General features: G+C 58.8%; 3 protein-coding genes across 3 annotated transcripts; 2 read left to right on the forward strand and 1 right to left on the reverse strand.

The window, feature by feature from the left end:
* Positions 1 to 8,736: 8,736 nt before the first annotated feature.
* LOC119517621 lies at positions 8,737 to 9,338 on the forward strand. The gene is given in 2 exon segments (XM_037814480.1): positions 8,737 to 8,770; positions 8,773 to 9,338. Coding segments are annotated over 2 exon segments (351 nt in total). The 3' UTR covers positions 9,090 to 9,338.
* A 4,069-nt stretch (positions 9,339 to 13,407) lies between these two features.
* Positions 13,408 to 98,684, forward strand: TNRC18 (trinucleotide repeat containing 18). The gene is given in 32 exon segments (XM_037815255.1): positions 13,408 to 13,543; positions 15,515 to 15,758; positions 15,760 to 15,904; positions 34,353 to 34,508; positions 36,757 to 36,882; positions 37,406 to 39,160; positions 45,872 to 45,971; positions 46,284 to 46,489; positions 46,833 to 46,979; positions 47,405 to 47,595; positions 49,388 to 49,823; positions 50,939 to 51,937; positions 56,392 to 56,567; positions 57,533 to 57,669; positions 57,848 to 57,976; positions 59,556 to 59,727; positions 61,152 to 61,512; positions 64,867 to 65,142; positions 69,667 to 69,924; positions 78,110 to 78,537; positions 83,141 to 83,287; positions 83,825 to 83,966; positions 86,618 to 86,735; positions 87,128 to 87,203; positions 87,349 to 87,457; positions 90,665 to 90,781; positions 91,147 to 91,311; positions 91,792 to 92,921; positions 92,923 to 93,132; positions 97,406 to 97,642; positions 97,835 to 97,909; positions 98,478 to 98,684. Coding segments are annotated over 31 exon segments (8,973 nt in total). The 5' UTR covers positions 13,408 to 13,543; positions 15,515 to 15,716.
* A 3,880-nt stretch (positions 98,685 to 102,564) lies between these two features.
* Positions 102,565 to 113,485, reverse strand: SLC29A4 (solute carrier family 29 member 4). Its single transcript, XM_037815256.1, has 11 exons — positions 113,403 to 113,485; positions 112,251 to 112,439; positions 110,499 to 110,630; positions 110,130 to 110,243; positions 109,562 to 109,690; positions 107,874 to 107,948; positions 106,131 to 106,396; positions 104,955 to 105,090; positions 104,667 to 104,854; positions 103,808 to 104,048; positions 102,565 to 102,846 (listed from the first exon to the last, which is right to left on the reverse strand). The coding sequence occupies exons 2-11, from the start codon at positions 112,426 to 112,428 to the stop codon at positions 102,704 to 102,706; spliced, it is 1,602 nt and encodes a 533-aa protein (XP_037671184.1). The 5' UTR covers positions 112,429 to 112,439; positions 113,403 to 113,485; the 3' UTR covers positions 102,565 to 102,703.
* Between the last annotated feature and the right edge of the window lie 25,260 nt (positions 113,486 to 138,745).

Consider the following 138,745-nt stretch of genomic DNA (forward strand, 5'->3'; position numbering starts at 1 on the left):
GGGCAGAGGTGCTGGGGCCTGCTCCTCATGGAGGTCCTCGGGCCCCAGCTCAGCGGGAGCAGGTCAGCAGGGCTGGGGTGGGCAGCCGGGGGCCCCTGTTGCCTTTGCTGACTAAGTGTGGCCAGGACAAGGGGCCCTGCCTGACCACCAGGCTCCTCCTCTCCACCTAGGCCCTTCCTGCTACCCGGGAGCCTAGGCAGGCCCTGCTGGTTGGCCTCTTCCAGCCTGGAATCCTTTCTCTGCCTTCCCTGACTGGTAAACTCCTATTCATCCTTGAAAACCCTACCAAGATCATGTCACTTCATTCTTTCATTCCTTGAGTGAATGTGGCTGCCGTAACAAAGTGCCACAAACTGGGGGGCTTAAAACAGTAGCAGTGTGTTCTCTCGCCTCTCTGGAGGCCAGGAGTCTGGAATCGAGGTGCGGGCGGGGACGCACCCCCTCTGCAGCCTCCAGGGAGGAACCTTCCTGGCCTCTCTGGCTTCTGGCGGCCCCCGGCCTTCTCTGGCTTGGGGCGGCTTTGCCCCCAACTCTGCCTCCCTCTTCACATGGCTGTCTTCTTCTTCTCTGTCTCTGCCCCTCTTCTCCCCTTTTATGAGGACCCCAGTTACATTGGATGGGGGTCTGCCCCACACGAGGGGGACCTCACTTTAACATAACTAATTCCTTCTGCAACAACCCTATCTCCAAACAAGGTCTCATTCTGAGGCACCCGGAGTTAGAACTTCTGGGGGACACAGTTTAACCTGTAACAGGGCCTTGTAGGCGTGTAGGGGTGATGAGCAAGTAAGGAGACTGTTACAACACGGGGTGACGGGGGCATTGGTGGGAGGGACAGCGTGGTCAGAAAGGTTTCAGCTCGAGTCCCATCCCTCTTGCTCTCCAGCCATGTGACATGGACAAGCCACGTCCCCGTCTGGGCCTCAGTTTCTGCGGCATAATGAGACCTGTCTCTTGGGACTCCTGGGCCCAGCCACAGCCACCCCCAAGATGGAGAGGCAGCAAATGGGCCCATGGGCCCATAATAAAGAAATGCCGTTGCCCCCCACACGCATTTCCCAGAAGGGCTGGGAGAGGGAGCTCTGGGCCAGGGGTCTCCGGACCCAGCGGGGGGGCTGGAAGACCTCGGCAGAGGCAGCCCTTGCTGAGCCTCTTGGTTTTTCAGTGTCGGGGGTGTCCCCCACTTTCCACTGACTTCCTGAGGAGAGCCGGCTCGAGGCTGGGGTGAGCAGGAACTGGCCCAGTCTTGGACTGGGCCCTCCAGCAGCTGACCCCAAGACGGGGATTCAAGTCAAGATGTTTATTTGGGAGGTAACCTGGTGCTCTTGTTTGCTAATGCTGCCTTTTCGCAAAACACCAGAGACGGATTGGCTTTTATAAAGGCGGTTTATTTGGTTACACAGTTACAGTCTTAAGGCCATAAATGTCCAGGGTAACACATCAACAATCGGGTACCTTCACCGGAGGATGGCCAATGGCATCCAGAAAACCTCTGTAAGCTGGAAAGGCACGTGGCTGGCATCTGCTCCAAGTTCTGTTTTCAAAATGGTTTTCTCCCAGGACATTCCTCTCTAGGCTGCAGCTCCTCAAAAATGTCACTCTTAGTTGCTCTTGGGGTGTTTGTCCTCTCTTAGCTTCTCTGGAGCAAGAGTCTGCTTTCAACAGCCGTCTTCAAACTGTCTCTCATCTGCAGCTACTCTCTCAGCTTCTGTGCATTCTTCAAAGTGTCCCTCTTGGCTGTAGCAAGCTTGTTCCTTCTGTCTGGGCTTATACAGTGCTCAGTAAACTAATTAAGGCCCATGCTGAATGGGTGGGGCCACCCCTCCATGGAAATTATCCAATCAGAGTTATCTCCTTCAGTTGGGTGGGTCATTTCTCCATGGAAACATTCAATCAAAGACTTACAATCTAATCAACACTTATAACGTCTGCCCCCACAAAATTACATCAAAGAACATAGCATTTTGGGGGACGTAATACATCCAAACCAGCACATCTGGTAGTGGGATGAGATCAGGAAGGAAACACAGCAAGAAAGGGGTGCATTATTCATTAAATGAGCACTGTGGGCAACTGGGGCTCGCTCCCACCAGGACCGCCAGGAGATGATGGGGAGCCTGGGCTGGGAAGGTGGGTCATTCCCTCCACCAGGGCCAGCCATTGGTCGGCAGCTGCTTGGTGAGGCCAGCTCGACTTGGCGGGACCCTGGCTGCCCAGAAGGGCAGGGGCTTCTGGTTGGCGGCTCTGCAGGTGGTGGACAAGGGGGTGTGGTGTGCCGGGGGGCTTGGGGCGGGGATCCATCAACATTCTCCGGGAAACAGCACACTCACGGGAAACAGACATATAGGTACACGCACACGTACACATGGAGACAAGGAGATTTACTTTAAGGAACTGGCTCACACCACGGCGGCTGGCAACTCTGAAATCTGTAGGGCAGGCTCGAGACTCCAGTGGGAATTTCTGCAGTTTCGAGGCAGAATTTCTTCTTCTCCAGGTGATGTCAGTTTTAAGGCCCCCAGCTGATTGGACGAGGCCACCCCCATTATCGAGGAGACTCTTAAAGTCAGTGGGGGGATGAGGAGGTGGCCTTGGGGCCCAGGGCTCCCAGGTCCCCTTGGCTGGGGTCGAGAAAGACGACTGCCCCAGCCGCCGTCTACGGAGGGAGCGTCCACTGCCTGTCACACCCACACACACCCCTGCAGGGGGACCTCAGGAAAGGGGGTTCGGCCCCCCTTCACAGACAGGTAAACTCTTCACTTCCTGGAGTTGCCATGACAAAGTACCACAAGCTGGGGGGCTTAACATGGCAGAAATCTGTCATCTCAGTTCTAGGGGCCCCAAGTCCCAAATCAAGGTGTGGCACCTGGATGGGGATCCCCCGGGCCTCTCCCAGCCTCTAGGCTGCTGACAGTCTTTGGCGCTGGCTTGGGGGCCCCCCGATGTGTGTCTCGGGCCCACGGCCGCAGCACTTCCGTCTCACCTTCTCTGTCTGTATGTCAACGTTTCCTTCTCATGAGGGCCCCAGGCATGTGGATTTAACAGCCCACCCTGAGCAAGTTGGCCGCTTCTTAACTAATCACATCTTCAGAGACTATTTCCAAATGGGGTCATCTTTACACAGCCGGAGCTTGGGATGTGAACATGCTGTTTTGGGGGACACAGTTTACCCCATAACATTAACCTAGGCCCAGAGAGGGGAAGGGACCTTGCAAAAGTCACACAGCGAGGGGGTGGCAGAACCAGGACTCGAACCCAGGCCTCCTGGCACCACGGTCCGTCAGGGCCCACGAGCCGGGGCAGCCTGGCTGCGGATGGACAGAACTGAGTTCCGACCCAGCTCAGCCACTCGCTGAGTAACCTCAGGGCATCCCAGAGTCTCTCTGAGCCTTGCTTAACTCAGCTCTAAAAAGGACCCTTTTTCTACACCAGAGCCATCACCCAGGAGGGGACTCGGTGTAAAGTGCCCAGCTCACCCCCGTTGGTCAGTCCACGGCGGCTGGGTTATTGCCAGGGCCGGGGCCAGGCCCACAAAGATGGATCAGATCCCCCCATCTGGAGCAAGAGGTCCAGAAACAGCAAATGTGGGACTATAATACCTGTGTTCTAGAATTTTCTAGGTTGGAAATAATATTGGCAGTGTGCTTGGCATATAGAAGGGGCTCCGTCTACATTCACTTCCCCCCTCTCTTCTGCTTCCTTCCCTCGCCCTGGGACACCCACAGGGCAGGCCCTGGCTTTGCCAACAAGGCCCCAGAGCCCCAGCCCGGGGTCGCCATGGAGAGCTGGCCTCTCCCAGCCCTGCCCGGGGTCTTCACCCACCCCTAGGAGCACGTACCCCGAATGCTTCCCCACCACCCCTGCTCCTGTCTGGGTTCCCTGACTGATCTCCCAGCTCTAGATTAGAAGGTGGAGCTCCAGGTGCAACCCCCAGCCTCAGCCTCGAGGGGGTGGGCAGAGGGAAGGGAAGCGAGAAAAGGGGCCAAGGGAAGGACCGCTTCTCAGTGAGCCCCTGAGACTCAGCCCTCTGCAGGCAGGACTTTTCTGGAAGGTCAGAAAGAGAAGCCGCATCTCAGAGCAGTCCCCGGAAGGGAGGGAGGGTCAGAGAGGGAGGGAGGACAGGGCCACGCCCCCGGGCCCGTCCTTCCCCTTGGCTGTGCCCACCACACCTCTGTCCCTTCTTGACCCACCGTCTTCCTTGCTGGGCGGCTCTGCTCTGTTCACCCCCTTTCTGGCCTGGTGAGCATCTGTCACCCACGTGGGCAGGGTCACCTCAAGGAAGTGCCCGTGTGGTCTCGGGTGTGGACCGAAAGGTGGCCCTGAGCAGAATCCACATAAGTTGCCAACTGGGACCAGCTGTGGCCGACACACGTGTTTTGGGTTTTATTTGGGTCAGCACAGTGTTCAGAAGAGCTCCAAGGCCCACAAAGCAGACGGCACCTTCCAGCTGTGGTCGTCTTTGCCCGTGCACCCCACATCTGGCCTCCCCCTCTTCCTGGGTACGGAGAAAGCTCCACTTCCCAGCACCCTGTGGCCGGTGGGGGCTGCATGACTGGTTCTGACCAATGGGTTGGGAGCAGAGTGATGACGTGTGTCACTTCTGGGCTTGGGCAGTGACAATCCCCTGGGCAGTTTCCTTCCCTTCCCCGGTGGTGGCCTCAGCCTGAGGTGGACAACCCGTGAACTCTAAGTGGCTTGGGTTGCTGAGCCACCACGAGGAGGCCAGCTGTCCAGGAGGGTGGCCCAGGCCTACAGTGGACAATGGATGAGAGAATCGACGTTGACGTGTTCTGTTGAGCCATCGAGGTGTTGGGGATTTTTGTCACTGTGGCATAACCTCATTCATTCTGACTGATACACCAGCGTCCCAAGAGCAATGGCAGATCTGGCACCTCTGGGGATCGCTGGCTGGAGCCGTGAGTTGTCCCTTCTAGATGCTGTCCCCCTCCCACTCCCATTTCCTGACCCTGGTGGGCAGTTAACAACATCCCAGAGGAGGGACACTGAGACATGGAACCGAGCGAGCAGATCTTTCTGGCAGGAGAGGCCTGAGAAGGTTCTCAAGAGACTCCCTGTGGCCACGGAAGCTGGGCAGACGTGGGTGTGCGAGTGTGTGTGTGTGTGCGCGCTGGGTGGCTGTCCTGCCTCCTGCTTGTGTCTGGGTGGGGACTGAAGACAGACTGAGACATGACGGGAAAGAGAAGGAGCAGGGAGGGGGCCTGTCAGGTTTGATCTTTGTGGGTTTGTTTTCGCCTTTATGCCGACTCTGGAAATGGATTGACACGGGGGTGGGGGTGCGATGGAGGCAGAAGGGAGAGGAAAGCTTTCAAAGCTGTAGTCATGGGAGATGTTTTTATTTTCTGCTTGAAAGAAAATTCCAGAGAAGGAAAAAAAAAATGGGAAGGAGGTGAAGAGAGTATGTATGTGTGAGAGAGACAGTGTGGGTGTGTGTGAGAGCACGTGTGTGTACGTGTGCATGTGTGTGTGTGTGTTTTCGTTTCCCAGCTGCTAAAACAAACACCACGCAGCGGGGTTGGCTTCAACAACGGCAGTTTATTGGCTCCCGGTTTTGAGGCCACAGAGGCCCCCGTTGGGCCTTTGTCCCCGAAGGCCGTGTGTTTGGGCCAAGCGTGCAGTGGCCTCCCCTGTCCCCTCCAGCCCGTGGCCCCCGCGGGACTCCGGGAATCGTCAGCCCGCGCTGACCCAGGGAGCGCCTTGAAGAAATGCTGTTCACAGTGGGTCACAGACACCAGGACGCAGACCCAGACCAGGGCGGGGTCCACGCTGGGGACACATTCTGTCCGCTACAGTGTGTGTGTGTGTGTGTGTGTGTGTGCAAGAGTGAGCGAGAGCGCTCCCGGGGGCTGTGGGAGGGGAGAGGCCAGGCCCTGCCCTCGCTGGAGGTGCCCCACAGGCCACGGAGCCCCCGCTGGCACTGCCAAGGCCAAGGCGGAGGGGCCAGTGGAGCCCTGGGCTGGTTTGATTGCTGCCACATGGGCTGGGCAACCTGGGGAAGGTCACCCCACTTCTCTGCGTCTTGGGGGCCCCTCTGGTGAGCAGGTCTGTGGAAGGGGCTTGGGTGCTAGGGAGAGACTGTAGGTGCCAGTGGCAAAAATCAGAGCACCCAAACGGAGGCGGGAGATTCGCTTCACCAGGTATCTCCTGAGCCGTAATCCGGGCCAGGCTCTGGGGAATCGGATGGGACCCTGTAGCTCCTGCCTTGGGGACCCCACCATGGCCCTCCTGAAGTCCTCACCCTGCTCCCCCACCCCAGCACCTCAGCGCAGCCGGTCCTCCAGCCCGGAATGCTGGCTATGCGGCCTGGCTCCCGAGGTGGCCTGACCCCAGCCGGCCCCAGACCAAACCAGGAACTCCTATTGACCTCTGACCTCCGGCTCCACCCCCATGGGGCCCTGCTGTCCCTCAGGCCAGGCAGGAGAAAGTCCCCAATAGGTGGAGGCTGGGTAGAGGGTGGTGGGCTACAGTAGGGCTGTACCCCTTCTCCAAGCTAGCCTGGGTCAGACGGGCTCCCAGGGGTGCTGGGACCCCACATTTGTAGATCGTCTCCTGCCTGGTGGGGGGAGGCAGATGGGTCCACACTGCTTGCTGCCACCTCCTAACTTATGAGCTTCTCCTTTCAGGACCTCAGGCTTCTCATCTGTTAAATGCGCCTGGCAGTACCAAGTCCTGGGGTTGTCATCTATTGCCCTGAAGCAGGGGCCAGTTTGCAGCGAAGGGAGTTTTCAGCAAGGAAAAGAGCAACCTGGGAGGGCTCTGGGGTGGGCCAGCTCTGGAGGGGCGAGCTGGGCCCAGGACAGACCCTGAGGGTGCCGGGGGCAGGCTTGAGCTGCAGGTTCTGCAGCAGAACCCTCAGCGTGCTGGGGCCTGCCAGGCCAGCCTCAGAGGCCCCAACAAAGCCTGGAGCTGGCTGTGGGTGGGGGGACCATCCCCCACATAGGTGCAGCGCCCCTCCCCCCTACAAATACACTGCTTCAAAGCCCTCCATTAGTCACCCCCACACTGACATACATAAATCCCATTAGTCACACCCACACAAATTCACTCACTACGGCACACCCAGTCACACCCAGACAAAGACCGAGGCCTGGTCACCCCTTCCTGGTTCTGTCCCCACGCCTACAGGAGTGCCCCCCACCCGCGGGCTATGGGTGCATATTTGTTAAATGAGCACATGGCCAGCCCCCCCAACACACAGCACCCCAAAAGCCCTGGATCTCCCACAATCACAACTTCCCCACAACCGGGCATTGCTCCCCCTGCAGACAATCGAAGTCTCCCCCTCCCTGCCAGGCACACCTGCACCCTAATAAACACCCACAGCCCCCCTAAGCCATCCCTTATTGTACCTCCCCACCCCATGCCCATCCTCAGTCAGATCTGGCCGGAAAACCCTTTCCCAAGGTCACCAGAGCCCTTCAGCCCGCGGCCCCCGCAGGCTGATTTATTGGCGGGGTTATATTTGGAGAAACGCTAGCGCCCTCAGATTCCAGGGGCGGGGGCGGGGGGCGCGCGCCCTGGACTTTAACCTTGGGCAGCAGCCGCAGCGCTTTGTTTTCCGAGGCGCTTCTTGGGGCGCCGTGACCCGGCAGGCCCGGCCGGAATGTGGCTGGGCCGCCTGGAGACCCCCAGGGCTGTGCTCCCGCCGGCGAGGCCGGCTCTCGAATTCCTCTGCGCCCGCTGGAAGCCCTCCGTCCCTGCTTCTAGAAATTCTAGGAAGGCGACGAAACTCCCAGGGTGAAAGCGTCCTGGGGGCGTGGGGGGGGGGGCCTTTGGAAACCAAAAGAGCCACACCTTGCACTCTTTTGTTCTGGGCACCATGAGGTTCTCGGAGCCGGGGGAGGGTGGGCTGGGGAAGACGAATGTCGCTCCCTTCTGCGGCAATCCCCACTCGAAGTCCCGCGCAGAGGCCGTCCCCGGTGGTGGTTGTCCCCTAACCCGCATACGGCCTGTTCGGCTGAGGAAGGACGCGAACGGGAAGGCCTGCTCCCCGCCCTCTGGCAGAGACAAACAACGCTGGTGACATTAAGAGTTATTATTGCGAATGCGCCCTTTCTGGCTCTGTCCCCAGGCGCCCTACGACTGTTCTGGTAGAAAGGCCACCGCCCGCACCCGGGTCCCACAGCCGCGCTGCCGATTCCGGCTTTCCTGCTGGTTCTGCTGTTTGCGCCAAAGCCGGCGGCCAGCGAGGGCGCTGGGCCGGGGCTGGGTGGCACAAAGCCCGGGGTATCGGAGGAACGTGGGGTAGTGGGGAACAGAGGAGCCCCCGCCGGTCAAAGAAAGCACCCTCCCCGCACCCCTGTACGGCCGCAGAGGGCTCTGACGGTGCGGGACCCATGCACGTCCGCGGACAAGGCAGAGTTCTGGGAGGCCGCTCCAGGCCCCGGCGTCGCCCCTCCATGGTGCGCCCACCGCAGCCTCACGGAGCCTTCCTAGGAGAAAGTGCTCTCCCCGGCGCCCCGTCCCCGGCCGGTGATCCGGTGTGCTCCCGGCCACCTCCGGGTCCAGCGACGCGGGGGCGGACTGCGGCTGCAGGAAGCCGGGGAGGCCGCTCCCTCTCCTTGGCGAATTGGGAAGCTCCTGGCTTGGCTCCTTGCCTGATCTTAGGGCCCCGGGGCCGCAGTGGGGTGAGGAGGGCGCCCGACACCGTCCCGACCCGCGAGGCCGGCGGGGAGCACCGCTTGTGAGCAGCTGGAAGGAGGGCCTGTGCGGAGATTTATGGCTGCAGCCGGCCCCCTGCGCACCGAGCGCGTCTCGTCCTCTCCGAGCCAAACAGTGGAGTGGAAGAGCCGGCCGGGGCCGGAGGAAGAGGCCGGAGGCGGGGCGAGAGGAGCCGGGGATCCGCCGGGGCCGAACCTGGCGCTTCAGCCCGCGCTGCCTGCCGCGCGCTGACGGCCTGGGGAGGTGCGGGGGGCGCTGGCGCCGCATCCCTGGCTCTTCCTGGCGGGTCGGGACGGTGTCGGGCTGGCTTGACCGAGCCTGAGCTCGGCGCCGAATCGGGGTTGAGCCAGTCGCAGCAAGAGGACTTGCCCGACCAGGGCTTTCCCGGGCGCGGCCTCTCCAGGTTTTAGATGCGTCCCGGCCGATCGCTCCCTAGTTGCCCAGCCTGGAAGCTTCGGGAGATTGCGCTTAGAGACCAGACCTCGGTCTCCAGACTCGGTGGCAGAAACTGGCGATCCAGCCCAGCCGTTCATCACCGAGGGCTCCGGCTCCCACCCGAGAAGGCGCTGGGGAGAGACGGGTGGGGATGGCTCAAGTGTCCACACCTAAAAAGGGTGCCGATTTTCCTTCCATTTCTTTTGGGGGGGGGGGGTGAGGGTGGGGGTAGTAAAAGGAGAGCGTGTCCGCAAGGTCAGCAACGCCGGGATTCAGCGAAGTGCCGGGTTCCGCCCCGAACAGGGCAGGACTGGGGAGGCACGGGGGCGCAGGGATCGGGCCTTGCGGCGGGGCTGAGCCCGCGCGGCCCCGGAGAAAAACCGCCCAAGGTTGGCTCGTCCTTTGGTTCTAAAACACAGGGGCGGGATTTTGTCAGTCTGGCCGCGTCCAGGGAGCCGGAGCCGGGGCCGGCGGCCTAGGAACACTACAAAAGGCCTCGGCTCGGCGGCCGGGCCGGCCCAGGCGGCTTCTCCGGGAGCTGCGGTTTGGGGCCGGGAGCTTCCCTTCCTCCCTCATCCAGCCAATTTGCCACACACCCACGCACACCCCGCTGCGCCAACACGCTCCTTGTGGCCACCGGTCGCTCCCGGTAAACAGACGTCTGGGCGGGTGGGCCGCGGGGCTGGGGGCCCAGGGCCCGGAAGATGGTGGTTGGACCGGGACGCGGGCGGCTGATACCCACCGGCGCCGCGCTCGCAGGCCCCGGCTTTCCCAGTTCAGCGTGGCCCGCAGGGGCGGGGAGGGCGTTCGTCCCGGTGCTGGAGCCCCGCGTAGGGGTGTCACAGAGGCCCCCCCCTACCAATGCCGAGGGTCTCCGAGGGAGCTCGGGCTGCGCCCACCTCCCCGCTCGGGGTCCGTTCCCCCGCCCCAAGATGGCTCCCGGCCGCTGTTTACCGGGCGCCTGCGGGAGCACCCGGGCGCGGGGCCGGGGAGGGAGCGGGGAATTCGGGGCGGGGGCCAAGGCCAGGGTGGCGCAGGCTGGCTGCCCCTCGGCGTGGCACACTCTGCGCCCTCCACACGCTCAGTCCCGGGGACCCGGCGCGGGAAGGGCTTGCGGCCCACCCCGCGGCCGGCCACAGAAACCCGGAGCGGCGTCCCCAGGCTCGGGCGGCGGGACGGCTGCACCACGGCTCGCGCGAGCCATACTTGTGTGTGCAGGGAGCGGGGCGCGCAGCGGCTGCGGCCCACAATCCGGGGAAGGGGAGATAAGCTGGGGGAGGGGATTCGCCGGCCCCGAGTCGCGGCTCTAATGAAAGGCAGGCTCGACTCCCAGGCTGCCGAGGCGCACACTTGAAAAATGCAAACGCCATTGGCAAATCCAGGGCAAACAGGCAGAATTTTTATTAGCAACTAAATGATTTATGGCACACATACCCCGCCGTCACAATTACTGCGGCTTGGAGCATCCAGGGGTGAAAACATTAAACATTTATAAAAATAGGGTTGTGTATTTTTCCACCCCCCACCCTTTGTATTCCCCACTCCAATTCTCTCAAGATACCTATTTTTTTTCCCTTCGAGTTACATTAAAATAAAAAAAAAAATCTCGTCCCGGATGGAGAATGATTGCGGGGGGGGTAAGGGTCTGGGGGCGGGGGGGGGATTAGGGGTCTGGGGTCTGAATATTGGAGGGAAAGGTGGGTGGAGTGGGGGGCCGCGCTGGTGTCTCTGGCTCGGGAGCATTTACTGGGAACCCACAAAGGCCTCTCGATAGGACTCGAGGACGCTCAGCGCCCACCGGGGCTGTGCCCCCCACGGCTCCTTCCCCTGCCCTGGCTTCCAGCGGCCCCGCTCAGCTCTACTGCGTTTATTTTTTCCTGCGGTCGCCCCCTGCCCCCAGGCACACCGACACAATACCTCCTTTTTATAACCCCCCTCTCCTCTCTGTCTTGGCTCCTTGGCAGCCGCTGAGGCTGCGGATGCCGCAAGCACCCGCGCGCCCAGCTCCGAGCCGGGACACCGCCGTACGTTCCCCTCGGCTCTGGCTATTTTCGTTCCTTTCTTTCCTTCCCACTCCAGCCCCCCCCACCCCCTCCCCTCCTCCTGCTGCTCCAGAACTCCGGCTTCCAAAAGAGGGCAGCCTAGAAACCAGCGCAGGAGGCTCCAGGAAGGGCAACTTGAAACTGCCCTCAAGAGGCTGAACTTTTTTCCCTCAAATTTATCCTGAAATTAAATTAGACACCCCCATTTCGCTCTCAAAGCCTACCCTCCCCCCCATTTTTTCCTTTTCTCAGAGTGGAAGAAAGAAAATAGAACGAATGGGCGCTAACTAGCTCATTTTGCCTCCTCCAGACAAGTTGCCTTAAAATTGGATTTAAAAAAAAAAAAAAAGAAGAACGTGAGCGCTGCGAAACGCTGAGTTCGCAGAGCGCAGCGAAAGAGCGGGCTTCTCTTGTTTTAATTAAAAACCCATCCCCGCGCTTCCTTTCCGAGGCAGGATCGGCCAGGATTTCCACCCCTCCAGCTGCTTTTCAGGGGTATGTAATGCCCGGCCGAGCAAGGGTTCCTGCGGGGCTGCGGAGAGAGGGTGCGGGAGCCCCCAGGACGGCCCCTCCAACAGGGTCCTCACTCCCCGCGCCCCAGCCAGGTAGGTTTGCCGCGGGCAGCTCCCGGCGACCAAACCCAGAAAAGATTTTGCTGAAAGCGCAAAATGGAAAGTACAAAGTCTGGGGGATTGGGGCTCCCTCCCCCAGCCGCCGCGGCCAGCCAAGCACTTTTTGGGTTTGGCTGCGGCTTCCTCTGAGCTCAACAGATTCCCGCCCCCCCCCCACTCTGCCACCCGCCCCCGGTCTCGCCCTCCCTGGAGGGGGCGCGGCGGATGGAAGGCGAGAGCGGCCCCCAGCCAAGAGATTTTTAATATTACACTTTAATAGGTTTCAGAAGGCCCCGTGGAGAAATGCAAATAGGCTGAAATGTCAGAATCGAGAGGGATTCAGTTCGCGCTCAGCCGATCTAATCCTTTGCTCTGATTTTTTTTCGGGGGGGGTAGTGGGGAGGGGCGGGAGAGGGGGAAGCCGACGCAGAGAGGGGCTCTCGAGAGGGGCGCGCGATCCAAAGCGCCGCAGCCCGGGCGGGAGCCGAGCGGGGGACGCGCCCCAGCCCCGGTTTCTATAGGAACCCCTTTTAGAAGATTAGAGACTCACCCGCTGCCCGCCGCCGCAGCCTCTCCAAAATATTAATCAGTAACCATCTGACACCGCGTGTCGGGGAGGGACCCGTAGGCCGGGACTAGGAAAAAGGCCTTCTCGCCTGCCCATCCCACCCGTCCGCGCTGCTGGGGAGAGGGGGATGAATCGTTGCTTTGTTAAAAAAAAAAAAAAAAAAAAAAAGCGGGGGTAGGGTGGGGGGAGCAGCCCTGGTCTGTTTTGGCGTCTCCACCGCGCGTTCTAGAAAGCGCGCCACAAGGGAGGTCGGGGGCCGGGGCCCGGGCGTGGGGTGCGGCCCGCAGGGCCCCAGGCCCTTCCCGGCTCGCTGGGCTGGGCCACCTCCTCCAGCGAGCAGGAAACTGACGGGCGGCCCATTAAACCGCGTTTGGCAAAGCCCTGGATGGCAGCGACAACCATCTTCCTCTATTTTGATCACTCAGCCCAGACACTGGGGAGGGAGGAGGGAGAAGGGGAGGAAGAGGGAGGAGAGGGAGCGGGGGGGAGGGCCCGAGCTGGTGGAGGGGGAGGGCTGCCTAGAAACGGCCCGGAAAAATTCTCACCACCAGTTTGGATCATTCAGCCCCGCCGAGGGGAGCCTGGAAACTGCTCGAGCCCCTAGCTCCGTAATTGGTTTTATAGGAATGGCTGAGCGCCAAGGTGTTTACATGCGCGTGATTGGCGGCGAGCGCGGCCAATGGGCGGCCGGCCGGGGGGAGGGGCGGGCGCCGGGGAACAATGCGTATTTCTTCGCCGGGAGTGCTCCCCCCCCCCCGCCGCCCCCTCCCCCCCCCCCCCGCTGTTTTTTTTTTTTTTTTTTTTTTTTAGCTCCAGCTAGAGGAACTTGAAAGGGGGGTTGTGTAATGTACCTTTTCCAATCCCGGGCTGTATATGGAGATTTGGGATTCTTTAAACCGGCGCTACCTGGATTTTATTAAAAAGCGGGGAGCTCGGCGGGAGGAAAGCTGGCTTTTCCGGGGGCTGCGGGAGCCCGGCAGCGGGAGGGCGGAGGAGTTGGCGCGCCCGGCGCACGGCGCGGGGAGCGGTTTTCTACCAAAAAAAGGAAAGGCGGGCAAAAAGTGTGAGGCGGCGGCGGGGCGCGCAGGGGAGCGGCGGCCGCGGGATGGCGCGCAGCACCGGCGCCTAGCCCAGCCCGGAGCCGCCGCCGCCGGAGCCGCGGGAGGAGCCGCCGCCGGACGCTGGGCCCGGGAGCCCCGCCGCGCCAGGTACGCCGCGGTGCGCCCGCCAGCCCTGCCGCGCGCGGTGCCCTCCCAACTTCTCCCGCGCGGGGGGATCCCCGCGGCGCCCTCCCTCCCCCCCCCGCACCCCGGCCCCGGTGAACGGAGTCTGGGAGCGGGTCAGGCGGGGAGCGGGCGCCCCGGGAGGGGTGGGGGGCAGCCGCGGCGCCCCGGGTGCCCATCTGAGCCCCCATCCCCGCTCCAGCCTGCACGCCTCGGCCGAGGGGCGTCGGTTCCCCGCTCGGTTCCCGGCGGGCTGCTGGGGAGCCGGGGACGCCGAGACGTTGGCGATTACAGGCTGTTTTTAATTAAAAGCCGGAATTCAGCCATTTTTAAACTGCAATTTAGAGGAAAGAAAAGTGGGGCGAATGGAGCGGAGCCCGCAGATGGCGGAGCCAGCGCCTCTGCCGGAGCGAGGGGCTTCGGGGGGGCTTCTCCCCGACTTCCCCAGACCGGAGCTCCTGGGCATGCTCTGAGGTGCTAGCTTTTAAAACAGATCCAGAGAACATTCTTTAGTAATCACGGGAAGCTCGTCGCCTTCCTGAGACACGCATCCTCGGATGTGGCGATCTTAGGTTTTTTTCCAAAGTAAACGCGGATCTGGTATCCAGAGCCCGACGGGAGAGCGCGAGGGCGGGAGAGGGTGTTTGTAACCCAAACCGGGTTAGAATAGGCACCCTGCGCAAAGTTGGGGAGGGGGTGTGGGCGAAGGAGGCCGGCGGCTGGCGGCGGAGGGGGGCTGCAGCTGGAGGGGGGGCAGCGGGCGGGCGCGGGGCAGGCACCCCATAGCCGGCGAGTCGGGGAATGCGCGCCTCTCGCAGCGTCCCGAGCCTCCCGGAATCGGGAATCGGAGCTGCTGCGGGGAGTCGGCGTCCCCTTCTGCAGCGGGAGAGAGGGGGGAGGTTGGAAGAGTTGGCTCCAAGACCCCTCCCCACCCCCCACCTCCACCCCCACCCCCATCCGCGGGAATCAGCCAGCGACAAATCTTTTAAACAAACAGCTGTAAACTGGAACTACAGGGGGATTTACCCAGCGCTGGGGGAGGCGCCCCTCGGCCGGCCCGCGCTGCGCAGGTTTTCTTTGGCGATTATTTGCGGGATGGGGGTTGGGGGTGGGGGAGGCTAGGGTAGGAGCGAGACCCCAGAGCCCCGATCCTTCCCCTCTGTCGCCCCCCCCCAACCCCCCGCGCCAGGCCACGTCCTCGGGCCGCAGGATTCCCGAGCAAGGGCGTTGGAAAATGAAACCAAGGCTTGTTTTGAAGGGCCCTCTCCAGTCCTTGGGCGAGAATGCCACGTCTCAGGTCCCCGGGTTCAGACTTTGCCGCTCGCCGAGGCCGCAGGGGGGCGGCGGGAGGGGGCGACCAGCCGCTTGAAAAACAATACCCCCCCCCTCCGGCACCCCCCCCCAACTCCTCGGAAGGCTCCTCCGGCGTCTCCCGGCGAGAAAAGGGAAACCAAACAGAAAAGGGAGGCGAGGGCCAAATAAAGGAGGTTAAACATTAAACTTCCCCGAGCAGATAGTAGCCTAGTGTTGAGGGAGATATTTCGAGCTGCTCAGGTTGGAGAGGGTTCACGGTTTTGAAATCCGGAGCGAGTGACTCCGAGGAAGGTTTGTATTTACACTCTCCGGGCGCGGCCGGGAGACGGTGCCCAGTTTCGGGAGGACGGTGAGACCGCACGTGTGCTCGCGGCCACCAAGGCAGAGCCCGGGCCCACGGGTCAGTCTCCCGGGCCGGGTCCCCTGCAGCTTGAAGGCGCCGGCGAAAGGAGAAGATGGAAAAAGGGTTACTCGTGATTTCCTTTTGGCCTCCAGAACGGCAACCCGCGACCCCGCACGGCGAGGCGATTTTCTGAAACGTGTTTTTTTTTCTTTTCTTTCCTTTTTTTTTTTTTTTTCCCTTTTTCTTGCCCCCCCCCCCACTTCGGTTTCTTCCCGCGGCTGTCACCTCTCGCCGCCAAGACGCTGTGCGCGCCGCATCGCCCCGCTCCGCCTGGCAGCCCGGAGGGGTCCCGGGGCCGCGGGCCGCCGCCGCCATGCCCGCCGCCGAGCCCCCGCCGCCCGAGGACTCTGGGACTACGCCGAGGCCTAACTTTGATTAGGTCGTCCCGAGCGAGGCCCGCGCGGGCCGGGTGGGGGGCTGGCCGCGGCACGCGCGCGGAGGATGGATGGCCGAGACTTCGGGCCCCCGCGGTCTGTGCACGGCCCCCCCGCCGCCGCTGCTCTCCGGCCTGGCCATGGACAGCCACCGCGTGGGCGCGGCCACGGCCGGACGCCTGCCCGCCTCCGCCTTGCCCGGCCCGCTGCCACCCGGGAAGTACATGGCCGGCCTCAACCTGCACCCACACCCGGGTAAGTGCCCCGTGCCGGGGTCCTTGGGGAGGGAGACCCAGAAAAAAATGAAAAATAAAAACCCAACTCAGCTCATTACCCCTGTGTCGCGGCGGGGAGTCGGCGTCTGCCTCTTCCTCGACCGGTTCAGGGGGCTGCCGAGAGGCTCAGCTGTCGGGCGGGGAGACCCCAAGGCTCGGGGCGAGGCCAGTCCGAGGCCCGGGCGGAGAGGGACGCGCGGCTCGGCTGCCTTCTCCGGCGCGCCCGGCCCGCCCGCGTCTGCTTGAAATCCGGGCCACCAGAGGTGATTCCAAAGCCCGGGCCTCTGCGGCACGAGCTAGGGCAGGAGTTGTCGAGATCTGGGCGAGAAAAAGAACAAGCCGGACCCTACTCCCGTGAGACTCCCGCTCCCGGAGCGCGAATCTTCTTGGCAAACCCTTCCCCGCGCCCGTGAGCCCCGGGTTTCGCTCCCGGCTCCTCCACCCGCGCCTTGCCCGGAGCCGTGCGGGGTCCCCGGCCCATCCCGCGCGCCGCGGGCTGCGGAAGGACGGTGCCCCAGCCCTGGGATTTTGTGTTTCGGCGAGCGGGTGGCAACCCTGGGGGACCCTTTCGTCCCTTGGGCTGAGAGCGGTGGCTCTGGGAACCCGTACCGCGGCGGGAGGGCAGCGACCCTGGCCCGGGGACCTCTTGCTCTCCTGCCGGGAGGCGGGCGCGCGGCGCAGCGTGGCCGCCGAAACTGGGCCGCCGCCATCCCGAGCCCCAGGACGAGGAAGCGGCGCGGGAAGCGGGCGGATCGGGCCGGGCCGGGCGGCGCGGGGGGTACCCGAGGCTTAACGTGGGTCTCCGGGAAGAGGTGACCGAGAAGGCCCGGCGGCCTCCGCCATTTCCCGGGAGGGGCTGCCGGGCGCGGGTGGGGACGGGGAAGCTTGCCCCGCTGGGCCCGGGGAGGATTGGGAAGGGGATCTCGGAGACCCCCAGGCCTGGTCTGCGGGCACCTCGGGAGGCCCGGCCCCTCCTACTCGGGCGGCGCTCATGCTTCCATTTATTAAAAATTCCATTTCTCTCCCTCCAAACGGAATTTTCGGATTCTTGTGATTTCACACGGAGCCTTCGCCGCTCCTTTCGTCCTTTGGGTCTCGGAGGGGACACCCCAGGCCCGGAGTGGCCGTCTAGCCCTGGCCCCACCGGCTCCGCCTGCCCAGTAGTGCTCGCCCTTGCCCCATCTCTCTTTGATTTTTCTCCTGGAACTTTTCAGGAACCGGAGTCGCGGGGACTCGGCGGGACAAAAGGCCTTTGTGAGGCGCTGGGCGGCGGCAGGGCGCGCGCAGGGGCTCGGGGCTCGGAGCGTCGCGCCCGCCGGCCGGGGCGTGAGGACGGGGTCAGGGCCCCCGGGCTCGTGTGTGTCCCCCGGGAGCTCAGAGCCGCGCTCCGCCCGGACGGCTGCGATGGGGGTGAGGGTTTTCTCCGGACTGGCGCGCTGCGGGCGAGGGAGGGCAGCGGAGACCCCAGGGGAAGGACTTGGGGGCAGCAGCGAGGTACAAAAGGCCGCCTGTCCCGTCCCGGTCTGCGCGCCACCGGAGGCCGCGGTGAACTCTTTCTCGGGGGGCGCTTTCGGACGACTTTCCGCGTCACTTTGTCCGGCCCGGGGTGGTGGCGAGAAGCCCGCGGCCTGGGAATCGGACCCCGGGCGTCCCTGGCCGGCAAGGCCGGGGCTGGCTTTCGATGAGTCAGGCTGGGGGCGCCGCGGACTCCCGCTCTTCGACTTGGCGGGGCTCTCAAAGGCGAAGCCCCCCGATGAGAAGCGGCGCAAACGGCCATTCCTTCTCTAGGGCGACTCTGGAGCGCGCGCGCCCCGGGCGGCCGGGCCGGAACCGACCGCGGCAGTGAGGCCGCCGCGCGCCGGGAGCGGGCCTGTGCCCTTCTGGTGGTTGGGGAGGCTCGGCTCGCAGAGGCGGAGGGACTTGGCGGGAGGACGCAGGACGAGGAAGTGGGGCCGGCGGTGGCCGCGGAGGCCTGTCCCGGCGCCTCCCGCCCTCTGCGGCCTCACTTCGGCGTGCTCGGCCGCTGAGGTCACGGAGGAAGCAGACGGCGGGCGCGCGTGGGGAGCGCTGCCCGGGAAGGCCGCGCGCCAGGGGGGCCGCCGTCCCGCGCGCCCCCGCCGCCCCTCGCTGTCCCCACCTCGGACCTCAACGCCAGAGCCGAGTTCTGGGCTAATCCCATTAGCCACGAGGCGGGGAGCTGCTCGCCATTCACTGCTGGGGCGGGGCGGGGTGAGAAATTCCTCCCCCCAGCCCCCGTGCCACCCCTTTGTCTTTATGGGGTGCAGATTCTGCCCCGTCTTCCTTGGCTGTCAGCGTTTTAGGTCTAGCCCGCGTTATCAGTCCTATCTTTATTTGTTTATGTTTGTGCCGGGAAGCCCGGAGAGGCTGCGTGCTTTGCCCGAGGTCACACAGCCAGGGAGCGGGAGGCCGCGGTTCCCGGGACTCCTCCCCTCGCCCTGGACTCAGGCTTCGGCTGCCCGAGCCTGGGTGGTGCGGCGTGTGCTCCGTCTAGCCCGGAGGGAGCTGGCTTTGGGGAGCTCACAGGTGGAGGGGACACCGGTTGCGGCATGGTGGGAGGAGAGTCTCCTGGAGGAGATCTTTTTTGCATTAGGGGTATAGGCCCCTTCTTCTGCAGGAGAGAAAATAGGTCAAAATTGGATGGGGTTGGTAGTAAAGGAAAGGGGGAGATGTTTATTTTTCCTATAACCTTGCGCATGGGCGCTGGGTGAGCTGTCTGTTGGCAGCCGGGTGGGCAAAATGCACAGGCAATTGTAGCCTCCTCCCTCGGGTTGGAAGGCTGGGATTTTACTTAAAGGCCTACTAGCGGGATTTTGTGCTTGGGTATTTATTCTCCCCATCCCCCCACCCCAGCTGGCCCCTGAGTATACATGAATGGGAAAGCACCCGGGATCTGGATGGGGTCAGGATGGGGGTCAGGGGTCAGGATAGGGAGGTCTTGCACTCTGGACTTATTGGGACTTACAGGCCCTTCCCTGGATCCAATCAGATCCATCTATGGAATCTGGCCTGTCCGCCTGTTGGGATTGATTTAAAAAGATTAACCAGTGGGACTGATGGGTGGAGTGATGGGTTTCCCAAGATAAGGGAGATTTTACCAAGTGCTTCCTTCTCCGTTCTGAGCAAACAGGGGAGGCCTAGGGAAGGTTCTGGAATCTGGAAGGGCTGCTCGGTCCTCTGGTGCTTCAGCTCCCAAGCCCAGTGCTTGCTTCTTTTCTCGTTCATTTGCTCAGCAAATCATGTCTGCATTTCACACGTGCCAGGCACGGCCGTGCACTGGGAATCCTCACATGCTGGCGTGGGAGCCGGGCAGAAAACTCGCAGCTCGGCAAGGATTTGCTTTGAGTAGAGGCACAGGCCGTGAATGAAGTAGAAGGCAGGGGCCGAGAGCCTGGTCATTGGCGAGAGGGGGAAGCGACGAGTGTCCGTCGGCGCGTGAACAGATCAGCAAAATGGGGTCTATGCCCTTAGTGGAGTTCTGGTCCGAGTCTTGCAGGCCCAGGGAAAGAAGCCAGGCACAAAAGGACAAATACTGGGTGATCTCACGTATGTGAAATACCCTGGAGACTGCATCCATAGTCGGAAGTCGATTAGCGGTCCCAGGGGCTGGGGTGAGGGAGAGCGGGGAGCTGGTGCTCCACGGGGACGGAGTTTCTGTTTGGGGTGACAAAAAAGTTTTGGTAAAGGATCACGGTGAGGGGAGCACAGCAGCACGAATGTAATTAAAGCCACTGGGTTCAATAGGTGAAAGTGGTTAGAATGGGAAATTGTGTGTTGTCTGTGTTACCACAATAAAAACTAAAAAAAAGTCCAGGTTCTGGTTTGACCTGAGCACTTCAGCTGTCACCTTTCGGTGCAAAGCAGAAAAGTGCAGCCTAGACGAGGGGACAGCTTGGAAGAGCCTGGGGGTGGCCGGGCCTGAGCTGCAGGGAGCGGGGGAGGGGGCCCTGCAGGCCCCGGACCGCCAGGAATGAGGACTTGGAATTTTAGGCTGTGGGGAATGAGAGGTGGAGCAGGGTTTTAAGCGCAGGGACTGACTCCAGTCGGGGGACGGTTTGCAAAACAACTGGCCCGACAGCAAAGAGAAAGGAAGCCCGGGGCACTGTTCCCGATTAAAAGACACTAAAAAGATGCAACTGCTAAAGGCAGTGCTTGGCCCTGGATTGGATCCCAGGTCAGGGAAGAGGTTGCTCTAGAGGACGGCCCTGGGGCATTTGGCAAAATTGGAATAGGGGCTGTAGATTAGAAGATAGCTGAAAAGGAGTATCAGCGTCTGTGAAGCTGATAACCGGATGGCTGCATGTGAGAGAATGTCCTCGTGCCTGGGAAATAAGAACACGGGCATGTTTGCGAGTAGGGGCTGTCACACGGTCGCAGTTTACTCTCAGATGGTTCAGGAAAAGGAGAAAATACAACGTGCATTTGTGTGTGTGTCTGTGTGTGTGTGCAACAATGAAAGTCAAATAACAGGGAGAAAGCTGCGCTCGATTGGGGAGTCTAAGTGAAGGGCATGGGGCAGTTCGTTGCACTATTTCAAACCCTTCTCTGTGTTTGGAATTATCTCAAAATAAACATTTATCCGGTTTTCAAAGTTTTGGTAAAAACATTTAAATATAACAAAATCTGCCATTTTAACCTTTATAAATGGTACAATTGAGCGGTGTGAAGTATTTTTACAGTGCTGTGCTACCAGCACCACCATCTATTTCCAAGATTCGCTGTTATCTCAACCCATCAAGCAGTAACCCTTCCCGATCTCCTCTCCCCCTGGTGCCTAGTTCAAAGTAGACATTTAAATAAATCACTCTGTTGCTGGCTGGAGGCTCTGGGGGCTGGGGGAGAAGCAGGGTGACGGTGGGTGGCGAGGGGGCAGTGGGGAGGATCCAGGGTTCCTCCTGGAGGGCTGGGGCAGGAGGGCGGCTCCTAGATTTTGTCTGGAAGGGGAGGAGCAGATGTGGGGGGCAGGCGGCGGGGTTGGGCCTCCTTGGTTTACGTGAGACCAGTTTGGGACACCCTTGGCCCCCTGGACGTGGACGGTCCGTGGCCCCATCTGTCCTCCCTCCCACTAGGTCCCGGAAGGCCCAGGCCTCCCCCCCACCCCCCGCCTAGGGCCTCCCGGAGCCCCCCTGGAGCTGCTGCCGGAGCAGGTCTTGGGCCACCGCAGGGCCCGCTAGGAGTTGTGGTCACTGGTCAGCCCTGGCTCCCAGGGTCCTTGTCGCACCCGACGTCTGACCTTGGAGGCAGCTGGGACCCTTAGGTGGTAATCACCAGCATGCCTGCCCCCACCCCCCGCACCGAGCCCCCTTCAGGAACTCATGAAAGCGACGGACCCCAGCCTGGGCAGAAACTCCCCTCACACCCCCACTAACAATTTTCCACACCTGTCTGCCTCCAAGAGCCAGCCGGGGTTCCTAACCCATCACCCCCCGGTAGAAACCTTTGCTCCCCCTGGAGATGACCGGTCAGCTTCAGAAGGCCATGGTTTAAATCTTGCCTATACACCCCCCTTACTCTCTAAGCCTTGCTCTTCTCGTCTCTAAAATGGGTGCATTGGCGGTGCTCAGTCCATCCAGTGGTGACGTTTAACTGCGCGAGTCCACGTCACGTGCCGGCAGGGCCTCTGCAGGTGTCACTTGCGGTGTTAGTGTCCGCAGGTGACTCACAGGTCCCGCCCCCAGCCCAGGGCTACCTGCGGGCCTCCGGAACTGTGTATTAAGCTTCTCCGGGTGGTCCACGGCCTCCACGGACTCAGGAGATCTAGGCCGAGCCAATTTTACTTTTATTTTTCTCCTTTTTGTGTGTGTAACAGAGACACTGTGAAATGCTTAAAGCTTGAGTGTTTGGTTCACTGAGGTTTTGCCAGTTGGATCCAGGCTTGTAACCACCGCCCAAGTCGAGATCAGAACCTTTCGGGGGGGCCCAGAAGGTTCCCTCGTGCCCCCACCCAGCCACCTGCCACCCCCGCCCTTAGATTAATTTGTTACCTTACATTAATTTGGCCTGCTTATGAACTCTTCCTTCTACCTGCTTTCACTCAGTGTTAAACTTAGGGGATTCATCCACGTTGTGGTATGTACTGGTAATTTATTCCTCCTTGTTGTAATCCACTGATTTATTCAATCTCCCATTGGATGCTCAGGTTGCTTACAGTTTTCACTGCGAATCTGCCCTTTGATGCACGTATGTGCACGTTCCTTTGGATATATATACACATATACACACATATGTATATATACATCTAGGAATGGAATTTCTGGGTACAGGGCATGTGTATGTTTGGCTGTAGTAGCGGCCAGTTTTCCAAAGTAGTTGACAACTACATTCCCAGCAAGAGTGTATGAGAGTACTGCTTGGTCCATGACTTCGCCAACACTTAGTGTTGTCAGTTTCTTTAAAATCTCTCCATTCTGGTGGGAATGCAGTAGCATGTAATTGTGTGTGCCTTTTTAAACCTTTTTTCTGCTTTATTTCTAAAACTTTATAGAGGAATAATTTATATGCCATAAAAGACATACATTGAAGGTGTACAGTTCTGCTTTTATGTTAATACAATTTTTTACATCAAAGTTACACTTAATTTCAAAAGTCAAATAGTGGTAGGGGGATTATAAAGAAAACCTGTAATCTCCTGCCCCATCTCTCCTGTTTTTAACTCTTCTGGCTTTTCCACCCGTATTTCTAAGCGATAAACTGCTTCTATTGTTAGCTATTTTTCAGTTTTTGGTAGTCTCTATTGGTTGGCTTCAATGGAAGAAAGAGTTTTGTGTTGACTGCCTGAGTCTGAAATCTGTCTCCCATTTAGTAGTATGAGGCCTTGGGCTGGTTTCTTCATTTCTCTGTAGTATCTACTTTGTGAGATTGTTGTGAGGACTAAACGGTTGTAATGTATGGAAAGCATTTCAACCAGTATCTTGCATATAAGCACTTAGTAAATGATGGTTATTGTGTTGTTTACATCACCTCCCTGCCCCTCGCCATCATTTCTGCTTCTTCCCAGCCTTCCAATATATATGAAACACAATTTTTTAAAAACCAGTTTTAATATCATTACAGGTTTGTAAATATTGTCCACATCTGAGCCAAGTGGTGTAATAAAATTAGTTTCTTTTTTTATTTCCTCTTTTTTTCATTTGCTGGGATTTCTGAGAATTTCTGGCTAAGTCTTCCGATCCTTTGATAAATTTCTCGTTTGGTCATACCTATCAGATGAGCTCTTCCTTTCTTGTCTTGGAAATTCCCTTCCTGGAATTTTCCATCTCCTTGCTTTAGGTGGGTTTGCCTGGAACTTGGGGCTGTTGTAGAACTGTCATTCTTGAAACTCCCTTTGCCTCTCTGCTCTGTTGGATCTCTTTCCTGATTTTCATGCCATACTCTTTCCTGATTTACTTTCTTATTTTGGTGGCGTGTATTCTGCAGTAGCTTTCTGCAAAAGGATGTGTGGCAGGTAAATCTTTTGAGGCCTTATTTTTCCTTCACACCCGAGTGTCAGTATGGAAAAATATTTTCCCCTACAATTTTGAGGGAATTGCAACATTGCCTTCTAAATTCTGGTGTTACTTTTGAGAAGAGTGATGGCATTCTGATTCTTGATCTTTGTGTGCACACCATCGTTTTTCCTTTTCCAAATGCTTAAAATCTTTTTGAACCACGTGATAATTAAAAGCATGGGCTCTGGCATTCATATACATACTCTGAGCTGTGTAACCTTCTCTGCCCTGTTTTTTTCTTTTATATAAAATGGGTAAGAGTGCCTGCCTTTCACTGTTGTATGAGAATTGAATGACTTTGTATTATGTATGTGCAAATATGTATATTATATACATGTTTGGCATAAAGTAAGCCATCGTTATTATTACTATTATTGTTTTTTTCATCACTGGTGTTCTGAAATTCTGTGTGGGTGTGCGTGGCTGTGGTATTATCTGCACTGGGAGTCCCGTAGGCTTTCTTGATCTGGAAACTGAAGTCCCCTAGTCTGTGAAGTTTTCTGAATTACTTTTCATTTTATTAATGTTTTATAATTTCCTTCCCACCATTTTTGCCCTTCCTTCTTATCTTATTAGTTGAATATTGGATCTCCTGGACTGATCATTTCATTTTCTTATACTTTTTTTCTATTTTCTACCCGTCTCTCTGTGTCTTCTGCTTTCTAGAAGACGTCCTCAACTGTATCTTTAAACCTTCAATGGAAAGTTTTTAGTTTGGCCATCATATTTCTAATTTCTAAGAGCTTTTTCTTATAACCTGGATGCTTTTTTTTAGTAGCATCCTGTTCTTGTTTCATGGATACGATAATTCCCATAACTTGGAGGATATTAATTACATTGTTTTCCTGGAGTTTTCATCTCTTATGCACTTTCTCTGTGTCTTCTGAGTCTCCCTTTTCTTGTGTCTGTCTTTCATGGTGGAGACTTCTTTGCTTTTGTCTGGTGATGGATTCTCAGATGTCTCTTCCGATTTAAGGAAGGGGCACTGAAGAGCTGATGGAAAGCACAGATCCAGGGGTGGGGCTTGGGAGCCACTGAGGAACTTCATGAGTGTGAGTGTTGTCTCCAGGTCTCTTTTAACCTTGCAGGTCTCACAAACAGGAACCCTCCTGTCTCCTGCCTGCGGGCAGTTTAGCCAACCGTGACTGCCAAGGATGAGAATTTGCCCTCAGGCCCCGTTTTCCTTCCGGTCCCCAGCCCGGCCCTGGGAATTGAGCTCAGATCCCCAGTGATTCCGTCTCCCCCTAGTGAACAGCTTACGGGGTTTCCAGGTTCAGAGTCTCCCAGAAATGGCTTATTTCTGGATGGTTCCACCTCCAAGCTTAGATTTCGAGTCTCTTCCCCACCCTGCCGTGTCACACACCTCTTGTCCCTTGGCTTCCCAAAATGTCTTGGAGGGCTCCTTCCCATTTCTCATTTTGCTTTGTCTTCTCGCCAGTTGAAAACCACATTACTGTGCTTTTTTTACTGAGGTCCTGGCATTTGGGAAAGGAGTTGTAAAGATAAACTCTGCAGCACCCCTTCTGGGGTCCAGTCCCCACTCCTGACCTGGCGGATGTGCCTGGGAGATGGGGTTCTCCAGCCCTGCCATCCCCACCAGACGCCCCTCCTGCTGCCAGGGCCTCGATTTCTCCCAGCTGTTCCTGCTGCTTCTCCCGCCCCTTCCAGCTAGCCGGGCTCACCTCCTGGGGGGACGCCTTAGTTAGAGGGAAAAAAAAAATCCATCAATGGGGAGAATCCTCCAGGGCTGCTTTGGAATCCAGGCCATGGGGAGCCCTGGGGCAGGGCTGGGAGGGGCCGTTCGCATATCCTTGGCCCGGTGGAGGCAGGGACCCCTCCCTGGGATTCCCTCACTGGGTGGGCCCAGAGCCTGGAAACCCCTGCCCAGGGGGGGTCCGAGTGCGGGACTGGGCAAGGGGCTGGGGTTGAGCCAGGTGCCCCTGCCTGGAGGGGTCAGGGGTGGGCAGGGGTCCGGTGGGAGGTGGCATTTAGGCCTCCTGCATGAGGAGGAGCAGAGCCCTTGAGTGAGGGGGCGGGCTGCCCACCAGCCCCAGGCGGCCCCCAGGCCTGGGCGGGCCACCCTCCCCTCCTGCTTTGCCTCCTCTGCCTGTGAGGGTGGGGCAGTAGCTGCTGGTTGATCTGGGCCCTGAGGAACCTCTGCCTGCCCAGCGCAAGACTGTCGGCGGCCTTTGACTGTGCGGATGGGAGCTCCAGGAGGGGGGCAGCGGCCGCGGGTCCCGGGGTCTGTCCACAGAAGCCAGGATGTGCGAGGTAAACCCCAGCCCCAGCCCCAACCCCAGCCTTGCTTGTCTGGGCCACACACCTTCCTTCCCCAGGCACAGCTTTTTTCCTTCTGGCCGTCTTCCTTTTACTATGGAGGAAAGCAAGGCACAGAGAGGTTGTTTCACTTGCCCAAGGTCACACAGCTGCAAATGTGTGAGGGGTCCGGGAGCAAGGCCTGAGCTCTTGACTGCTGCTGCCTGAAAGAAAGCCGGGGGCTGGCGGGAAGGTGGGGGTGCTCGTGGGAACCAGCCTTTCTCTTCCCTTCTTTCTTTCTTGGCTTGTTTAAATTTATTTGTATCTGTAAACTATCAACGTGAGTCACGGAAATGACTCAAAATGTAATATTTACCATGCTTGTGTTCCGATAACTGTTGAACTTTTTTGTTTTCCTCTCCCATTGGCCTTATTATTTTTTTTTTAAGGGAAAAATTTGTTGGCATTGAAGATACAGGCAGAAATGGGCAGAGATCATAAGTGAACAGCTGGATGACTTTTTAAAAACTGAACACAATTGTGTAACCGTCAATGGGGTTAAAAAGCCCCAGAAGCCCCCTCAGTCTCTGCCCCCCTCCCCATCCCGAGGGTAACCCCTGTCCTGACTTCTACCTCCAGAGATTAGTGCTGCCTGTTTTTGAGCTTCATCTCAATGGACTTATTGTCTCTAGTTGCCTTTGTTTAACAGTGTGGTTGTGAGATTTATCCGACTGGTCTGTGGAGTTGTGTTTCCTTCTCCCTGCTGGAGAATGCTCCATTGTGTGATTATATCACACCTTATGCCATTTAATGGGCATTTGGGTTGTTTCAGGTTTTTGACTATTACTGGTAGGAAGTTTATAGAACTCGTCTTTGGCTGTGCATTTATGCGTACTACGGTGTATATACCAACAATGGCATTGCTGGGTTGGAGTGTGTGTTCCAAGTCTGTAGATTATGCCAGATGGTTCTCATTTACCCTCCCGGCAGCATTGTATTCATATGTTCTATCTTTCCTTTTTTACCATTTTAACCATTCTGGTTAACTGTAGTAGTCTTGATCCACATTTCCCCAGTGGTTTGGGAGGCTGGCTGCCTTTCCATAGCTTACTGGCTATTTGGACATCCTTACTTGTGACCTGCCTGTCAAGTCTTTTGCCCATTTTGATGGCATTGTTTGTCCTTTCTTATTGATTTGCAGGCACTTTTTACATATTGTGGATACAAGCTTCTCATTGGCATATGTATTGCAAATATGTTCTCTTGTGCTGTGGCTTGCCTTTTCTTCTAATAGTGTGTGCGTGGCTCTCCTCTTCAAGGATGCCTTGGCTATTCTCGGCCCTTTGTGGTTCTACATAACTTAGAAACGGCTTTTCAGTTTCTGCACACAGGCCTGCACGACAGCTAGGGTTTTGATTGGGATTGCGTTGAGTCTTTAGGTTAGCTTGGCTGCAGTGAGCATCCTTGTACAGTACATCTTTGCCCTCATGTCCAGTTATTTCCTTGGCAGGGATTCCCAGAAGTGGGTCTGAGTATTCTCACGGTCCTTGATACATGCTACTGAATTGCTTTCCGAAAGCTCCTTATGGGCTGTGTTTTCCCTCCCACAAGCTGCTTCCTGCCCCACCCCACCCCCCCCACAATCAAACCAAAAATTTGCTGATTTGATAGATGAAAATCGTCTCACAGTACTTTAATACTTTGTAATACTAACGATGCTGAACCTTTTTGTTGTTGTTGTTGTTAGTCCTTTTACAGCTTTTTGTGAATTGCTTGGGATTTTACGAAGTTATAAGAAGCTTTCTGTATATGTTAAAGGCATTATCTTAGATATTACGGGAATCTCCGAGTCTCGGGATCCATGGAAGTTGGAGGGTCATTTAGGATCCGCTTTACTCCTGATCTCATAGAATCGTGTTAAGTCACACGTCCGTGTTCCTGGCCGGAACCAGCTCATTTCTGGGCGGCACCCCTGCTGTCTGCTGGGCTTAGACGACATCTTAAGGGATGCAGTCCTTGTGCTTTGTCCATACGGGGTTCTGCAGGGGTCTTTGGGAGTGAAAATAGGCAGCCAGTGCTCCACTGGGAAGTATCCACTGTGTCTGGACTGTGCAGCGTGGGGGAAAGGGTAGGTTTTGGAGGCAGAGGCTGCCTCGGCTTATCTGTAAAAAGGACAAGAGCTACCCCTTCCTGGTCTCAAAGCAGGGCGCCAGGCAAGGTCCCTGCCCCATTCGTAAGCATGGATTGAGCACCTCCTGTGCACCAGCACCGGGGATGGGGTTAAACAAAGAAGCCCTCCTTCAAATGCAGCTGTCAGCAAATCCGGCCCCGCCTCCTGTTTTTGTAAATAAAGCTTTATTGGAACAAAGCAGTGCCCAGCCCTTTAAGAATTGTCTTGGCTGCTTCGGCTGCAGGAGGCAGAATTGGCCCACGAAGGCTGAGCTGTTTATTTTCTGCCTTCTCAGGGAAAAGTGGGCCTAGCTCTGTTCCAATGGTGGAGGCAGAATAAGGAAGGATCTAAGGCCTAGCATTTGATAGATGGTGCTAAATGCTGTGGAGAGAGGGAGTGGGTCAGGGAGAGAGGAGCGGGTTGCAATTTAAAATAGGGTGGGTGGGAAAGACCTCAGGCATCTGGAGTCACTTAGGCTGTAAGAGAAGGGGGGAAGGGAGCCCGGCGGTATCTGGAGGGACAGATTCCCGGCTGCCGTGCAAAGGCCCCGAGGTGCGGCGTTTGGGGCTGGGCTGCTTCGGATCCCAGCTGGTCCCTTGTGCCTCGACAAAGTGCTGTGGGTCCTTCACACCCGCCTTGGGCTCCTCCATCCCCTCCCCGCTCCCACCGACAAGGGCTTCAGCGGCTCGGGGCCATAGCTCCGGCAGCTCCGTGCCCCGCAGAGGCAAGGCTCGACCGGCCCGTTTGGTGGCATCATCGTCACCCTCGCTATGGGAGACCCTTGTCCCCCGCGTGGCACTTATCGAGGATCCCTGAAGGGGCTTCCTCCCCAGCCCCTGCCTTCAGAAGCTCTCAGTGAGTGTTGAGAGAACGAACCAAAGCGCGTTGTCTGGATTCACGTTCGTCCCCCCTCTTCCAAGCTTGGGCGCCTTGCCAGCCGGGCCGTCTCGGATTTTCTCATCTGTGAATCGCGGGCAGTATGACTAACCTGTCTTCAGAGGGGCTGGAAGTTCCCTGAGCTAAGAATATATGTATGTGCTCAGCCCGCGGCCTGGCAAATAGTGAGAGACTCAAAGTTGTTATTATTTTTATTATTGATGTTATTAAATATTTGTCCAAGGAGCAGAGAGAGTCCCAAGCAGGTGTCATGCAGTGTCAGCAAAGGGACGTCTTGTTTGCTCACCCTCCTTGGGGCCTGCAAGGACCTCAGTTTAAATCGTGGGTCAGGCACTGCAGGAGCTGGGCACGTCGTGCGTCAGTTTACCCCTCTGTCAGATGGGGTGATGGGCTTGAGGTGTTTGGTCATGAGGGTTAGAGATGGCCAACCTGTGGCTTCTCACATCTGAATATTGCCAGATATTTGTTGATCTCTGGGTTGGGGCCTGGGCTTAAAGCTGGGGTGCCTTTGGGAACGAGACTGCAATGCTGTCCAACCTCGAGGGGCTCCCCATTTAGAATTTTGTTCAGCTCCCACCCAAAAAGGAAAAAAAGTCCCCCTTCCTACTGCCAACTGAAGGAATAAGCACGGGGCTCCCCAGAAAACAGGGTGAGGATCTGACCCCATCTGGGGACTCGTGGTAGGGTGCACCTTGTTTTATTTGTTTGTTGGTTGGTTTATTTATTGTAGTGACATATATATAACGTTTGTCATTTTAGCTGTTTTCAAGTGCACCATTTTCTACTTGCACTGTTGGGCTGCCATTGTCACCTTCCATCACCAGAAGTTTTCATCACCCAAAACAGAAAACCTGTCCCCATAAGCAATCATTCCCCAGCCCCTCGGAACCTCTGCATCGGGCTTGCCTATTTTGGATGTCTTTCCTTTTTTACTCCGCGTAGCTTCCTGGGTCTGGCCGTGTTGGGGTGTGATCACGCCAGGCCTTTTTGAGGCTGGATAATGTTCTGTGGTGTGGCTGGACCACGTTTTGTTGATCCATTCCACAGCCAGTGGACACCGGGGCTGCTGCTGCCTCTTGACTCTGGTGAATAATGCTGCGTGGACACTGGGGTGCAAGCATCTGTTTGAGTCCCTGCATCCTGGGCAAACTTCTTTTTCAAAGACCAGAACCTGGCCCCGGTTCGTGACTTGTGGGTGTCACTAGAGCGGGATCCCCACCTCATGGGTGATTTGACAGGGGTTGGGGGTGCAGATTGGGGCTGGCAGTGTGCCAGGACTCACAGTTCCTGCCAGAGCTCAGGGCTGCAGCTGGGGAGCCATCCCATGGGAGGGGAAGGGGAAAGCACAGCCCAAGCAACACGGGAAGTGTCTGTGTGGGGCTGGCACCCTTGGCCTGTTGGGGTGCTTTGGGGTCTCTGAAGCTGCTGGGACACAGACACCAGCTCAGGCCCCATTCCTGTCTCAGATACATGATACGGTTGGGATCCCTGGGAGGAGGTAGCTGGGAGCCATGGTGGACTCTTGAGCAAGAGCATGGCCTGGTAGCGGCAGTGTGGACTTGGGCCACAGCCCCGGCGGCAGGCCGGCACCCGGGAGGATCCCAGCCCACATTTTGGGTGACTCAGGCCAACTCAAACTCTTGAGTCCTTCTGGGAGATGTCTCCGGGGCTTCTGGAGGCCTTGGTGACCCCGCTGTGCTGCGGGGTTGGAGCCCCACCCGTCAGGGCCCCCCATGGTTCAGCAAGGCCTGGGAGCCCTTTCTGCCTCCTGGGTGTGGGTGGGAGCGCATCCCCAGTGTGGGGGGGAGATGGGGAGTGTGGGGGTGCTCAGCTGGGAGGTCCTGTTAGCTCAGCGACCTGCTCCCCCCAATCCGGAGGGTCCCTGGGCCCCTCCCCCAGCCTCTTCCCTGACAGTGGTGGGGTGCAGCACGGGACCCCAGAACCCGGCCTCGGGGGCCTTGGTGCCTCCTTTCCTGGCCTCAGCACCTGTCGCCTCCTGCCAGCCTGTTTCCCCAGCACCTCGGGGGACCAGCCCTGCACAGGGCAGAGGGATGGGGTTCGGGGGGCCCTGGGTGGGTCTGAGCTAGCAGCGTGCACACCGAATGCTTCTTTTCAGGAAGGACACGTGTATTTGGGGAGTGGAAATGGCCCCCCTCGCTCAGACCCTGACTTTAGGGAAGATGGCCTCTCTGAGCTCCAGCTTCCAAAACTGTAAAATAACCGGAATGACAATAGTAACAGATGACATTTTACCCAGCTCGTACCTCATGCCACACGCCGCCACAAGCGTTTGACAAATGCGAGCTGCTGAAGTCTATATGTCCTTATGTCCGCCCCCTGGGGAAGACGTCGCCACGTGATCCACTTGGCGCAGCCCAGGCCACCCGAGGACACTGCCCACAGCCACGGAGCGAGGGGCGTGGCAGGCAGACCCCCGTCCCATCCCTCCTGGGTGGCTGTCGGCCGGTCCCCAGACGCCGTCCCTGCTCCCCACTCCACCTCCAGCTCTGTCACTAAATCTAACTTCATTAAAATGGAGTAAGATAGAAAATTCTGGTCCTCAGCCACGCCGGCCACATCTCCAGCGCTCGCTCCCCACACATGGCAAGTGGCTGCCGAGTCGCCCGACCCCGGTGCAGAACGTCCAGTGGCCTGCCGGGGACAGCTGGGGCATGGCGTTTATCTGCCAGTCCCCCCACATGGACACACAGGTTGTCCCCTCTTTGTCCGGGACCTCAGGCTGGGCAGCGGGGAGCCGTCCGGCACATCTGCTCGTGCCCTCGTGTCTGTGTCTGCAGGAGGGAGTTAGTGACCAGACTGCTGGGCTCTGGAGCCGCCCTGAGTTTAGGTCCCAGCTCTGCCACAGCCAAATGCCTGGATGGCCTTGGGATGTCACTTGTGTCTTCTGAGCTCCATGGAAAGGCTAGCGCGGCGGGTCAGCGAGTGAGTGTCCGCAGGGCCTGGCACACGAAGATGCCCGTGTCAGCCGTTAGGACTGTGAAAGGGGACAGTGTCTCGTGCCACGTCCTGTGTCTTTTGGGTTCTGAGCGTCTCTGGTCTGAGCTTCCAGGGAGCCCCGTGAGACGAGTGTGGGTTGGCAGGCGGCACGAGGGGGTGGCCTGGGACCAGGGTGCTGGTGGGGTGAGCTCAGCTCTCGGTGGGAGGGAAGGAGCCCCCACACAGGCCGGGCCCGAGGCTTCCAGCAAAATCTTCCAAGAGGCCTGTGAGCTCCCAGCTTGACCGTCACTGTCCCGTCCCCAGGGGTGGAGTGGGGGCCGGGGGGCACACACCCTGAGGCCGAGCAAAGCCCCAGGAATGCAGGGGGCCCCAGGAAGCAGTTTTTGGAAGGAGGCACCGAGGACGTGGCTGGGGATCAGCTGTTGGTCCCTGGGGACATCCAGCGGGGGCTGCCCCCCACCCCCAGGAGCGGGCAGGACGGCCTGGGGTGGAGTCTGGTCCTCGGGGGTTTGTTGGGTCCCTCTTGGTATCTGGGAACCCCGTCTCCGAATCCCAGTGCACGTCTCTCTGCCTTTTGTCCTGTGGGGGTTAGAAATAATCCTGGGGTCTCTGTCGGTGCCGAGAGGGGGGCACTGCCCGTGGGGCAGGCGGGCACGAAATACACGATGCCACAAGTGCATCTCCACCTCCACAAGTGCATCTCCACCTCCCGGGGTTCCTGGGTGGGAGGGTGACAGGGAGGTGCTGGGCACAGGGAGGAGTGTGGAGAAGGGTCTGGAAAGAGCCCTGGGGTGGGAGGGGGCAGCACCAGCAGTGAGGGGTCAGCTCGTTTCCTCCTGAGAGTGCCCAGGAGCGGGGCTTGGGGAGGGGTGGGGGCAGCAGATGCGGGGGCTGGAAACACCCCAGCGAACGCGGGGGCACAGAGTCCCCAAAACGTCTAATCCAGCCCCCCAGGACACATGGGGGTAAGTGTGAGGCCCCCTCTGGGCATGAGACCCCTCCCCACCCCCGGTGCCCACGCTGTCCTTGTGGCCGGCGGCAGGAGGGACCCTGTGCCCACCGTGCAGGGGAGCAGACAGACGCTCTGAGTGCGGCCCCTGTCCCCGTCCCGGGGGGTCTTGGGCACGGCTGAGCCCCTGTGGCTGTGGCAGCCGTTGGCGGCCCCCGGGGCTGGTGTGCCACTGGGTGGGTTTCACAAGCCTGGCAGGGCCGGCCGGGCCCCTGGGCTTCCGCAGGGCCCGGGCAGGAAGGGCAGGGCTGCCGTAGGCCTTGCGTAAATCCCGCTGCCGCTTCCGGAGCCTGCCACCCGTCGCGACAAGGAGGAAGCCGGGGCCTGGCAGGGCCCAGAGGCCCCACTGCCCCCCAGACAGGCCGGATGGGTGGGCTGAGGGGCCGTGGTGGCCCTGGGACCCGTGGGCTCAGCGCTGGAGTCCGGTGAGGCAGCCGCGCTGCCGGGGGTGGGCTCCGGGGGTGGGGAGGGGTCTTGTGCCCAGAGAGGGCCTCACACTTACCCCATGTGTCCTGGGGGGCTGGATTAGACGTTTTGGGGACTCTGTGCCCCCGGGAGGTGGTCAGTGAGTGCCTGCTGGGTTTGGGCCCTGCGTGGGGCTTGCGGGGGACCCCGGCTGTGGGCCCTTTGCAAAATCTGCGTCACTGAAAAACAGTGCCTGCCTTAGAGGGGTCCCCAAGGGCCTGCACCGAGAGCCCCGAGCTGGTCGCGGGGCCTGGGACCCTGAATTCCCACCCCGGGGTCACTGCGCCTCCGCCTCTCCCCTCACGGCCTCGTGGGGGGGATCTGAAGTCGCCCCGGGGTGCTGGGCATGGCTGGCTTTGGGTGAATGGGTGCTGTCCCTTACTGATGTCATCCTCGTTCAAGTGCCGAGGGGGATCCCCTCTTAGCCCCGATTTCCTGATGAGCAAGCCCAGACCAGGGAGGGAGGCCCCCTGCCCCCCCCAGTCCCACGGCCTCCCTCCTGCTGGCGGATGTGGGGCTGGGCACCCGAGTAGCAGGCCTGCCAGGGTCTCCTCATGGTGGCAGGATTGGGGTGTCCCCTCGGTTGAGGAGTCCGTGGTGACCCTTCCCCTCCATTTGCAGGGACCCTCACCTGCCCCCCCTACTTGCTGCTCCCCTCGTTCACCTGTTCCTTTGCTAAACTGCTGTAGCCGGGTGGGTCCAGGGTGGGCTTGGGGACCCCCTGCTGGGGGTGTGTTCTTGGTCACCGAGTGCCCACCGGCTGTGTGACCAGACACCGCCTGTCCCTGAGCCTCCTGCCTCGGCCAGCACGGGTGGTCCCTGACCCACACCCCCACCTCGTCCGGCAGCTCCGTGGGGCTCAGAACCCAGCCCCCCCACCTCCTCGCTCCGTGGCCTCGGAGCGCCCCGCCGCGGGTGCTGGGTGCCCCAGGGGAGGGTGCCTGCTGTGTTGGCTTCCTTCTGACAGCACCCCCATCCACTGCCCACCCAGGGGTCCCCCTGCAGCTTTCCCAAGCCTTGGGTCTGGTTGAATTGACACAGGCGCAGCCCGAGGCCCAGGGGACAGGGTGGGGCTGGGGAGGCCGCGGTGAGCAGTGGGGGAGAGACGGGGGTCCTGGGGGTGGGGGTCCAGGCGGCGGCGGCCTGACGAGCCCCCCTCTCTCTGCAGGCGAGGCCTTCTTGGGCGGCTTTGTGGCCGGAGGGATGGGGCCCTCGGCCTCGTCGCACGGGAGCCCACTGCCCCTGCCCTCGGAGCTCTCCTTCCGCTCCCCCACCCCCAGCAACCTGCCCATGGTGCAGCTGTGGGCCACCCACGCCCACGAAGGTAAGGAGGGCACGGGGGCGGACTGGGGGCTGGGCCGCTGGCCCCACCATCCTGGCCGTTTTGTGCCAGTGCTTCTCAACTCTGTTCCTTCCGTCACCACCGTCACTTCTCACCAACCCCTCCTTGCCCTGGCTGTGCCCGTCCTCAAATGCTTGGAGCTGCCTCCAGCCCCAGGGCCTTTGCACGTGCTGTTCCCCCTCTGCTTGCAGCCCCCTCCCACCCTGCACCCACCTGGCTGCCTCCTGCTCATCCCCCAGGGCTCAGCCCCAGCACCCCCTGCTCCGGAGGGCCCCGCTGCTCCTCTCCCTTATGTCGATGGGTTTGTCTGGGTGATGGTTCATGAGCTGTCTGGTTTCCCACCAGAGTGATCTCTCAGGACAGGGTCTCCCCATAAACTGTGGGCACCTTAACAACCGCAGAAGCCCTGGGGCTGGGGGCCATGGGGGCCCCCTGGGAATGTGTGTGGCTGGCAGGCAGCCCTATCCCAGACCCTCCCTGAGCCTCAGCTTCCTCTCTGTCAGTGAAGGGGAGGGCCTGGGGGACCCCTGAGCTCCTTCCCCACCTCTGGCTCCAGCAGATATTGGATACTGACCCCTCAGGGCAGCCCCCCGATCGAATGCTTGTGCCGGAGACCCTCCTGCCGGGTCTGGAGAGCTGCAACCGCGGGCACCCCTCCGTAGGCTCGGGGTTTCCTTGGGCCTGTCCTGAGCATGGTGTCTCCCCGTTTCCCTCTTGTGCCAGGCTCTGAGCTGGGTGTTTCCACCCTTATCCCATGGCCCCGGAGGCTGCTCCCCAGGCTCTTGGGGAAGGCGTCTGCACCCAGGATTGCAGTGGTGTCTGCACAGAGAGGGCACGGGTGGTACACACCCCTTCCAGGCTGGAGTCCGGGGCGGATGGGAGGGCCCCGCTGAGCTGTTCCCAGCTTGCTCTGCAGTCCTCCCTGAGATCCCCTTTTTTTTTGCCAGCAACTGCCAGCTGGTAATAGTAGTGCCCGACACTTGTGGTGCTTAACATGGGCCTGGCACTGCACATGTGAGCTCACTCTCTCCCGGGGCTCTCCCAGGCCCGTTTCACAGGGACAGAGCACGGGGCTCAGATGTCTACAGGGAGCTTGCTGCGAGGCCTGAGTGGGATACTCTGTATCCAAAATGGTTATTTTGTTATTGTTAATGTCACTGTCTGGTGGCCCTGTGGGAGCAGGCCCAGCCCTGCATGACCCGGGACCCTCAGGGGTCTCCAGTGGGGCCTCCCCCACTTGAAGAAGCTACAAGAAATCATGTTGCATGTTATCGGGGCAGAACTGGCATTTGCAGCTATTCAGCTATTCAGCTGCTGGACATGCTGTGTGCACGCGTCATGTCCTGCAGAAGGAGTAGAGACCCGGCTTACGAGCTCATCACCGGTGCAACCTATGCATAGTAGAAAATTCAAACCTGAGCTTTTAGTCTTGTTTTTCTTTTTGGAGGAAAAAAGCTCCACGTGCCTGTCTGACCTGGCCTTCCGGGCCCCCTCATGGCCTCTTGCCCCCCGCCCTGTGCGTCCTCTTGGGTGTCTCACTTCTCTCTCTGTGGCCACCCTTCCCTGCCCGCTCCGTCCTGTAAAGCCCCTAATTCAGGGTGTCATCGGCAGGGCCTCGAGGGAGGCGGGGGGACCCTTGCAGAAGAAATTCCATCCCGGCGGCGGGAGATGCTGGGTTGGCTGAGGTTTAGAGAGGGCGAGTGAGCTGCCCAGGGTCACACAGCACAGGAGGCCTTTGTGGCCGCACAGTGGAGCCCACATGGGGCTGAGTGACGAGCTCGGGTGGTGGGGCCTGACGGCCTCTGTTCATAAGCTCCTCCGCGGCCTGGCCTGGGGGACGCCATCCTCTCTGAGCATCAGCTTTGTCATCTGTAAAGTGGGGATGTTAAGAGTGTCTGCTGCACTGGGGTGTTTTGAGGTTTAAACGAGAAGAGGGCAGGCAGAGCTTGGCGTTAGAGCTGCCCTGTTCCTCATCCTCCTAGCCAGTTCCATTCCAAGCCTCTTCCTGGGGGGATTTGGGAATCCAATGCCTTGGAGGCCATCAGGCACTGGAGGGAGGCTGGGAGTGCCAGCCTGGCCCTGCGGAGCCGGTGCTGAATCTCAGGGCTCTCTCCAGTGGGCGCTGGCACCCAAAAAGTCTATTTCTAAGAGAAAGAAAGTTCTGGAAGGAAGCCTGTCTTAGGAGGCCTGATGTGGTCCAGCCCACCTTTTCCTCTTTTCTCTCTTCCAGGTTTCTCCCACCTGCCCAGTGGGCTCTACCCACCCTACCTCCACCTGAACCATCTGGAGCCCCCCAGCAGCGGGAGCCCCCTCCTCAGCCAGCTGGGCCAGCCCAGCATTTTCGACACCCAGAAAGGTCAGGGGGCAGGAGTGAGTGGGATTGTGGGGGCAGGCTGGGGAAGGGGGGTGGTGGAGGAGCCAGGCCCTTTTGAGGGGCTCCTCTGGGGTCCCACCCCCACCCAGTATTCCAGCCAGCGCCTCAGCTCAGTTTTTCAAGACCCCTGCCCAGATGCTTTTGTTGAGGGGGCCCCCCACCTGCCCGCTCCCCCACTCCCAGCCTTCTGGTGCCTTCTAACTTGTACTCACCTCGGCTAGCCTTGTAAGGCTCTCTGGGCAGCTCTGGAAGCAACCCTGGGCCTCCACCCCTTTTACAGATGGGGAAACTGAGGCCCAGGTTAGCAGGTGGCCAAGCCCAGATTCACCCTGGGTTCCTTGCATTTGCAGAGCCTGCCCTCTAGGGCTGCACCCTGCCTGCTCCCAACTTCCTGACCCCTGGCTGGCTCTCGGGGGTGGAGGGGCAGGGTGCTGGCCCAGGGACCCTTTCTGCCCTGGGCCCCAGCGAGGGGCTCTGGCCACACTCACTGCCATGTTCTCCCCAGACGGCTTCTACCTGCCCGCCCCGGGGGCGCCAGGCACGCTGCACTCCCACGCGCCCTCCTCGAGGACCCCAGGCAGCCATTCCTCGGGCACCCCAGCCAAAGGCTCGTCAAGGGAAGGCCCCGCCAAGGATCGGGCGGGCCGCGGCGGGGAGCCGCCTCCGCTGTTCGGCAAGAAGGACCCCAGGGCCCGCGAGGAGGCGGCGGCGGGGCCGCGCAGCGTGGTGGACCTGACCCAGGAGGCGCGGGCAGAGGGCCGCCAGGACCGCGGGCCCCCGCGCCTCGCCGAGCGCCTGTCGCCCTTCCTGGCCGAGCCGGGGCCGCCGCGGGTGTCGGGCGCGGCCGCCGCCGAGGCCAAGGGCAAGAGCCTGCTGCAGGTGTCGTCGGCGCTGGGCCTCTGCAACGGCGCCGCGGACCCGGGGCTGCCCGCGCTGGGGGCCGAGCCGGGCCGCGGCGGCAAGGAGGCGGCCCGCCAGGACGAGAACGCGCGGCCCGTGGCGCTGGGGCCGGCGGAGCGTCTGCGGCGCGCCGAGGCCCTGCTGCCCGGGCCGTGCCCCTGTCCGTCGCCGCTGCCGCCGGGCAAGGGGCCGCCAGCGCCCGCCGCCAACGCGGCCGCCGGGGCCTTCTCGGCGCCGCAGCCCGGCCCCGCGGGCGTCTACACCATCTTCCCCGCGGCGCGCGAGCCGGGCCGCGAGCACCGCGTGGTGGCGCCCACCTTCGTGCCTTCCGTGGAGGCCTTCGACGAGCGCCCGGGGCCCATCCAGATCGCGTCGCAGGCGCGCGACGCCCGGGCCCGGGAGCGCGAGGCGGCCAGGGCCAGCGTCCTGCAGGCGCCGCCGCCCGAGGCCCCGCGGCCGCCCCCGGAGCGGCCCGAGGTCCTGCGCGAGAAGAACTCGGTGATCCGCTCGCTGAAGCGGCCGCCGCCCGCCGAGGCCCCGCCGGCGCGCCCCACGCGCGCCTCCCCGGACCCCCGCGCCTACCTCCCCGCCAAGGAGCTGCTGAAGCCCGAGGCTGAGCCGCGGGCCTGCGAGCGCGCGCCCCGCGTCCCCGCCGCCGCTTCCCAGCAGGCCGCCAAGCTCTTCGGCCTGGAGCCCGGGCGGCCGCCCCCGCCCGCGGCCCCTGAGCACAAGTGGAAGCCCTTCGAGCTGGGCGGCTTCGCCACGACGCAGATGGCCGTGCTGGCCGCGCAGCACCAACACGCCAGCCGCGCCGAGGAGGAGGCCGCGGCCGCCTCCAAGAAGGCCTACCTGGACCCCGGGGGCGCGCTGCCCCGCGCGGCCTCCTGCGCCAGGCCCGGCGCCGACCTGCACCCCGCGGCCCACGGGCCCGGCGAGGCCTCGGCCATGCAGAGCCTGATCAAGTACAGCGGCTCCTTCGCCCGCGAGGCGGTGGCCGTGCGCCCCGGCGGCTGCGGCAAGAAGAGCCCCTTCGGAGGCCTGGGCACCGTGAAGCCCGAGCCCGCGCCTCCGACCTCCGCCGGCGGCGCCGCCCCGCGCGCCCAGGCCCGCCTCCCGCACCCCGGAGGCCCCGCGGGGGGCGGGGGCCGCCAGCTGAAGCGCGACCCCGAGAGGCCCGAGAGCGCCAAGGCCTTCGGGCGGGAGGGCTCCAGCGCCCAGGGCGAGGCCGAGGTGCGGCACCCGCCGGTGGGCATCGCGGTGGCCGTGGCGCGGCAGAAGGACAGTGGCGGGGGCGGCGGGGCCCGGCTGGGGCCCGGGCTGGCGGACCAGGAGCGCTCGCTGTCGCTGAGCAGCGTCAAAGGTAGGTCCTGGGCGCCCCCCGCCCCTGCCCTCCTTCCCGCCCACCCGGGCACCGACTTCTACCTGGCACCCTTGCTCGCCTACCTTCCGGTTCCCTTTGTCCTCTCTGCAGCTTGGGGGCGGCAGCTGCTATGTGACATTTGTTGCTTTTCCCGGTGCCTGGAGGAATCCCATAGCATGCAGACAAGGAGGAAAGGAGCAGCATGTTTTCCCAATACCCAGAACGCTTTTACATCCCTGATTTCCTTGTTCTGTGCCCTGTGCTGCGGCCTCTGGCGGCCCAGTGCCATAGGAGCTCGGCCCTGCCCGGTCCACCTGTGAGGTCACCTGAGGGGTGGGGTGGCTGCCCTCATGGCTGCAGATGGCTCCCGGGCACCCCGTGTATCGACGGCCTTCGATGTTCTGTCAGGAGCAGGTGACGTAGTTAGCAGCCACCCCCTGGAGGGGGGGGGGGCGCTTAGTTTCTTCCCTTCTTACGTTTTGCATTTAGAGCGTGGCATTGCGTGTTTTGTGGCACTGTGTTTTTATGGTGTTTTGAGTCATTTTCTAAGAGCGGGTTCCTGGTTGTAGATTAGTATTCAGTACCTGTCTTATTTGTTTTGGTGTTCACAGGAACTGGCACGTAGTAGGTGTTTGAGTGAATGAGTGAGTGAATGAGTGATGCGTCAGGGGTAGAAACAAGGATCTTGGCATCTAGAGCCTTTTTTTTTTTTTGCTTAATGAAAAAAATTTTAAATATTTCAAAATTTTATTTTTAGTGGCTTTTTAAGTAGTTTTACATTGCTTTAGCAGTGTGTGTGTGTTAAAACTTCAGACTCCTCAGAATTCCATTTTTTGTCCTGCATTCTTTTTCTTTAACGTAATTTTGTTGAGATACATTTACACACCACACAAACCGTCCGAAGTATAAGTCACTAGCTCACAGTGTCATCGCGTAGTTGTGCATATGTCCCCGTGATCAATTTTAGAACATTTTCATTACTCCAGAAAGGAAATAAAAAGAAAAAGGAAAACCCAAATCCTCCCGTACCCCTTATCTCCCCTTGTTATCGATGTATGGTGTTGTGTGGTACGGAATTGCTATTTAATCTTATCAAAAAACACCCAGGCCACCTGTTGTTAACATTGGAGGGAAAGAAACGTGTGTTCCTTTAATTACCAATGAGGGTGAATATTCTTCCAGAATTTGGCCCATTGTGGTTCCTTCTGAACTCATGCCCTCCTGGGATTTTGGAGGGTTGGGATCCGTGGCATCTTTGTTGGAGTGTGCGAGTTGATCTGCCCGGAGGGAGCCCACAGTTGAGCCCATGGCCCCGCCTGCAGTCTGGGGACAGAGGCACCTTGCCCACCCCAGCCAGCCTGGCCCTGGCCCTGGCCCTGACCCTGACCCTGGTCACATACCTACTTGGGAGTTGGCCTGGCTTTCTTCCCCTGCACTTGTGCTCCCCCAGCCCCACCCCAGCTAGTGCCCCCCATGTTTACCAGCCACAGGCTTGGGCTTGGTGCATGGCCAGCCCAGCACCGGGCCCGTCCTTCCCTGCCCCTCCCAGGCTTTACTCAAGACTCCCTTAGCTCTCTCTGGGGGCACGTCTCCTGGGTGCCCACCCCTCCCTGGCCTGGGCCCTGTGCCCATCAAGCTGACTCCTCCAAGGGTTTCATCCTTGGTCCACGGTGAGCGGCCACTGCTGTGTCCTGTCACAGCAGCCTCTTAGACCCTTTGTCTCCTCCTCTACCTGGCTGAGCCCAGGGAGGTGCCCAAGGCCTTCCTGCCCCCCCACCATCCCCTGCCCTCCCAATCTGCGGGCAAATGGTGGGAACCCTTCCCTGTTGCCCTGCGTGAAGTTCACCACCCATTCCCACCCCTCACCCTGGAGATGGGGTCCGGCTGCCGGGTCTGGCTGGCTGCATGTCCCTGAGATGAACTTTGCTGGTGCCGTATCTTCCTGTCCTAGTTTCCTAGAGCCACCGTAACAAAGTACCGCAAACCGGGGAGCTTAAACAATAGGAGATCAGAGTCTCACGGTTCTGGGGGTTACAAGTCCGAAATCAAGGCATCAGCAGGGCCAGGCCCCCCCAAATCCTGGGAAGAATGTGGCATGCTCGCTCCTGACTTCTGGCGGTGGGTGGGAGGCCTTGGCGTTCTGTGGCTTATGACGTAACCCTGCCTCGGTCTTCACGTGGCCGTCTTCTCTATGTCCAAATCTCCCCCTTTTAACAGCGACAACAGTCATGTGGGTTTAAAGGCCCCATCTTAACTTGTCTAGTTCCATCTGCGATGGCCCTGTTTCCAAATAAGGGGATGTTCTGAGGTACTAGGGATTGGGGCTTCAGCTTACCTTTTTGGGGGACACAGTTCTCCCCACATCTCCACCCTCAGATCCCTTCCCTCCTGTGTGGCCTTCGGTGCCCCTCGTCGCCTCGTGGGAGCGCCGTGACATTGCCTGTCCCTGGGCTCCAAGTCCTCCTTGCGTCCCTGGCACAGCCCGAGGGTCTCTGGATTTTGAGCCGGGATGTGGGGTCCCTGTCTGGTCTGCCTGGGAATTCGCTACGTACTGCATAGATGGTGCAGTGAGAGTCGTGCTTAGTGAATGTTTGTTGAATGACTGAATGCTCCCATTGCTTCATGCAGGAGCCCCCAGATCCGGGGGTGCCTTCTGACTTCTGACCCCGGGTGGGGGCACAGGTAGGGGCTTGCACAGGTTCCCACGGTAGCCTGGGGAGCAAAGAGCAGCTTAGAGGTGGCCGGCTAGGGGCGGGGGCAGCCCCTCTCGCTGGCACATGGGTTTGGGGCTGCGGACCCCTCAGGGAGGCAGGAGATCTCTTTGGATCCTTTCCCTGGGGGGATGCACATGTGATGTGGAGTGGACCCCTGTGGGGGGTTTGTGGCCCAGGGGACCGTCCTGGAGCCCAGAATCCCTGCCCGTGCTCGAGGAACCCTGTGTCCACGGGGTGGTGAGTGTGTGAGAGAGGGAGAGGATATGATGGAGAGATTCGGGAATGAGATGCTCAGGTGCTTGTCTGAGGTTGACGTTATCTGCTGGCACTGGAGGTTGTAAGGTAGGCGATGGTGGGATTTTTTCTCCTTAAAAAATAAATCCCAGAAAATGCGGTGGCTTTGGCCAGCCCGAGCCCCAGCGCTGAGTGGGGCTTCCGAGTGTGTGCGTGGGAGGGGGCAGGCAGCGTTACCCCAGCCCTGTGGGTGGTCATCCGCAGGTCTCCTGGGTCCCCCCCCCACCCCATCTGCCCTGTTACTCATGTTTCTCCGTGAGTCCTTTGCCTCTCTCTGTGGGTTCGAATCCCGGCTCCGTCCCTTTCAGAACAAGAAACTGGTGCTCTGAGCCCAGGCTCCACCCCACCACATGGCGGGGCCAGGGCCGCCCTGTCAGCTCGCAGCCGGGGCCGTGGGCTCGTGGGATGGGGGGCCCGGGGGCTCTCAGGAGGGATCTCTGTCTGGCTTTGGTGTTCTCTTGGGGCCAGAGGTGGGCCACCATCTACCTCTGAGCCCCAGATCACGGGCACCCACGCTCCCGAGAAGCTCAGCAAGCACCAGCATCCGTTGCCGTTTAGTGAGTGTCTCTCTCCCGGGAGCAGGTGACACTGAGGGTGGGGGGTGGCGTCACGTAGAGCGGGCAGCGTGTGCGCAGTCTCCTGGGTTCCCGATGGGGAAACCGAGGCCGAGGGAGGTGAAGTGACTTGCCCGGGGCCACTTAGCTGGAAGAGACGGAGCTGAACCCCAGCCCCAAGCTCAGGCCCGGCTCTCCCACGCCGTGGTGGAGGCACCCTGGGGACTGGGGCTGCGAGCCGGGCCCCCGCCGCCATCATTCCGGGCAGAGCCGGGTGGCAGCTGGTCCCAGGCAGTGGCGCTGGGGAGGGCTTGGCCGGGGCCTCCGTCCCGTCACCCCTGGGTGGGCCCTAGAGAGCGGGAGTGGGCCTGCGACACTGGCAGCCGCATCGAGGTGCTCAGGGCAGTCTGGGATGCGGTTGCCATGGGAACCAGCTGCAGCCCGAGCCCCGGGCATCGTGACAGACGCGTGGCTGGGCCGTTCCTGATGACGGGTCTCCAGCGCCCCCACCTCGGGCCAGCCCCCATGTGTGTGCATGTGTTCACGCGTGTAGCGTGCCCAGGGCACCGTGGCCAGCTCACCAGTGCCGTTGGTGCTTCCGCTTCTGCCTTTGGGAGCAGGGCCACACTGGGGTCTTGTGTTTCTGGAACCTTCTGCCTCACGTGCCTGTCTCCCACAGGAGTTGGGACTCCTCCAGCCTGGGAGGGACTTGGGGAACTCATTTGTCCCCAGTCCGGCCTGGAGCTCAGCACAGAAAGACAAACACCCTCCGGGTCACTTGTCCGCAGGTGGCTGCAGGGAGGTGTCCAGGGCAGGGCCTCCGTCAGATCACGCCACATCCCTGCAGAGCGTCCCCTGGCTTCCCTCTCACCCCGGATAAAATTTAAGCCACATTCTTTGCCCCGGCCCGCACCCCCCATGCACCCACCCCCTGCCGTGAGCACATCTCCTGCGGCCGTCTGCCTCGTTCTCTCCAGCCACGGTGGCCTCCTGGCCATCCCGACAGGCTCTGCCCCGGGGGCCTTGCACGTGGTTTTACCTCGTCAGGGTCAGTCTTCCTCCAGATGCCCGTGGGAATGCATCTGTCCATCTGCCCGTTTGCTCCTTTCGCACCTATTTACTGAGCCCCCCTCTGTGTCAGGCATTGTGTAGGGAGGGGACGTCTGCAGCCATGCACGGGACAGACAGACGTGGCCCCTGCCTAGAGCAGCACAGTCTGATGGAGGAGACAGACGAGGAGCCCTGAGTCAGCACAATAGCTGCAGGTTGTGGTCAGTGGCATGAGGGAGAGGAATGAGTTAGCCTGACAAAGGTCACGGAGGGCTGCCTGGAGGAGGTGGCGCCTGACCTCACTTGGACGGGCAAGGGTGAGTTGGCCCAACAAGGGCATTTGAGATGGAGGGAGCAGCCTGTGTGCAGAGGCGAGGAGGGGACACATGTGACTGGAGGGGAGAGAGGGCTCCTGGGAGGGGAAGGAGGGGGCTGGGGTCCTCCTGGATCACCCAGCAGGCCCAGGGGCAGGGGCTCGGCGGGAGGGACAGTTGTGAGCCGGGGCTTGAGGCTCAGGAAGGCACAGAGTGACGAGGGTTGAGCTGGAGACTGGTCCAATGTGGGGTTGAGATCAAGGAGGACCCATCGTGCTCCTTGGAGTCTCCAACCAAATTTGGAGGACGGGGCCTGGGGCTCTGGTCCGAGATCCCGGGGATGGGGGGGTGCTCCGTAAGGGGGATCCTTAAAATGGGCTGGTGTGCAGACAGGTGTGGGTCCTGTCCCCTGATGGCAGTGGGGCCTGGGCTCTGGGGTGACTGTGGGGTGACGGCAGGGCAGTGAAGAGGCACCCAGAGAAGACTGGGAATGCCGTGTCTGAAGCCTGTGCCAGACCCCAGGGCCACACAGCGGGTGTGCGGTGGGCTTCCACGGTGGAGGCCCGAGCCCGGGGGTGGGGGCCTGGGGGTGTCTCCCCTGTGCTGAGCACACACCCTGTGAGTCCCCAGGAGCGCTGTCCCGGGTGACCCTCCACATCCCCACCCTGCCAGACGCTCACCACTGCCTTTCTGGGCCTCGGTTTCCCTGTGGGTCCCTGGAGCCAGGCCCCGTCCAGTCCTGCCCTCCTGGGGCCTGGTGGTCCTGCCTGAAGGGGGCGCTGTGGGGGCAGGCGGCAGGTGTCGGGGTCCTGCTGACCTCCTGGGAGTCACCCCCAGCTGGGCCGCGTTGAGGGGACAGTGCGGTGACTCCCCACGGGGATACAGGGAGAGAACCCCGTCTGTCCAGGAACGGTTTAGCAGGAGGCCAGGCCTCTGCCTCTGCCCCCGGGCTTCGGACTTGGGGGGACAAGCCCCTGTCCTGTCACCGAGGGCTCCCGGCTCCCCTGCGCCCGGGGCCTCGTGCCGGTGCTGAGCCAGGCACTGGAGTCGGGGGCTTCTCGGGCTGGAGCAAGCCGGATGTGCCCTGCCGGGGGGTCTGTTGCTGACCTCCTGCTCCTTGCCCGCAGCAGCCCTGGGTGGGTGGCTGGGGGACATGTGCCCCCTGCCCACCCCTCTCCCTGGCGAGCCCAGGGCAGCAGATCCTGGGAGCTGAGGAGTGGGTTCCTCCTTTAAGTGAGGCCTGAGCTGCTCTCTGCTGGGGCCTCTGGCTCAGCGGACACCCGGTGCCCCGCACAGCTTCCACCCTGCCCCTCGAGTAACTGGCTCGAGGCTCTGTGCCAGGCCTGGGATGGGGGGACCCACCCTGTCTCGGGTGTGTGGAGGGTGGGGGGCCCCTAGAAGGTGCGGCAGGGTCAGCCACGGCGCGGGGCGGGGAGGGCTGAGCAGCGGAAGGTGTTCTTTGGTTTCACTTTCCTTAATCTTGGTTTTCTCGCCAGTTTTATTGAGATACTATTTCGTACCGTGTAACTCACCCGTTTAAGACATACCGGTCAGTGGTTTGTGGTGTATTCACAGACTCTCAAAAAGAAACTCTGAAATAAAAAAAGGATCCCTGCACCCCTCAGCTGTCACCTCTCTGTCCCGCCATCTCCCCGCAGCCCTTTCTGTCCCCATGGATTTGCCCATCCCGGGCATTTCCTTTGGAGGGCCCCTCACACCAGGGGCCTTTCGTGGGAGCAGGTCCAGCCGGGCAGGGGCTCACGTCTGGCCGGGTCTCCCACTCAGGGCATGGACGCACAGACGAGGACTGCGAGGACAGGGCCCGGCATCGGGAGGAGCGGCTGCTGGGCGGGCGGCTGGAGCGGGACCAGGAGAAGCTGCTCAGGTGAGGGCTGGGGGGCAGCTCGTGTGGGGCGCCCGTGCCCCCCGTGCGAGGGCCTGCCTTCCCCCTGAGCCTCAGTGCTCTCATCCATACAATGGGTGCAGGGCTTCCCCATGGCGCAAGGAGGGGGTCCCTCTGCTCATAGCCTGCCCAGGTGCTCAGGCCTCTTGGCCCCTGCCCTGTCGCCCATCCACGCCCTCCTGGCCTGTATCACCCACCTGCACCCTGAGTGCCCCACTGGGGGGTAGATGGGGGGCATTGGGCACCCCACTGGGTCTCGAGGGTGACACCCCCTCTGCCCCCTCCCATCCCCAGAGAAAGCAAGGAGCTGGCTGACTTGGCCCGCCTGCACCCCACCAGCTGTGCTGCCAACGGCCTGAACCCCAACCTCATGGTGACCGGGGGCCCAGTGCTGTCGGGCTCGGGCCGCTGGTCCGCGGACCCTGCTGCCCACCTGGCCACGCACCCCTGGCTGCCCCGCTCGGGCAGCACGTCCATGTGGCTTGCCGGACACCCCTACGGTGAGTGTGGGGCTGGGGGTCCGCAGGGGTGGGGGTGGCGACTCCTCTCCTGGCCTGGTGGATGAAGGTGGGGTGTGGACTGGGAAGGAGGCGGCAGGGGCGGGGGGGTGTCCCCGAGCTCAGAACCGGCCCCTCCTCTGCACTGATCTTTGCCGAGCTTCGTCTCCCTCTTTTGTCTGAAGAGGCTCCTGGCCTGTGGGGTTCTGTGCTGGGCCTGGTTTGGGGAAGGCGGGTGGCTCTAGGGGCCGTCTGCTGTCAAGGGGCCGGGACTGTGCGGCCGGGCACAGCAGGGGTGGGCCTGGAGCTGCCCGGCATTGACGTGGGCCTGGGTTTCCCCTCCTAGGCTTGGGCCCCCCATCTCTGCACCAGGGCATGGCGCCCGCCTTCCCGCCTGGCCTGGGGGGCTCCCTGCCGTCGGCCTACCAGTTTGTCAGGGACCCCCAGTCGGGCCAGGTGGTGGTCATCCCCAGCGATCACCTGCCTCACTTTGGTAAGTGGGTGCCCCATGGCAGTGGCAGGGGCTGTAGCCAGCCTCCCCCAGGGCCTCCTGTCGGGGGTGGGCAGCGGGAGGAGCTTGAGGAGGACTTCTGATGCCAGTGGGGTCCACGTGTTAGGAAGTCACGGGGTTCTCATTGAAGCCCCAGGCAGTAACCCCCTGCCTTGCCAGCCCCCAGCCCCTTGAGGATTCCAGGCGCAGAGCACGGGGTGTAGCGGGAGGAGTCGGGGCTGGGAGCCTGGGGGCCGGAGATCATGGTCCGTGGAGAAAGCCATGGAGCAAGCTAGGAAGCTGGGGCCTGGCAGAGCCCAGCCCTGCTGCCTCAGTGTTTCCGTCCCGAAGCGGGGGGACGTGATGTCGCGGGAGAGGGGAGCTGTGGCCCGACCGCGGGGCAGCTCACGGGGTCTGTCTCGCCGCAGCGGAGCTGATGGAGCGGGCTGCGGTGCCACCGCTCTGGCCCGCCCTGTACCCGCCCGGCCGTGGCCCCCTGCACCACGCGCAGCAGCTGCAGCTCTTCTCCCAGCAGCACTTTCTGCGGCAGCAGGAACTTCTGTACCTGCAGCAGCAAGCGGCCCAGGCCCTGGAGCTGCAGCGCAGCGCTCAGCTGGTGGTGAGTCGGGGCCGGGGCCCGGGGGTGTGGGGTGCCCCTGAACCGTCTCCCGAGTCCTCACCCACAGCGGGGCCGACGAGTCAGCCAGCAGAAACCCCAAACCATTACAGACCGCGAGGGAGAAAATCCCAGGGAGCTGAGCAGGCAGGGCAGTCCTCCTGGAGGAGGTGGCATTTCAGCACAAACTGAAGGAGTTGACCGTGCAAGGGCACCCCGAGCACGGGGCACAGTGGACAGAGCTTGGCAGGGGCTGGGCCTTGCAGGCAGGGAGTAGGGGAGACTGAGGTAGGAGGCCCAGGGGAGTGGGGGTAGGGTTGGAGTGGACGCTGAAGGATCCAGTGGGCTCCCTCTGTGGCCTCAGCCCAGCTGGCCCCTTCTCTCCAGGAGGCCTCTGGGAGCAGCCATGAGAGGGCTGGGCTGGGCCGCTCCCTGGGATGGCCCGGGGCTGCCTCTGGGGCTGGGCCGGCCCCCCGACACCCGCGATGTCCGATCCCATCAGATGGGACACATGAGACGTCCCAGTGCCCGGCCCTCGGCTGGGATCGTAGCCCTGCCGCCTGGCTGTGTGCCCTTGGGCAAATTGCTTAACTGCTCTGGGTTTCAAGTTTCCCCGTCCAGAAAGTGGAGACATGCAGAACCCCTACCCTGATTGGGTTGTTAAATGAGTCGGAACGACAGGGAGAGCAGCTAGTCCTCAAGAGTGTAGCTTCCCAGTGCGTTTTGCTTCTTCTTGTCGTGGTGGCACATACATGACACAACGTGCCGTTTTCATCCTTCTAAGCATACGGTGCAGTGGCGTCAGCCACACTCATGTCGTGCAACCGTCACCACCTCCTGTTACCAAAACTTCATCACCCCAAACGGAAACTCGGTCCCATCCCGCAGTAATGCCCACTTCTCCCTCCCACCCCCACGGTCCCCGGGAACTTCCAGTCTGCTTCCCGCCCCTGTGGAGCTGAGACTCCGTATTCGTGAGCTCACAGTGCATGTCCTTTGGTGTCTGGCTTATTCACGGGGTGCAGTGACTTCGAGGTTCATGCACATCATAGTGGGATCACAGCTGCCTTCTTTTCAGGGCTGGGTGATACTCTGCCGTTGGGAGGGACCCCCTTTTGCTTATCTGTTCGTCAGTGGACGGCACGTAGGTGGCCCCTGCCCGTGGGCTCTCGTGGGCAGTGCTGCAGTGAACGTTGGCTGCACGCATCCCGGGTTTCTGTTCCCGATTTTTGGGGGTGTTGCCCCTGGGGGGTGGGGTTGCCAGCTCACAGTCTGGTTGTCTTAGCCTTTTGCGGAGCGGCCGAACTGCTCTCCTTCCCCGAGTGTTCTGTGCTCTCTGTTGGGCGCCCGATGAGCCTTGGCCCCCTCACCTCTCGAGGGTGGAGAAGGGCTCCTCCTGGCCCCCCTGAGGTGTTTGGGGAGCTGCAGGGGACCAGACAGGGACGGCTGAAAAAGGCTTTCAGGTGGCAGTGAGCGCCCTGCAGAGGTGTGGTCGCAGGGCCTGGGGCAGGAGAGGAGGACCCCACCAGCCCTGGTGGAGCCCCTGGAAGGAGGATTGGGCCCCCCAGGCCTCCCCAGCAGCTGCCCGGGCTCTGGCTGCACCCCGTCACCGCACCATCTCCTGGGGTTCTGCATGGAACATGGTGTTTGTTACATGTCGGGCCCGGGAGGGGGCGAGGGGCCAGCCTGGGCCCTGGACCCGGCCCCGGTTCTCTGCTGGCCAAGGGGCCCCGGACACAGGGCGGGCACGGATGGTCCCTGCCGCGCTGACCCTGCCCGCCGGCTGCCTCCCCAGCAGGAGCGGCTGAAGGCCCAGGAGCACCGGGTGGAGATGGAGGAGAAGGTGAGCAAGCGGAGCCTGGAGGCGGCGGGCAAGGCCGGCCTGGCCGCTGCGGGCCCCGGGCTGCTGCCTCGGAAGCCCCCCAGCCTGCCCAGCGGCCCCGGGGGCACCTATGGCCCGGCCATGAGCCCACCGCCACCCCTGTCTCCCCGCGCTTCCCCCGTGGCTGCCCTGAAGGCCAAGGTCATCCAGAAGCTGGAGGACGTGACCAAGCCACCCGGCTACACCTACCCGGCCTCACCCAGCCCCCGGCCCAGCAGCCCGCCGCCCGCCTCCCCGCCTCCCCCGCCCGGCATCACCCGCAAGGAGGAGGCGCCCGAGAACGTCGTCGAGAAGAAAGACCTGGAACTGGAGAAGGGCGCCCCCAGCCCCTTCCAGGCCTTGTTCTCAGGTAAGAGACCTTGTTCCGTCTCAGGAGTGGGACTGGGAGCCCCAGGGGTCTGTCCCGTATCTCTGCTCTGGCTCCGGTCGCCGGTGAAACCGACCCCCCATTTGCGAATTCATTCATTCCGTCTCTGTTGAGCACACAGTGTGTGCCAGGCCTGGGGTGAATGAATGCATGCGCTCACCATCAGGCAAAGGCCCCCCAGCCCCTCCCCAGCAGTGGTGGCGGGAAGATGGGCGCATCAGAGCCTCCTCCAAAAGGCCTGGTTCTGAGCCGTAGCCCAAAGCCAGACCCGCAAAATCACAGCTGCGCGGGGGCTGGGACTGCGGGTGTAGCGTTGCCAGGCCGACGGCGGCGCAGGGGTGCCCGGTGTGGGCAGTTTCCCCCTGCCCCCCGCCGGCTGCACACCGCGCTCTTTCTGTGGCCCCTGCTGCTGGGGATGTGCAGGTGCACGGCTCTGATGGCAGCCGAGGCAGCCACTCGCCTCCCTGCTGCCCGTTACGGGAGCGTGCTTGCGCTTGGGTAGACTTGGCATTCGGATTCTGCCACTGAAGTGCTGTGTGAGCTTGGGCAAGGGGCTGGCCCTCTCTGAGGAGTTTGCTGAGAGGCTGATGTTTCTGGTGCTGAGCCTGCTGCCTTCCCACGGTGGGGGGGTGGGAGTCCTCCGTTCATCTCTCTCCCCAGCATGTGCCCCTCACCCTGCTGTGGACTGGGCTGCTACAGTCCTGCTCTCAGGCAGATGCCAGTTGAATTGGGGGTTAGAGTAAAAGGAGGGGGTGACAACGGCATTAGTATTATTTCTGGAGCAAGGTGGATATCCCAGCCTTGCTTGAAGGGGGACGGGGGTCTCGTGGGTTGGAGGTCAGAGACAGCTCAGCCGGGACTGCCCAGTGAGGGACTGAGGCAGTGGAAGTTCTGCCCGTGAGACCTCAGTCCCTGAGGACCAGACTGCCAAGGCCCGGGGCCCCCCAGATGCCAGGCTGGCCCAGTGGAGAGAGTGGCCTCTGGCTCTCTCTGCTGGGGGATGTCAGGCCTGTGAGGGTCCCTGGGGGCTGTGGTGGGAGAAGGGGGCCTCAGGGTGTGGCTGTGGCACCCACACTGACGCTCAGTGTCTCCGGCAGACATGTCGCCCAGGTACCCGTTTCAAGCTCTGCCACCGCACTATGGGCGACCCTACCCCTTCCTGCTGCAGCCCACGGCCGCGGCCGATGCAGACGGCCTGGCCCCTGATGTGCCGCTGCCTGCTGAGGGGCCTGAGCGCCTGGCACTCTCGCCTGAAGACAAGCCCCTCCGCCTGTCGCCCTCCAAGATTCCCGAGCCGCTGCGGGTGGACCCCGAGGAGGAGCCCCTGGTGGAGCGCGAGGTGAAGGCGGAGGTGGAGGACATGGACGAGGAGCCTACAGAGCTGCCCCCGCTGGAGTCGCCGCTGGCCCTGCCCACCCCGGAGGCCAGGCCGGCCCCCAGTCCTGTGGGTGGCTGTGGAGGAGTGCTGCTGGAGGCCCAGGCACTGAGCACCGGGGGGCAGGTCTGCACCGAGCCCTCTGAGGGCCTGGACTTCGCAGAGGGGCCTGAAGCCCGAGTCGACTCGCTGGGCCAGACGGAGCCCTGCGCGGCCACCCCGGACCCGGGGCCACAGCTGATGCCCGAGGCGCTGGTTGAGGCCAAGGAGGAGCCGGTGGAGGTGCCCGTCGGTGTGCCTTTGGATGTGCCCCTGGCGGAGGCTGTGCCCGAGGACGGCCTGGCCCCTGCGGCCCCTGGCGATCTGCGGCCCAGCCTGGAATTGCCTGATGGCGACGTGCCTGCTGGGGATGGACAGTGCCCGAGCCTGGAGGCCCAGGAGGCCGCCCCTGTGCTCGGCAGCACCTGCTACCTAGAGGAGGTGGGCGCTGACCAATTCCTGCCCAGCCTGGAGGACCCGCTGGCCGGTATGAACGCCCTGGTGGCAGCCGCGGAGCTGCCCCAGGCCAGGCCTTTGCCCTCCCCGGGCACCGGACCTCCGGCCTTGGAGAAGCTGGAAGCGGCCCAGACTCTCGTCCTGGAACAGAGCTTCCTGCACGGCATCACCCTGCTTAGCGAGATCGCCGAGCTGGAGCTGGAGAAGCGGAGCCAGGACGTGGGAGGTGAGCGCTCGCTTGGCGGTTGGGTTTTATGGGTTTCCTTAGCAGTAACGTTTCTCCTTTCATCCTCCTGATGGTGTGGTCTGTATCAGCAGGATTCTCTGGGTTGCAGGTGACAGAAACTAATTTAAACTGGCTTAGAAAAAGGTGGGGAAAATGTATTGGCTCATGGAACTGAAGTACAGCAGTAGTTAGGTGATTTCAGGTATGGCTGGATCCAGGCACTCAAACTGAGTCATTAGGAATTTCTCTTTCCTACACACCTGCTTGCTTGAGTCCTTCCCGCCCGCTGTCCTACCTGCTCCACTTTCTTCTCTGATGGTGTGATTCAAGGCCGGGTGACTCTCCTTACCAGGGCCCAGTCGGCCCAGCAGCCTCCGAGAGAGGCCACCTCTCTCCTGGTAGCTCTGATGCACACTCAGACGTGTGCTTGTTGGTGGACTAGGGTTTAAGCCTCTTGCAGAAGCAAAACGTCAGGCCCAGGGAACAGAGTCGGCTGATCGCGCTTGGTCGTGAGCTGGGCCTTGAAAGAAAATGGGTACCTTGAGCAGAAGGGGGAATGAATTGGGCACAAAATGGCTGATGGGAAATTGGGGTGCACCCAGAAATGTGTGAGGAAGGGGGTGCAGGTCGGCCCCCATCTCCCCACCCCACGCTCAGCCCAGAACCCGGCATGGAGGAGGGGCCCAGGCCGCAGTGGGGAGGGATGACAACATCATGGCTCGTGTTTTGGAATATCTGGTGTACTTCCTCTCCAATTTTTCCCACACCTACCATTCACATTCACTCCGAAAATTAAGATCGTATTGTGAACAGTGTTTTGAAACTTGCTGTTTGTACCTCGTGGTTTTTTTTTATATGAAGATTCTATTTTATTATTGGTTTTCATTTGCAAATATTTTTTCCCCAAACACTGATTTTTGTTTTTTTTTAATCATGGATAAAATACAGGGTTCCTACATGCTACCCTATTAACAACAGCTGGCATTAGTGTGGTACATTTGTCACAATTGATGAAAGCATGTTTTTTAATGAAACATTACAGTCCATGGTTTACATTAGGGTTCGCTGTCTCATACAGTCCTATGTTTGTTTTTTAATTCTAGCAACATATCTACAACCTAAAATTTCCCCTCATAAGCACTTCCACACACACACCTATCTCGGTGCTGCCGTCACCTCCATCCATGACCAGAACGAGACGTCACCCCAGATTGAAGCTCAGCACCCACGAAGCACTAGCTCCCCGTGCCCTGCCCCATTCCGCCCCTGGTGACGCCTCACAGACTCTTCATGAGACATTTTCCAAAGCCTTTGATGACCCAACCCTGGAGCACCGGCATCTTTTTGCCTTTTTTTCCTATTTTTCCGTCTCGAGTAACGTGTTGATTGTCCTTGAAGGAGACCGTGCGCGCCTCCCTGAGTTTCTCTGGGGCTGTTCCCAGAGGCAGAGCCGCTGGGTCAAGACACAGCCGCGTGTGGGGATGGTGTTTTGAGGTTGTGGTCACGATGCCCCCCCAGAAAGCATGTGGGAGGGACGCGCCCCCTGGGGTGGGCCGGGAGACTCCCGCCGCCTCGGCAGGCACCTGTTGTTCTCTTGTTCTAAAATAATTCAGTCCAAAAGAAGAAAAACAACAGTTCAGGAAAAAATAAAAGTCTTCTGGATCTTGCCGGCTGCTGGTGGGTTTTAAAATGGGGACCGTGAAGGGGCCAGAGGGCACTGGGGAAGGAGGAGGCCTAGGGGTTGACTGGTGTCTCCCAGGCCACAGCCCACAGCCCTCCCAATGTGGGGGCCCCCGACCCCGTCCCCTCCCCCACTCCCAGCCTGGGTCTTGCTGATTCACTTTCCCTTGTGGGGTGGGGGGGGAGCTACCTCCATTCACCCCACAGCTGCTTCCGAAGCACCTGCCGCGTGCCTGTCGATGCTGGGGCCAGCCCCGGGAGCTGCCAGGTGGTGACGGACACAGGTGGGAGGGTACGGGGCTGAGGCGGGCAGGCATCTTTCCTAAGGGGACGTAGCAGCAGAGACTGGGAAATGTGTGGGGAAACCATTCCAGGCAGGAGCAGCACATGCAAAGGGCCTGGGGTGGGAGCGCGAGAGCAGGGCAGGGGGAGGGTGTGGGCAAGCAGTGGGGGGATGAGGGCTGATCCTGGGACCTTGTGGCCATCATCAAGTCTGGCTTGGACTCTCGAGTGAATTGGGGGGTGGGGGGGGCGCTGGGAGAGAGGGCTGTGAACAGACCAGGGGGCCCAGGTGGGGCAGGAACCAGGGTGGGGGGCTCCTGTCGCCATCCTGGGGCCGGGCGGGGCAGCGGGTGGAGGCTCGATGGGAAGGCACAGCTGGGAGGCTTGGCTGGTGGGCTGGCCGGGGGGTGAGGACGAGCCAAGGGCTTGAGCCTGAGCCCCGGGGAGACTACATTTGCCAGTTCCTGCAGGGGGGAGCAGCTTTTTGGGGGGGGTGACTGGGAATTGGATGTGAGAAGCTGGAGGTGCCTGTGGGAGGTCACAGTGGATCTGTGGCGTGGCGCTGGAGCCCCTACCTGTGTGCACGTGGGCTGTAAGCCACGGTGGGGGGGGTGCCAAGCTGGAAACAGGCTTCCGGGTAGGGCTGAGTCTCCCAGGACCCTGATGGGAGCTTTTCCCAGGCCCCGTGCTAATTCCTGGAGGTGCTGCCCCCCACCCCGCCCCATCCTCACCCATGTCTGGGGGTACACACACGTCATAGCTGGTGCAGCCCCTGGTGTGCCCAGCCCCCCTTCCTCCCTTCCAGGCTGCTGCCTGCTCTGGGTGGGGTCCCCGCCCGGGTCTGGGGCCTCCTGGCCCTGGCACCCCAAGGCTGGGAGGGTCTCGGGGCTGGGTTCCCTAAAGGTGCAGGAGGTGGCGCCTCACTTCCCTCACCTGTGAAATGGAGACCCAACACCAACGGATCCTGGGGCTCATGGGACCTGCAAGTGGGGGGCACGAGGCTGCCGTTCCTGGGGTGGGCCGGTTGCTTCCATCTAATACCCCCCCAGGGAGGTTCACTGCTTCAGGCCTCAGTTTCCCCAAGGCTGTAGAGGACCAGAACCAGTGATTGCCTCTCCAGTGTTGCCCCTCGGGGCTTTGGCCTTGTCTGGAGACACTTGTGACTGTCACAGCCTGAGGACGGCACTGCTGACATCTAGTGGCCAAGGGGCAGGGACACCGCTGCACGTCCTGCACACACATACACACACACACACACACACACACACACACACGCACACACACCCGCGTGCATAGGACGGGCCCCCAACGGGGAAGGACCCCTCCCCAAAAGTTAATCATGCTGAGGCCGGGGAACCCCGGTATTATATCTTATCTACTATTATATAATAAGTATACTTATTAACGTAGCAAATAGAGAACTTGACACATGGAGAATAGAGATTATACTTTTTTCTCACATGTACATGGAACATTCACACACAAAAAATGAGCATATATTATTAGATCACAAAGAGAACATCAATAAAGTATTTAGAGAACTCACTTTGAGAGAGAGATGGTGGAGAAGCAGGCCGTCATCTCCTCTCGTGGAGGTGTTCTGGTTTGGTGCAGCCTTTTTGGAGGGCACTTGGCAATCTTTACCGAAAGGTGAGTGCACAGACCTTTATCGCGGGACCATGGTGAAGGGAATTTTCCTAACACTCGGGTCCCCAGCCGTGTGCACGTCTGTCCACGACAAAAAAAAAAAAAAAAAAAAAAAAAATTAGGAATCAAGCTAAGTGGCTTCCTGGGGGATTATTTAGATTCAACACATCAGGAATCCCAGGCAGTCGTTACTAGCCTCAGCCACATAAAACTGCCAGTATTCCAATGTCAAGTTACAGAAACAGCCATTTTGTAAGTTTTCAGCTAATAAGAATGAGAAGCTCTGTTTTGTGTTACTACAAAACAAGATGTTAAATGGAAAAAGGCAAACTGGGACAATAGATATCGACTGGTGCTGTTTTTGTATTTTTCATAAAGGATGTCGTACGTTAAACATGTATTTGAAGATGCATGAGCTTTTCTGGAACCATCTACTTGCATTTTTAATTGCGTGCACATATTACTTTCACAGTTTAGAAAACTTTCTCTGATTATGAAAGGCAGGCCCATTCATCATGGGACGTCTTCAGGAACTTGAACAGAAAGGCAGCCCCATTTCTAGGAAGCAACTCTCTCGGCTTTGGTGACGCTCCTGGATTTTTTCTGTGCACCCACCGACATTTTAAAGAACGGGCCATACTGGAGGATCTGTCCCCGCTCCCATTCGTTTTGCTTAGCCTGTTTCCTGAAATCTGGAAGGGCCTCGGTCCCGTTAGCGTCTTGGTGGGGCCGTGGCATTGGGGCAGCCCTGGGCTTGCTCGGGCTGGGAGTGGGGTTGGCGGCAGTGCCCGGGGTCGTGCCTTCTGCACCCCGGGTGGCCCGGCTCACCCTGCTGGCCTCTGCAGGTGCGGAGCGGGGCCCGGCAGTGCGGCCCTCGCTGGAGAGCCTGCTGGTGGCCAGCAGCCACGTGCTGCAGGAGGTGCTGGACGGCCCCTTCGGGGACCCGCTCAAGAACCTGCGGCTGCCCCGGGAGCTGAACCCCAACAAGAAGTACAGCTGGATGCAGAAGAAGGAGGAACGGGTGAGGTGCCGCCATCTTGCTGACCCGGGGCTCATGGGGTGGGGCACGGCTGGCTTCATGTAGAGGCCGGATCTGCGGTCCTGGGCAGGCCATTTCCCTTCCCCCGTGACTCAGTTTACCCACATGATAACGTGTGGTGAGCGTTTCCTGTGGGTGGCAGTGATGTGGACTGGGAGGAGGGCAGAGCAGGTGCCAGCCCTAGCTGGCTGCTTTTGGCCTGTGGGGCCAGGGCCCCCGGCTTTACTTGCCTTTGTCTCCATGTATAATTGATAACACAGGAGCATCGTTTATTTATTGAGCAGTTGTTATATGCAATGTGCTGTGGTTTTAAGAGACTTAAATTTTTAGAGCAGTTGTAGGTTTACAGAAAAAATTACACAGAAAGTCGAGTTCCCGTATTACCCCACCCCCCAAATCTTTCCCTATTAACATATTGGTGTGGTAATTTTGTTACAACTGGTGAATCTATGCTCTTGTTAGAATTATTTTATTAATTGAAGTCTATAGTTTGCATTTGGGTCACTGTGTAGTAAAGTTCTATGCTGTTTTTAAAAATCTCTGGCAACATCTAGCCAGCCTTGCAGTTTCCCACGTTAGCCAGTCTTAGTTATGCACTTCTGGGCTGTGCTGCCGTCCCACCCTTTACCAAGTCTCTCCCACCCCCCAAGCAGCCACTCTGCTCCCCGTGAGCACTGATCCCAACCCCATGGCCCTGGGCCTCGCGTGCGCCACCCTCCGATTTAAACCTGGGGCAGCCCTGAGTGGGTGGCAGGACCCAGACCTTGGAGGGGGCTGGAGTGAGGGGGTGGGCCGCAGTTAGGAAGTGGCGGAGAAGGGGCTTGGCTGGGGTCTCTGTGATTCCCCATCTCCTGCCTATGAGGGCAGCCCCGGCCCTGGGGGTGGGCAGCTGGGGGGCTCTGGGTCCTGGCCCTTAGGGTCACCCCTCTCTGGTGTGGCCCCCGCAGATGTACGCCGTGAAGTCCTCCCTGGAGAGCATGGACGCCGTGGAGCTGGACTTCCGCATGCGGCTGGCCGAGGTGCAGCGGCAGTACAAGGAGAAGCAGCGCGAGCTGGTGAAGTTGCAGAGGCGCCACGAGGCCGAGTGAGTGCGCGCCCTGGGCCCCTGTCACGGGGTCCCGGGCCCCGGCCCCGCGGGGCGGCACAGGCAGCGGCAGGAGCCAGGGCAGGTGTGCGTGCGGCCCGACGGTGCGTGTGCAGTGAGCGCCCTGCCCCGCGCGCCCTCCCCCGGGGTCCCAGCCGCGCGTGTGATTCTTTTCAAGGGACAGGCGCGAGGAACCCCATAGAAGCTTGGCACGCAGAGGCCCCGGCAGGCCGCGGAAACGGACGCCCGCCCCGAGCGCCCTGCCGGCCCCCCGCGGGAGAGGGAGGAGCCGCACCAGTGGCGGAAAGTAAGGCTGGCCCCTTGCGGGTCGGGACTGGCCCGGGGCCTGGAGGGGAGGAGCCCGGCCTGCCTGCCCCGGGACCTCGCGGCCTTCGGGCTCGGAGCCACCGGCCACGGCAACTTGCAGGGAGCGCAGGGCCTGCCTGGGCCAGGAGGACAGGCCCGCGGAGCCCGTCGGTACCCAGGGGAGCGTGACCCCACGGACAGCTCCTCAGGCCGTTACCAGGCGCTTCCTCTGGCCAAGGGACTAATTCCTTTCTGAGGCGGCAGTGGCCGAGCTGCTGGTCCTGCAGGGACGGGCTTTGACTCGGGCTGCTGCTTGGACCCCTCTGTGCCCAGCACGCTTCTGACCTGCTGGCACCTCCTGCTTGAGCCCGCCCCTGAATCTGGAGCCACCTCCTCCATGCACTTTGGGGACAAGCTCCTTGGGTAGCAGCCGCAGCAGCTTTGTTTGGCATCTCTGGAGGTTTTCCTGACTGCGGCTGGAATGAGAGCTTTTCTTCTGGGGCCAGGAGAGGAGAGGAGAGCCGCTTTGGTGTTCTCTGGGTGTGAGGGAGTACAAGCCGCAGGAGGCCCCACAAAGAAAAGGGGTTGGTGTTTCCTCAGCTTGGAGCATCCAGGTAGGGTGAGTGTCAGGCGGCCCAGGGCTCGGCCTGAGGAAGCAGGAGGGGCCACCTCCGAAAGGCACCTGAGAGGCGGTGGGGCGGCCCCAAGGGTCCCCACGTCTTGATTTCACCTCCCTGGATGTTGCTGAGTAGGGAATGGAGAGGAAGAAGTACCCCATCATCAGCCATAGGTCGGGAGGGAAGAGGCTCCTGGAGAAGACAGCCAGAGGTTGGGGCCGCCAGCAGTGCAGGCCTAGTGGGTACAAGGACAGACCCCAGAACTGGTGGAAGCACCTGCTCTCGAGTCCCAGCCCCATTCTACCACGTATTGTGACCTTGGGCTTGTTGTTAGCTTTTCTGAGCCTTGGTTTATACAACAAAGTGTTCTGCAGTTTTAAATGTAAGGCACTGACACCATGCAAGACACATATAAAGTGCCAAATAAGGGCAAGCTGGTTTCGTTATTACTCATGAAGCGTTAGCTCGGAGCAGGCAAGAGAAGCCTTTGAACCAGGACCATGTCCCAACTGCCTGTAGTCACCAGGGCCCAGGAGATTAGCAAATGGCTCCTTCCCAGAAGCCTCTTGACTCTGACCACCTCCCTCCCATCCTGGGAGATCTCCTTGGTTATTTCTGACCCCTGGTTCTTGGCATATTTTGGTAAAGAGGTATCTAATTGTGCAAAGATGGATGTGTCTGTGTGTGTCTGTGTGTGTTTGCAAAAGAACATTAGACGCCAGCAGAGGATGCTGGCTTGGAAAAGTTTCTCTTTCACGTTGAACTCTCATCCTGCCTTGTTCACAAATATCCCAGAACTCCAGCACTGTAGTTTTGCAGGATCCATCTCCCCAGATTCGTTATTCTGCCACCAGTCTGTGCGCCACCGTCTGTACTCCACCCTTCAGGGCCCGAGGATGGAGACCCCCGGCCCTTGAGTGCAGCCTGGCCAGGCTGCTGACTGGTGGTGCCTCTGGGTTTCAGGCTGAGCAGCAAGTCCCTGCTGATGTCAGATGAGTACGAGCTGGGAACAGGGATCAGGAAGAGACACAAAGGGGCCGAGGAGGACCACGATGCCCTTGGTGGAATTGGGAAAGCCAGGGGGAGGAGCCAGCCCTGGGATGAGCACGAAACCTCTTCCGACTTCATGAGCCAGGTGAGTACCTGATCTTCCAGGTGTGCCATGGTCCTCTGGAGGGTCTGTTGGAGCGTGCACTCCCTCTGTGAATCTGTTGCCTCCATCACTGTAAAGAAATCCCAGGAGGGGTTGCCTCACTGCCTGAACAACTCTGGTCCCATCTTCCGTATTGTGCAGAGGGGGAAATTAAGGCCCAGAGATAGCCAAGGGCTTACCAAAGTAACACAGCCTCAGAGGCAGAGCCAGTACTGGAAGCTGCCTCCCTTCTGTGTGTTCCGTGACCTTTTGCTGAAGCCAAGCAGGCAGACGGCAGGTTCTTAACCAAAGAATACAACTGCGCTGTTGTTTAACAGTATAATTGTTTAATGAGCAGCCTCTCCAATCTGTAGTTCTAGGAAACAAGGGCTTGCTGCCATTGTGATTTCCTCCATGAACCCTCCAGGGGTAGTGGGGTGAGAGCCAACTCCTTGATTTTTCTTATTTCTACAGAGCACTGAGATCCTCTCCTGAAGGCCCTTGTCTCTAAATATGAATCCATCTCACCATCTCTGCCCCTCAAGCCCCGTGCGAGGGGGGTGTTTTGTTGATGTGACCATCAGACAAATACTCACATGGGGAGACTGGGTCCAGGAGGGGGAGAGAGAGCCACTTTGGACAGCAGGATCCTTTCTGCGTTCAATTTGTGAAGGATAGCTTTGTCATTCAAATGACCCTAGTCCAACTTTTTTCTTCCATATGAAATCCTACCTGGTTAAAGAAAACAGAGATAAAGTGTTCAAATGAGGGGCATTAATGGCTCTAAAACTGCACATTTCACTTCAACCACAAATGGCCACTCTACTTGCTGAAAGACTGCAAGCAGGAATTTAATCTGTGAAATCTCCAATCTGCTTCAGGCATCCAAGGCACACTCCCGGCATTTTCTTGGCAGCTCCTGCCCATTTAGTTAGATGGGCTGATACAGATTATACAGACATCTCCATGGTTCAGGCAGTTGAGAGAAGCAGGTCAGCCATGCTAAGGTTTGACTTCTCCATCCTGGTTCTCTAACCCTTCCTTAATCCAGCTGCCTTCTCCAGCTCACTGTGCACTTGCCGTCCTTCTCCAGGAGGCACCAGACAGTGCCACTGAGAGCCGGAGTGGCAACGCCAGTGCCAATCATTGAGAATGCAATAAAAACTATTTAATAAATAGTTACCGTGTGCCATACACTGTGATAAGTGCATTAGGTGCCTCATCTTGGTTCGTCTTCAGAACAACCCTGCTGGGCCCATAATCGCCCCCATTTTACAGAGTCGAGGCTAAGAGACATTACGAAACTCACCAGAAGCCACGGAGGCAGCGTGAAGGACTGGCGAGGCCAGGTTCATGCGAACCTGGGCACCGAATCCACGGTGCTCTTTTGCCAAATGCCTTAACCCATGACCCAACTTCCTCTCCAGCTCAAGATTAAGAAGAAGAAGATGGCCAGCGACCAGGAACAACTGGCGAGCAAGCTGGACAAAGCGCTCTCCCTCACCAAGCAGGACAAGCTGAAGTCGCCCTTCAAGTTTTCCGACAGTTCTGGGGGGAAAGCGAAATCTGGCGGGGGCTGCAGCAGGTACCTGGCTCCTTACGACGGCCTGCTGAGCAAGGACAGAAGGGCCCTGGCCAAAGGCCTTGGCCTGTCCCTCAAAGCCTCCAGAGAAGGTAAACACAAACGGGCGGCCAAAGCCAGGAAGATGGAGGTGGGGTTCAAGGGCAGAGGCCAGCCCAAGCCGGCCCCGTCCCCGTTCGCCTCGGAAGTGAGCAGCTACTCCTACAGTAAGTAGCCGGCGTGGCGCCGCCGGGACCGTTTCTTCTCCCGCTCTCCCTCTTTCTCGCTGTTTGGGGCAGTCGAAGTCTGCCTCGTCTCTCTGCGTGGGCTCCAGGCAGGAAGTGAGGCCGCCTGGAGCGGAAGTGCCTGTGGTTGGCGGGCACCTGTGATTGGTGGGTGCGGGTGCCTGGTGGCCTGTGATTGGCAGGTGGGAGTGGAAGCCCGCCCTTGCCGTCGGCTGGTTCGCCGGAAGCCGATAGTTTGGAGGACTCGAGCCACAGAGTTGGCGGCTGCGAGCGCTAGAGAGGCTGGCGTGTTTCCGCGTTTGAGGGTCTTTGGGAAGACCTGGCCTCGCCTGCCCACAGGGAGCTCTCCGGCCTTTGGGGAAGCCGAGCGGGGAGCGGAGTAGATGCTACAGCCCTTGTCCCAAGGCTGTTGGTAGAAACGTTACTTCGAGGGCTCTCTGTGCTGGGCCCCGAGCTTGGGACTCGACGGGCGTTACTTCATTGGGGCTTTGTGGCCTTAGCGATGCCTCCGCCAGCGGGTACCCGCGTTTTGCCTTTGGGGGTACTACAGGACAGGGAAGGTTAAGTCCCCCTCGTTGCCTTTGGACCGGTAGAGTTGGAGTCCGGGTCAAACCCAGATGTGTCTGACCTGACTCTCCAGTACAACTCGCAGCCGGCTGCACGGGGACATCGGCGCCTGCAAGGTGCCTCGTGCCACCGAGGGCCTGAATCTTACCGAATTTTGATTGCTTTTAATTGTAGTGGCCGTAGACGGCTATAGAATTCCGTCTTGGGGCTCCTTCACGGGGCATTCCGCCTGGAGGGTTTTTCTGTGCTGGAAACACAGCCTCAGCTTACCGCCAGCCGCCCTCCCCGGCCTTCTGTGGTCTGGACCACGCCCTCTGGCATACAGCAGGTGCTCAGCACGTGTCCGCTGATGGAATACCTCTGCCCAGGACAGATAGGTACTGGGTATGTGGCTTCTGCAGGGAGGCCTGGAGGGATTTCTTGGATCCTGGAATGTGACAGCAGTGTTTATTCTGGAATTGCCAAGGCCCTGGCTGGGTGAAGAGCTCTTTCACTGGCAGCTGTTTGGTTCTGTGTATCCTGGGCCTTGGTCAGCTCTGGCAGGCTCACTGGGAGGAGTTTGAATGTTGAGATGCAGAAATGGACATGTTTAATGTTATGATGAAGTGTGTATTCTTAAGGAAGATAAAGCCTTTATAAAGACTTGGAGTTCAGATATCAGCACCTGTTCTGCAGGGCTGTTGTGAGCCTTTTGAGGGTAAAGAGCTCAACATGGCGTCTGGCCCAGGATTACGTGGTTGTTTGTCTTTTAAATGTTAGTGTCTTGCTTGCCCTGGACCAGTGGTTCTCCTGGGCCGATGCGCAGATGAGTGAGGCAAGCGGCCCTCTCTGCTTCGCCTCCTGAGGATGCGCGCTGTGGACACGCATGCTTGATGTGGCTTCCGTGCCCTCTGATTCAGGCGGGAGTAACCCGGACAGCCCAGGCCCCTGGCCGCAGTGTGGGTCCAGGCAGAGAGGGTTTCAGAGACTTGAGGCTCTGCAGGAGCAGGGAAGTGCTGTCCTTTGCTGTTTCCATCCCAGCTCATTTTGGAGTAGTGACGAGTTGGAGGGAACAAGGGAGATGGCTGCTGCTTCATTCTTCCCAGAGGGTGGAGTCCCTGAAGGTGGCCTGGCTGGAAGAATCTCCCACTTCTGCCTCTTACAGGGGGTGGTAGATTGGCAAAGCTAGAGGTTAGAGGTCAGCTCCCTCCCTGAGCTCACCTGCAGTGAGTGGATGCGAAGGAGTGTTCAAAATTGCCTGTGTAACTCCTTTCCACCTCACCAGAGTGCCACTGCTGAGGTGAGAAAAGTGGGTCAAAATCACGACAAGGATTTAGGGGGCCTGTCCTCATCTAGATGCCGGAGGAGATGCAGCTGGCTGTGGAGAGAGCTCCTATCTTTATTTTTGTTAATTTGCTATGCTAGGTGAATGAGAGCAAAGTTACAAAGAGATGGGGGGGACTGTTTCCCAGTAGAGAGAAGCCGTGACTGGAGGTGGAAGAGAGATCTGTGCTGCTTCCATTTGCAGTGTGGATGGCAGGGCACGGCTGGAAGCCTGAGGGGTTCTTGGGGGAAGCCAAGTTGTATCAGTCACCCACGGGAGCCAGCAGCTGGGGACGTGGCCTTGAAGCACGTGAAGGGCGAGCTGTGGTGAGGGGCAGGCAGGGAGTGGCAGTGCGTTGGGGCTTACCCTGCAATTGGGGTCTTAGTTGGTGGGGGAAGTGTGGATGTTTGTGGAAGCCTGCTACCCCCCATGCACGTGCAGTCTTCTCTTGGAATTGGGAATTGGTGGGTGTTGCCAGAGTTGTAATGGCGTTTGTCAGCATTCATTGTGTTCAGAGTGGGTTTTTCTAGATCAAGGGATTAACAATCTGGGGCTGTGGAGCCCTTTTTTCCAGTGAAATCTTGCTCTACAGCCTAATTTTTTTGTAAAACGGATAAAAATGGTGTGCGTGTGTTGGGGTGGGGTCATAAGGGACCAGAGCTGGGGCCACATGATGGGCCCCCTTCCCAAAGCTGCTTGTCTCTCTCCTAGAACAGTGTCCTTGTAGTGTGGCTGACGACTTAGGGGAAGCTGGTAGCGGTGTGCTGGTAACCCGCCTCTCCGAAAGGAAAAAAAGGAGAAAAGAAAAATAAAGGCCCTGTGTTGTAGCGTTATTTGCTAGTGTCCTTTATTATAAGCACTCTCGCTGGGCCCACCAGGGTGATGTCACTGAAAGGGGAGTGGGGACGAGATGGGGACGGTTGGCTCTTGTGAGCCAGCACCCCCCCGGAAGCCTGTGTTTGGGGGAGAAGCTCTTTGGCCGAGCCTGTGCCCTCCTGGGCCGGGTCCCTCTCCCAGAGGAACCCCTGGGCTGGGTGCGATTGCACGGCACAGAAGGGGATCGCCAGTGATCGCCGTGATAGGAGAGACATTCTGTTCCTGCGGAGGGCTCCTCCTGGCTCCCGGGCCCGGGAAGGCCGCCTCCCCTGCCCCGGTGTTCGCGTGGGCAGCTGTGCCGGGTGATGCTGGTGGCGTCGGGAGGGCCTGGCTCCAGTCCACAAAGGAGCAGCTCGGTGAGGCCTGTGGCTTGGAGCCCCCCAGGTGAAAGGCAAGGGGCCCAGGCCGGGGAGGAGAGCTGGCAGCGGCATAACACGGCTTTTTTTCCCCCACAGCCAGTAGGCATTTGGGCCTGCCTGTTCTGGCACGCACGTGTCTGTTCACAAAACCGCTAAAACAGTAAAATAAAGACACCGGCATCTCCCGGCGTTCCGCAACTTAACCTCTATTAAAAACTACTTTGACTGCAGATACGGACTCAGAGGAAGAAGACGAGTTCCTGAAGGACGAGTGGGCCGCCCAGGGCCCCTCCAGCTCCAAGCTGACGTCTTCCCTCCTGTGCGGCATGGTGGCCCAGAGCAGCAAGCCAGCCGGAGCCCCCAAGCTGCCCAAGAGGGGCCTGGCGGCCGCCCGGACTCTCAAACCCAAGCCAGCCGCCAGCAGGAAGCAGCCGTTTTGTTTGCTGCTCCAAGAGGCCCAGGCCCGTTCCTCCGTCAGTGACTCTTCGGAGGACTCGTTTGACCAAGGTTACTAGCTCACAACACAAAATGCTTTACGTGTTCTCTAGCCAGACAGTGAGTGAGAGCGAGCGAGAGAGGAGAGAGCGAGCGCGAGAGCGCGAGTGTGTGCACACAGGAGAGGGATGGCGGATGCTGCGGTCGTCTGAACTCAGACAACCCCAGGAAGTGCCGCCATCTTGGTTCTTGGCAGCGTAGCCTGCTGTTATCAGCCTAGTTATTTTTATTTTTGCTTTTATTTGTACCTGTATCGTTGTGATAATATCACCGGCTGGCTCTTTTGGAGCTCTTCTACGGACTGGGTTTTGGTCTTCACTTTTTCCTCCACTCTCCCTCCTCTCCCCCCACCTAATTCCTTCTCGCCCCTTCTGTGCCCATCCAGACCACAGGCTTGGGGTGGCTCCCCTTTGGCATGGGCCTGGTGGGACATTTTGTAAATGGAATTCTGTCGTGTGGGCGTGTGACTTGATGTTTGTACTGCGAATTTTGGTAATACCAAGCTTTATTAAACATATCGAGTTCATTTTTAACTAAACCCGTGTGCCTTGTCTCTCTTGCTGTGTCCTTACTAGCCCACTCGGTGCCGCTTGCCTTCATTTGGCTCCTCCTCCCCCTCCCCTCCCCCTCCTCCCCTCACCTCACCCCAGAAGGAGTAGAGATGGAATTAACGCAGCCCACCGCTTTCCCTGTTATCCAAATATCCCTGAGAGCTACTGGCATGCATTCCATTTTCCAGGTTTAAAGTCAATCGCTTTCACCACCAGCATCATTTTTTTTTGGTTTGTTTTTAGCTGCTTGTTTGTCTTTTAATTTATTTTTTTAAGAGCTAATCTTACAACACAGTGGCAAAAACTATTTGCCAACACCTGTTTTCCAACACGTATTTCTGTTTGGTCAAGAGTGCTGGGCAGCCCTCCTTTTGGTCATTAAATTTGAAGGCACTGGCTTCATTGCACAGCGCTCCGCAAAGAGTGCTGGCCTGGCCTGGGGGGGCCTCGGTCACCTCAGTGGTAAAAAGGGGAGGGTCAGACTTGGTGGCCCCCGAGAACATTCCAGCTCAGACGCCTTTTATTACCAGCATTTTGCTTCTGGGGTTAGCCATGGCTGAGACCCCTCAGGCCTTTCCGTCTGCAATGTGCCAAGAAGCGGCAGCAAGCCTCCCAGCCCTGGTTTTAGGGTTCACTCAAGTGTGGGCTCCCTGTAGAGCTGGGCGCTGGAAGTCCCCAAAGCCTGGCTGTCAAATCCTTCCTTGAGGAAGGCCCCAGGTATGACGTGGCAAACTGGGCCACAGACTGGCTTGGGCCAGATGTAGAAGGGGCCCTGGCTCTGGAATGCCCCTTTTCGAGCCCGGCTTGGCTCTGGCATTCCTGGTCTCCCTCCCACCCCTCTCCAAATTGGCAGAGATCTATTTTGGGTGACTGGGGAAGCGCACCCTCTCCCAGTTGCTGTCAAGTCTGAGCCAGCTCAATCTGGGTGGAGAAGAGAGACCACCTGCTCAGCGGCCCACCCGGCGCCCCCGGGAACGAGTCTGGCTGGTCTGCCTTCTCCCCATCCCTCCCAAAACCCCCTCTCCCTCACCTCAGCCAGACCCCCCAGGGTTGTGCCCCCGCTCCCCTGTTCTCCCCCTTCTCCTTAAAGCCAGGGTTCCAGCTTCCCAGTTTTCGAGCTCCCCTGCCCCAGCTCACCCCCCATATATATATATATATATGATGTCTTAGGGGCTGCTGAGGGTCCCCCCAGACCAGGGCTGGACACGGCACCAGTGGCCAGGGCACCCGCCCCCACCACGAAGCCGAGAGGTGGGAGCCATGGGGATGAGGGGAGGGGGCACGAGGCGCCACGGCGTGACCCGCTGGCTCTGGGTGCCCCCCCACCCCCACCCCCTGCAAACAGACCTTTGCTGAGGCCTCGAAAGGGATATTTGGGTAATAGGGCGCACTAAAACACCCGACCGGCTTCTCCAGCGCGTTGCTTTCTCCCCCCAGCAGCCCGACCATGCACCTCCACCCTTGACCCCTTCCCATGACGCTTTGAATGTCTGTTTCGGTCTCTTGCATTTGTTCTCACGCTGCACTCTGGACGCAAAGCGAAGGCTGGGAGTAGGGCAGACAGCGCAGCAGGCCCCCGAGCCCGAGCCCCAGCCCGGCTCGTTGCTCCGTAGGTAGGCAAAACCCTTTTCTTTCTGTCCTCCCTCCATCTCCCCTCCTCGGGGTCTGCCCCCCACCCGGGGTATGGCAGGCAGCAGGGGGCTGGGTCTTGATTGGGTTTTGGGAAACCAAAGTGAACCAGGTTATGACAGCCAGCCCCACCTCCCGATCCAGGACCTTTAAAAAAATGTTTTCCTGCACTGCTCTGGGTTTCCTGGCCAGAACTATTTTGCCCCCCATCCTCATCAAGCCCTGTCACCTCAAGTGTGGATGCCTCCAGAAAGGTTTGCTTGGCTCCCAGAGCCCCTCTGCTCCCCCGGGGGCCTGCCCCCTTGTCAGGCCTGCCCGGCGCAGCCAGCAGGGAGGGCTGCAGGAGCCCGCGAGCGCATAGCTCCGTTCCGCAGAAACTACATCCTTTTTTGGCTTTTGCATTCCAAACACTCTCCCATTCCAAGGTGCTGGGATCGGGCTGGCTTTCCCATCTCCGACGCCCACATCCTCGATCCCTGCCAAGCAGGCGAACATTTGGGGCGCCCCGAGACCAGAGCCAGCCCCCCTCCCTCCTCTCCCCCGCCAGACTTTGCCAGTCTGGGGAATCCTCCTGGATGGAAGAGGTTTCCAGAGCTCTGGAGTCTCCACACTTGAGCAGCCAGGGAAAGAGGGTGTCTTTGCAAGGGGGAACACAGGCCACCCCGTCCCGTCCCACGCCCACACCCCAGCCAGCCCGCCTCTCAGATTGGCCCACCCCATGAGGCCTGCCTTGGGGGGCCCAGTGCTGTGGCACGTCTGCCTACACTTAGCCCGCTTTGCTGCTGTGGCCCGCTCGGGGACAGCCATGTGGCGTCCTCCATGTGAACAGATGGCAAGTGTGCACCTGCCCTGCAGCCGCCTGCCCCGGCCTCTCATCCCGCTTCATCCATCGCTCTGCTCTGGGGTCCCCCTCCCTGCCTCCTCGCTCCTTTAACAACCCCCCATCCCACCCCCCTCCTCTCTCTCCGCCCCCTTTTCCGGAACCCCTGATAAACGGGCAGGCGGGAAGGGCGTCTGCCTTCACCGGCTCTTAAGTAAGTGGGCGGCTGAGGACGGTGGCAGGAGAACGTGGCATGGCCATCAGGCCTCCTTCCTGCTCCCCGGGCCCCGGCCTGGTAGGACCTTCCCACGTGCAGGGAGCCCTCGGATGTGCCCCTGCCCTGCCCGGGGCCTGTTTGGCTGCCCCGCCTCGGGCAGCTCGGGAGCAGGTCTGTGCCTGCAGACAGTCTCTCTTTTGCAAGGAGCACTGCCCGCCCCTGCCAGGCCGAGCTGGGCTCCATGGGGCCGCAGGTCCCTGGGCAGGCAGGGCCGGTGGCTGGGGAGAGGGGCATCCTTTCAGCCGCCCACCGGCTAGAGAGGCAGATGGAAAAGTCTGTACTGTGCAGACGCCACCCTGTCAGCCCGTGTCAGGGCCCTGGCTTTATGGCTGGAGGCTTAACGGGGCTGTATCTCAGTTTCCCTCGGTGTCTGGCAGGCTTTCACCAACGCCTGTGCCATCCCCTCCTGACTGCCCTGACAGTCTTTGCTGCAGGGTGTTTCGGTCACCAGGTCAGAGGGGACGGCCCTGTGGCTGCTGGGTCCACTGAGTCTGTCTGCAAAGCACATGGGATCCGAGCTGAGCCCACCCCACCTTAGCTGGGTGGGTGGGCTGGGAGGGAACCCCCACGCCGCAGATGGGAAATTAGGTCTCAGAGAGGGCCAGGCCTCCCCAGCATGGGCGTGTAGCAATGGGACTCAGTTTTGGACCTCGAAGCCCTGCTCATGGTTCGAATCGTGGGTCCCCCCCACTATCCTCCCAGGAAGAGACCAAAGTCTACCTTCTCCTGCCATCAGCTCCCAGGCCTCCAGCTGGCAAACCTCCTTCCAGGGCACCTGTGCCCGGAGCCCCCAGTCCGAGGCTTTTTCCCACCCTGTCTTACCCCCGCCTTGGCCTTCTCCTCTTCTCTCCTGCCCCTCCCTCAGCCTCCATGTCATGTGTCGGGCGTGTGTGTGTGTGAGACTGTGGAGAGAGGCGTCTCTCGTCCTTGTCTGTGTGTCTGTCCCCCTCCCCGCAGCAGAGATGCATGTGAGGTCCCCTCGCTGGAGTCCCCTCTGTTTCCCACAGTGGCTGCCCATCTCTGGGCTGCCTGGGACCCCCACGTCTTGGGCTCCATTGGATGGGGGCGGGTGGGCATTGGGGATGTCAGTGGGAAATGCGGGCTGGTCCTGGCTTCCCAGTGGCCCCGTGGTGCAGGGCAGAGGGGCTAGGCTGTGGCCCCCTCAGCGCCACGGCCACATGGCCGCCCCGGGCCTGGGTGGCATGGGTGGTGGTGCGTGCCGAGACCATGGCACTGACTTGCTCCCTGTTTTCTGCCAGATGAGAGCTCCGAGGAGGAGGACGAGGAGGATGTGGAGAACGAGTTTGAGCAGGAAGCCGCCGAGGCTGCTGGTGGCTATAGGCTGGGGACCCGGGAGCGGGCCCTGTCGCCAGGCCTGGAGGAGAGCGGGCTGGGCCTGCTGGCGCGCTTTGCGGCCAGTGCCCTGCCCAGCCCCACCGTGGGGCCGTCCCTGTCGGTGGTGCAGCTGGAGGCCAAGCAGAAGGCGCGGAAGAAGGAGGAGCGGCAGAGCCTGATGGGTAGGTGCCCAGCAGGTGGATGGCGGGGAGGCAAAAGGTGGGGAAACCGAGGCTGGGGCACTGATGGAGCTCCTGGCTCGGTGGCCAGCCCTGTCCTGAGCAGGGGGTCCGGGGGGATGTCCTCTCCAGGTCTGCTGGCTCTTCCTGAGGCAGGGTCTCCTCTTTGTCCATTTGGGCTTCTCCAAGTGCCCTGTGTCGGGCAGTTCTGGGAAGCAGCAAGGCCTCAGATCTGTAACCCTGGGGGGCTGCGTGAGGCCCCAGCCCAGCCCAGGTTGACTGCCTCAAGGGAGAGGAGTGGGAGCTAAGTGGGCATGTGTGGGGCAAACTGTGGTCAGGCAGGGGGAGCAGACCAGTCACCTGGGGCTTGGGCCCGTGGGGGACACCCATAGGGTGTCCAAGCTCTGGCTTCTATCCTTGCATTAGATCCTCATGGCCAATCTGTTTGCCAGCCCCACTGTCCCCATTGCCCAGGTGGACAAACGGAGGCGGCAGGTACAGCCAGCAGGGCCAGCAGTCAGGCCGGCCCCTCAGTCTGGGCTGGGGGCTGGGAGCTTACTCCAGCCCCACTTCCCTCTTGTCCACTGCAACTCCAGTCACACCCTTGGGTCACAGTCCTGCCTTCTGGGGACAAGCAGGCCCGGGACCTTCTCCCGGCCTCGCCCCCATTCTTGCTGGATCAGGCGTCCGACATGGACCCAGTCCAGCCCACCATGGGTGTTGGCGTTTAAAACAGAGAAGGTCCTGCCAGGAGCTCACCTGGCCTTCTCGGGGTTGGGTCCCTGGCCTCCCCACTGCCTCTGTGTATCCTTTTGTGTGCCAGGGGCTGGAACAGGGCAAACCGGGCTCTGTAGGGCCATCCTGCTGCCTTCCCAGGCCACCCCAGCACCCCCAGCCTGCACCACCACCACCCCAGGGCCCCTCCTCCAGGGCAGCCTAGTCATCTCTCTGGGACCTTCCCTGGGCCTGCCTCCTCCCCTTCCCTCTCTCCCCACACCTGGGCAGATACGGCTTCACCAGCTACCTCCAGGCTTGCCCCTCTCAGTGGTTCTTCTCACCAAAGCTGCTGGAGGACTTTTTCTCAGAGCTCAAATGTGACAGGACTGCGTCTCTGCTCGGAAGTTCCTGCTGGCTCCCGGCTGTCTGATGCTTCACCTGGATGTTCAGTCGGCATCTTCCTGTCCCCAAATGGGCTGGCTGTTCTCTTACGTTTGCACATGCTCATCCTGCAGCCCCCAGACATCTGTTTCATCCAGGTTATCAAATTTATTGGCATGCGGTAGTGCAAATTATTCCCCTGTCACGCTTCCGATACCTGAATGGTCTGTAGTGATGTCTCCTTTCATGACCAATACTGATAATTTGGTTCTTCTCTTTATTTCTTGATCAGTCTGGCGTTAGAAGTCATCAGTTTTGTTGATTTTTATTTTTTTGGTTTTGTTTTCAGTTCATTGATTTCTGCTCTTTATTTTTCCCATCCTCCTTCCTTCGGCTTTGGGTTTAATTTGCAACCCGTTCTTCCCATTTCTTAAGGTGGACACTTAGATCTTTGAGAACTTCTTTGTTTCTTAGCGACATTTAAAACTATGTACTTGTCTCTAAACACTACTCTTTTTGTATCCTGTGAGTTTTTGATACATTGTTGTATTTTCATTATTTAATTCAAAACTTACTCTAATCTCTCTTGTGATTTCTTCTTTGACCCAATGATTCTTAAGAAATATTTGGAGGGCTTGCCTGGTTATTGTTATTGATTTCTGATTTATTTTCACCTTGGTCAGGCAGTACACTCTATATAATTTCAATCTTTAAAAAATTTTAAAAATTGAGAATATATGGGCTCATCTAGTAAATATACTATGTGCACTTGAAAAGAATATGGCCTCTAACGTTAGGTAGATTTTCTCGAGTTAAGTCACTGTAATTAATAGTGTCGTTCAGATTCCATGTGTCTTTGCTGATTTTTTGTCTAATTCTCCTGTCAGCTGCTTAGAGGTGGGTGTTAAAATCTTCATCTGTGATCTCAGAGTATGTATTTCTCCTTTCATTGAGTCTGTCAATTTTGCTCATGTATCTAAAGCCTTTACTGAGTACATATGCATTTGTGATTGTTATGTTTTCTTCTTGAATTGACTCGTTTATTATTATGAAGTGCCCCTTTTAATCTCTGGTGATATATTTTATTTGCATGTAATCCATTTTTTCTTCTATTAATATAACCACTGCAGCTTTCTTATGCTTACTATTTTCGTGACACATCTTTTTTCCGTCCGTTTACTCTCATCTGATCTGTCTTCATATTTAAAGTCTTTTTAAAGTGAGAGAGCATCTAGTTGGATCTTTTTAAAAAAAATCCTTTCTGTAATATCTGCTTTTTAATTGGAGTGTTTAATCTATTCATATTTAGTGCCATTATTGACATGATTGGGTTTAAATCTACCATTTTTGGTCTTTTTTTTAATGCAATTTTATTGATATATTCACACACCATACAATCCATCCAAAGTATACAAGCAGTGGCTCTCAGTATCATCACATAGTTGCACATTCTTCACCACAATCGATTTTAGAACATTTTTGTTACTCAAAAAACAAAAAAACCAAAACACCCCATGCTCCTTATCCCCCCTCTATTACTGATCCCTAGCATTGGTATGGTACATTTGTTACCGTTGATGAAAGAATATTCAAGTATTAGTTAATCGTTTGCAATAGGTGCATTTTTTCCCATATCCTACTCTATTATTAACTCCTTGTAATAGTGACGAACATTTGTTCTAGTTCATGAAAGAACTTTTTTATCTTTGTACTGTTAATCATAGTCATTGTGGTTTATTGAGATATAATTCACATACCATAAAACTCACTATTTTAAAGTGTACAGTTCAGTGGTTTTTAGTATATTCACAGAGTTGCAAAACTATCACCACTATATAATTTCAGAACTTTTTCATCATCCCCAAAAGAAGCTCCACACCCTTTAGCAGTCACTGCCCTTTCTCCCTTCTTCCCATCTCTTGGCAACCTCTAATCTACCTTCTGTTTCTATGGATTTGTTGGCCATTTCAGGTAAATAGATTCGTACAATATGTGACCTTGTTCCACTTAGTGTAATTATTTCCAGGTTCCCCCACATTGTAGCATGGATCAGAACCACATTCCTTCTTGTGGCCGAACAATACTCCCGTTGTATGCATAGACCGTTTGTTTACCCATTCATCAGGCGGTGGACATTTAGGTTGTTTCCATTGTTTGGCTGTTAGGGTTAGTGCTGCTATGAACGTTTGGGTGTAGGTGTTGAGTGGACACAGGATTTTAATTCTCTTGGGAAATCCCACCTCGGAGGGGAATTGCCAGGTCACATGGTGACTAAGTTTAATACCTTGAGGAGTTGCTAAACCGTTTTCCAAAGTGGCTGCCCCATTTTATATTCACACCAGCAGTGAGTGACAGTTACACTTTCTCAACATCCACCAAGGCTTGTTATTATCTGTTGTTTTGATTATAGCCCTCCTTACTGGGTGTGAAGTGGTGTCTCGTGGTTTTGATTTGCATTTCCCTAATGACTAATGATGTTGGGTATCTTTTTATGTGCTTGGTGGCCATTCAGATCCTTTGTCCATTAGTAAACTGGGTTATTTGTCTTATTATTGTTGAGTAAGAGTTCTTTCTATATTCTGGCTCCATGGTTTTGAAGACTTACTCCTGTTTTCCTCTACGGGTTACAATGTTGGTTCTTACATTTAGGTTTGTTATCCATTTTGAGTTGATTTTTGTGTCTGGTATGAGATAAGGGTCCGATTTTATTATTCTGCATGTGGACACCCAGTTGTCTCAGTTCTGTACGATTTGTTGAATAGACTGTTCTCTTCCTCCACCATTGAATGATCTTGACATCCTTGTCAAAATCAATGGAACATGAATGGGAAGGACATATTTTTGGACTCTTGACTTCTACTCATTGATTTGTATGTCTGTCCTACAGTACCACACTCTGTTGATGACTGTAGCTTTGTAGTAAACTTTGAAATTGGGAAATGTGCGTACTCCAGCTTTGTTCTTCCTTTTCAAGATTGTTTTGGCTTTTCTGGGTCCCTTGTATTTTCACATGAATTTTGAAATCAGCTTGTCAATTTTGCAAAAAAAGCCAGCTGGGATTTTGATAGGGAGTGCATTGAACCTGTAAATCATTTTGGAGCTTGTTGCCATCTTAACAGAATTAAATCTTCTGATTCGTGAATGTTGGGTGTCTTTCCACTTATTTGGGTCTTTTATTTCTTTCAATGATGTTTCATAGTTAGCAATGTACAAGTCCTGTGCTTTTGTTAAATTTATCACTCAATATTTTATTCTTTTTGATGCTGTTATGAATGGAATTATTTTCATTTTCTAAGTGTTCCTTTAATTGATTTTTCTATATTGATCTTGTATCCTACCACCTTGCTGGATTTGTTGATTAGTTCTTAAGTAGATTCCTTAGGATTGTCTATGTACAAGATCATGTATTCTGCAAAGAGAGATAGTTTTATTTCTTCTTTTCCAATCTAGATGCCTTTTATTTCTCTTGCCTGACTGCCGGCTAGAACCTCCGGTACAATGTTGAACAGAAGCAGCGAGAGCAGACATCCTTGTCTTGTTCCTGATCTTAGGTGGAAAATATTCAGTCTTACGTATGAAGACATACATTCAGGAAGTATGATGTTAGCTGTGGGTTTTTTTATAGGTACCCTTTATTAGGCTGAGGATGTTTTCTTCCATTCCTAGTTTGTTGAGTGATTTTTATCATGAAAAGAAGTTGGATTTCATCGAATGCTTTTTTCCGTGTTCCAGTGAGATGTTCATGTGGCTTTTGTGCTTTATTCTATTAATATATTGCATTTCATTGATTAACTTTTGTGTGTTGAACCAAGCATGTCTTCCTGGGATAAACCTCACTTGATCATGCTGTGTAATCCTTTTTCTATGTTGCTGAATTATGTGCATCTATTTTTATAATTGTTAGGTCTTCCTGATGACTTGGTGATTATAAAACATTCTTTTCTTGTCTCTAGTAAAAATTTTTGTCTCAGAGTCCATTTTGTCTAGTATTAGTGTAGCCACTCTAAATCTCTTTGGGTTATTATTTGCATGGTATGTCTTTTTCCATTTGACTTTCAATTTACGTGTGTCTTCCACTTTCGTTTTTTTTGTTTTCTATTTTTGTCTCTATCTTTTGTTCTTCCTTTACTGCCTTTTTTTGATTATTTGAATATATTTAATAAATTTCATTTTAATTTTTCTGTTATCTAAGTATTTTTGGCATTATTTTTTTCGAGGCTGCCTTATGGACAACAATATACACTCTTAACTTTTCACAGTCTACTTACAGTTAATAATGTGTTACTTCTCGTAAAACAAAGAAATTTTGCAGCCTCCTAGACCCAATCACACTTCCCATCTTTTAAATTATGGTTGTTTTAGGTAATCCATCTACACATGGTATCAACTCCAGAAGAGAATGTTATAATTTTAAACAGTTAATTGGTTTATAAAGAAATTAAGAGGAAAAAAGCTTTTGTTTTCATTTTCCCAGATATTCATCATTTCTGCTGCTTTTCTTTCTTTTCTGAGGTTTCAGGTTTTCATTTGGTATCAGCCTGAAGATGTTCCTTTAGCAGATCTGCTATTGCACATCTGCTGGTGACAAATTCTCTTCTTTTCTTTTACCTGAAAACACCTTCACTTCACCTTCCTTCTTGAATGGTATTTTACCTGGATGTAGAATTCTGGGTTGGCAGTTTTTTCTTCAGCACATGAAAGATGTCCCTCTCTCTCTCTCTCCTGGCCCCTCTGGTTTCAGAAGGAAAGCCAGCCATCCATCGAATGGTGGTTTTCCTGTGTGTTAGGCCATCCATCTCTGGCCATCATCAATTTCACCATGAGGTGCCTCGGCGTGCATCTCTACCTGTATCTGCAAATTTCTGTTTTTTGTTAAGTTTGGGAAAACTTCAGCTATTGTTCTTTCACATATATATTTTTTCTACACCATTCTCTTTCCTTTCCTTCTGATATTCCAATTACATACATTTGACCATGTGGTACCCTCTAACAGGACCCCGAGGCTCTGCTCACTTTTTTGCAGACTTTTCCCTTTGGCGTGTCCGTTTGGCTCTTAGGTCCTCTCCATGAATTTTTTACCCGAGAAGTTCTGTTTTTCCGTCTTTGAGTTTCCATTGGGTTCTTTTCCATTTCTCTTTCTTGGCCGACACTTCTCATTTCTCCGGTGAGACTTTCTGCACTGAAATCAAAGTTTCTTTTTCTCCACCGAGGAGAGTTCCAGCAGCCGGTTCTGAAGCCTTGTCCGCCAGTCCCGACGTCTGATTCATCTTGGGGCCAGGCTCAGCTGATTTCCTTTTCTCTTCAAAATGTTCTCTGTTTTCCTGGTTTTCCATTTGTCAGGTAATCTTGGCTGGTGTCCTGCACGTTCTGCAGGGTGAGTGTGGAGATCTGAATTCTCGATTTTTCTCCAGCGAGTGCTGGTTCCTGTTTCAGCAGGGCTTTCCTGGGCTGGGCTTGAACTCCGGTTTCTGCATCTCGGGCGGCGGCTCTGGGTCTGGGCTGCGCTGAACCTGTTCTGTGCATGTGGGGTTCAGGGCCAGCCAGAGAAGTGGGTAGATAGATTTCGAGGACCCTTTGTTGGCTGCCTTCCCACTCTTCTATGTTCAGTGTCCAGGCCTCCCTCTCTTAGTTCTTGAGGTCGGGAAGATGCCGTTGCTTCAGCCTCCTTGCTGGGCGCGGCAAGAGGACTGCACTTAGCCTCGGGGTGCACGCTGCAGGGGCAGCTCGCACACGGAGCCCTCCACTCTCCCCCAGAGTCTGTAACACATGCACACACACATGCATAGATGCACCCTGGAACACACACATATGCACATACAACCCACACTGTGTGCAAACACATGTTCATACACATGCTCCTGTGCAACACACACGTGCACGCACACACACCTTCCACCTTGTCAATACAGAGTGCACCAGCGTTTCACATGTCCAGGCTCTCTCAGCCACCACCCCGCTCCATGCAAACACAGGAGTGTCCCATGTGAGGGTCTCACGCCATCACACCCAGAACTCTTGTGCCCGGGTTGTATGGCTCACACCCTAATCAGCCCTGAAAGCCCCCAGCTGCCTCCCTGTGCAGCAGGAAGTCTGTTAACAAAAGGTTAATTAGTGGGATCACTAAGCTTTGCGAGTGGTTCCTTCCTGCCAAGGGGTCCCAGCTGGGGCCCTGTTGCGGTGGCTGCATGTGCGTGCGTGCGTGCGTGTGTGTGTGTGTGTGTGGGCTCCCCAAAGGAGCCGCTGCTGAAAGGCTGCTGGCTGCCCGGGAGTGAGGAGGCCTGGCTTCAGCCCTCACCTCCCTGCTCACACACTGGGGACCCACGGAAGTCTGTGACCCTCTCTGGAGTTGACTGCGGGGGGTCCTCGCTCCCCAGGGGATACTCCACCTGGAAGCTCCTGTTGCCGGGAAAAGAGCCATCAACCTGCACCCACATGCTTTCCCTGGGCGCCAGCTTGGGAGAGCTTGGGGTCCCGCTTCTGGGCAGGGGGAAGTAGGACAGGGCAGGGACCAACACTCCACTGTGAAGTGGGTCCATTTTGGTAACAGAGGGGCAGACGGACAGGCTGCCAGGGGCTGGTGCTTTACGGGGAGGGGATGTCAAGGCGGGTCTTGGGACCCACGATGCAGCCGTTCTCCAAGGAGAGGCTGGGGGAGAGAAGATGGGGTTCCGGGCCCCAGCCCAGGGCGGCGTGGGTTCTGCCAGGCCCTGCCCTTCCGTGGGCGGGCTTGCCCTCGCTAAGGGGAGTCGGGCAGGTGGACGCCAGGGGAGCTCCCCGCTCAGAGAAGCCGCACAGGAAGGGGAGGTGGAGCCCAGGCCGGATGGGGGATTTTGTGTGGGCTTTCCCACACCCCTCCCTGGGAGGGTGACTGGCTGGCCCTGCAGGCCTGCCCTGGCTTCCAGGTGTGTGTCCCGGGTGAGCCCCCTCGGCCTCTGGGCCTCAGTTTCCCCCTTGGAAATGGGGAGGCGAGCTCCTCCTGGCAGGGGGCCCCCTTGGAGGGCAGCGTGAGCCTGTGGCCTTCCGCGGGGTGCCCTGGGAGAGGGGCCCCAGGAGACCTGCGCCCACAGCCAGCCCCTCCTCCCGCGCGCAGGCACGGAGTTCGAGTACACCGACTCGGAGAGCGAGGTCAAGGTGCGGAAGCCGGCCCCCGCCGGCCTCCTGCGGCCCAAGAAGGGGCCGGGGGAGCCGGGGCCCTCCCTGGCCGCCCCCGCCCCCAGCGCCCGCGGCCCCGGCCCCGGCAGCCCCGACAAGGCCAAGCTGGCGGCCGAGAAGGGACGCAGGGCGCGCAAGCTGCGGGGCCCCAAGGAGCCCGGCTTCGAGGCGGGGCCCGAGGCCAGCGACGACGACCTGTGGACGCGGCGGCGCAGCGAGCGCATCTTCCTGCACGACGCCTCGGCCGCGGCCCCCGCGCCCACCAGCGCCGCGCCCGCCACCAAGGCCGCCCGCGGCGCCAAGAGCGGCGCGCTGAGCCCGCGCAAGGACGCCGGCCGCGCCAGGGACAGGAAGGACCCCAGGAAGGTAGGGCCGGGGGCGCCGAGCTCGGCACCCCGACTCAAAGGCCCTCCCGGCGGGCGCTTGGGACGCAGCCTCTCCCTCCCTTGCAGGGTCCTGCATCTCCTTTCCCGCCACGGACCCCTTTGGCACCCTGGTTACACCTGATATTTTAGTTTTTGCTTAGTAATCTGTGTTTCCATCCGTTTTAGATTTACAGGAAAATTGGGTTCCCATATACCCCGACTCACAGTTTCCTCTATTATCAACATCCCCTAATAGTGTTATAACTTGCATCTATCACAATGAGTGAACCGATAAGGATGTCTTATTAGTCACTGAAGTCCACGGTTTACATCAGGGTGCACCGTCTGCCTTGTGCGGCTCTGTGGGTTGTGCCATATGTGTAACATTATGTGTCCAAAATTAAGATGCCGCATAGAACAGCTTCACTGCCTGAAAAATGCCCGCTCACCTGTCCGTCCATGTCCCCTCCCCGGGGACCCCTGGAAACCACTGAGCTTTTTACCGTCTCTAGAGTTTTGCCTTTTCCATGGTGTCATCTAGTTGGAATCACACAGCGTGTAGCCTTCTCTGACTGGCTTCCTTCACTCAGCGATCTGCATTTAAGTTTCCTCCCTGCCTTTTCGGGGCTTGAGAGCCCATTTATTTGTGTCACTGAACCATTTATTTGTGTCACTCCATTGCATGGATGCGCCACAGATTAGTTTATCCGTTCACCTGTGGAAGGGCACCTTGGTGGCTTCTGAGTTTAGGCAGGTGCCGAGTAAAGCTGCTGTAACCATTCGTGTGCAGGGTTTTGTGTGGACGTTGGTTTTCAGCTCATTTGGGTAAATTCTTAGGAGCCGGATTGCTGGATCTTGTGGTAAGATTGTTTAGCTTTGGAAGAAACTGCCAGCCTGTCTCTCAAAGTGGCAGTGCCACTGTGCCTTCCCACTGAGTAACATTTTAAATGTGAATAAAATCCATGGCATCCCAAAGGAAAGCAGGTAATTGAGATATTATTGAAGTGCAGTGATCAAATACTAAAAATCCAGTTTGCGCAACCACCCTCCACATGCTTACTTAGGAATGTATCTAATAAGGAGGATTAGTAGTGGGTCTGCTAACGACTGTAATTTTGAAGGGATGAGTGTAAACGGTATTTCAGGGTATCTGCAGTAACTGTCATTTATATGAAACTCTCTGTGACTTCCGTTGGCGACAGTCACAGGCACTGTGGTTTGTGGTCTCCATTCATACCTGAAGGAAAGGCTGATTTATTTAGAGTTAGTGAAAACAGAAATGGTTTTTTTTTTTCCCCATCCAAGTTTGCAGATTCTCTGACTTCCCTCTGTGGACACTCCATGTTAAGAACACTGGTTTTTCAAGAGCCCTATTATGATTAGACCTCTTACCCTTTTTGCACTGGCTGCTAGGAAGCTGAGAGCCAACTGTTCCCCCTTTTACTGGTTGTATTCAGACTGAACAGCCAGCTCTCGCCCGTAGTCTCTGACTCTGGCCTCTCCACCCCATGTACCAATGGAAGGTGAACCCTCAAATAACAGTGACATTCTCAAGAAAGCCACAAAAAAGGAGGAGCCACACACACTGATTTCCTGAGAACAGGTGGTAGTGAGGAGGGGCTGTTTGAATGTCACCCCATAGGCATCTTGCATTTGTGCTCGCTTCTTGTCTTCTTTGTCCCTTAGCCAGAACTAGAACCATCTCAGGGTTTTCAGGGCCTTGGAGACAAAGGTGCCAGAATAATAAATAATAGTGACAACGGGCACTCATACTTGCCAACCCGTAGGAGGCCAGGCGTGTTCTAACTGCTTCCCTGTGTGTGCTTACTTTGTTGAGTATTCACAAAGCCTAAGAAGTGGGTGACTTGTAGGAACTGCATTTTGCAGGTGGCGTCCAAGAGGGCAGGTGCTTGTCCAAGGTCACGGCCCCTAATTGTCAAGGTCGAGTGCTGGACACGGGGTCTTTAGCACCAGTGCCTGGGCCATCACCACCAAGCCCCTCTAACCCTCCGGGCTTTCCCAAGGTGGCGCCTTTCTCTTGGCAACGGCACCATCACCCTTGACCCCTGACCCCCAGTCACCCCGAGTCCCCGCCTGGCTCCCACTTCCAGGGCTGTTAGGGGAGAGCTGCACTTGATGAGGTAGCAGGAGACTCGCCTCGGGCAGGTGGACTGTCGGAAAAAGTGGGAAACAGACACCCAAGGAAGGAAGTCACCCCCTGCCCCTGCATCCCATCGGGAATCACTGTTAACGTTTTTTGGAGATATAATTTTGTTTCCTGCTTCATGTGATGTAATGTGTATTTCCATATGCTCGGAGCTTTTCGTGCATGCTTCTTATTTTTTGTAAATACTGTTCATTGGCTGCGTGACATCCTGCTGTTGGCACGTCCCCCGGTCTGCCGTTACCTCTTGCCATCGGTGGTTGGTATCTGCCACGTTACTTTCCACAGCAGCAGACTGCTCTGTTCTGTGCACGGAGCTTTGGTCACATTTGGAATCATTTGTTTTTTTTAATTTAAAAAGGGAAAAAACAAAGAGGCTCCCAGAAATGGGTTTTCTGGTCAAAGGGAAAGGAACAGTTAATGGAGTTATCTGACTATAGCAGTGATTTGGAAAATAGAGATTAAAGAAAAGAAGAAAATAAAATTCACTCAGAGACAACTTTTTTTGCTGTCATTTATTTTTTTCTGTGTGCACAGCTCGTAAGGATGTGCACCATAAGTTGAACTATATTTAACGAGGGAAAAGGGAGCAGAACCATGTGAAACATTTGTTCAACCCTTAAGATACCTTCTGACTTCAGAAATAGGAATATGATTAAAACATGCAGCAGAAACAAGAAAATAGTGTGTGTGTGTGTGTGTGTATGTGTGTGTGTATATATATATATATGTGTGTATCTTTTTTTTTCTTAATGTGGGGAAGTACTGTATACTGTTGATCCCTATAACATTTCCCTTTTTGTCCCTTTTTATGCTGTGGGCTTTGAATTTATTGGTGTGATATAAATGTTGCTCCTTCCATTTTTGCTCTGGAAGTGATTTGCCCAGGATTTCCTGCCCCCTAATTTTCTGCCCCTCCCGGCCCCCACCTCAGTCACTTGGTTTTGGACCTGCCTCTCCTTAAAAGCTTAAAGTTATATTCTCTCCCTTCCCTCATTCCCTGAATCTGGTTTATGCAGACAGTTGTGTTGAGCCCTGCTTCTTTCTCAGATACCATCGCTTCCATTTTCCCTGCAGAACCATGACTACTAGCGGCTGTAATAAAAGCGCGCAGCTACGTTTGTTGACAGGCCAGAGTTTCTGTAATGGATCGCTGGACATTTAGGTTGTTTCCAGTTTTGGGCTCTGATAAATAAGCTTTACGTGATACCTGGGCATATGTCCTCATCTCTAATTAATCCCCAGGACACACCACTGGTTTTGATTCTTTTAAGCTTAATTTTGTTTCTTCTTAAGTCTTGTTGACTTAACTTTATGTAACATAAAATTTGCCATTTTGATTACTTTTAAGTGTGTGATTCCACGGCATTAATTGTATTCACAATGTTGTGCTGCCATCACTGCCATCCACGACCAAAACTTCATCCTTTTCACCTCGAACAGAAACCCTCTCCCCAGTAAGCAGTCATCCCCCCTCCAGCCTCCTCTCCCCAGCCCCTGGAAATAGAGAATTGGTCCGTTCTAGATGTTTCACAGAAGTGGAATTATAGAATATTTGTCCTTTTGTGTCGGGTTCTTGTGCTCAGCATAAAGTTTTCAAGATCCATCCGTGTTGTCGGATGAAGGACATTCCTTTCGATGGCTGAATGATGCTCGTTTCCGTGAGGGTGCCTTGCTTTTTAAAGGGGTCGGGCCAGCTCCCACTCCCACCGACACGGGGAAGAGCCCCGACTTCAGCAGGCTGGAGGGAGCTTTGGGGTGGGATGGGGTGGGCAGCCCACCCCTCACTCGGACCTTCTGGAAACCACATGGGCAGGAGCCAACCAATTTCATGTGCCCCTCCCAGGAACATGCCTTCTAGAACTAATCAGTAGTGTCATTTTTGAGGCATCATTCGGAAGAGTGGGAAACACGGAAGCACCTGACGTGTCCGCCGTTAGGGGGTTGTTAAATGAATTATTAACCGGGCAGCTATTAAAGAACAAAAGGGAAGCCCCCTCTGTACAGATCAGCCATACTGGGGGAACATGCAAAGCAGAACTTTTAGGAAGTTCCCCTGTGTGTTAAAAAAAAACAGCTCACATATATATAAACGTGTCTGTCCAGCCTTTACTTGGTTGTATGTGCTCAAGGAAGGTTCTGGAAGGATACGCCAAGCTGTGTCTAGCTGCTGTCTCTGTGTGGTTGGAAGGGGGATACTTGAGAGGAGCAGTCAGTTTTATATACCCTTCAGTGTTGTCTGTGTGTGTGTGTATGCAAAAAGTAATATAAAATAGTAATCAAAACATTAAAATCAAAACAAAAACTGTTTGCAAGGGGGAAGAGGGTGTTTCCTTCCGGTCCGGGGGTGGCACCATGTTGGAAGGAGTGTGAGCGGTGGGGGGGGGTTGCTGCTGGGGGTCCGGCCTTGCCCTCATGGCCCCTCTGTTGCTTCCTGCAGAAGAAGAAGGGGAAGGAGGCAGGGCCGGCGGCCGCACTGCAGCCCACCCGTGTCCCCGCACTGCCCTCGGAGGCCCGGGCCCCGCACGCCGGCTCCCTGGCCAAAAGGAGCAGGGCCAAGGCCAAGGCCAAGGAGGTGAAGAAGGAGGTGAAGAAGGAGGTGAGCTCGCCGTGGGTGGGTGCAGGGGGAGAGGTGGCCGCTGAGCCTCCCGGGCCCCCCTGTGCTCCCGAGGTCAGGCAGGGTGCTTCCAGGCACAGCCTCATGGCCCAGCCTGCCCATGACCACCCTGTCCAGCAGGGTCCCTGGGCGGGCTGTCAGCATCGGGTCCCTCAAACAGGGGTGAATTTGCCCCACCAGCGGCCCCTGCCTGGGCTGGCGACCTGCCCTCATCCTCCCTGAGGACGGAACCAAGTTGCCCGTGATGGTGGCTGGGAATGGGACGTGGTGCCCTCGGGGTGTGGCCTGTGGGTCATTTCAGCCCCCTCTGGCCCCTGGGGTGGGCTGGTGGGCCCCCCCAGTGTCCACGTGGTAAATGCGGTCAGCAGAGCCCAGGAGCCTGCCTGCCGCCCGGCGGGACTCCAGTGGCCTGATGGTGACCCCGAGTTTCCAGGAGGGTCCCTGGCCAGGCAGGACCGGGGGCCCGGGCCCTCCCCTGAGCTGGTGGCCTGCTGTGTCTGTGCCCAGAACCGCGGCAAGGGGGGCGCCGTGAGCAAGCTGATGGAGAGCATGGCCGCCGAGGAGGACTTCGAGCCCAACCAGGACTCCAGCTTCTCCGAGGACGAGCAGGTCCCGCGCGGCGGGGCCCTGGAGCGGCCCCTGACCCCAGGTGCTTGCGCCCCGGGCGGAGGCGGAGCCAGCTATGTGTGTCCAGGGGCTGCTGGGGCCTGGAATACGGGACACGGGGGGTTTCCCCCGGGAAGTCAGATCCCAGCCAAGACCTGAGACAAGTAGGGAAGTGGGGGTGGAGCCAGGGAAGGGGGTGATAGAGGGAACAGCATGTGCAGAGGAGGGAACAGCAGATGCAAAGGAGGGAACAGTATTGCATAGGAGGGAACAGTATGTGCATATGAGGGAACAGTATGTGTGAAGGAGGGAGCAGATTGCATAGGAGAGAACAGATTGCAAAGGAGCAAATAGCAGATGCAAAGGAGGGAACAGCATGTGCAAAGGAGGGAACAGATTGCAAAGGAGGGAAGAGATTACGTAGGAGGGAACAGTATATGCAAAGGCAGGAACAGATTACACAGGAGGGAACAGTATGTGCAAAGGCCAGGGTGGGCAGGAGCACCTGAGATGTGCTTCAAGGAGGCCCTTGTGGTTCTGGCTTGGTAACCTAGAGGGCGAGAGAACAGTGTTGGGGCTGGGGAGGAGGCAGAGGCCTGGCCACATCAAAGTTCTGTGGGCCTTGGTAAGGAGTTTGGGATTCACCCTAAGAAAAACAAGAAGCTATCAAGGGTCACAGGTCGGGGCCTGAAATGGCTGCTCTGATGCTGCACAGCGTAAGCCTTAGGGGGCCTTGGGGAGGTGAGAGGGGGCTCAGGCAGGGAACTGCTGCATGCAGCCAGGAGAGAGATGGTGGTGACACGGGCTCCAGTGGGCGCAGCAGGATGGAGATGGGTGACTATGAGTGGATGGGCTGTGTGGTGGATGTTAACCGATGGGAAAGAGGAAGGGGTGAGGACCATGGTTGGCAGGGCCCCCAGCTGGTGGGTGGATGGGAGAGCTATTGCTGAGACCGGGCCACAGGGAAGGAGCCGGGGAAAGTCAGATGCCGGGCTTTGGGGCCTCGAGTTCGTAGTGCCTGGAGGACATCTTGGGGAAGTTGTGTCCAGTAGGCCCCTGGACCAGGGCTCTGGAGCTCGGAGGAGAGATCGCAGCTGTGAAGTGGGGAATGGCAAAGCAGAGGTGGTCATTGGTGCCATCGGGAGAATGAAGTAAGAGGAGGAGCAGAGCCATCCCCGAGAACTTTTATCACCTGATGGGGTGTGCATCAGTCAGCTACCGCTGTGTAACAAACAACCCCCCCTCAGTCTCATTACAATAAGTGTTTACGCCTCGGCTGTCTGCATGTCTGCTGGAGCAGCCGTGTTTGCTCACATGACAGCAGTTTGGCTGGGGACCCCCCCGTGCCCCCCACAATGAGCCCATGGCAAGGGCGTGGGGGGCAGGCGGGGGAGGGGAAGTGGGCTGGTGGCTCTGTCCCTGGCAGGAAGTGGCTCTGGGGTTTTTTAGTGTCATGATAACAGTAGGTGTCGTCTCCCGGGGCTACCATGACAAAGTACATGGACTGGGTGGTTGAAAGCAACAGTTCATTCTCTGCGGGTTCCGGAGACCAGGAGGCCAGAATGAGAGTGAGGCGCAGCTGGGCTCCCACTGACCCCATCGGAGATGCCCCTTCCTGGCCCTTCCAGCCTCTGGGGGTGGCTCCCAGCAGCCCACCGTGCTCCAGGGCGTGTGGCTGCACCTCTGCAACCTCGGCCACAGTCACCACTTGGCCGCCTGCCTGTCGGAGTGTCCCCGTGCCTCAGTTTCTCTCTTATGGAACACCCATTCTACTCCAGCTTGGCCTCTTCTGAACTTACCACATCTTCAAAGACCCTATTTCCAAATAATACCAAATAGGACTTGAACACGTCTTTTTTTTTGTTTTGGAGGAGGGGCATGGTTCACCCCATAGCAGGAGAAGGACCAAGTTCAAGGTCTCTAGAGAAGGAGTTGCAGGCCGTGGAGGCCGAGGGCTTGCAGCCAAGCCTGGAGGAGCAAGGCCAAGGGGGGAGCCAGAGAAGAGGTGGTCTCAGGAAAAGGGTGTCTGCAGTGCTGAGCACCCCGGAAGGCCGGGTGGGTGAGGAGTGGAAAACGGCCTCTGTGCCCAGGGGCGGCCTGAGCGCAAGCAGTTTGGGTGGCACGAGGGGGCGAGCGCGGCTGCGGAGCACGGGAGAGGAGGACGCGGAGGCCGTGAGTGCCGGCAGCTCGTCGGGCAGGCTTGCCTGTGGGGGGTGGGTCTCCCCCGGAAGGGAAGGTATTCCTGGTAGAGGAAAAGCCAGTCCAAGGTCCCGGAGGTTCAGCCAGAGCGGGCAGCAGGAAGGGTGGCTGGATGTGATGCGGGGCGGGGGGTGGACAGGGCCCTGAGGGAGGGGGTCCCAAACTGTGACCCTGGATGTGGGGGGATGGAGGTTGACAACCCAGGCTTCAGGCCTGGGCGCAGAGGGTGGCGTTCTCTGGGGTGGGAGGGACGGGATGTGCACAGGCTGTCACCCTGAGATCTTTCCAGACCCCTGGGGCCAGGGAGGGGAGGGGACGCTGGCGGGAGACGGGCTGCACACGGCCGCTCTGGGTGTGCACAGTGGTGCCCGCATCCCCACGTGTGTACATGCCTGCACGCGTGTGTGCCCCGCGGACTCGCTGAGGCTCCCAGGGTTCTGTTTTGAGAGGGGGGCCTGAGGAGGCCCAGCTCCGCTCACCACCCTCCCCCCGCAGCCCCCCGCTCCTGCATCATCGACAAGGACGAGCTGAAGGACGGCCTGCGTGTGCTCATCCCCTTGGACGACAAGCTGCTGTACGCGGGGCACGTGCAGACAGTGCACTCGCCGGACATGTGAGTGGGGTCCAGGGGCAGCAGCCACCTCGGGGTCCACAGCCCACCCCTGGGTCCCGCACCCAGGGCTCCATTGCTCAGATGAGGCTGCGTGGAGGATGCACTTTGAGAAGTGTCAGGGATGGGCTGGCCCGAGGGTCCCCTCGGTGGCAGGGCTTGGTGGGAAGGGGCGAGAATAGAGGCTCTGAGGTGGACAGGTTCAGGGGCTCCAGGCCTTCTGGTTATATGAATCAGGAAGCAGAGGCCCAGGCAGGGGAGAGAATGTACCCCCGTTTAGATGGCAACTCAGCAGGCCTTCAGATTCTGTTGCTCTGGGAGGTGAAGCTAGCAGCTGTGGGGTGGGGGGTCTCCAGCCTCCGCCCCCTTGGACCACATCTGACCCGGCCTTGCAGATACCGCGTGGTGGTGGAGGGGGAGCGTGGGAACCGGCCGCACATCTACTGCCTGGAGCAGCTGCTGCAGGAGGCGGTGAGGGGTGGGGTCTTGGGAGAGGGGCGTGGCCTCTGTGATAAGGGGTGGGGCCTCTGGGAGGGCCATTGGGGGCGGGCCTGAGGCTGGAACCTGCTTCCCACCCACGGACCCTGCCTGGCTCTAATCCCCACGCTCCCGCCAGATCATCGACGTGAGACCGGCCTCCACCCGCTTCCTGCCACAGGGGACCAGGATCGCCGCCTACTGGAGCCAGCAGTACCGCTGCCTGTACCCGGGCACCGTGGTGCGAGGTGAGCTGCACCCCCAGCCGAACTCTGACCAGCTTAAGCATAAAGGGTTTGATTGGTAGTATTAACCGAAAGACTCAGGTGCTTCAGGGCTGGTTGGACCCGGGACCATCACAGGGACAGCAGGGCTTGGGCTCTGTCTGGGCTGGCTTCCCGCTCTGCTGTGCATTGATCAGAGGGTCAAAGAACAAATCCAAATACAGTCCACTTCTTGGCTACTGAACATCCCCACGTGCCCAGATGACAGGAGAAGAGGTGCTGGCCGGCAAAACGAGCTGTATGATGTGGCCAGAGCTGCAGGAGGTTGGGCTGGGGCGGCTTCTCTGTCCGTCCGTCAGTCACTCATTTATCCTCCAACTTGTGACAAAACTCTACAGGTCCTCTTAGTATGATAAGACTTTGTCTCGGGTGCAGCTCTCCGGAGCCTTCCACCCCATGACGGCCTGGTGCTTTCTCGTCCTGCCCTGCAGCTGGCACCCTCGGGGCTCCCCCCGGCCTCCTTCGAGAATCCCACTTGTGTCCCTCCCAGTTGGAATCCCATGCCTTTTCCTTTCCTGGCTTTTTCCTTCATTTTAGTAGAGGTTCTTTGAGTAGCTTTCTGAGAAAGGGTTCCGTGGGAGGTAAATTTCTCAGGTGCTTTTATGCCTGAAACTCCTTAATTCTACTCTCGCACTTCAGAGTTAGTTTAGCTGGGTATAAACGCGAGGTTGGAAATAGTGTTCTCTTACCATTTAAAGGTCATTCTTCCGTTTTTATCTCGCTTCCAATGTCGTGTGAGAAATTCAGTGCCATTATTGTTCTCAAATCTTTGCAGGAGACTTGTTTTTTTCTCCCCGGAAACTTGGAAGATCTCATTATGTCTGGATCTGGAATTTAAATGTGCTTTTGCTGGACAGGGGCTTTCATTTTTTTTTTTAATAATTCAATTTTATTGAGATATATTCACATACCACGCAGTCATACAAAGCGTACAATCAATTGTTCACAGTACCACCAGGGCTTTGATTTTTGAAGCAAATTTCCTTTAGCCCTGGACCCTTTTCTTGTATTATAGTTCTGATTGCTTCCTTCCCTCATTTTGTCTATTTCTCCTGGAACTCGCAAGAACCGTGGCCTCCTGGGTTGACCCCTCAATATTTGTATCTTTTTTTTACTATTATCTATTTATTTATTTACTTATTTTTGTTTAGCGTTCTGGGAGAGTTAGTAAACATTATCTTCCAACTCTTCTATAGTATTGAATTTTTAAAAATTCTGTTCTCATTTTAAAAATGCCCATGGGTTCTTCTTTATTCTATATATATATATATATATATATATATATATATATATGTATATGTATGTATTTAGTTAACATCTTTTTGTTTCATAGATGCCTTACCTTTTTTTTTTTTTTTGTGTGTGTTAATTTCTCAGAGGATCCGTCTTCTTCATTGTAGCTTTCCTTAGCTCCCTGTACCGTCTGTCCTTCCAGACCCCTTCCCCTCTGGCTGCTAGTCCTGGGGTTTTTCTTTCAGCAGCATCTGTCCTTAAGTTCTGGGGACCTTAGTGAGACATGAGGGCACGATCGGAAGCTCTGTGCATGGGGGTGTCACAGTGCACGGGCCTGAAGGTTGTGTTGGGGACCCCGCGTTCTAGTACCTATAGGTCTTTTTAGGTAGCGTCCTCATCTTCTAGGGCTGCCGTTACAAAGCACCACAAACCAGATGGTGTAAAACAGCAGATACCGGCCATCCCTCAGTTCTGGAGCCAGATGTCTGGCACCCAGGTGTGGGCAGGCCGGGCTCACCCCGGAAACTGCAGGGGAGGTTCCTCCTGCCCTGCCTGCCATCTCCTGGGGGTGCCCGCAGTCGTGGTGGCCCCTCACTTGTGGCATTTGCCTCCTCTGTCGTCACATGGCCGTCGTCGCCCCTCTGTCTGTCCGAGTCCCCTTTCCTCTTACAGGGACCCCAATCCTGTTGGGTCAGTGTCCCCCTTCTGCAGCTTGGCCTCATCTTAACTAATCTCATTTTCATAGTCCCTGTTACCAAATAAAGCCACACACTGAGGTGTTGGGGGTCAGAACCTGACCCTGTCTTGGGGGGACTCCAGAACAGCCAGCTGGGGTCACCAAGCCTCTCTCTTTGGGGATGTGGGCTCAGCATCGGGGTTTGGAAAGGGGCCTGGTGTGCTCCACCCAGCCTGCCGGCACCTCCGCTGAGCCCCACTTTTGTGTGCTGCGCACCCCCCTGCTCTCCCAGGTCGGACCCCCACCTGAGCCTCCCTCCAGGAGGGGACCCCCAGCTCTTGCTGGCTGCTGGCCACCGGCAATCCCTGCACCCCTTCTCCTGAGACTTTGCAGGGGTCGCTTGTGAAAACCAGCTTCCATCCTGCTGGCGTCTCCTCCCAGCCCCTAACAGCAGAACCAGGACCGCCCGCCCGTCCCAGTTTCATCTTCCAAAACGTGTCCCTCACCTGCTGCTGCCCGCTTCCCGTCTTCCTTGTCGCATGGGGTTGGTGCCCTTTGAATTCCTGCTCTCTTGCTGGGGTGAGGATCTCGGGAGTGAGTGGGCAGGGCTCCCGGTGTTCAGCTGGCACGTGCGACAGGAAGTCCAGGACGCTCGCTCCGTGCTGTGGGTGTCACCTGAGCTCACGCGGCTAGAAATGGGAGAGCCAGGGCCTCGCCCAGGGCCGCGGGCGCTGCACCAGCGGGCACCACTGCACACCCGCAGTCAGGGCAGCCAAAGGACCGGCCCCTGCCCCCTCCCCGCTCCTGCCCTCCAGGGAGCGGGGGGCCTAAGGTCACCCCCATCATCAGGGTGGCACAGCAGGTGAGGGCCGGCGGGCCAAGGCAGCGCCACCTCTCTCTGAGCAGCCACGTGGAGCCAGGGCACCCGGTGACAGCGTCCGTTCTCTACCCTTGGCAGTCAGTCCCTCTGCTCCCAACCTGTGTGACTCTGTGCCAATTGCAGGCTCAGAGCCTCCCCTGCCCTTCCAGAAACGGGGTTAGGGTAGGCACGGGGTTAGGGTAGGGACCTCAGCCTTTTCTGCTTGTCACAAAGAGTCGGAATTATCAGCTGCCTCACCAGGTACGGTGCCTGGCACCCTCGGACGTGTGCTGAACGGCAGCTGTCGTTCGCGTCTGACCTCGGGGCAGGAGGCTAAGTGACAGCTGAGTCACCAGGCCCCGGGGGGCACCAGAGTCTCGGCATCCTGCCCCTCCCCCCGCAGGGCTGCTGGACCTGGAGGACGACGGGGACCTGATCACGGTGGAGTTTGACGACGGGGACACTGGGAGGATCCCCCTCTCACACATCCGCCTCCTGCCCCCCGACTATAAAATCCAGTGTGAGTGAGGGGGCTGGGGGCTGCGGGCCAGCGGCCAGGTACGTTCTGGGGTCTCTGCTGCCCCGGCTGTCCACCCAGCCAGGCCCCTCGCTCGACTCCCCTGGCAGCAGAGACCCCCGAGGGGCACCTCCACTTTTGTGCTGGCAATGCCTTTTGGACCCCCAAAGTGCGTCTGCTGGTTGGTGCAGGGAACGTTTTGTTGGGCAGCTTGTGTGGGCAGGCCGCCCTGCGTCCATCTCGTTAACCTCTCAGCCTCCTGGGGAGACCAAATGGGGTCGGCCGCGCAGTGTTCCCCAGGGCACCCCCCACCCATGGCAAACGAGGCTCCCGGGGCCTGAGCCTCCGTGTGTCATGCACCCCTGCAGGTGCCGAGCCATCCCCAGCCCTCTTGGTGCCGAGCACCAAGCGCCGCAGCCGGAAAACCAGCAAAGACACCGGGGAAGGCAAAGATGGGGGCGCAGCGGGGTCCGAGGAGCCCGGCCCCAAGGCCCGAGGCCGCGGGCGCAAAGCCAGCACCAAGGCCAAGGGTGGTACGTGGGCCCCACCCTCACCGAGGCTCGGGGCAGGTGTGGGGGGCGTGGGCTGGGGGCTCACTGCCTGCGGTTGGGGTCTTTGAGCGAGTGACCACTTCTTGTCTCTGCAAGAACACCACGCGGGAGGGCTGTTTTGACCAGTTGGCAGATTAGGAAACAGGCTCGGGGAGGCAAATGGATTTGTCAGAGATCACTGACCAAGTTAGAGGTAGAAGTGAGGCTCTAACCTGGGTGGATTTGACTCCAGAATCCCGAGAAAAGTGCCCCAGGCTGAAAGCGGAGGCTTCTAGAGGATCACTCTGGGCTCCACACAGAGGGGGTAGGGGGGCGGTGAGGAGAGAGCCCCTCTGTGGGGCCCAGGGGGGCCTGGCCTCGCCCCAGCTCCCCACTCAGGAACTGGCAGAGCTGAGATCGCAGCTGGGGCCCGCTGACTCAGCCAGTGCCTGGGGCCTCCACGTGTTTTCTTCTCTTTTCTAGAGAAAGCTGCTGTCATGGAGGAGGGGGCCCCAACGGACGAGGTCCCCAGTACCCCCTTGGCCCTGGAACCAATCAGCACCCCAGGATCCAAGAAGAGCCCCCCGGAAGCCACGGAGAAGCGGGCCAAGACCCCCAAAGCTCGCCCTTCGCCCCCCCAGCCCAGCCCAGCGCCACCCGCCTTTGCCAGCTGCCCAGCCCCCGAGCCCTTTGGGGAGATGCCGGCGCCCCCCGCCGCCCTGACCCCGGCCCCTCTCGTCCCCATGCCCCTCACCATGCCCGCCACCCGGCCCAAGCCCAAGAAGGCCCGGGCTGCCGAGGACCTGGGGGCCAAGGGCTCCCGGAGGCCCGGGGAGGGGGCTGAGCTACTGGTCAAGCTGGACCACGAGGGGGTGATGTCACCCAAGAGCAGGAAGGCCAAGGGGGCCCTGCTGCTCCAGGAGGACCCGGGGGCCGGGGGCTGGCCGGAGCCCAAGGGCCTCCTGAGCCTGGGCGGCTACCCACCGGGCCTGGGCAGCGGTGAGCCCAAGCCGGCCCGGCCAAAGGCCTGCGACGGAGACCTCTCCCAGGAGCCCGGGCCGGGGCGCACGTTCGAGGATGCTGGGGACCCCGAGAGCCCGGACAAGGCGCCGGCCCAGCAGGACGGGGCCGAGGGGTCCGAGAGCAGCGGTGGCAGTGGCAGCAGCAGTGGCAGCAGCAGCGGCAGCAGCAGCAGCAGCAGCTCGGAAACCGAAGGCGAGGAGGAGGGTGAGAAGAACAGGGAGGATGGCCGAGGCGGCGGCAGAACCCACAGCGCCTCCAGCTCCAGAGCTTCCTCGCCGGCCTCGTCCTCCTCGTCCTCGTCTTCGTCCTCCTCGTCTTCATCCTCCTCCTCGTCCTCGTCTTCCTCCTCCTCCTCATCCTCGTCTTCCTCCTCGTCCTCGTCCTCTTCATCGTCGTCATCGTCCTCCTCCTCCTCCTCCACCACCGACGAGGACTCCTCCTGCAGCTCGGACGACGAGGCCGCCCCGGCCCCCGCGGCCGGGCCCTCCGCCCAGCCTCCGCTCCCCTCCAAGGCCTCCAAGCAGGCAGCCAAGGCCCGCTCCTCAGCCCACTCCCCCGGCAGGAAGGCACCGGCCCCCCAGCCCCCGGCCCCCCCCGCCCCAGCCCCCCCAGCCTCTGCAGCCCAAGGCTCCGGCCGGGGCAGGCGCCAAGAACCGACCCAAGAAGAGAGAGGGCGTCCACCTGCCCACCACCAAGGAGCTGGCCAAGCGGCAGCGCCTGCCGTCCGTCGAGAACCGGCCCAAGATCGCCGCCTTCCTGCCCGCGCGGCAGCTCTGGAAGTGGTTTGGGAAGCCCACACAGGTAAGGGGGCTTCTGGGGAGGGTTGGGGGGCTGGGAGACCCCGTCTTCCTCCGAGCGATGGCCCACTCCATGCTGGGCACCCCCAGGGTGGAGGGCCATGGTGAGGAATGTGGGGGTGTCTCACTTGACATCTGGTGAGATTGAGAGATTCAAGGCCCCACAGGGGCAGCTCTGGCTTCGAACTTGCATCTGTTTGACTTCAGAGTGAGCCGGTGTTAGCTTCCTCCAGCTGCTGTAACAAACACCATGAACTGGGCTTAAGACAGCAGATGTTTATTCCCCTGCAATTCTGGGGGCTCGGCGGGGCCAGCCCCTCTGAAGGCTCCAGGGGAGGGCTCCCCCCGATGTCTCTCTGCTTCTGGTGGAGGCCGCCGTCCCTGGCGCTCCTTGGCTTGGAGACGCCTCTCTCCGCTCTCTATGTCCGTCTTCTCTGCGTCCGAGTTTCCCTCTCCTTGTAAGGACAGCAGTCATGTTGAATTTAGGGCCACCCTAATCTAGTAGGACCTCATCTTGACTTGATGACGTCTGCAGAGACCCTTGCCTTAGTTTTCCAGGCTGCGGTGTCAAGTGCCGCACAGCGGGTGGCTTCACCAATGGGAAGCTTTAGGCCTGTGGTTTCGGAGGCTGGAGGCCTGGCTCCCTCCCGGAGCTGGTGGCACCCCGGCTGGCAGTACTTGGGTTCCTGGGCTTTCCATGATGATGGTGTCTCCTTTCCCTTCAGGGTTCCCTTGACTTCTGGCTTCCACTCCTCCCCATGGCTTTCTCTCTCTCTCTGAATTTCTTCTGTTTATGAAGGGCTCCAGTAATGGATTAAGGCCCACGTCATTTGGCTGGCCCACACTGTACCTGAAAATCACACCTTCAGATGGTTCTGTTTACAGTGAGGTCACACCCACAGGAAGCACACATCTAGACTGGTGAACACAGTGCAATTCACCTCAACCCTGTTTCCAGATAAGGCCCCATTTGCAGGCTCTGGGTGGGCCTGAATTCGGAGAGGGGCCACTGTTCGGCCCAGTCCGTTTCCCTTTCTAGAGTGGCCTTCTAGTCCCTAGAACCCAGAGCCACCCTCGTGTGGAGCCCAATTTAGGAAAATCCCAAAGGACAGCAGGGTTCCTGTGGGCAGGCACTGGTTGACCATACAAAAGGGTCTTTAAAAACCTCGTGGGCAAAGAGCCTGTTTTTATTTGCCTTGGTTTTATTTTCTAACTTCATGGTGGCAAAGGGACTCGAGGCTTTCAAGCTCACAGTGTAGTCATCAGGCAGGAAGAGCTTCTCCCGCTGTATCCGCCAGCAGAAGCCCAGGGTGGGTCTCCGTGGCCCGTGCCCGAGTCAGTCAGTGGGTCCAGAGAGACAGGAGCTCCTGGGCCGGGTCTGGTCCCGTCCGTGTCCACACTGACAGCAGGGAGGTTTGGTTTTCCCCAAGGAACCCGGCCAGTCCACCTCATGGCTGTCTTTGGCCCACACACTTCTCCTTCCCGTACCCATGAACGTGCAAACCACCATCTCCATGCCTCAGCCCTGCACACAGTATCCCAAATACACATCCTCTCCCCAGAAAGGCCAGGTGGCCAGCCCCGCGTGCCAGGCAGCCTTCACTTGGAGATGTTCTTCCTGGGGTGGCAGACGACAGCCCCAGCCAGCCCAGCACACTGGGATGCAGGGGTGGGGAAATAGGGAACAGCTATTCCAGAAGCTTCTATGTGGAGCAGGGACAGCTGTCCACAATTACTAGTCTGCACACATCCCTGCGCAGGAAGGTGGGGTGGGGGGTTGGGTGGCTAGTTCCTTGTCTGCTGGTGTGGCCGGCCCTTGTTTTTGCCTACAGACTCTACCTCCCTAATCTGGATTCTTCCATGGCCATATCTGAGATGGGCTTGGAGCGTTGGTGCCTTTTTAAGATACCAGTGCAGGTTCAGGGTTATGGGGTGGGGTGGGGACAGTGACGGGCTTGGGGGTGTCTGTGGCAGTGCAGCTCAAAAAGCTCAGGAATCTTCTGCACATTTGTCCTGCCAGCTCCTTTGGGTCAATCTCTAAAATCAGAGAAGTTGTGGAATATCATGAATCAAGAGCTTCTCTGAGTCGGGTCACACCTTAACAAAAATAACACCTTCAGGAGGCCCTATTTACAATGGGTCCACACCCATAGGGACAGGTTAAGACTGAGAACATGTCTAAATTGGGGCACATAATTCAGGGTACATAGGGTGCATAGCAGCAGGTGGGGGCCATGGTTGGCGTCTGCCAGCTCCCTTTAGCTCCAGCTTTGCTTCTGGCCTCCCTGCCTTGGGGTGTTAAGTTAAATTGGGGGCAGATAATCTGGCTTCTCCCACCCTGCAGGGTGCAGGATTACCTGATTTTAAAGCCCCTTGTATTGCTAGCTGTGGGCAGAAAGAGCCTTTCCTGGTAAGATCACAATCTGACCTTGCCAACTTGAGCTTGTAGATTCTTGTGGAATATTCCCTGAAGACTGCAAGAAGTAGCCAGACATTCCAAACTCCTGATGTTTTAAAACCAGGCCCCCCTGGAACACTGATCCTGGCAGGTACTTTATCTGAAGGGATGTATCAAGAAGTGACAGCATTTGAGTCAAGGATAGGGACATCCTCACTGTGCTGCCCTCACCTTGTCTTGTCTATTCCTCATTTTAGTTTATGCCATTTGCAGTTTTCAGTTTCAGTATCAGTGAGGAGTCTTACTGCTACAAAGGACAGGAACAACTGAAACTGACTTACGCACAACGTGAAATGCATTAGCCTATTTAAAAGAAAAGTCCAGGGGGATCTAGCTTCAGGTACAGCTGGATCCAGGGGTTCGAAGGGTGTCTTCACACTCACCCCCATGTCTTGCTCCAGCTTTCAGTTCTTTCCTCCCTTTGTGCTAGCTTCCTTCTCAGGCAAACCCTCTCCTTTTGGTGACAAGAAGCTCTGGTTGCTTTTGGCTCACCTTCTACTTTTCAGACATGACAGCAGGAAGAGGTTCAAGCTGAAGTTGTTTGAATGACTTTGATTGGGATGTTCTGATTGGTCAGGCCCAAGTCATGTGCCTGCCTGGGGGACCCAGCCCCAATGGGGGTGCTGCCAGAAGGGAGTAGGGGCTGGGTAGCAAAAAATAGCTGCTGTCAAGGATTGTCAAGGATGAGTTGGTTTAGGAATCTAAACCATCCATCCCACCTTGAATTTTATTTGCTATTATGCCTTGAGCTAAAAAGAATTTGAGCAGTTTTCAGAACACACATACAAAAAGGCAGCATATGCTAAAGAGTCCATTACTACCAGTGATCTGATGAACTAAAAGTTGAAAAGGGAGAGTTGGATAAGGTAGAACATGAACCTGTAATTTAACCTAAGTAGGGAGAAAAAAAAAAAAAAAAAGACTTTGAGCTTCCTGCCAGCCAAAGTGAAAAGGGAAACATGACCTTTAGATTTAGTTTCTTGGGGAGAAACCTGGGTGCTCAGAGGTATTTCTTCTCTAGGGACAGCAACAGTGGCGGCAGACAGACCCCTTAGCTGCTCCACCTGGGTGCGGGGGTCTTGATTCTGGCAGTGGGTCTCTCCCCATCTGTGAGCCTCAGGGCACAGGGATTGCTGCGGGGCTATCCCAGGACTAGCCTGGGCTCAGAGCGGGCTTCAGGGGATGCTTGTTGAGTGAATAAAACTCCCAGCACAGCATGGGGGAAGGGCGCAGGGCGGGGGACCTAGAGGCAGGAGCTGGGTGTCCACTTTAGCCGCAGATCCTTGGTTTAGATGAAATCCTTCTTGGAGGTCTACTGTATTAAAAGGATGAATACGAGGCTCCTTCCATTAGAGCAAGGAAGGGGGTGTCCTTCTCCCGTACCCCCAGGACCCCTCAGAATCTGACAGTGGTCGAGAGGTCCGGGTGATGAAGGGCTTACAGGCAGCAGGACCTGCGTGGGCAGAGGCGGAGGGGACAGTGCCAGGAGGGCGCCCACGCTGCGGACTGGGGGGCTGGGCGGGGCTCAGGTGGGGCTCCAAGCGATGGGTGGGGCTTCTCAGGGCGGGGGCTCCAAGAGGGTGGGTGTGGCTTTTTGAGAAATGTGTGGTGGGTGTGGCTTCGTTGTGGGCGTGGCTTTGGGGGCGGGCTTCATATGGTATATGTGGCTTCCGGATACAGGGGCGTTAGTGGGTGTGGGTTTTGTGGTGGGTGTGGTTTCAGGGTGGGTGTGGCTCTGCTTTGGGGGTGTGGCTTTCAAGGAGGGTGTGGCTCGGGGCGGGGCCGGCCGCGCCCGCTGACCCCGCCCCCCTGCCCCCAGCGGCGCGGCATGAAGGGCAAGGCCCGCAAGCTCTTCTACAAGGCCATCGTGCGCGGGAAGGAGATGATCCGCATCGGGGACTGCGCCGTGTTCCTGTCGGCCGGCCGCCCCAACCTGCCCTACATCGGCCGCATCCAGAGCATGTGGGAGTCGTGGGGCAACAACATGGTGGTGCGCGTCAAGTGGTTCTACCACCCGGAGGAGACCAGCCCGGGCAAGCAGTTCCACGAGGGCCAGGTGAGCCCCGCGGGCCTGGCGGGCAGTGTCGGGGGGCCGGCCCGAGCTGTCACCATGGGGTGTCCCCGGCAGCAGGCCCAGGCTCCTTGGGATGACCCAACAGAACGGGGACGGGGAGGCCCAGGGTCTCGCGGGGGACGGGGGCAGCGCTGGGCCCAGGCTCACCCCAGCCCCTGTCCTCTCGCCCAGCAGCACTGGGACCAGAAGTCGGGGCGGAGCCTCCCCGCAGCCCTGCAGGCCTCCAGCCAGAGGAAGGACTTCATGGAGGTAGGGGCTGCGGGTGGGAGGCTGAGGGGCCGCAGGGGGTGCCCTTCCGGCCACTGGGTGCAGGCTCTGCCCCCCCTGCCTGCTGCCCCCTTTGTCTGGGAGGCTCAGAGCGGCTCTTTCCCAGTCCCCAGGTCTCCATGTCTCTCTCATTCAGTCTCTGTGACTCTGATCTGTCTCTTTGTCTTTTTCTGGCTCTCTCTGTCTCCACCTCTATTCATTTGTGTCTCTCTGGATCTCTGTCTTCCTCTGTCTCTGTCTCTCTCTCTCTCTCTCGTCTCTTTCTATCTGTCTCTCTGTTTCTGTTTGTCTTTCTAAGTCTGTGTTTCTCTTGGTCTCTGTTTCCCTCTGACTGTCTTTCTGTCTCTCTCTGTCTTTCTCTGTCTCCTTCCATCTTTCTGTCTCTGTCTCCCTCTGTCTCTTTTAATTCTTTCATCTGTCTCTGTCTCCATCTCTGTCTGTCTGTCTCTCTGGGCCTCTGGGTCTCAGCCTGAGGCCGTCTCTGGCCCTGCTGGCCCGGGTGGGGGTGTCTGTCCCCTGCCCCTCCCTGATGGCCCCGCCGTGCCCACAGCGCGCCCTGTACCAGTCCTCACACGTGGACGAGAACGACGTGCAGACGGTGTCCCACAAGTGCCTGGTGGTGGGCCTGGAGCAGTACGAGCAGATGCTCAAGACCAAGAAGTACCAGGACAGCGAGGGCCTGTACTACCTGGCGGGCACCTACGAGCCCACCACCGGCATGATCTTCTCCCCCGACGGCGTGCCCGTGCTCTGCTGAGCCGGCTCCCCGGGGCCCTCGGGACCTCCTCACCGCCACTGCCACCCGCAGGAGGCTTCGGGCGACCCCGTGGACGGGGCGCCCCTGTGGTGGTGCTGCAGGCTGGTGTGGGTGGGCATGACCATGGGCACGGGAGCGAGTGTACATGTGTGTGCCTGTATGCATGCACGTCTGTGCACACATGTGCACACGCCTCCAGCCCCCTTCCTGCCCCTCTCGGTGCCCCCTCCAGAAGGGCAACTCCACCTATCAGGGTATGGCCTGCCCACCCACTCAGGGCGGTCCAGGCCCCCATGGGCCTCCCTCCAGCACCTTGTAAGCATTTGGCCAGCCCGGCCCCCCTCAGGCTGCCGCGGACGAGCCAGGCGCTCATGGGCCCGTGCCACCCGGGCATCAATCAGAGGCCGTGGACTGGGGATTCGGGTTGGGCAGGGGGTCTCCAAGGAACCACAGGGACACTCCGGGGTGCCCACTCCCTGGGGGCTGGTGCCCAGCCACCCTCCAACGTACAGCCCAGCCTCAGGCCCCCCGCCACGGAAGGCGGCAGTGTGACTGTGCCAGCCAGGCCTGCTTTCGGGGCGGCCTGTCCGGAGCCGGGGCCTCCACCCCCCCCCTCTCAGGATGGCCTGGAACTTGGGGAACGGAGCCAGGGCAGGACGTGGCTCCCCGGGAACATGGATCGCCAGGCACCGGGTGGATGGAGGGCGCTGGGTGTCCTCAGGCCCCGTCCCAGGCCAGCCCCAAACACTACAGCCAACACAGATGGTGCTGAAACCCTCGGCCGGTGCCCACCCCACCAGCCCCGGGAGGACGCGGCTCTTAACCTGTACAGTTTTATTGTAAGGATAGAGGCTCTAGCCCACCCCTGTACCATACGCCTTCAAACGGAGTCGACTTTTTAATTATATATATAAAGATAAATATATATAAATATATATAAATATAAACTTTTTAAAACTGTGAAAAAAATAGCTATGAAATTATAAAAAAAGCAAACACATTCTGACGTGCAGAATATTATTTTTTATTTCCTGTTAGATTGTGAGTGTCGAGCGGCCGGCTTCACAGACCCCCCCCACCCCCACGCACACCCCCTTCCCGCCCACCTGCCCCCCGCCCCGTGTACTGTATTGCACCCCCCCCCCCCCAGACAGAGGGAGTTTAGGGAGAGCAGAGATGAGACGGGGAGAGGGGGGATGTTTAGCGGGACCCCCGCCAGGGCCCAAGAAAGCACTTAATCAGCGCCCCCACACCTTCCAGGGAACCAGGAGGGTTTGTGAGACAATCTTGAGGAAGGAAAAGCCAGACTTCAGTTTTGTTTTTGGGGGGGGAGTTATTGTTTCCTTTTTTTTTTTTTTTTAAGTTTTTTTGAAATTTTGTTGTTGGCAAATTCTGTGTGATCTTTTTCATAAAAAAAAAAGAAAAGAAAAAAAGATTTAATTGGAGAAGCACCGTTGTCTGGAGTGGTTTATTTCAGGGGCTGGGCTGGACTGGGCATCTGGGGGCAGGGGGACACGGGGGTCCTTGGCCAGGGTGCTCCTGCCAGGTGACCCTGCCATCCAGGGCTGGGGGAGGCAGAGGGGGGCTGGTGCTGGGTGCTGTCTGGTAGGTAGTCCCTGGCCACGTGGGGTCATGTGCCTGTGACCTAACTTAAGGGGACGGTTACAAGTTCAGTTCCTCAGCTGCATGAGCCACATTTACTGTGTTGGGCAGCGCAGGTGGAGAACGGGACCCCTGGAGCAGACTTTCCTTTAGAACAGGGGGAGGGGGCAGGGCGAGTGTCTTCCATCTCTTTTTTCTTCCTTTGAAATGCAGGGCTGAGCTCACCCAGCCAGGGCCTGCATTGCCGCTGCCCACGCATTAAGAAGACGATGCTGACGGTCCTAGTGGCTCTGAGCCAGTGGCCGGAATGGGGGCTGAGCTGGAGCTGGCTCCTTGGGCCAGGCGCGGCCTAGGGGCGGCTAAGGCCCTGCACACCTGGTGTGGCGGGTGACGGGGTGCACAGGGGCTGGAGACGCCGGGCCCCGTCGCCTCCCTGAGACCTCAGGACCCGGCAGCGCCAGCTCCGAGCTCGCCCCCACGGGTGCCCGGGGAGGGGGCGGCGACCGACGCAGAAAGAGCAGCAGACAGCGCCACCTGGTGGCCGCCGCCCACGTGGCTGCCCCCGGGGCGCCCGCCGGTCCCGGCCCGCGAACGGGGGCACCCGGGTCCCCCAGCCAGCTGGTTCGGGGCACAGGTGGCCCTGGTGCGTCAGCCCCCGCCTGCCCAGGAACCCCCGCGAGCAGAATCAGGTGGACAAATCTCTCTCTCTGGGGAAACCGAACACAGATCAACGATAGAGCCGGGGAGGAGGGGGGCACTGGACCCCGAATGCCGGGACTCCTTGGACAGTTTCGGGTGCGAGGGGCACCCTCCCAGGATTGTGGTGAGTACCAGAGGGGCACCCAGAGACCACACAAACCCCAAAGCGCTTCTGTTCCCCCACCCCACCCCTGCCACACACCTGTCCCAGGCCCACCAGGTGTGTGGAGACCCCCTGCCCACTCCCTAGACCTTCAGGTGCAGGCAGCCAGGGCCCTCTCCCAGGTGGAGAGACTGAGTCCCCTTGCGCCAGGTGGGCCTCATCGCCCAGGGCCCTTCTGCTGCCCCCCAGGGCTGCACCCCATCTGCTCAGCCAGGTGCTGGCCACAGCCCACCACAGATGCCACCCGGAGACCGTGGTGGGGGATGGGCAGTCCTGCCTTCATCTTTTAATGGCCAATGTGGTACAGAGAGTGGACAGAGAACAGACAGATGTGACACAAGCAGGGCCGGGGCGGTGGGGGCTGGCTGGGGGTGTGGAGGGGGGCCCTTCCTCCCCTCGACCCCCCCACCCTCCCCCCACTGGAGGCGCCGGGCTGAGCCAGGCTGGACGTCCTGGAGGGCCCCAGCTGGGGTCCGGATGGCAGCCCCTGCTCGCTGGGAACTGTCGGGCAGGTCCTGTCCGTCGTTGAGCCTCGCTGGACGGAGGCCCCTGGTTTGCATTCCCCAAACTTGTGTGCCCTCCTGGACCATGGGCAGCTGGAGAGAAGCCGGGGAAGGCGATGGTGCAGGGGACCGGGGGGTGCAGGGGAGGCTCCGGGCGGGTGGCAGCTGGGACGGGCACGTCCAGGCCGGCACCCCCACAGGGGTCCCCCAGGGCCCAGCCAGGCCCCCTCTGCAGCTCCTCCTGAGTAGGTTTGGGGGAAGCAGGATTTCAGAACATCCGCAGGAAGAGAGGTCCTTGGAGGGGATGGGCCGCTCTCCCCTCGTGGCTCTTCGGGCTCCCAGGGAGGGTCCCCAGTAAAGGAGGGGCAGGGTGGGCAGAGGGGCTGGGGCTGAACTGTGAACCCCAAAAAGGCATGTCTGAGTCCTCGCCCCCGGAATGGGCTTGTGGCCTTATTTGGGGCCAGGGTTTCTGCATATGTGCTGCATTAAGTCGGGCTGAGCCGGGGTGGGGCCGCCCTCCAGCACGCCCGCCGTCCTTAGAGGCAGAGGACACGTGGACGCGGTCAGCAGGTGCCGAGAGGGAGCACAGCTGGGTGACGGAGCAGGGGTTGTCATGGCACAAACCATGGAACGTGCAGACCACCGGCCACTCCCTGGAGCCCGCCGACCCTCTGGTTTCGGCCTTCCGGCTTGCAGACCAGGGGATGTTCATCTCTGCTGTTTCAAGCCGCCGGCTCGTGGTGCTTTGCTTGACGGCAGCTCTGGTGGACTAAGGCAGTGGGGGACTCTCTGGGGGACCTCCCTCGCCAGCTTCGGGCTGGTGGTCTGCTCTCCGGACCCCACAGAGCCCAGGCTGGGGGGCAGAGCTGGGACCACAGATGTACCCGGCCTCAAAGAACTGAGTGGCATGGGGCTGGGGGGACGAAGGTTGACCCGGAGCGGGCAGCATGGGAAGGAGGCGGGGGGCCCCCGCAGGCACTGCAGGCTGGGGCGGGGCAGGGGTCCCCTCAGGCCTTGGCAGGGGTGGACGCCCCGGGGACCCCGGGCCTGGCTCAGGGGCCCGAGGGGAGGGAGCTGTTGGTGGCTGTCGGGTGGGAGCAGCTGTGGTGGGTGTCCCGGGTGAGGCTGTAGGTGAAGTAGGCCACGGCTGAGCCCAGTGTCAGCCCGGCCATGTAGGACACTGTCATGGTGTTCCCTGCAGACAAGACAGGATCAGGCCAGCTCCGTCTTCGTGGGGCCAAAGCCAGAAGCCTCGGCTTCTCGGGCGTGAAAGGTGGGGAGCAGGGGCCATTGGGGAGGGGGCCCGCCCAGGTGGACTGTGACAATCGTGTGCTGACTCGGTGCCCAAGTTTGAGCTCCAGCCCTGATCTCCACAGTCCCACTAGGGATGCTGAACAGACGTCACAAGCGGACGAAGTCCCCAACCCACCCCCAGTGTCCCTCCCCACCACCCTCCTCCTCGCTGCCTGGTGCACAGGCCCCCCGGCCTCCCTTTTTAAACTCAGGCAGCTCCTGTCCCCCCCACCCCGAGCCCCCCCTCCCAGCGGCCCCTCCTCACCCCCTCCAGGCACATCGGCCTCCTGCCCCAGGGCCTTGGCACGTGCCGCTCACTTGGCCTGCACCACCTGCCTCACCACACGGCTTGCTTCCCTGCAGGTCTTTGTTCAAAAGCCACCTCCTCAGTGAGGCCTTCCCAGACTGCTCCATTTACGACTGCAAACCCTGCCCCCCAACCCCTCACCACGCTTTGCTGCTTTATTTCTTCCCCTTGGAACTTACCACCATCTGGCTTATTGCGTATTTTGTTATTTGCCTGTTTATTGTCTGTCTTCACATCTGGAATGTCACCCCCCAAGGATAGGGCCATTGCTTTGTCACGAACATGTCCCCAAGGTCTAGACCAGCGCCTGGGGCGCCGAAGGGACAGCAAGCAGTTGTGGAATGAATGAATGCATGAATGAATGACTAACTGAAGAAGGGCCCCACACCTGTGAGCTCCCAGCGGCTGGCCTGACCCCTGGAGCCCTAGTGCCCTGTCTTTCTGGGTCACCATGCCTTCTCCCAGCCTCGGGCTCCCACCCAGCTGTGGGGTGCTGACGGTCCTGCGGGTGTCGGGGCTGCTGGAGGGCGGCCAGGGCATCCGTGCGTGGCCTTACCTGCCAGCTCTCGCTGCTTGGGGCTCACCCGGCCGGCCGCCAGGATCATGGGCACGCTGCCGAAGTAGCCATTGCTGATCCCCATGAGCAGAGAGAAGACGCAGGGCCAGGCTGGGTGGGGCAGGGTGGGGGCACCGCTGGGGTAGACGCACAGCACGAAGAGGGGGATGAAGACGACGCGCAGGCAGGCGCAGGCTAGCAGGTGCAGGCCCCGCCAGTCCACCGGCAGGGCTGCCAGGATCTGCAGGGAGCCGGGCAGTGGGCACCCAGCCTGCCCACAGCCCCCCGCCCCTCCTGCCCCAGCCCTGCACCACAGCCCCCCGAGCTCTCCCCAGTCAGCCCAGCTCCAGGCCTGGTCCACTCAAATCCACTAACCACTAAGTGTAGCCACTCGCAGTCCTTGCTGTGTGCCAGGCACTGCTCTAGACCCTTTATCTCAGTTTCCCCGTTCGGGCCTCACAATACCCCTGACCAGCTGGGGCTCTGGACCCTGTTTGAGAAATTGAGGGTGTCACCAGCCCTGGTGACTCCCCAACAACTGCATGGCCAGGGAGCGGCAGGGTTAGGATCTGCACACGCTAAGCTCTCTTGGACCTCTTAGCTGTGTGACCTCAGGCAAGTGGATTTCCCTCTCTGAGCCTCGCTTTCTCAGCAATAACATGGGGGTCTGCTGCGAGGGTTCTCTGAGTTGGCCTGCTTCTGGACTGCACAGAGAACCGGAATGGGCAGCTCTGGTCTTATTATCACCCACGTCCTGGTCACCCACTCACGCACCCTTGGCTGGGGGCTGCCCGGGAGCTGGCCTCAGGCAGGGTCAGTCCCCCCGTGGTGCTCTGATGCCCCCACCGTCGGGGCCCACCTTGCCCACGAAGTCGGAGAGGTTGAAGATGGCCATGATGAGAATGGGCAGCCACTCGCCCAGGACGCAGTGGCGGATCTCGGACTCCAGCCCGGGAAACAGGCACAGCGTGATGAAGTAGGTGACCGCGATGGAGAGCATGTCTGCCCAGATGACGTGGGCCACCACGTAGCGGTGCAGCAGCAGGGCTACGGACGGGCCGGGGTCACCGGGCGGAGCCCCCCAGGCCCCCCCCTCCAGCCCAGGCAGCACCCCCAGGCAGCCAGGGCCCATGGGGGCACCCCTCACCTCTGAACGTGGGCCAGCTCCGCTTGGCTTGCGGCCGCGGCACGTCGAAGCGCACGTAGGCGCCCCCGCTGGTCACCTCGTGGGCCGGGCTGTCCTTCAGGGGCCCACTGCCCCCCAGGCCCGGGGCTTGGTGCTCCTGGAGGGAGGCCGGAGCCGGTGGGTCGGGTTCTGGGAGCGTCCCCCACCCTGAGCCCAGAGCCTGGGTGACCGACTGGGTCAGGCCGCGTGAACGAGGACGCTGAGGGACGTGGCCCCCTGGGAGCGCACCCTGCCCTCCTGGGAGTCACCTGCCCTCCCAGGGCCCTCCGGGCACCCTGCAGCCCTGCCACCTCCAGAGGGTGCCACAGGGCTGCCAGCTCAGCCTTCGTGCGGGGGTGGATGGGGGCTGTGACCCCAGGAGGGTGGAGCCTCTGCCCTGTGGGATGAAGGTTTGGGGGTGTGGGCAATACAGTCAGCCCTGACACCCCCACACACCTGGCTTCCTTCTGCCCCCACCCAAGAGCCCACCTCCTGTCCTGCCTGGTTCCAGTGCCTGGTCCTGCCGGAGCTCTGGGGTCTCTCCCCGCCCCCTCAGCTCCTCCTGCCTGACTTTGGTGGACCCCAGGGCATCAGTGAGCCTTAATTTCCCTCCCGGCATGCCCCGTCTCTAGGAAACACCCGGGGGGGAGGGGGCAGGAAGGCGGGAGATGCTTCTAGAGCTGCTTGTGAGCCAGCAGGAGGGCACCTCGGGTGGGATGGGTGTGGCTGTCACCTCGTGACAGGGTGTCTGTGGGGCCTTGGGCCACGGGGCGCGGGCTGTCACAAGGGGAAGGAGACTTTGGGCACCAGTGGGGACTGTCACAGCAGGTCGTGGGGTACAGGAGCTGGGGGGGAGCCCCAGACCACAGACGACGGCCGTGGAAGCCAATGACATTTTAGGCCACAGAACATGGACTGCCGTGGCCAGGTGAAACCACAGACCGCAGGCGCAAGGCCACACTGAGACGGAGGGGAGGGGGTCCGGGCGGTGGGCTCTCACACCTCGGATGGGAAACGTCCCCTGAGGTGCCATCTCTGCCCGGGGCCGCCCCCCAGAGCAGTGCCCCCTGCCCTTCCCCAAGCTCCTGGCGGGACACGAGGAAACCGAGGCAGAGGGCGGGGCGCCTCTCTGGGAGCCTGGGAGCGGGGCGGACTCACGAAGTGGACGTCCTCGGCGGCGACGTCGTGGTGCACGCGGTAGCGGGGGCCCCGGGCCGGGCCGGCCCTGCTGTCCGGGCGGCCGTCGCGGGGCCGCGAGGTGTGGTAGCGCACGAAGCGGCTGCGCCTCACGAGCAGGTGCAGCAGGAAGCAGAGCAGCTCCAGGCCCGCGGAGACCAGGAAGAAGATGAGCGTGCTGGCTCGCTCGTCCGGCAGCAGCAGCTTGGTGAGGATGCGGCTCAGTGACACCATCACCCCCGCCGTGCCTGCGGGGAGCCGGCAGGAGCTGCGGCGCAGCGGCCCAGCGGACGCACCTGCCCAGCACGGCCTCGCCGCGCCCGGCCCCGCCCACCAGCCAGGCCACACCCACCAGGCAGGCCCCGCCCACACTCACCAAGGCGGGCCCCGCCCAATCTATTCTAGTCCCGCCCCCTGCACCCTTCCGCCCACCCAGGCCCCGCCCACCCGACTGTGCCCCCAGTAGCCCCGCCCACCCACCCAGGCCCCTCCCCTCGGCAGCCCTCCCACCCAGCCCGCCCATGTAGAGGGCCCAGGGGTCCTGGCAGGTCCAGGAGGCTGCGGGAGGGCGGTGGGTTCCATGTCGGTGTGACCCGTCCCCGCACAGTTTTAGCCAGAGGAGCCCCGTGGCACTGTGAGGGGTGGCCCCAGTGGGCAGGCTCCAAGCAGGCTCCATGGCTGTATAAACAATTTAAATCACCCCAAATCGTCATACTGGCAGCCCGATCCTGCTCAGACCAGGAAAGAAATGCCAGCTGGGGGGAGCCATCTGCTCACCCAGCTGCCCCCCTGGGACTGGCCCCTGCGGCACCAAGCTCCCTGGGCATCTGGTCAACCTCACCCAGGTAGCGTTCTGGGGGAAGCCCCAAAGGTGAGAACCAGACCAAGTCCTCCCGGGCTCTGGTCCCTGCTCAGCTCCCCACCCAGAGGCACTGCTGACCCAGCCAGTCCAGATTCAGCGGGAAGACAGAACATTTGCAGGGAGTTGCTTTAAAGTTGAGGATCCCGAGGCCATGGGGCCGGGGTCTAAGAGGGGAGCTGCCTGGTGCAGAGGGGAGGTGGCAGGGTGACAGGGGGGCAGGGAGGGCAGTGAGAGGCATGGAGTGGACTGGGGGAGAGTCGGCCGCCTGGGCCAGGGGTTGGAGCCAAGGAAAGGGGCCAGAGGGCAAGTCCCAGTGTCTGGGAGAAGGACCAGGTGTCGGGCAAGGGGTGGGAGGAGCGATGGAGGGGCCGGATTGGGCTGAGTGGCTTTGAGAAGTGAGCAAGCCTTCCAGTGGGGCTGCCGAGCAGGGGGTGGCCGGTGGGTCTGGAGCTCCAAGGAGAGCTCAGTGCTGTACGTGTCACACGAGGGAGCTGGCAGCATTTGGAGGGCACATGACGTGATGGGGATGGATGGGCTCCCCCCACGTGCACAAACACAGACACACACACACACTGCACAATACACAGGCCCATGGGCCCTCGTTGATACTCCAGATACCCACTCAGGGAGGCACGTGCTTGTCACACCACACAGGGCTGCACGTCTCCGCCACAGAAACCCAGCCCCACGTGCCTGTGCACCCCCAGCCAGGGGAGGCAAGACAGCAGCCACTGTCCCCAGCCCAGCATCGGCAGAGCCCCCGAGCCCTAACTCCAGCGGCACACTGGGTGGGGTGGGGGTGAGGGGTTCCCAGAGCCCAGGCCGGCCCCAGCTCCTCTCCAGGGGCGTCTGCAGATACTCACTCTCCCCAGTCATCACCCCCTGTGTGTACCGCTTGGGCAGCATCCCCGTGTACCCGTAGAAGCTCGATTGCTGCACTTAAGAGAGAAGGAGGAAGTCACGAGGCACTGTTTATCACCTGCCCACCTGGAAAGAGTTCACACGTGTGAGGGCACCGTGATGGCGAGCATGTGTGGTACGGGATGCTGCCCCCACTCGTAGCAGAGGGGACCAGTCCAACCACCTGGCGGCACCTGCTCCTTCACCCATCCCCGCCCTCGACTTGGCCAGGGTCATTGGCACGTTCTGGCCAACGATACGTGAGCAGGAATGACCCGTGGCACTTCCAGGCCCACATGGGCTTCTGGTCTCTCTTTCCCTCTGCGGTGGTGACCCAAGAGCCCAGACAGTGGGGCCACTCCCGGCCGGGGTCTCTGAGGGGCTGCGTGCAGTCGAGCCCCAGCCATGAGCAGGGAGCAAGTAGCAAGGACGACAAATCAGTCTTGTTCCACTAAGCCGCTGGGACTATGGGCTAATTTGTTACACAGCACGACCCTCTCTCGTCCTGACCAACACAGACAAATCCGGCAGTTTCTAGGAGAAATGAAACTGTACCGGCCCCTACCCTGGAATCTGGAAAGTTCATGCATCTTAGACACAGACCCTGGGGTGGCATTTGTCAAACTAGGATCCCTGGTCTCCACCAGCATTTATTTTTAAAAATAGAATGGGAAGGAAAATATCTGCACACCTGCCTGGTTCGGGGGTATTATTTCACAAAACCTTGATTTCCCTGATAAACACACACACACATACACGAAGGTGTGTACTGGGTCAACAAGTAAAATGCCTCTTCCTGGTGGCTGTGGTCAAAAAAGTCTGAAAATCTACAGAATAGCTGTCAAGGTCCCATCCAAAATGTCGATATCATGAAAGAAAGAAGGCTGAGAAATGTGCTAGATTAAAGGAGACTAGAAAACATGACAAGCGCACAAAATGCATGATCCTGAGTTGGATCCTGGATCAGAATAAAGTATTACTATAAAGGACATTATTGGGACAATTGGTAAATTTGGCATATGGGCTGGGGATTGGATGATAATATTGAATCAGTGTGAAATTTCCTGATTTGAGTGATTGTCGGGTGGTTATAGAAGAGCCGTCTTGGTTCTTGGAAGATGTGCAAGGAAATATTTAGTGTGGAGTGTGCCCGCATCTGCAAGCAACTCTCAGATTGTTTAAGAGTAAAATACACGTGTCTGTGTGTGTGTTTGCACAGAGAAAGCGTATGTGGCAAAATGCTAAAAACTGGAGAATCTGGGTGAAGGGTGGGATCAGGGAATTCATTGCCTGACTCTTGCAACTTTTCTATAATTTTGAGATTTTTTCAAAGTAAAAAGTGAAAAAAAAAGAGTTGGAAAGTCACTGCCCAGGAGAAACACAGAGGCCAGGTCGTGGAAGCCGTTGGTGTCAGGAAACACCGGGAAAGGGCCGACTGTCTCTGTGGGTGTGAGCGCGAGTGAATGGATGGCACACGTGTGCACCCTGACCCGGCACGCATGCTCAGTGCACAGGTACGTGTGGGGACAGGGCGGGTGTGTACCTGGATGGCACGTGGCTGCCGCCTGGCCCCAAGCCCAGCTCCTCTCAGCCACCTGCCACCGTGAGGCCTGGCCCCCACCCCCGCCCGCCCCGGGCCCCCAGCCCCTACCTGTGCAGCCAAGGGCCACAGTGCCCACGGCGGCCAGGTTGACGGCATAAGCCTGGCCGTGGGAGAAGAGCTGCAGCCACACGTCACAGACACTAATGAAGAGGAGGGGGCCCAAGGCCAAGAGGTAGCCTGTGGGAGAGAGGCCGGTGAGGGGGCAGCAAGCCAGAGGCCTGGATGGGGCTCCCCATCATCCACCCCTCCCTGAGAGCCGGGCCTGCTCTTCCCCTTTAATGCTGCGAGAGCCAGGGATCTAAGAGGCGCACCCAGAAGGCTTCCTGGAGGAGGTGCCTCTTGGGCTGGACCTGGAAGCTGGATGTCGCCATGAAGAGGAATGGGAAAGGAAGGGCCCATCAGGCAGGGGAAAGAGCTGGAGCGAGGCCCCAGGGATAGACTGTGGGGGGCACCAGCCAAAGGAGCCAGGGGCCGAGCCAGTTTGTTGTCACCCACCATGGGCCGGAGCCTGCTCCAAGGGTTTCCCTAACCTCAAACCCCACAGCCTCCCTGGGAGCTGGGCCCATTTTACAGACGAGGAGAGTGAGGCTCCGAGGGATGGGCCCAGGCAGCCTACCCACGGTGATTCTGGTATGCAGGCTGAGCCTCTCCACCAGGACGTTGTTCAGGAGCACGGCCACCAGCGCCACCAAGATGTAGGTGAGGCTCATGTCAAACACGATCGAGGTCCCTGCGGAGGGGTGGCCAACAGCAGGGGCTTGGGGCAGCCCCCGGCCCCTGTGCTTCTCCCCACCAGTGGCTACCACTGCGTGCAACCCAAACCGCCCAGAGAGGGTGAGCGGCGGCCCTGAGGCTGCCCAGCAATCCACAGCTGAGTCAAGATTAGAATGAAACAGGCTCCCCGAGCAGGGCCCTATCCCCCGGGGTTTCTGGGAGGCCTCCCGCTGTGGCAGGGGGCCCACGGGGCAGGCTGCGCTGGGCCCACCTGGGTACTTGTGATGCAGATAGTCCACGTCGGTGATGAAACTGTTGTAGGGCAGCAGGAAGCCCACGCCGGCCAGCAGCATGGCGAAGTAGATTGCGTGATAGCGGTCATCGGGCACTGGCTCCTCCACCGCTGAAGTCAGAGACAGCAGGGGAAAAGCGGGCAAGCCCACTCCAGCCATGGCCACCCCCATCAGGGATGCCACGGCCACCATGGCTGTCACCCCACCATGGACAGGGTGACCCACTGGTCCTGTCGCCAGGCATCACTACCACTGCTGCCACCAGAACCACTGTCACCTGGACTGCCATCACTACACTAATGGTCCATCTCCATGTCTACCACCATCACCACGGCAACAGTCCATCTCCATGTCCACCATTACCATGGCAACAGTCCATCTCCACATCCACCACCATCGTCATAGTGACAGTCCATCTCCATGTCCACCACCTTGGCTGCCATCACCATGGTCACCATCACATGACAACAGTCCATCACCCTGGTCATGGGTGCCCATGCCACTGCCCTCATGGCTACCACCACCCCTGCCTCACTGTTGCCACAGTGGCTGGCCATCACCTCCATGGCCACATCGCCATGGCAGCTGTCCATCACCATGGTCATGACTACTCATGCCACTGCCATCACAACCGTTATCAAAAGCCACCAAACACTAAGGCCACCTCCACCACAGCTGGGCATGGAACTCCTTCTGCCACTGTGACCACTGCAGCCATCACAAGGCCACGGTCCATCACCACAGGCCCTTGCCACAGCCACCTCCACCACGGCAGCCAGAGCAGCTGGCTGGCGTGACAGCAGAGTGCGATGGTCTTTGGAAGCCTCAGCCAAGGCCCAGCTAGGTGACAGTGCCCGGTGGGGCCGGGCATCGTCCTCCAGGAGACGGTATGTGCTCCAAATCAGCATCCACCCTACAGTGCTGTTTCTCCCACAGCCGGGGCTCCTGGATCCAGGAATGAAGGGGTAGAAATGGCAGAGGCTCCGCTCGTCATCGCCCCTAGGGACTGACAAGCAAAATCTTTGCTTCCTGCCCCCATGAGTTGAGGCTCTGCCGCTCCAGAGGCCTTAGTCCCCAGGGGAGACGAGCTGCCACCGGGAGACTCGGCGCTGCTTCTGCTCAACGGGAGGCTGGGCAGCCACCTGGACACTTGGGGCTCCCCGGGCCGCTGATTCAGCAGGCAAAGAAGGGAGTTGCTGATCCTGACGGTGAGGGGGGCACTGGCTGCTCGTACCCCACAGGGGCCAGCCAGACCAGCTGGCACACAGGAGACCCCCGAGGTCGTCCCTTAGGAGTTCCAGGCCCCATGACTCCAGTCCACGGACAACAGCACCCAACCCAGGCAGGACTGCTAACGGCCCCCAGCCTCCGGAAACGAAGGTGTGGGACCCCCCACCCGGCAGAGGCCCACGGCCAGCGGAGGCGCCTGCAGAGGGCGAAGGGAATGTGGGAAGGGTAGTGGGGTCAGGTGGTTATAACAGGAGCTACGATCATGTGACCTGCTGCCGAAACAAGCACTGTCATAGGCGTGTTTCTTCCCGATTCTGATACGTGCGTATGCGTGTGTGTCTACATACATCCCTCTCCATCCCCTTATCACCTCACAGAAGATCTGCTCGTCACGGTCAACTTTCTATCTCAGTATTTAAGTTACAAGACGTCAAAGGACAAGAGTGCCCCTCACCCAGGGACGCGGCTTCTCCTCCCGCCTCGCCCGCATCCTCACTCACCGGCGTCCATAAAGGCCGACAGTCCTCTGGCCCCACTGCCCTGGAGCTCGGCTGTCCCCAGCACCTCCTCCTCCTCCTCCAGCTGGTAACTGTCGAGGCCGAAGCGTGTCACCCGGGTGTGGTCAGGCGTGCCCGCCATGCTGGGTTCCCTGAGGCGCCGGCTCCCCGCAGAGCCCATGGCAGCCGGTGCTGTGGGGTCGGGAGGGGGCATTCGGGGGTCTGGGAGGAGAAGGCACCCCACCCCGGTTGCCAAGCTGCCAAGCCCGTACCCCCTGGGGGGGGCATCCTTGCTATTCATGTTGTGATTCTGAAACAGCATCATGGAAGCCATGATGAGGTGAGATCATGTGATTTGTGACTTCAGCTTGCCCTAAACTTGCACACCATCACTCACCGCAGCTCTACTCCAAAAGGGAAATGGCGGGAGCAGCCCAAGTGTCTGTCCACAGAGGCATGGACAGACAGAATGCGGTCTGCCCACGCAAGGGAGTATTGCTCAGCCGGAAAACAGGAAAGACGTTCTGATCCACTACAATATGGGTAAACCTCGAAGACAGCATGTTGAGTGAAATAAGCCAGGCACTGTGCGCTTCCATTTATCTGAATAAAGTGGCAACCCCACAGAGACAGGGGCTGGGAAGGCTGGGGGGACTGCGGATGGCTGCAAATGGGGAGGCGTTTCTTTTGGGGGAGATGAAAATTGCTAACATTGAGGTGATGGCTGCACCTATCTGTGAGTGCACTAAAAACCCTGCAATTGTACACGTTAAATGGGTGAATCGTAGAGCTTGTGCATCATATCTCGATAAAGCTGTTAAAAAAATACACGTCCGCCCTCGCTGCTAAGGAGAGGGACGGGGAGGGAAGGGGGGTGGGAGCCTGGCTTGGAGGGCTTTGCAGTGTCCCAGGCAGCAAGGCGGTGGCCTGTCTGGAGAGGTGCAGATGAGCGGAGAAGCATTTTGGGGCGGGGTACCACGACTTGGCGAGCAGGTGACATTATTAAACGCTTCCTGGGTGCCAGCCCTGTGCAGGAACTTTCCCGCGCTCGCTACAACTCCGGGAGGGGGGTGCTGTTAGCCGCTCATTTCACAGTTGAGGAAAGTAAGGGCTAGAGGGTAAAGCACACAACCCCCTCCCCAGGGTCTCACAAACCCAGGTCGTGGGCTGCTCTGAGTCAAATGGGCCAACCACCTTCAGTGCCAGGAAGTTCTTTCTTTGGTCTTGCTTCAGTTTATCTTGCTTCAATTCAAATCTGCTACTCCTTACCTTTGGAAAGGAAACGAAGGAGCTGACTGATTCATGATGGAAAGATACCCCTACTAGGTAGATAATTTTTTTTTGGATGGGGGGTGGGTTCTAGGGCTTTTATCAAGTTGTTTTTCTAGTAAAATCTATTTTCTTATCTGATAGCAAAAAGGATACACGCTCATTGTAGAAAATTTTAAACAAACACAGATGAGACTCCAGAGCCTTGGTGGCTCACTGTGTTGCCTCAGTTTCCCTGCAAAAGTAGGGGTGGCAGAACCCACAAGAAGAGCTGAGAGCAGGGCCTGCTCCCCGAGGAACCCCATGTGCCCAGAATTACAATTTTCTCTGGGACTGGCCCATCTTCCACGCCCCCTCTGCCTGCTCTTGTGTCAGATCCTGTGCCTCATTTCCTGCAGCTCTCTGCCTCAGTTTACCTCTGTCTCAGTCTGGACGGGTTGCACCGATCACGTGCCTCCCCCAGCCCCGCATTTCCCCCTTTCTAGCTCTCCATGGAGAGTCTGAATTGGGGCCCAGCGGGGGGTCTCTGGAGACAGGAGCCCTCCCTGCTTCCAGGTCTTGGAGCCCTGGGGGACTTCAGCTGATGGGCACCCACGACTGGCAGAGAAAGGGGATGATGGGCACCCAAGATCAGTGGAGAATGGATTTCACCTGGTATAACTCCCCCCACAGACTCAGTGTACTTCCTGAGACCCCTCCCTGCACAGTCCTGGCTCTCCTGTCACCTCTGGGGCTGCAGGAACAGAGCAGAGCTCTGGCCTGAGCTCGCCTGGGTTTGAATGACCGTGGCCTTGCTCAGGTCCCACACATGCATCTGTAAAATGGACAGGCCAGCCTGGCGCATGAGTGATGGGGAGGGAGAGGGGGCGGGCAGTGAGGTCTTGGGGACACTCCGGACCCCTCTTCCACCCCAGCCCATCTGGCCTCCACCCCCAGATACAAAAGGCTGGGGGGAAGGGGACAGAGGTGGCATGGCGGATCACAAAAATCCGATCCCTGTCCCCCTCCAACCCGCTCAGGTCCTGGAGGAAGTCCACACCCCAAAAGGCCGGGCGTGGGTTTGGCAGGGGCTCCCCAGTTGCAGCCCCGGGACAGGCAGCACCCCAGCAGACCTCAGTTCTGGCCCAGCTGGAAGGCCACGTGCTCAGCACTGAGCCAGGGGGTGACCCTGCAGCTCCCCCAGCCCGACCAGGGCCACCCACCTTGCCTGCCTCAGGCACTGTCCCCATGGAGAGATGGGGGACACTCGGGCTCCCCTCACCTCGGCCCCATGGTCCCTAGACTCGACCTCGTCCGGCGACTCAGCTGGAGGCCGGGGAGAGGCCAGTCCTCCTTGGCTGGTGGGCAGGGGGCTCGCCCCACTGTGGCGACTCACCCCAGCCCCTCCTGGGCCTCAGGCCCCCAGCTCCCTCCTCCTCAGGCTCCTCCCTCTCTGCACCAGCCACCCGGAGCCCCGGAGCTCCCCGGACTCCCTGCTCTTCCTCCCGTGGGGCCCTTAACTAAAATTTACTGACATGCCCACAGGTTTAAAAACCCAAGAATTTGAACAGCTCTTCCCTGCTCCCCCACCTCAAGCCTGGGCCCCCAAGTGCTGACCCAGGGAGCAGCTCAGAGCGCACAGGTCATGTCTTCAGCCTCCAGGGGCCTCAGTTTCCCCACCTCCCAGCAGTGTGGGGAGGACGTGGTGGAGGGGGAGGCTGAGGAAGGCGGGGTGGTAGGTGGGTGTTGGCGCATCTTAAAAGCCACTTGAAGGGCACTGGGTGGCCAGAGGCTCCGCATCCTCAGCCTCCTGCAGCGCGGGGCTCGTGCTCCCCGGTTTTGCAGGGAGGGTGGCCGAGGCACAGAAGGCTGGCTGACCCCTCGTCCTGAGTTGCCCCATTTCAGCTGGGCCCTGGGACCCATCAGACTGAAGTGGGTGGACTGGAGGCACTGGGTGTCTGGCAGAGGCCGGCCACTTTGGGGCCACCGCTGCACCCCAGCCAGTCCAAGGGAGCAGGAGAAACTGAATCCCATTTGGGAAGCTGGGCAGACCCAACCTGGCTCCCCTACAGGTCTGGGGTAACGCGGGGCGCCCCTAGAAACCCCGGCCCTTCTCCCAGACGCCCCAGACTCCTCCCCATTGGTTCTGCCCGTGGGAAAGTGGGTCTCAGGACCCTCTCGCCACCCCCTTCGGGGAGCTGCCAGCGGGCGCCTGAAGGCGGCGGGCACAGGCTGGGCGGGGCCTGGCGGGACCCCGCAGGCTCCACCCCCCCAGCGCCCCCAAACACCCCCGCAGCCCCCCACACCCCCAGCCCCCACCCCAGCCCGGCAGGGGCCCCGGGTGTCTGCTCCGCCCCAACAGCACCCCAGTTGGCGCCCAGGCCTGCGCCCCCGGCAGAGGACGCGCCCCCGGACGCCGGCCTGTCCCCGAGCGAGCCCGGAGGAGGCCCCGCGGTCCCCAGCAGCCGTGCCGGAGCCGGGAGGGGGCGGCGCCGGGACTCCGGGGAGGAACTTCGGGGCGCAGGGCCCTCGGGGTGTGTCCGCGAGAGGGGGGTGGAGCGGGACCCGGGCCTGGGCGGGGGGATCCCCGCGACCCCACCCCGCCCCGGGGCTGACGCTGGACGGCGCGGGGGTCGGCGCGGAGGGGCGCGGGGCGCAGGAGGGTGCGGGGCCGCCCGCGCCGCAGACAAAGGCGCCCACAGGTCCCGCCCGGCCCGCGCCCCCGGCCTGACCGCTTACCTCGGCCGCGACCCGGCCCGGCGCCTCGGAGCGTCTGGGGGGCGCAGCGGCGGCGGCGGCACAGCGGGGGGCTCGCCCCGCCCTCCAGGCCCCGCCCCTCCCATCCAGGCCCCGCCCACCAGGCCCCGCCCCTCAATGCCCCGCCCACCAGGCCCCGCCCACCCCCGCGGCCCGACCCCCCCTTTCCCCGGGTCCTCTTCGCGGGAGCCCAGAATCGAAGTTTGGGAGGATGGGGAGGAGCACGCGGGCTGGAGCGCGGATTCCAACCGGGTTTGGGGGCTGCCGCGCCCCCGTACAGCTCCCGCATTGGACCCCCACCCCCCATCGGTCCTCCCCGAGCTTTGGTTACCTCGCGTCCCATTGCGGAGCCTCAGTTTCCTCAATAGGTAAATGGGAATTCTAGCCCCCACTTCCGCAGCCTCAGTTTACCCATCTGCAACGTGGCCCTAAGGGACTGTGTTGACGCTCGTGAGACAGCGCGGGAGGCGGCCGCCCTGGCCCTGGCGCCAAAACGAACCGGCCGGGCGGGGGGGGGGGGGGTCACCTGCGAGGAAGGGGGTCCAGCAGCAAGGTGAGAAGGGGAAGCAGCCGGCCTCCCCTCCACGGGGGGGGTCACCATGGCGGCCCCACACCCGCCTACTGGACGCCCTTCCAGCACTTCCTACCAGACCAGCTCCTCCTCCCGCCCTGAGCCCCAAGTCTGGCGTCTCCTCCACCAGGAAGCCTGCAGAGGTGCTTCTGCCCAGGCTGAGGCCAGCGCCCTCCCCAGAGGTCTCTCCCATCCCTCCAAAACCACCGGAAGCCCCGAGAGCAGGGGTGGTGCTTTCCTTCTCTCTGAATCCTCAGTGCTCATGGAGTGAGTGCCTGGCATACAGCGGCGCCAAATGCATGTTTGTGGTGCGGACTGAATTGGGTGCTGAATAAGGGTGGGTTGAATGAAGGGGAATGAAACTGTGCTGGGGAGGGTGCTGATGTACACTCCAGGGTGGGATGCCGCCCCCACCCTTCACCCGGGGCTGCCCGGGCCGGGGCGATGGCCAGCTCTGCTAACTAATGACACTTCAGTGACCCCGATGCTTCCCAAACATCCAGAGCTTCAAGTGGGGATGCTCTGTCTGCGCAGGAAGCCAGGACCCGCTGCCCCATTCGAGGAGGTTTCCAAATAAAACGTATCTGTGGCCTGCCGGGCACTGTTCTAGCAGGTGTCCCTGCTTCCAGGGGATTTCAGTCGAATGGGGGTCCCTGGCCATAAACAAGGAAGTCCAGTAATTTTAGAAAGTGTTAAATGGCTGGAGGACAAGTGGGCCAGATGATGGAGGGGACAGTGGCGTGTGGCGAGAGGGTGGCAGTGGACATCCTTATCCGGGTGGCTGGGGAAGGCCACTCTGAGAAGGTGACATTGCAGCTGAGAGACCTGAGTGATGAGAAGGAACCAGCTCTGCAGCGACTTGCGGGAAGGGTGTGCTGGGTAAAGGGAACAGCCAGTGTGAAGTCCTGGCACCAGATAAAGCTCATTATATTCAGGAGCAGAAGGTCCATGTGGATAGGATGGGAAGGGGCAGCGATGCGGTCAGAGCTGGGCAGAAACCAGCTCGAGGAGGGGCCCGCTGGCACCACTGGAGGGTTGTGGTCAGAGGAGGGACGTGACCTGACATAGGGTTTTCAAACTTAGCCTTGCTGGGTGGCTGGCAGGGGTGCAAATTGGAACCAGCCTTCTGGAAAGAAAGTTGGCCCCAAAAACGTGCTTACCCTCTAAACTCGAAAATCTAGTCCAAGGAAAAAATTCTAAATATAGAAAAAGCTTTATATACAAAGATGTTTGTCATAAACATTGCAAATAACCCCCAAACAGTGGATAGGTGTTATTCCTCATGGAGGGGAAGGAATTTCATGACTGTTGAGTCGGAAAATCCCAAGTGAATCAGTGGACTAAAGTGTAACCACACAGAAAAGTCTTAGCCAGTAGAAGGATATATGGTTATGAGATATTTATAACAATAGGGAAAATTGCCTGTGACACAGAAACAAGGAATGGGAAGAAATATGGAAGATACTTTGCAGTCTGAAAAAAAAAAATAGAAAAGCTCAGCAAAATGATTTTCTGGGAAAATATAAATGAACAGAAAACCTGCTCTCGGAAGTGAGAGAAATCTAAGAACGATCACTCGAGAGGAAGTAGAGAAATATGATAAAAGAACTACCACTCGCCTTCCCCAAGACAAACTGATTCTGAAATTCATAATGCAAAATGAATTTGCCACAAGAATATGCAAGAAGAGTTGGGAAAAGACTGAAAAAAGAAGAGAAAAGGGAGGGACTAACTTGGTTGAGATGAACCAATCAAGGTGACAGAAAGTTTGAGAAGTCACTCCAGATGCACACATTGATAAAGCAGCTTTTCACGTTCATGGGGGAAAGATGGATTTCTCTGGAAATGTTGTTTGCGCAGTCAGGCAACAACCCGAGAAAAATTTGTTAAAAAACTTGGATTCCCTATTCCACTCTTTATACCAACCAAAAAAATATTTTAGATTGTTTGTTTTTCATAACCCTGAAGTAAGGAAGTTCTTTCTAAGCAAGACACAAAATGCAGATATCATAACTGAAAAGACCATTATGTTTGACTATTTCATTGCAAATGTAGAATATTCAGTGTTTGCAGTGACTTGATAGACCCGCAGCTCTGCAAGTAAGGAGAACCAGCTGTACGTGTGTTTGGAGAAGTGCGGAGGGCATCTTCTCCCAGCAGATCTCGTGTCTTCATGAGTTACATGTTCTCCATGCACCCTGGGTCCCGGTGGCACCAAGTTATATGGGGTTTGGAAGGTGACGGACCTACGGCTGCTCCGACAGGGGTGAAACTTCCAGGCTGGGGGGGGAGGTGACGACTCGGGGTCCTGCACTGGTTTTTCTGGTCTGTGGGAGAGTGACTGTGATCACCCAGTGCCCAAAGGGCTTTAGCCGGGGCTTGGGGGGTCTCTGGGCTGTGTCGCGGGGGCTCTGAGGTGGGCGGTGGTAGGAGGGATGGGTTCCTTTTAGGAGGGCTCAGCCCAGCGCCCTTCTCAAGGTTGGAAGAGCTGAGGGGGGCAGGCCACCCTCAGGGGTCCGTCCCCCGTGGCCCCCGCAGGCAGAAGGGAGTCTCAGGAGTCAGGGCCAGGGGCAGGCCTGTGACACCAGCCTGTGGGGTGGCTGAGACCCTGGGCAGCCCGTGAAACCCGGACAGAATGGCCGGCCCCCCGAAAAGACCCCCAGTGTTGTTGGTAGGTGGGATTCATCCCCCCATCCTTCACTGCAGCTCCGCCCGGAAGGTGGAATCATTTGCTTTGGCTAATGAGATGTGGGTAACTGGGATAAATCAGAGATTTGCAAGTGTCTTGTGTCTACACCACGACAGTTTGCCCAGGCTAGTCCTGAAAGGTGGGGGACACGTCAAGTGGAGCCACAGGGCCGAGGACGTCTGAGTTAGGCCGCCGGCCAGCTGCACCTCGCCCCCCCTCCGCCCCTACTCCCGATCTGCGAGCGAAGCCGAGGTGAGATCAGCAGAGACACCGGCCCACCACCACCCGAGAGCGCCCCAGACGCCCCTGGCTGCACGGCACCGGGTTCCGTGGTTGTTTGTTACGCAGCATTGCCAGGGCGGTAGATAACTGAGGCACTGGGCGATCGACTTCAGCAGCAGCCCGGGAGCCACACCGTCCCGTCCCGAGACCCCTTGTCAGATGTCTGCCCCTCACACGGCATTATCTACCCTCCGCGGTGGATTTCGTGCCCACTCTGATGAGAGGCGAGTGACTCACCCAGAGCCTTTGTTCCCCGACAGAGACACCCTCTCCCCTCGCCCCTCGGGAAGCCCAGGGTGGTGGTGAGGGCCCAGCCTCCCTGCTGTGCGGCCCTGGGCCGTGTCTCCCCTGTAAGGGGGGGCTCGAAGCTCTACCGGGAGTAAAAGAGAAGCCCACTTCACTTGGGGGCTGACACCTGCTGAGCCCTCAGTAAACACAGGACGACAGCTGAGCCCTATGCTACGCCTTCCCGTGTTACTCCATTAGGACCATTGTCATCGTCCGTGTGTGGGTTGAACAGTGTCCCCCAGAAGGTGCACTGAAGTCCTAACCCCAGTCCCCACCAATGGGACCTTTTGGAAACAGGTCTTTGCGAGCGTGGTCAAGTTGAGAGGAGGTTGTTCTGGGAGAGGCTGGTCCCTGGTCCAATCACTGGGGTCCCTCTAAGGAGAGAGGGAAACGAAGACACAGAGGGGATGCACAGGCAAGGCAGATCATGATGAGGCCGCCAGAGATTGGGGTGCTTTGGCCACGGGCCAAGGGGCCCTAGGATGGCGGCCACCAGCTGCGCTGGAAGAGGCAGGAAGGGGTCCCCTGGAGCATCCTGAGGGGTGCAGCCAACCCCTCATCTGGGACCTGTGGCCTCTGTACCTCTCTGTTTGAAGCTGCCACAGAAACCTGGCCACACCCCTGACTGAAGGCCCCTCACTGGCCAGTCGCAGCTGGGTGTGAGTCCTGGGTCCTGGCCGCGAGGGGCCGATGCCTGGGGTGGGCGGGTGGGAGGCGTGTGGGCTGTATCCAGAGGTCCCAGAGTGGGCCAGGCTTGGGGCAGGCCTGGTGTGCCCGCGGGTGACGCCGTGTCTGCTGAGCGTCCCTCTTCACGGGCAGCGGCTCGGATTTGGGTAATCACTGTCTGTCTTCCTGCACCTGTTAGCGACTGTCCCTTGGGGAAAAGCCGTCTGCCAGGATGAAAAATGGAGCCAACTAAGGCTCCACCAAGTGAGCAGGTGACAGGCCGTGGCAGGCAGGGAGGGAGGGGCCTGGAGCCCGCTGCTGACTGTCACCTGGGCTCGTGCCAGGCAGCCACGGCAGTGGGGCTGGAGCCCATGGTGGTGTCTGCGTCATGGGCAGGTGAGCACGGGACATGGCACCTGCCTTCCTCGGCAAGTTCCGAGCTTGGTACCAAACGGCCTCAGGTGCTCTGAAAAACCATCCATCACTTGGAGGGGGGGTTGGTCAGGGTCTGTCCCTGCTGCACCCTCCCCTCCGCCCTCCCTAGGCAGACAGGGTGCATTTCTCAAAGGGGAATTCCTAAAGCACGTCTACAGGTGTGCTTCCTGAAGGGCGAATCTCCCAGGATTCCTCGGTGCCTGTGGGGATGAAACCCAAAGCCCTGATGTGCTCTGACTTCTGCGGACCTCTCCCCTCTCTTTCCCTCCAGATGCCCACTTCTGAGGAATGGGGACTGGGGGTGGGTGCGCTGCCGGTCAGCATCCTGTGTCTCGGCTCTGATCAGTCCAAGCCTGACATAGTGCCTTTAAACACTCTGTGGGTTTCCTGTGCATCAAATTGTAAATACCCTCCATTCCATAAAAGCCACACCTGCAAACCTCTTTGAGACTTTCCCTATCTTCTTTGGCTGCAAATCGGGGTGCTATGGGATAAGGCCCTGAGGATTTTTAGAAGCCTTCTAGTCTAGCAGAGAGAACCTCGGCTGCATGCTTTTAAGGTTCTTCAAAGCCTTTTGATCTAGCGAGAGGGTTTCGAGGCACCACCTTCAACATTTCTTAAAGGGCTCCACGGTCACACCCTTGAGCCCTTGCTTGACCCGACACCGTGTTTTATCGGCAGCCCTCTGGATTCGAGCCTTGCTCTTGGGGTAAGTTGTTTTCCGGTTTGTTCTTCCTGGCAGCCCACCCAGCCAAACCCCCAGGGGTGCCCGTGTGCCTGCGTCTCAGGGAAGACACACTGGGGCCAAGCTGGCCTTTCTAGATAACGTCCACCACAGCAAGGATGAGCCTCCAAATTCTCCGCCCACGGTTCACCCCTCCCCAGGAGAGGCACCACCCGGACACACGTCCCACCACTTCCCACTGGGCGGCTCGGCTTGGGGAGATGTGCCTGATCAAAGACAAGTGGACGTAATACGCCATCTTTCTATCTCTTCCAGCTACAGGGTGGCTTTCCAAGGAGCTGAGCTGTCTTGTTTGTGGGAAGATAAGTTTAAAAATAAACTAAACACCCACAAAAAGACATGCACAAGGATATTCATGGATGTTTTATTCATAATAGTAAAAAACCGGAAACAGCCCCAGTGGCTATAGAGAGGAGACGGTTAAACCCCTCCCATGGAATACTATGCAGCAATGAAAAAGAAATGGTCTGTTCAGACACCAACAGCTTTGGTGAATTTCAAATGAATTATGCTGAATGAAAAAGATGGACACCAGAGAAATCACATTATATGCTTCCACTTCTGTGAATGTTTAGATTAAGCAAAACTATTCCAAAGTAACCAAGACGGCAGTTGCCCGTGGGGAGGTTGGGGTGAGCCTGGCTGGTTTGGGGCATGGGGAAACTAGGGGGGATGATGGCATGTTCTGGATCTTGACAGGTTTGGCTTATACAAATGTGGGCATTTGTCAAAAATCAGCAAATGTTCTTTTAAGATGTGTGCATCTCATTGTAAATGTTGCCTAAAAGATGCCCCCCAAAACTATAATTGAATATGGAAACTCTAGCTAAAGATATGCTTGTTTTGAGGTGAAGGGTGCTGACATCTGCACCTGCTTTTGAAATGCATCAAAAAATACGATGGCTGGCTGGCTGGCCGGGGGAGGGACAGCTGGGTAAATACGCAATAAAGCAAAAGCCAACAGTCATGGAATCAAGGTGGCAGGTGGACAGGGGCTCAAAGTGCAATTCTTTCAATTCTTCTTTATGTTTAAACTTCTCATAATGAAAGGTTGGAAGGAAAAAGGAAAAATAAAGAGAGCCCAGCAGTGTCCCCCCAACCCCGCCCTGCCCGCCGCTGCGCCAGCGGGGCCGTGCCAGGCCATGGCGGTGCTGCCATCTGCTTCCCGCGGAGCCCAAACCTAATTTATTCCCAACTTATTAACTTAAAGCCCATTAGGCTCTTTCCCATCAACCCGTACACGCGGCCGCAAGCCAGACACAGGCAGGGTGGGGGGGCCAGCAGGGAGGGGGGCCGTGTGACCTGGCAGGATTACGGAAGATGAGGGTCTCCCCAAGCCCTGCAGAGGCCCGGGGTACCCAGTGGACCCCCTTTACAAACGAGAAAGCCAGCCCATGAGTGGCAAGGCTGGGATGGGACTGGGGGTGGAGGCCTTTTAATGTCCCCCCAGGAGAAGCCCTGGTGATCTGTGACACATCTGATGCTCTCGGGGAGCAAGCCCGTGTTCCCACCCCGGACAGAAACACCCCCAGAAAACTCCCCAGCCCCAGGCCCAGAGAGGGATCCGCCCAGTCCTTGCCCAGCATCTCGCTGCCAGCCACTGCTGGCTGCCCCTCCCTTCAAGCATCGTGGAGGCAAACACACAGGAGAAAATGCAACAAAACCGTCTGGACAAAAACAGGGGAGACAAGTAAACACACAGAACCCCGAGATTCTCCACTAGGAGTGCGAGGATGGGCCGGGCCGTGGAACCGAGGGGAGCCGGACGCCGGGGCTGCGTGGGGCGGGCTGGGGGCTGGTGTTGGTCAGCACCAGGCTGGGCTCAGTGCCAGCTGCCCCAAGTGGTCAGTGGCCAAAACTGTACCGAGGGGGGAGCGGGGCCCGAGAGGGTGTAAGACCTGCCCCTGTCTGTCCTGCCAGGTTCTGCTGCCCCCCTGGAGCCCCCCAGTCTTCTGGGCCCTGGGACCCAAGCCACATCTGGCCTCCTGGACCCCATCCCCAGGCTGTGGGCAGCGGCTGGAGGGCAGCCCGGGATGGGGTAGCTGCCAGTGGCTTTCAGCAGGGAGCTGTGCTTCATCACAGGCTGCTGTGGCCCTGGTTGATGGGAAGGGCGTGGGGGGACCTCAGGGGACCTCGGGCCTGTGTACCCAGAGCCCTGACCTCCTCCCTCCCAGCCGGTGCTCGTCAACCCTGGCCCTCCCTGCCCAGCCCCCTCCCTGGAAGCACCAGCCTCCTCGAATTACTTGGGGCTCCCCCTCTCCCCGCAGTGAGGCATCTCTGTTCCATGCTTTTGCCCGTTCCAGTTAGCTACCTCCAGCTGGATTGCCAGCTCATCACCACACGTTCCCCTCCACCCAACAACTCCTACTCATCCTCTAAACCTAAGCACCTCCTCCAGGAAGCCTCCCCTGGTTTCACTGACGGCAGGCATCATCTCATGCAATCCCCGCTCCCAGTTCACAGACGGGGAGGCTCAGAGAGGTCAAGGCACTTGTCCAAGGCCACACAGCCAGGGAGGCTTGAGACTCTCCAGGTCCCAGACAGGGCAGGACTGGGAGGTGAGCTGGCTAAGCTGTTGGATGATGCTGGTGAAAAGGGCGAGGGGTGTGGGGCAGGGTAACAGGGTCTCTGGCCCTCGCATTGCTGACCCCAGGGAAGGTGGGCAGGGCCCTCAGATTCCCTGAACTCCTTACCTGGGCCTTTCCATGCGTCTGGAACCTCTCACCGTGGAGTCGGACGCGCTCGTCAGACAAGTGATGAGCAGGTCTTTGTACTCTCTATTTACAAGAGGAGGCTGGCGAGCAAATTAGCAGGTAACCAGGGAAAATGTTTGGCTTCGTGGGTGGGAGTTGGAGCCATCTGTTCCCAAGTGCTGAGAAAACCCAGGAGCAGCCGCAGGAGCTGCCGGCTCAGCCCCGAAAGCCGGGAGAGCAGGTTCATTCTGTCCCCGCTGTGTGGCCTGGGGGGATGTGCTCACCCTCTCTGGGCCTCAGCATCTGTAGCTGTGAGACCAAGAGGGCCTGTTTGGCAGTCGTGCCTTGGAGATGCCCCCATCCCCTCTCCTCCCACCCCTGTCCCTGGGCTCCTGGCACCCCCCACCCAGCCCACCCTGAACCCACCGAGGCCCTGGCAGGGACAGCGGTGGCCTGGGAGGCTGACCACGGCTCCAGCTATGGCCTGAGGGTTTATTTACCGTCAGACTCATTTGTTCCCAAGCTAAAAATAGCTTTACTGTTTTCTCTGACTACAAATATGATAATTCAAGAAGCCAGAACTGTGTGGTGTGGAAAGGTGGGGGGGGGCATGGCTCCTCCCTCGGTGGAGAAGGGCTGTGGGGGAGGGTCTGTCCGGATGGGATGACGTCATGGGCTGAGAGATTCCTGGGGGGGGAGAGAGAGAGAATAGAGGGGGCAGGGGGAGAGGATGGGGGGTGGAGGGGAGAGAAGAGAGAAGCACCTGGGAGGGGCCTGGAGGCCTCGGCACCTCGGAGGGGACCCCCTTGGGGCGCGCTGGGCACCCCACACCTTGCTCTTTGTTTCTCCCGCTTGGGAGAGGGCAGAGGTCATAAGTTTGGGTGTCGCTGGCAGACAGATCCAGGTTTGAGTCCGGCCGAGCCCCTCGCTGAGCCGAGCCTCAGTTTCCTTGCCTGTAAAGTGGATCTTGGGCCGGGGTGAGCTGGACGAAGAGCCGATGGCAGTGACGGGCTCAGTCTGGCACCGAGCTGTGCCCGAGGGCCACGGGCTGCTCGAAGGTGAAATGTGGGGGGCAGCTGGCCTGGGGCTGACGTGGCTGAAGGCCATGGGGGTGCCTCAGCGAGGGCGTGATGTGTCCTCCAGCTTTGCCTCCTCGTGAGCCCCCTGCCACCCCTGCTCCAGAGGCTGCTCCTGCCGTCGCCCCTGAGCGGGGCAAATACCACACAGGGTGGGTGGGGGGGCTCCCTCTTGCCCCTCTGGACGCCAAGCCTGGTGGCCCCTCGTGGGATCTTGGGATCGGCCCTGGCTACAAATCGGGGCCCGCCCCCCTGAGCCTGAGAACCCTCCGCTGGCTCGCAGACCAGGCTTATGGTGCCGTCAGGTAATTTTCTGGGTGCCGGTGCACCCTCCTCTTGCCCCCTCCAACCCCTTCTCCCACAGCATCCAAAGGGCCCCCTGCCCAGTCCTGCTGCCCCAAGGACCCAGATCCTCCCAGGGCCGCCTCCTGCCCTCCGGGGGACCGAGCCGCTGCCCGCTCCACTGCCCACCCCCAGGTGCTGCCAAGTGGGCACCGCCAAGCAGAATCCCCCAAAGCCTGAGTTGGGGGACCCCTGCCCTGGGCCCACTCCAGTCCCCCTTGGGGAGTCCTGGAATTCTCTGTCCAAACAGCCCTGAGCCCCGAGACCAAGGGGTGGCGAAGGGATGCGTGTGTGCAGGAACGAGGACGGAGCTTGGGCAGGCCGGCCGGGCCGCGCACCCTTCCTGCAGGCATGGGAAGGAGGCAAGGTCAGGGGCTAGAGGTCAGAGGCCACCACCACGTCCGGCAGGGAGCTCCATCCCCGTCTGACCTCCCAGGATGGCAGAAGGGAAGGAGGCCAGGCTGGGACACACTCGTGGAAATTTTGATCACCCATTTACATCTCGTAAAACTTTAGACCCATCATCTCACCCAGAACCAGGCCCTGCCAGCTGAGGGGTGGCCTGACCCGGGGTACAGACGCGACACCTTTGTTCTATGTCGAGAACGCTGCCCCTCGGGAGCCTTGGGGGGCAGATTGGATGGTGGACCCCAGCGCAGGCCCGTTCTGGTCGACCTGCTTTTCCGTGGGCGTGAGCCACCGTCAACAGGAGCTCTGAAGACGTTATTCTCAGCCACCCTGTGGCCTAGCGAAGCAGGGGGGCTTTAATCCCCATTACTGGAGTCCTTCATGAGCAGAAGAAATTCAGACGCAGTCAGAGAAAGCCACGGGAAAGGGCTGGAAGCTGGAAGCCAATGGAACCTGAAAGAGAAAGGAGGGGACCCCGCCAGGGGCCAGAGGCAGGGACACAAGCCCAGGACGTCAGGGGCCCCGGCGGCCAGCTCCGGAGTGTTATCACCTCGCTGACCCCTCAGTGTTAGACACCACCGGGCTCGAAACCGTGAGCCAATGGATTCCTGCGGCTCAAGCCAACCCACTGTGCGGCATTGGGCCTAGCAGCTCAGACCAACTGAGGCACCTCCGTAGACCTGTCGTACCGACCTGTGTTTGTGGTGCCTGTAATTATGGGCTGTGAGCGCCACACCGCAGGGACAAACACTCAGGGCGTCTGCTGCAGGAGCCCTCCCCTCCCCAGAGGCGGCCGTCTCCTCGTCTCCTCCCCAGAGGAGCTTATCTTGGCCTAAGTCTCCTAGTCCTCCAGCTGTTTGTGGATTTAATAGGCTTCAGCCTTTCGAGAGAAAGCACGTGATGTGGGATTTGGAGAATGGGCTCCAGCTCTGGCTCCGTCTTTGCCCCTGGCTCCCTGCGTGTCCGAGGGCAGAGGCTGGCGCTGCCCCGGGACGTGCGGGTCCAAGGCCTGGGCTGTGGGCTGTCGTGTGTCTGCTTGGAAACTCCGTCCCCCTATCAGCTCCTGGGGGGCGTCAGCCACTGCTCTGGAAGGAATCGTGCCCCCCACCTGGACAAGGTCAAGCCTAACCCGGACCTGTGGGTGTGACCTCGTTTGCAATTGGGTCGTTGAAGATGTTATTAGCGAGGACGAAGCTCAATCCTGCCTGACCAGGGACCTTCTAAGTAGAGGAAATGCGGACACAGGAAGCAGGAGACAGAGGGACCCAGACGGCCATGTGGCGGAAGCAGAGAAGGGACGGACAGACAGCCACCCCCAAAAGGCAACCGACGGCAGAGGGAGCGTGCAGACGCCTCGATGTCAGGCTTCCAGCCTCCAAAACTGCGAGATAAATTCCTGCTGTTTACGCCGTGCAGCCCGTGGTATTTGTCACAGCAGCCCTGGCAGACTTGACTGTCCCTGAGCATCATGTCACCAGCTTTCTGCCCCCAGGTGGGGCCAGTTGTGGTCCAGCACCCGCCATGACCCGGTCAGGGTTGTGCAGAGCAATCGGCCTGGCCCAGCACAGCCTGCCTCGGCTGGGGCCAGCTGTGTGGTTTCCTTCCGCGGTGGCTCTCCAACGCTGACGGTAGGACAAAGCTGCCGCAGCCACCTGGCCTGCTGTATGTCGAGAGCCGCCAGGCAGGACGAAGTCAAGAAAGATAAGCAGAGAAAAGAGAGGGAGAGAGGGAGGCAGGGCCCTGGCAGCTGTTATTCGCAACCCTGGATCCAGCCTTACGTGACTGAGCCAGTAAATTCCCTTTGTGGCGTAAACTTGTCTGAGGGGTGTTTCTTCCTCTAGGAACTGGAGGAACGCAGCCGCACCATTTCCAGGAGGAGGCATCCATGCATTTCATCAGATTCTCAAAGGGGTCCCTGATTTCCCTCCAAGGCTGAGAAGTCCTAACAGAGGTTTCTTCCGGCTCCAGAAGCTCAAATCCTGCAGCAGCCATGGGGCACCCAAATTTGTGGGTCTCCATCAGGCTATGCTGTGCCCTGGGGGGTGTGCCCTTCTGGGTCACGGCCGTGGGTGCCCTGCCTCTGGCTCCCAGTTGGGTTTGGCGCCTGCAGAAAGATCAGAGGGAGGGTGGGAGCGAGGCACTATTGCCTCTTGGTGTTCTCTCCCCCCCACCTCGGGCTGGTAGCTCCTGACGTCCCAGCTGGCCTCTCCACGGAGCTCTCTCTTTCTGGATTCTGGTATCTGGCCTGTTGCCGTCTTCTTTGGGCTTGAGGGTGCTGACAGCTCCCGTTACTACCCCAGGTCACTGAAGGGTCCCCGTGATTCCCAACCCCTGCCCACAACCCTCCTTGAATTCTCCTAATCCAAGGGTGTCGTCTGTATCCTGTTGGGATTCTGAGAATATAATATAAAGCCGTGACCAAATATGAAACGGCAGCTCCGGTGTGGCCATGTGGGCTGGGGGGAGCAGCAGGTGTCGTCAGTGCTGGGGTGGCCGGAGACCAGCGCACGTCCCGTGTAGGTCTCAGGGAAGCCAAGTCACCCTCGGATGCTGTTGCCCTGTCGAGACACGAGAAACACCTAAGACACTGCCAGCATCTCCCTGGTCCCAGACTTCCAGGCCATCCACTCCCGCAGGCAGCCCCCAGCACAATTACAAACTTTTTTTTTTTTAACAGTTTTATTGAGATATGATTCACACGCCCCACAATTTGCCCATTTAAAGTGCACAACTCAGCAGTTTTTAGTACATTCACAGATCTGTGTAAGCTTCACCACAGCCAATTTTGGAACATTTTCTGCACCTTAAGAAGCAGCCCCAGACCCTTTAGCCGTCACTCGCCCTCCTCCCTCCCCGTCTCTAGTGCCAAGCAGCCATGAATCTGCTTTCTGTCTCTAGCTTTTCCTGTTCTGGACTTTCGGATGCTTGGAAACATGAGGTATGTGGTCTTTTGTGTCTGGCTTATTTCACATAATGTAATATCCTCAAGCTTCATCCCCATCATCTCGTGGATCGGAACTTCCTTCGTTTATGGCTGAGTACTATTCCACTGGGTTGCTAGACCACATTTTATTTATCCATTGATGGACATCTGGGTTGTTTTCACCTTTTGGCTATTATGGATAATGCTGTTATAAACATATGTGTACAAGTGTCCACGTGGACGTACGTTTTCACTTCTCTCAGGTATACACTTAGGAGTGGAATTCCTGGTTCCGGTGCCTTCCCTGACTCTGCTGTGTGGCTGGGGGTTATGAGTTCTAGGGACAGCATGACCTGGAGCCTCTGTGGCCCTCTCTACCCCAGCCCCGAGGGTGGAGCTGGCTGCACAGGGAAGCTGGCGACACAGCTGGACGCCCCGGCGTGCGGGCCCCTACGTCCCTCTTCTGCTGATGGCAGGATGACCCCCACGGGCTTCTGTTACCTACAGCTGAACACGTCCTGATCAATGCAGACAAACCAGCCTCTGCCCGCGTGGCGTCCACGTACCGGGGGAGACAGATGATTCGCAAGCGAGGCACAGCCCCCCCGTAGGAAACTGTGATGTGTGGTAAAGGTGATAAAGGAAGAGAACGGGGCTGGGTAGAGGATGGCAGGCCTTTCATTTAGCTGGGGTGTTCGGGAAGATGTCTGAGGAGGCAAGACGGAGGCAGCCAGCAAAGTGTGGGAAACACACGTGGGGAGGCCGGGGTTGGGGTGTCAGAGGAGCTGTCACCACCCCTAAGCCCTAAGAAGGAGGGCACAGGACAGATACCCCAGGTCACTGCAGGCTGACCAAGAGGAGGACTTGGGGAGTCACAGGGGACCCAGACCCAGCTCAGAGGAGTTTAGGTCCCAAAGGGCAAAGTTTATTAGCCCGTGTGACCAAATCAGGGCAAAGGCCAGGGTGAGGCTGGACCCCGGAAGTGGCTGGAACCAAGGATGAGGGTGCCTGGGGGCCCCTGTCTGCCTCTAGTCTCGGCTGCCCACAGCCCCTGGCTCCCGGAGACCCACCTTCACTCCCAAGACGTTCCAGCCCTTTTCCCTTGGCTCCATGAAAAGTCCCAGGGAAGAATTCTGATTGGCCAGCCTGGGTCACATGGTGGCCTGGTGGGTGGGGCAGCCTCGGGGCTGGGGCGGGGGAGGGGAGGTGCTCCCCAAGAAGGAGGAGCTGGCCCCAGACTGGGAGGGTGCTGGCAATCAGGGCGAGAGGGAGTCCCGCCACCGGGTCTAGAATATTCCTCAGAAGGAGAGAGCCTGAATGAGGGAAAATAAAAGATCCCAAGGGTTAAGTGGGAAACAGAGCTAAGCCCCGGCCCTTTGATCCTTATCGGCTTTGTCAATTCCATGACAACGAGATGAGCTCTTCTAAGCCACGAGTGATTTTTGTAAGCAACAGAGCTTATATTTTTATCAATCCTTCTTTGCTCCTGAAATGATTACTTTCTCAAGGGCTGTGGTCAGAGCATGGAAGGGTCTCTTCAGAGGCCCGTGGCGCCTGTGTGTTTGGGGGTGACAGCCCCGGGGCCTCGGGCCCCTCCCTCCGGGTGCTGATTAAGGGCCCCTCGGATTCTGCTTGGTGGGCTCGGTTCCGCGCAGCTGGCTCCCGCCCTGCAGCCGGCTCTCCTTTGCCTCTTCAAGGACATTTGCAAGCAAATCGGAGCTTTCTAGAGGAGCGTGTCCTCCAGGGACACTTCATCTTGAGAGGCCACACGCAGTGACACTCACAGAAACGTAGACACGCAGGCACACGGAGACACACGCAGACACAAGTCACGCACAGACACACAAATAAGCAGCCACCCACCCACAGTGTCGCACACGGAAATGCACACATAGACATCACATAGATACACACCCTCCAGTACACACAAGTCACACACAGGCACCTGTACATTCGGACACACACCAACACGCACACAGATGTAGGTGTGGACACATGACGTACAAGAACACACACCACCACTGATGTACACACTCAGACATGCACACACGCAGGCACACATGGGCTCACATGAACACACACACGCTCAGGCTCACACTGACACACACTGGGCAATATTTAACAACCAGCCCCCAATTTGTAGCAGCTGCCAATTTCCATGGTGTAAGTGCCCCCACCATGGCTGGTTTCAAACTATGATTGTGAAGTTGCTGAACTTGGAGTTGGGAAGGGCTGTACACAACCAGCTTTTGGGTGTGTAGGAGCGGGCCTTGCACCCACTGACACACACATTCACGAATACACAGATGCAAACACATACAAGAACAGACACACAAACATATACACAGACACACAAACACACAGACACACAGACACTCACAAGATCAGACGCATATGCTCATGTTCTGATGAGTCTCTCCACTCTCTGTGTTAAGGCCACCCTGCATTCAAACCCTGGCTCTGCTGTGTGTCTTCAGTCCCATTTCTCAACCTCTCTGAGCCTCTCAGCTTTCTGAGAAAATGGGAAACCCCATCTGGGGCTGCTGTGAGGACGGTGGTAGGTTGGAAAAGTCTCTCCACGGGGGGTTGCTTGGTGAAAGCGGGTTTCAGCCTTGCGAGGAAGACAAGGCCCCTTTGGGCTCCAGCAGACTGCTGGGGCCCTGGACTCAGGCAGACACGCTGCCCCATGGGGTGTCAAGGCCATGCCCCAGCGGCGTGGGCTGTGGGGTGTGAGAATACTGCCTTCTCACCCTCGGCAAAGCAGGACATGGGGTGTGTCCCCTGGTGAAATTTGGGGCCCTGCCAGGCTCTGCAGCCTTGCTGTCCACCTCCCACTCCTCACGCCCACCCCAGAGGTCCCCAGCACACCCTGCAGCACGTCCTGGGCCTTTGCAAGGGGGCCCCTGCTGCAGGGCTGCATGTCCTCCGCCCAGCTGCTCCGCCACCTCCCTTGGGATTTCCCCCGAAACTCGAAGCAGAACCCGGGATGGGCCCACCGCTGCGTGACCCAAACTATCTAGGAGTGTCTCTTTCTCTGTTTTCCCCAGAAACCGTGCACTCCAGGGGCAGGGGCTGTGCCTGGCCCTGGAGTCTGACGCCGTGCTCGGTGTGTGGCGGAGGACAGCTTGTCAGATTGGATTAGACTGAATCGGGGTCTCAGTGACCCAGGAAGCTGCAGGCGGGCTGCTCCAGCGCCTATACGGGGTGGGAGGCTGGCAGTGTAGATAGCGATGGCCCAGGAAAGCAGCTCCGCTCTGGGCCGGTCACCAGTAGGTGGTCAGGAAGGCCCCGTCCACCTGTCAGGGACGCCCCCTGCCAGAACGCGCTTCTGCCCCGAGGATCATGGTCTGGAAGGGCCCATTTCTCGTGACCCTGCTGGCCGCACCCCAGGCTTTCTGGGGAGCCCTCAGACATCTTGGCGGGGGGTCTCTCCAGTGCCCACCGTGAGACCACCGACCCTGAGAGCTGGCCGAGTGTCCAGCTGCCCCAGCGGATGGAGGATTCCACCCGCTAAGGAAGCGCTCACCTTCCGGAAGCCATCCGTCATTTTGTCCAAGTAGACTTGAAACCTCGCCCGTTTGGCTGAGTCCCGAGACGTTCTGGAAGCTGGCAGACTTGGGATGAGCCAGTGACTCTCTCAAGACGGTCTGCTCCAGCAGGATTGACCATCTTGGCTTTGAGATGAATCGCGTCAGCATATTTTGACTGGGAAAAATTAATGTCGATCTTTTTGCTGATCCAGCAATCCAGCAAATATTTGTTGGAGGGTGTTCAGGAGAAGGAGCTGAGGTTGGAAAATGTGGCCCACGGTTCTTTGACCCTCCCTCCACTGGGAGGTGGGGCCCATGCGCCATCTTGAATCGCGTGGGCTCACGGCCGCTTCAGCCGGTAGCGAGGGGTGGAAGCGCCACGGATGGCTTCCAAGGCTGGGCCGTAAAAGGCCACGCGGCCTCCTCCTGGGTCTCCTGCCAGGGGAGCCCCTCCTGAAGTCTGACCTTTGAGCAAATCACGAGAAAAGTAAGGGGGTGCTTCACCAGGCTGAGCGTTCGAGTGATTTGTCACGCATCCAAGGCAGCCCAGAGCAGGAGGCGCTTCGGGCTCCTGGGGCTCCTAACAGACCACAGAGTGGGGCGGCCTAGAACAGCAGACGTCCATCCTTCCACGGTTCTGGGGGCCGGAAATCCAGAGCCAAGGCGTCGGCAGGGCCGGCTCTCTCCGGAAGCTCTGGAGGTGGCCCGTCCTGACCTCGTCTGGCATCCAGTGGCTCCAGGTGCTCCTTGGCTTGTGGCCACATCACTCGGCGTCTGCCTCCGTCTTCATGTGGACTTCTCCCCTGTGTCTGTCTGTCTGTCTGTGTCTTCCCCCTTCTTGCAGGAACACAAGTCATATTGGGTCAGGGCCTGCTCTACTCCAGTTTGGCTTCATCTTAACGAATTACATCAGCAAAGACCCCCATTTCCAACTAAGGTTGTGTCCACAGGCGCTGGGGTCAGGTCTCTGACCTGTTTTTTGGGGGACACAGTTCAACCCTCAGACCCTATGGGAGGGGAACTGTGGTGTGGCCCCGCCAGGGGCTGGACCCCAACTGCTTTCCTCCTCCAGTCCTTCTGTAACCTGCAGAGCAGACCTCCTTGTCCCACGGACCCGGCGGGGCCACAGGCCCAGAGAGGGGGATCGGGGGCCCCAGGCCACATGGTAAATCGACAAGCCATTCCCAGGTGCCTCCAGAGACAGGGAAGCAGGACGGGAAACGTGATGGGAAGGGCAAGGCTTTCCCAACGTGATGGGAGGGCGTTGGAGGCTGAGGGCACGCGCTCAGCGGGTTTGGCACACCCATGGCAGATGGGGAGGAAAGGGCCGTGGGGTGGCTTCCAGCTCAGGTCTGGAGATGGACATGGCCACGGCCCAGAGGGCACCCAAGGGGCTGCACGTCCTCGCTGGGGAAGACTGGACAAGAGCAGCAGAACGGAGGACGGAGGAGGAGAACAGAAGCTTCTCATGGGCCAACGGACCCCAGAGGGACCCTCTGCTGTCTCCAAAGAAGTTCACCTGTGACAGCTGCAGCGAGGCCTCCTGGAGGGTTGCATCCGGGCTGGACATGGCTCAGCACCCCCACCCTCCGAAAACGAGACGCCTATTGTGCATGCTGGTGGGAATGGAAAATAGCGCAGCTGCTGTGGAAAACAGCTCGGCGTTTCCTCAGAAAGTTAAAATAGAATCACCACACAACCCTGCAATCCGGCTCCCAGGTAAAGACCCCGAAGGACTGGAAACAGGGGCTCGGACAGATCCCCAAACACCAGTGTCCACGGCAGCCTGACTCACAAGAGCCAAGAGGTGGACGCAACCCAAATGCCCATCGATGGACAAATGGACCAACAAAAGGGGTCTGTCCGTACAGCGGAATATTATCCAGCCACAAAGGGGAATGGAGTTCTGGTATGTGTCACTACACGGACAGACCTGAAGACGTTATGCTCAGTAATAGAAGCCAGACAAAAAAGGACAAACACTGTCTGACTCCACTTGTGTGAAATAGCCAGAATAAGCAAATCCACCGAGACGGAAAGTTGATTAGAGGTTACCGGGGGCTGGAGGGAGGGAAACTGGGGAGCTATTGCATAAAGGCGATAGAGTCTCCATTTGGGGGGGATTACAAATTTTTGGTCTTGGAAGCAGATGATGGTGGTACAATGTTGTCAGTGGAATTGCTGCCACTGAATTGTACACTTAAAAATTGTTACAATGGGAAATTCTGTGTTTTAGACATATGTCACCACAATCAGAAAAAAAATTTTAAAGGAGGGTGTGCCAGTTTGTATACTTATGTCTCCCAGAAAAAGCCGTATTCTTTAATGCATTCTTGTGGGAGCAGATGTATTCGTGTGGATTGGGTTGGAACCTATTGATTCAGAGTCCCTGGAGATGTGACCCACCCAACTGTAGGTGATGACTCTGATTGGATAATTTCCATGGAGGTGTGGCCCCACCCATTCAGCGTGGGCCTTGTTTAGTTTACTGGGGCACTATATAAGCTCAGAGAGAAGGAGCTCACAGCTAGCTGGAGCTGAGAGACATTTTGAGAACGGCCGTTGGAAGCTGACACTGACATTTTGGAGAACGCCATTTTGAAACACAACCTAGGAGTGAGCAGACGCCAGCCACGTGCCTTCCCAGCTAACGGAGGCTTTCCGGATGCCAATGGCCTTTCTCCAGCGAAGGTACCCCCTGTTGATGGACACTTTATGGTCTTAAGACTGTAACTTTATAACCAAATAAACCCCCTTTTATAAAAGCCAGTCCATTTCTGGTGTTTTGCATTGCAGCAGCATTAGCAAACTAGAGCAGAGGGCCTAAGAATTTAGCAGAGAGATTCAACAAACTGCTTCCAAGAGCTGGGCAGGCCACAGGCCCGGGGGGCAGCCGAGAGGGGCCAAACCACCTCCCTGCCCAGCTCTGGGGGTGCCGGGAGCCTGGCCCGCCGCCTGCGTCTTCTCCGGGTCTCCCGGGTTCTGGGCCACTGCCATCAAACACTTGTGGTCCTACTGTACTCCGGCCACCCTCTGCCCCCTCCCTCCCCGCTCAGACCCAGGGGATGTTGGGCCAGCATTGGATTCCCGGTGGAGAAGAGTCACAGGTGAGAAGAGTCACAGGTGAGAAGAGTCACAGGTGAGAAGAGCCTCAGGTGAGAAGAGTCACAGGTGAGAAGAGTCACAGGTGAGAAGAGCCTCAGGTGAGAAGAGTCACAGGTGAGAAGAGTCACAGGTGAGAAGAGCCTCAGGTGAGAAGAGTCACAGGTGAGAAGAGTCACAGGTGAGAAGAGCCTCAGGTGAGAAGAGTCACAGGTGAGAAGAGCCTCAGGTGAGAAGAGCCTCAGGTGAGAAGAGTCACAGGTGAGAAGAGTCACAGGTGAGAAGATTCACAGGTGAGAAGAGTCACAGGTGAGAAGATTCACAGGTGAGAAGAGCCTCAGGTGAGAAGAGCCTCAGGTGAGAAGAGTCACAGGTGAGAAGAGTCACAGGTGAGAAGAGTCACAGGTGAGAAGAGCCTCAGGTGAGAAGAGCCTCAGGTGAGAAGAGTCACAGGTGAGAAGAGTCACAGGTGAGAAGAGTCACAGGTGAGAAGATTCACAGGTGAGAAGAGCCTCAGGTGAGAAGAGTCACAGGTGAGAAGAGTCACAGGTGAGAAGAGCCTCAGGTGACGGTTGGAAACAGGAGGGAGGTTGCCTTAGGCCCCGGGGGCTGGATTGGAACCAGGTGATGCACTCGTGCCCCTCAGGTGCCGAGGCCCAGGTGGGGTCAGGGGAGGGGACAGGTTCCGGCTCCGATGGTGAGGGGCCCAGCCTCCTGCCCACCTCAGGCCCTGCCCGCTGGAGGCCCCAAGAGGCCGGACCCCTCCCTCCCAAAGCCGAGGCCAAGGCCCCTCGCAGCCGGGCACCCTGTGTCTCCCTGGCCAGCGGCTCTGTCCCGGTGCTCTTGGGTGCTCCTGGGTAACGAAAAGCTTCCTGCTCCTGCCCCGGAGGGGAGGGAAGGTTTGCTGTTCCGACTGGGAAGACATGGGCCGGGGCCACCCTCCCTCAGACGCTAGCTGTGAGCTTGGGGGTCCCCGGGCCACCCCCACTCCTGAGAAGCTGGCCACAAGCTTGGGGGTCCCCACCACGACCCTCAGGCTCTATAATTCAGCAGAACGACTCACAGGACTCCGGAAGGCACTCTTCCTACGATCACAGCTCTACCGGAGCCGAGGATGCACCCCGCAGGAGCCAAAGGAGGGGTGCAGAGGGGCAGGCCTCCCGCTTCCTGGAACATCCACGGGTGCCACCAGCAGGCAGGTGACCCCGAGCCACGGTGTCCGGGGTCTCCACTGGGTGTCATTACCCAGGCGTGACTGACAGACTCAAGGCCCAGTGGTTGAACTCAACCTCCGGCCCCCCAGCCCCCACCCCTGGGGTTGTCTGATGTGACGCGGCTCAGACCCCCAAACCGCTCAAATCCCGAGCATAGGCTTCTTCTCTCCGTCCCTCTGACGGCCACACCCGAGTCATGTCTCCAGCGGGACCCCTCAGGTGCGTCAGGGGCCGCCCCGAACAGCGAGGACCCCGCGGTCACCCGGGACCTTCCCAGGGCTCAGAGGGCACGTCCCAGGCTGGGACAAGGGCCAACTCGCTCTTTGGGTGACGTTCATTCTTCAAGAGGGGCTTCCAAAAGTCGCTGCGGCTCGGGAGTGGCCAGGACAGCAGGGCTTTACTCTCCGGGTCTGGAATCGGGGTGTCGGCAGGTGCTCCCTCTTAAACCCTCTAAACCCGCAGGGAAGGGGCCCTTCCCTGCCTCGCCCGGCGTCTGGGGGGGCTGCTGTGGTCACACGCCTCTCAAAGGCCCCCTTTCCCCCCGCCCCGTGCTCCCTCTCCCACCAGCGTTTCCTGGGGTCCCCTCCCCGGTGCACTACGTGTACCCGAGTCCTCGTCTCAGGGTCGGCTCCAAGGGGAGCCTGAGCTGTGCAGGGGATGGGGGACGCTTTGCTCCTCCGGGGGTTATCTCGACTGGGTCCCTCGGCCGGGGCTCACGCTTGACTGACCCTGCTCTCTCTCGCTCCTGGGGGGGCTGCCAGTTTCTTGGAGAAATGGCCCCGAATAGCAGGGGTCTTGGTCTCCGGGGGCCACCATAACAAAGTGCCACAAACGGAGGGCTAAGACAACCAAAACTGATCCGCTCGACGTTCTGGGGACCGGGAGCCTGGGATCCAGGTGTGGGGGGGGCCGGGCCCCTCAGACGCTCCCGGGGAGTCCTCCCCACGTCTTCCGGCTGGTGCTCCCGCCACCCGGGGTACCCCTGGCTCGTCCGCTGTCACGTGGCCGCGTCCGTCCCTGGGTCTGTCTCTGTTCTCTTCCACTTTTTGGGCCTCCAGATCCGTAAGAGAATAAACTTCTGTACTTTAAATCACCTCATTTGTCCTGATTTGTTACTGCAGCCCTAAGGAAACTAACAAGGATTTTTTAACTAGAAACTAGCTTGTGTCCTGGGTTATTATCTGGAAGTTGTACAGTTTGAGTTTCACATTCAGGTGTATGATCCTCTACGTTACTTTTTGTGAAGGGTGTACGTTCTGTGTCTAGATTCGCTTTTCTTTTCTTGCATGTGGATCCGGTTGTTTCTGCACCGGTTTTTGAAAAGCCCGTCCTTGCTCCATGGAGTTGCTTTTGCCTCTTAGCCAAAGACAAGACGGCTCCACGCGTGCGTGTCAGCTCCTGGGCTGGGGATCGCTGTAGCTTCCCAGGGTGCCAGTGCCCTGACTTTGTTTTCCTTCGTGTTGGGTTGGCTCCTCTGGGTCTTGACCTTTCCATAGAAACTTTGGAATCTGTTTGTCGAAACCCACAAA

This window comes from Choloepus didactylus, chromosome 21 (assembly GCF_015220235.1).
Source record: "Choloepus didactylus isolate mChoDid1 chromosome 21, mChoDid1.pri, whole genome shotgun sequence".
Lineage (NCBI taxonomy): Eukaryota > Metazoa > Chordata > Mammalia > Pilosa > Megalonychidae > Choloepus > Choloepus didactylus.

What these genes read in the sequence shown, in the direction of transcription:
- SLC29A4 (XM_037815256.1), bottom strand. Translation starts at nt 112,428, where the DNA reads ATGGGCTCTGCGGGGAGCCGGCGCCTCAGGGAACCCAGCATGGCGGGC. An exon ending in TCTCCGACTTCGTGGGCAAG is followed by an intron (nt 104,049 to 104,666) that starts GTGGGCCCCGAC and finishes GGCTCCCTGCAG; the next exon opens with ATCCTGGCAGCCCTGCCGGT. An exon ending in CAAGCAGCGAGAGCTGGCAG is followed by an intron (nt 102,847 to 103,807) that starts GTAAGGCCACGC and finishes TCTTGTCTGCAG; the next exon opens with GGAACACCATGACAGTGTCC.